Below are 144,179 nucleotides of genomic sequence, written 5' to 3'. Positions count from 1 at the left end.
CATTCCATAGACCTACTGTAAGTTTTTTATAGGGTCTTCAAAAGAATACACTCAAGGTTGTACATCTGCTGATGCAAACGAATCTCTTGGTTCACGCAGTGATGCTGCAGCAGAAAGCTGGTGGTTCAGGGGCACATGAAGGAGGAGGATTGGTGAATTGAGGGCAGCTGTACTAGGTATTATCAATGGTCAAGCAACGGCAGCTTGCCTTTCTAGAACTCTGTCTTCCTACTTCAATATTTCAGCCAGCTGTGTCAACACTGGACTCAGATAAAGGAAATCCATTTGTCCAGGCTGATGAAAGACCCTGGGAAAGAAACCTGGTGAGACCATGGGCTGACAGAGATAAAGCTTCCTGTGAACATAAATCAGAGGAGTTTCTGAGATTAGTCCTTTTACATCTCGCAGAGCTTGGTGATGGAGGCACCATTGGTTCTCTCTCTTCCCAAATGTCCTGTGCCTGTGAGGTGCTTCTGGAAAGGCACACCTGAGACCTAGGAACACCAGCTCCTCAGTTGCTGGGTGACAGGAGAGTGGTGAAGCTCTGTGCATCTTCTAGTCTTTACATCTCTAATTGATATTCAGAGAAAGGCTGCTGGCTTACAATGCTCCTATGCAGGAGTCTTCAAAGTGGGTAGCATGCACCCCTGGGGGTGAGCAAGACAATACACTGAAGCGTGGGAAGGGTGCATTAGAACTTTAGTATTATATGTATATAATTATCAACTACTAAATATACGTATACTGGAGGCGCTTGTTTAAAAATATTTTACTGATGGGGTGCACAATGAAACATGTTTGGAGACCACAGTTCTACTACTTTCAACAAATACCTACAGATACCTTAAATTTGGTTTCTTACATTCTGCTCTAACAGTGTCCAACAATGTCTATTTCTGCATAGCCTTCATGTCATCTCTAATTTCTTCACTGCCCTGCAGCAGTTCCGGTTTTTACTATTTTTTTGGGCTGTGAAGAAGGAAAGCTATGACTTCTTTCAGAGTGTCTAAGCTCACAACTAGGAAAGGGTACTAGATGACTGTGGCCAAAGGCACTGAGGGAACAACAAAGTAAGAAGAGAGTATGGTGCTGGGAAGAAGGTAGGAAAATCATAAGAACAGGGGTCTCCGCATGGAGCCAAATGTGGACATAAAGCATCCACCTTTGAGGCAGGAAACAGACTGTGTCCCAGGAATTTTCAGCAAATGGCTGGATCAGAAAGGAAGGGCCCTGAAAGGACATAGCAGATGGGAGAGATTAGATTTCAAAGTATTTCTTTAATCCATTTTACCCAGCACATGATCTGTAAGAGAACAGCATGAAGAACCTTCCCTGAATGGTCTGTGTACCCCAAGCTTGCCCACTATTGGGCAATTTTACCATCTCCAAACCTAGAAACTGCCTCTTTGCTGTAAGAATACAGGATGGAAAGTTTGGGAAACAAAAAGGAAGGCAAAGAAGAACCAGGAAAAGTGTAAAGGTGGTGAGGTGAAAAGTCAGAAGGTCTGAAAAACTTGGGAAGAAGTTTAGAAGTGGTAGCCAGCAAAGCTGACACAGTGAAATAGAATGGATGAGGAAGAGGAACTTGCACCAAGCAAGCAGACACAGCTGCTTCCATTAGAAATGGAATTAGAATGGATTGGTTGGGGATGACAGGTGGGAAAGGAGCAGCATGGGTCTGGCTGGGCAGGGGAGCTGTGATGACAAGCCTGAAGAGGAAGGATTTCTCTCAGAATTGCCTGCAAAGAGTTGGCCCTGGAGAAACTTTCTGTACTGGTAGAGGCTACTGAAAGAAACTGGCCTGAGATGCCTTAAATCCACTGCGACTAAAGAGACATCTGATGCTCATAGTCACCATTGACCCGGATACAGTCCTAGTCCTGGCCATAAGCACTAAGCCTATATGTATCTCTGAAAATGGGTTGCCAGTGCCTTCCTTGTATTGCAACAGGCATTTTTCTCTATCATTTGGAACAGAAGAGCCAACCTTTGCTTGATGGTCTGTTTCATGACATTAGTTTTCAAATCCAGCACAAATCCCTGCTAAGCCAGTACTTAACTGTTTCCAGTTTATACTAAACACCCTTCAGTAGAAATCTTTTCCTTGTTCCTTTGGTTCTCTTCCATGCAGTCAGGGTACCTCCACCCTTTCCTCATTGTCACATCTATTCTATGATCTCTTTTTCCATTAAGGAGGAGATGAGGTTTACTGGTAGGCTGGGCTGAATATGGTAGCCTAAGAGGAGGCTGCCACGGCTCCATGTCCCCTTGCCCAGCCAGTAGCAAGGCTGAGAATGTATCCCAAGTAGACACACATATATACAAAGCATATACATGTGTACAAAGCTGAACACACAGATCAACAGAGATGCACTCACCCCACCCACAAACAGAAACAGCACTAATCATCTCATCTTTCATCCCCGTCTGGCTGGGGTGTATAGTGGGAAATAAGGGTTCTGGGTAAGGATTCAGCAGCGGGAAATAGATGTATACATATGTACAATGTGCAAACTTCCCATAGGTTTCCATACTTGGACACTGAGTCCAGTAGATGCCACTGGATCCCAGTCGCCACATGTGCCAGCACCCGCACCCGTGGGCCCCCAAGTCCTGCAGCCCCACTCCAGTTGCTGGTATGCGCACATACACACAAACCTCCCACACAGTTCCCCTCCAGGAGATGCCTGGGACTCCCCTGCTCCATCTGGTTGCCACCTGCCACTGCTTTTGCCATTAAAGACATACACCCAGGTCGCCTCACTTATTTTACAGATTGTCTGGCTTTGTGTTCAGTAGTGATCACACACTCACACAGTGTCCCTCACCCCTACTGCCAGCATGATGAACAAATGGTACCTCTTACTGGTCTGTGGCCCTAATCCAGCTTCTGGTGCTTAAGTTCACTCACTCTGGTCTCTCCAGTTGCTGGTACCTGTGGTAATAGATGGTCACACCCTCAAGTAAATACTTAGAAATGGGACTTAATAAGACATGGATACGCTGAGCTAAGCAGGTACAAAGCGTAGCCAGACAAGCATATTCACCAGCATCCTGTTTACCTGTGTGACCCCTTTCATAACTGTATTTCTCTATTTTCCTGCATTTATTCTTCCTCAAATAAAGTAGTTCTGCATCTTACTTGGGAAGTCTGAACATACCTGCCTTTATCTTGGTATGTTTTGTTTTCCCTTGTTTCTTCTTTAATCTTAAAAGAAAATAGGCTGAAAGAATTAAATGTTTGGAACTAAAAAAGAAAAGGACTGTCAATCTTGCTGCTCTTCAGAAAGCAGCAACATGTTAGGCAATTCCAGAGACACACACTAGAGGTCCTGAGTTGTATCCTCCAGATACTTTCTTCTTTTGGAGAGTCTGCAATCACCTATTGTTTCCTGAGACAAAAAAGTTACTCTAAGTAAAAATCTTCATCTGCTAACTGATATACTGACTCCGAAAACAGTATAAACATTCAAAGAAAAATGTAAAAGATATGGCAGGTAATTAAAAACAAATCTATATGGTCTACAATTCCTTGAAAAATCACTGAAACTGTAATATATCCAGCACAGGGCTCAGTCTCACTGGAGCACAGGTAATTTATCCTGAGAAAACCCACAGTGGCAAGAACTGGCAGGGACTGCACAGGAGCAATGGTCGAACCCCTATTTCACAGATGCTAAGTGTCCGTGATACTGGAGATCATACAAAACTTTCATACATGATATATAATGTATTTTCTTTCCATTTCTGGGAAGAAGCTATAGCTTCTTGGGCAATTTCTGTTAACACCTTAAAAAAGCAGGATTAAAAAAGTGAGATAGGGAACATTCACTACCAAATTTTTGAGATTCACACTGCTCTGAATCCTCGTGTGATGCTAGGAACTCAACCTTCGGCCCTGAAAAAGTACAGTACTGCCAGGATCATAGACAGAATACATCTCTTCTACGATTAAGTAGAGGTAAAGGGAAGATATAAATCTCTCTAGAGCTTCAGGCAAGTATGGGAGAGGGGATATTAATAAAGTGTGAAGGATTACTAAAGATCATTGGAATTAAATCTGTAAAACACTGCTTTCTTGTGAAAACGCTAAAGCAAAACTTAAGAGTCACATGAATACTTAGCTTTGCTTTTAATAATTTAGCAAAGAAAGTATGAAAGTTGGACAGTCCTTTCTCTCTTCTCTGCCCAAACTTGACAGAAAAATCAGAGGAAGGGGAGGGGCATCAACCTCTCTTAACTCTAGGCTCACAGTGAGCAGGAACACTTTGTCCTGGGACAGCTGAAGGGCCATGCTGACTGTTTTGGTTGTTCTTTTACCTGGTAAGAGACAACAGATCCACCTGCAGCACAGCTCTCATTCAGGCCATGTGGGGCTGTTGTTAGGTAAAGGACTCTTTTAGTTACTGTCTGTACTCCTACTCCTCACTTTCTCTTTTTCTCTCTCACTAATACAGGTGTTGTGATCGGATACATCCTCATTGCACAGTGGCCAGAAGAAATCTTTCAGAGAGTTGGAGACACTGTGAACATCTCCTGCAACCAGAAAAACAGTGACCTTGCCTATATGTTCTGGTACCAGCAGCCTCAAAGAAATGGTCTGAAGTTAATAGTCAGTACTACTTCATTGAGGGAGAAATTTTATGAGGATGGTTACAGTGAGGCCAAGTTTGAGATAAGCAGAAAGTATACTTATACTGTGATGACAATCAAGAATGTGACATCCAAGGATGTAGCCACGTATTTCTGTGCTGCGAGTGATCACACGGTACAGCGAGCAGGTTAAGCGCTAAGATAAAATCCCCACCCTGACTGAGAGAGAGATGGAGTCTCTGAAAAATGTGAGGCAATTAGGAGAGGGGCAGAGGAAGAGCAGAAAAAAAAACAAGGAAGATGTTGGAGAAATAGACCCAGAACACTTTGGAGGGGAGAGAGACAAAGCAGTGCGGTAGCCTTTAGTTTCAAAGACAAAAAGCCTTCAGAAATACAAACCTATAGATCAACATTAAGAATTGAGGCACTGCTGATGTGGTTAGTGAAAGGCAGCATGTATTTCTTAAAATTAGTGCTGCAGTAGCACACTCATGTTCTGGGCCAATAGTTCCTCACAGATACCACCATAGCACAAGGGAAAGAGTACGAAGGAGATGAAGAATTCAAAGTTCTTCTACATACTGATGATGCACACAAAACTGAGGTATCCAAACAGAAATTGATTGATGTGGGAGGAGAGCCAAGCCCCTAATTATGGACATAGGAGGATATCAGCGGTGCCAGTGGGGGAAAACGTACCCAGGGGACCAGGCATGCCTCCTATTGTGGAAGGGAGAGCCCTTTGGCATCTTTAAAAGCAACAGTGTGCACTGCAGCATTTTATTCACCTGCTTCACAAACTGCTTAAGTGCAGGATCCCTCCCTTCCTTGCATACAGTTCTGAGCTGGACCAAGGCATTCCTTCATGGCAAAACCTCATTGGCAGAGAAAAGAAACCACAGAAAGCTGCCATCACGTGGTGCTCCTCTTGAGAGGAACAGCTGAAGGCAGAAATTTCCTCCCATTGTGCTTCTGTCTCCATTGCTTGCAGAGACAAACTTTTGATGAACTTGTTGCTCTTCTTTAATGGATCTGGGAAAACTGAGGGCAGGGTTTTATTAGGGTTCCCTTACCTGTCACTGCCTGTCTATGCTCCTGTTTTTATTGCATAACCTGGAACTTACCTCTTCTTCAAAGGAAGGGAAACAGCAATGAAAGAGCAAAAGATATTTTTAAGGAAGTATGGCTATACACTTGTGTGCTTTAGGTTTCTGGTTTTAGGCTGTGGCTTTGACATCTGCATACCACTGATGAAAACCCAATTGTCTCATACGCTCCTGTGGAGGGCATTGCATATCAAGCATTTAACTAACACAGGTAGCAAATGTACTATGCTGCTCATTGATGTGGCAAAGCTGGGTATGCTGAAGTGAAACACATTGTGTGATTACAGAAAAAAAAAAGAGAGAGATGATAAGAGCTGGTGAAAGGAAGGAGCTGGAACCAGATTTGAGCATGTCCTGTAAAAGAGCCTCATGCTCCATTTCACCAGCACTGCTAGGAGACTTTTGTACTGCCAGGATGGATCTCTCAATTTCATGCCAGGATCCTAGTCTCCTGATCAACCATGCTACAGAAATGTTACTTTGCTTCCAGGCTCTGCTGTGAAAGCAAGTAAACTGTTCTTGGCTAAGAAAATCCAGACCCATGACAGAAACTCGTGCTCGTTGTAGTCTCACCCTGCATGCAGAGGAGGCTCTGAAGAGGTTAAATCTAGTTGCATACCAGATTTACTCCAGTCCTCCAAAAACATTTCTGAAAGCCTCAGCGTCATATACCACCCCATGCACACCGTTGTAGCCAATATTCTTCTGACTTCAGGAGCTGCTCAGCAAATGTAACACACAGTTCCTTGCTCCCAGGGAGCACTTGTCCGCTCCTCAGAGCACCCTCAGGTCCACGATCTCCTCAGTGTTCATATCAGGCTGCAGACATGCAGCAAAGAAGCGCTGGGAACACATTGTCTGTCACATAGCAGAGATGAACTGAGCTCCTTATCCTCTTCAGCCTCTGATCTTTTTGTAGAGATAATCTTTACACAGGTATGAAACATTCTCGTGCTGTTGCTGTCTGGAGTTATTACTGGTGATTCAAATATCCTGTGAAAGTTTTTTGGAAAATAGTTCATGCTGGAATCATGAAGGAATATAAACGCTATGGTGGTGACTTTGGGGTGATTTTTCTTTTAGATCCTTTTTAAAAATACTCTTTTACTAAACTACCAGTTCCTGAAAACCATATTACAGTCTTAGCTTGGACCTTTTTCATAAGCACTGCAAACCAATTTTTTCAACTCTGGTAATGTAACAAAGGAAGGATCCCGTTCTCAACTCTTGAGCACGTTTAATTTAGCATAGCAAATGCAGTTTTAAGGCCTTGGCATAACAAATTTATCAGTGACCTTCAACATACAGCAGTTTAATGAGCTGGCTATTGACTGGTCACAGCTGTGCAACTTCCAGGCAGTAGCAGAAAACCACAGAGATCTCTGTTTTATTTGCTATCTTGAAGTTCTGCAGTCACAGTTCCCTCTTCCAGCTCTAAGGTACAATTTGCTCCTATGCAGTACTTGTCTTATCATCTTGAAGTGGCTCTGCACAAAAAGCAGCTATTCTAATAAGTTTCTTGTGAAACAGCTACTTTCCTCCTCATCCCACTCTCTGTAATCATATTTATTCAGATTATTAAACAGATCCCTTCTTTCACCATCTTATATTCTCAGCGCAGACATGCCCTGAAAAAAGGCTATTGCTCAACTTTAGGGGTTTGTGGTCAAAAGCCCTGGTGGTTTATGAAAATCTTCCTAGTGTCTCAAAGAAATCTGTAGATCTCCGGTAGTCTCTGTAGTAGGGCCTGCTTCTTTGTAGCTGCTGCTTCTGTAAACTCTAAGAATTGAGGACTGGTGTAAGTGATGCAATCACTGTGTTCTTGTGAAATTCTCCCACTAAAATGAAAAATTGTTAGAAAGTATCTCCCTAGATATCTCTTTCTTACATATTCTTGTCTTTCCTTGTCTGAAGCCTTACACAGCATGGCCCAAGAGCCTCTTATTAAAGACATGGAAATAAAAATCAAGGAACTGTCTTTCCTTTCTTTCCTCACTCTCACTCATTTGAATTCATGACCTGAAAGGCCTTTGCTTTTGGAAGGTTACAGAGGAACATTAAAGTGGGACAAGACTGGTCTCTGCTGGCATGTCTTGGAAACTGCCTAATGAACATGACCTGAGGAGCTGTTACCACCACATACTCCTTCAAAACTGATAGACAGGTGATTTCCTTCTTTTTAAATCAGGGACACATATGAGATAGAGTCTGTTAGTGACAGTGAGGACACTAATGGAGCAGTAGACTGGACATGAAGACAGAATAATCTTAAATTAATTTTAATACAATGGGTTTAGACCCTGAATAAATAGTGTTGAGATCAGAGGCAGACTAAGAGCAAGGCAGGCAAATAATATTGCACTATTAGTGTTATTATTTAGGCAGTGACAGACAAATATAATCCTAAATGTATTTTTTAAAAGAATTCAATATAAACAGAAAAATACCTTTGTCACTTCCATAATTAGTGACTTAAGCACCCATTTTCCTGTGATAGAAGAGAGAATAACCTAGGGGCATTCCAAGATGACTAGTCCAATACCTTGCCTTCCATAGTCCTATGTCTTGGTCCTAAATATTTCAGCTTAGTCTATGTTTTTTGTTCCTTTCCCTGGGACACTGACAACTGTTCCCAGCTGAACAGGTTGTATCAGAAATTATGGGTTTTTCTGTGATATCTGAAAAGATCAGAAAATAATTTGTGATTTTCCTAGTAGAATAATCTTGTTTTGAAGGATTGTGTCCTGTAAATAGACTTTACAGTCTATTTTTTATCTCAGAGAGACTCAAGTGAAGCTTTTAAAGAGCAATATGAGCAACTATGTGTTAACGTTTTGTGTGAGAAGACTGGGCCATTTATGTGTAAGGGAGGGAGATGAAAGTAGCCTGTTAACTGTCACCATCAGTTCCCACAGACAGTCTGCAAAATGAAGGCTCACTTTTACACCCAGATGAAGCCTTTTCAGAGGAAAAATCGGAGGCCCTGGGAGAAGCTTGTGCTTCTGCTTCCTGTATAAAGGCAATCAGAGGAATACAAGTTTAAGAGCTCAGCATCCTAGTTCTCTCCCTTTCGGAGCAGCTGTGACAAGTGCAGCACAGACCACAGAGGATGCTCTCAATCAAGACCAGGCTACATACAAAAACACCAGCCTGTAGTAAGGAAACCACTCTCATGGCAAACCAGTTATTGTGGGCTTGAAGTCTCTTTGTCGCCCTGGGGCAAGAACAGAGCAAGAGTGGAAAGGAAAGCACCATGAACATTGTCATGATGTTACCAAGTGAAAAATAACTGCATTTAAAACAAATCAATAAAAGAAAATAAAGTATTACCTTATTGACTATAAGAAAAAAGTTGGGATTTTAAATTCAGGGATGAAGGATACACTAAGAGGTTATTGGACTATCACACAGAAACAGCAGTGACAAAGGAAGGATGTGGTCTGTGGTTCTGTCATGTTTTAACCCCAACCAGCAACTAAGCACTACACAGCTGGTTGCTCACTCCCCTACCAGCAGGACCAGGAAGAGAGTTGGAAGAGTAGAAGTAAAAAACTCATGGATTGAGATAAAGAGAGTTTAATAAGTAAAGCAAAAGCTGTGCACACAAGGAAAGCAAAAGAAGGCATTCATTCACCACTTCCCATGGACGAGGAGGTGTTCAGTCATTCCCAGGACAGCAGGATCCCACCATGCATAACCATGACTTGGGACAACAAAGGCCAACACTCCAATCATCCCCCTCTTCCTTCTTCTTCTTCTCCCACCTCACTTTATATACTGAGCATGACACCCTATGATATGGAATATCCCTTGGATCAGCTGGAGTCAGGTGTCCCCACTGTCTCTTCTCCCAGCTTCCCATGCACTCCCAGCCTCCTTGCCAGAGTGGCAATATAAGAAGCAGAAAAGGACTTGAATTTTCTGTAAGCACTGCTCAGCAATAACAAAAACATTTCCATCTTATCAACAGTGCTTCTGGCACAAATCCAAAACACAACCCCACACTAGCCACTGTGGAAAAATTTAACTCCACCTCGGTTAAAATCAGCACAGGTTCTCATGGCAATCTTTCATGGTGACTGATTGACAAAAATGGGAGGGTGGAGTCATGGGTGGGATTGTTTTTGTACGAGGTTGTATCGTTGTGGGGACAGGGGTACACGATGATACATTCCCCGGGAGGCCTTTACAAAAACCTATATGCGCATAAACCTTGTGGAAGAGCGTGTTGAGGCAACTGCAGAGGATTCTGCAGCAGAGCAGGCGTGTTCTGCCTTGGTTTTTCTTGAGAGACCTAGTATGCTAGGATTTTCATCATCTGAGAACTGAGCCTGCCCTCTCTGAGAAGCAAGCTAAGAAATTCTGAGATATTGAAATAATTTTCAGCAAACTAAATCGACTGCAGGTGCACCTAAAGCTTTTCAGAGTATGCAAAGCAGAAATTAGTACTTTTTTCTGATGCGCCAATGTTTGCAATAGACAACAAAATGGTTCTTTATTAATGTGATGCAAGTGCTAGAAAAGGAATTCTGTCATGTAGCAGAGGCACTATATGAAGTGTATTGGAGTTTTCTCTCTTAAATAAGCCTCCAGTGTCCACTGACTGACTCATGCCTGTGAGAACAAAGCTTTTCTCTAATCCTTCTCCACACCGTCTCACGTCAGTTCTTCCTAATGGGTATCAAGGGTTTGTCTGAGACCATCAACTGATTATTCTGGACTCTCCTTCTGTGGATTATTTTAACGTATGAGAAAATTGAATGGAATCCTGAAAGACTATTCAAGATGATTGATCTGTCATGGAAGGGAAAACAAATGTATTTGCTTTAGTTCAGTGCCAAAGGCAAACCACCTACATTTGACTATGAAAACCACAAAACAAGTATTATTTGATTATTAACTCCATGAGGTACAGAAAGGAAGCCTTCACAATGCTCAGAGCACAAAATGGAGAGTGAGGGAGCTCTGGTTGTAGAGGAATTCTGTTTCTAGTCAATGACAGCCTTTGGGTACATCTGCATGTTTTTCAGATCTTCAAAATGAGAATAGCAGGTAATATCAATGGCATAACATGGAGATCTGAGAAAGGTTGCAAAAACAACTTGAGGTCAAATGTAGACAATAAGTATCAAAAAACTCTGGCAAATGCTTTTATGAATGCTACAGATTATACAGTAGATTTCAAGATGGTTTTCTGTCAAACCCCTTCAGACAGAAATTGAGTGACCTTTGAGATTTCAAATAAGGTAATGATTGCTTAAGCTTCTGCTTATAGTGAGTCAACTGCAGTGCATCCCTTTTCTTAGCTTATGATACAACACTTTGTCACTGTGAATACTAATAACTTGGTTTTCGGCGATGGCACAAAACTTACAGTAATAGGTAAGAAATTTTTGTTTTCTCTTTCAATTTCTTAATTTTCTGTCAAACCCCTTCAGCCAGAGATTGAGTGACTTTTGGAATTCCAAATACACTAATGATCGCTTAAGTTTCTGCTTATAGTAACTGAACTGCAGTGCTTCCCTTTTATTAGCTTATGATACAACAGTTTGTCACTGTGAATTCCGGTAATATGATTTTTGGCGATGGCACAAAACTTACAGTAATAGGTAAGGAATTTTTGTTTCTCTTTCAATTCACTTCTCTTTAGAGAACTTCACTTCATCATTGTTCTCCCTTTCATTATTAAACTGGTGTGCTCCTGATGTGCTGGTAAACCAGTCTACTTTGGAGAAGAGACTGAGTTTAGTACTCTAGGTAAGGACACAAGTTTCATTTTGGATAACTAAATTAACGCATGTCAGTGAATAAACAGCTGTCCATATAAAGAATTAGGATAAGGAATGGGTTAAAAAATGTGTGCATATCATTAAAAAAATTGCCGTAATAAATCGACATACGCAAAAATCCTTATTTCCCCAAAAGTATAGCTATTATCTGTAATGCTAGTTCTCCTGGGCCTACAGATGATTAAGGAAAAGTCAATGAAAAGCTATCTGTCTGTCTAGAAAGAACTGACTTACAGTTACACTTTGAACAGGTCTAGAAAACAAAATCAAGACTTTACAAGTGTAAATTACTTTGGATCTTTTCAGGGTAAACTAAAGCATGTGTTATCTCAGATAACTGTGAAAAACAAATGTTCTAGCATTTTTGGTTGATAAAACAGAAGGCACAAATAAATATTTGACTTTATAATAAGCAATACTAAGAGCTCTCTGCAGCTGTTTAATTCCTTGTTGTCACAGAAAGTAACTCTCCACAGCACAGCAAGTTTCTTTCCACTAAACAGGCTCATCAGGGTGGTGATAAAAGATCATCAAGGACAACGGTCTTTCTATTTCAGAATAGATGATAAACAGCCACTGAAAACCACAGAAACAGAGTATATGTTTCATTTCTAATAGAAGGAACTCTCAGGGAATGTTTCTTTCTGGGCCACATTTATGGATTTGGATTCTCCAATCCAGGGGAAAACAAGGTTGCTTCTAAGACTGATAGCTGATGGTGATCTCTTCTTCTCATTGTACTGCTCCTGGAGACTTTTGTACCACATTGTGCCACTACAGAATAAATTGATTACAAGTGATAAAATTCAATTTCCATAGGAAAAAAATCAGTAATCAGCTCATTTTTCAAAATCTAATGTGTATCTGATGTGTGTGAACTGATGAAAACAAATACACTGATCCCTCATTGACCATAGGCAATTATGTGGTTAACTTGAATAATCATCACTAAGAGAACAGAAAGAATAAAAGCAGAGACTTCTTTCCAGGGAAGGAGAAAGGGAGGCATGTTTAGGGACTGCTACAACTGGGAGAGTGGATCAAGATCCTGTGCTATATATTAAAAGTATTTTGCAAGTGAAGAAAAAAGGTATTTATTTTACAAATGAAGAGTATTCATGGTGTTGAAAAAAATGAGGAAATTAAGGAAATGAGGCTGTTTAGTTGAGAATAAGCAAATTATTCTTTCTGCATATGGAAAATATTTTTTAATATTACACCTAGATAAAGGGATAAATATCCTCTTAAGAAATGGTGAAAGTGTCAACAACTGATTCACCGAAGCCCAAAGGAAAAGGACTCTGGATACTGTATTTCTGATATTGACCTCAGCTGGTTAAACCCTCAGAAGTGGTGGTGTTCCCTTACAGACATTTGTTTTTTGGGACCATGGATTGCTGTACTTTGTGTTTCTTCTTTTGCTGGTACCACATGAGGGGAGGGTTAGTCCGCAGGTTTGGCTCAGAGGACTGAGAGTAGAGGAGAGGTTTTTCTGCAGCTGCAAAACAGTGTGAATAATGAAAGACTGTACTTTGGCAGTGGGACAAAACTCACAGTCATGGGTAAGTCAGAAGTCAGATCTCTGTGATATATGTGATACTGGTTTAGGGTACAAGAGCGCTCTTAATTAAAAGCAGAATAATGATCTGTAATAATTTTTCATACAGCCATGAGAACAGGATTAATGCTTTATTGGTTGCTTATTAAAATGAGATACGCTATTATGAACGTGTAGGATTTGCAGGCATCAATTTTGAGATCTTTGTGTCTGTAGCCTTTGTCTCTCATTTCTGGGAGCATCAAAGGAATAAATAATTCTGGTTCCTGCCATTCTCCAAGAAAACATTAGAGAGGTTGAGAATGAAAAATGCTTCTTCAGTCTGCAGGTTTTTGCAGTTCATCTATGTAACAATCCAAGCAATGTTTCAGAGGTAGAGTCTGGATTCTCCTGTGTGCTGAATCAGGCAGGGAAAGGGTAAAGTTGCTGGCACTTTGCTTGCCTCTCCATAGATGGTAGGCATCTGCTAACAGTCCTTTTCACAACTTCTGATTCTCTCAGGACACTTTTCTCCTCTCTTCCTTCTCCTTTTCCAGATTTGCTGTCTCTGCCTTCTCCCCTCCCAGGAAAGAACTTATCATCACCTATGTGTGGCATTTTGGAATCACAGGGCAAAGTAACCTTTCCCATCTGAGAGCAAACTGTAGAAATACACACTGGTGCCTGTTCCTTTAAACAGTTCCATTTTAAGGAACTAAGTGTCTGGCAAGAAAAGCATAATGGCACTGAGAGTTACAGCCTGATTGTGTGCGGCTGTGTAACTGGGCTACTTACCTTTGGAACTGGCACTGTGCTCAGAGTTATAGGTAAGTAGCTGTGATTAACCCAAGTACTCAATGTGGAGGACACTTGAAAATTTCTCTTGCGTTAATGATATGCAGCATATACACAGATGATTTTAAAATGAGAGTAGGAGTGAAAGAGAACAAGGAATTATGAAACTGACCTTGCCATGATGGGAATGGAGGAACCGCAGTACTTTTTCTCTTAGGTGGATGAAAACTGTGTGACTGGGAATGCATGAGTTTATGCATGGAAGTGATTAAGCTTTGTGCCAGTGCCTATCATGAACAGTGTGGGAGATGAGAACACAATGGGCTGTTGATAACACCTCTTTCTGGTTGCCTTTGTTCTTGCTTTTACGAGTCTCCTTATTCCATGTAAAACATGCTCATTTTCTGGCTTTCTTTGTCTTTCCAGTAGTTTTATCATTCTTTCTGTCTGCCTTTTTCACCTGCTTTCCTCTTTGTCTTTTATTGGTCCGTGTGATCTATCTTTTGTGTCCTCCTTTTGTTTCCATCTCTTCACTCATTAGCCATTTAGGCTGTGAGTCAATGAACTTGTCAGAGATACTTTTAAGATAGGAAAAAAATTATAAAGCCAAGTGCTAAATGGGGGCAGTAAAAGTGATCAACCTCCTATCCAACGAAAGCAAAGCAGAGCAGTGCCAAATCTTCTAGGGAATTTTCTCTATTAATATCTAGGTACAATTAAGGCTAACATTTGAAAGCAAACACTGGTGCTTAGGAGTCGAGATCTGTGAAGATATAAATTTCTGCTAATTCTGCTAACTCACTCTACAAAGGAGAGAGTGATCAGGAAAGACATCTACAATTTATGGTACCTTCACACTGAAAGAACAGCAATAGCTTTCTCTTTGGCTCCATAGTTCTCTCTGCCTTTCTGTTTCCACAAGCATTCTGCAGACCTGTTAGGTTTAATATGCTAGATAAGTAAAAAAGGCACTCTACTCGGTATATTGGGGAGAAAAAGGCTTTTAGCGTCAGTGGCTAGCTTCTGAGTAACTTCTCATTGCTGCCTTGTACATCCTTTTGGCTAAAATCTGTTCCCATTAGTCTTACATGTAGGTATTAAACACTATAGGACAGGAGACAACTTTCGGGTTGTAGTGTATAGAATCTGGCATAATTTTGTGAAGATGTGTAGTCTAGGACGAGGGCTTCTCATACCTAGGATAACCTAAACAAAAAATTGCATAAAGAGATATTTATTAGTCTTAAAATAGGATGACAAGTTAAGACCCAAAGCAAAACTGGTCCCAGGCTGATTCATATTACCTACCTCAAGTGTTCTTCACTTCAGACAGTGAGAAAGATTAGCTCTTTCCTTTCAAGTCACCTCTTAGATAGGGGGTCAAAGTAGGGTACCACGTGACGGTATAATTCTGAACACCGCAGTGACCATCATGTCTTAGCTACATCTTCAGGAATGTAGCTCAGTCCCTTGAAGATGCTTGTGCATTAGAACAGACTCCCTTATCTATTAATACAATATTACAAATACAGGCCTTACACCATAACTGGGTACTTTTCTGCCCACCTGTTTGCTCAGCTTCTTTCCAACTCTCTTATTCTTCTGACAGAGGTAATACTAGAAATTCAAATACTCATACATTTCTCTATCCAGACCTTTTATATTTCTGTGTATTAAAGGAAAACAAATGTTTTCAGTTTCCCGGTGTCCAATATCTAATAGATAGTAATTCTCTAATAGACAGTTGTTAAAAGGCCAGGTATATTAGGAGTAACAAAACACAAACACAGTACAATTTTAAGGAGTTTCTGATTGAATAGGGTAATGGAGGCTCTGGGCCATATTGCTTTCTGTTTCAGAGAAGGATAAGGAAATCATACCTCCATCTGTGGCCATCTTTTCCCCATCGAAGCAGGAAATCCAACAGAAGAACAAGGCCACACTGGTGTGCCTGGCCTCTGGTTTCTACCCTGACCACCTGACTCTGGTCTGGATGGTAAATGATGTCAAAAGGACAAAAGGAGTGGGGACAGACGAATTCTCCACACAAAATGGGAGCACCTACACACTGACCAGCCGACTGAGGATCGCAGCTTGGGAATGGTTCAACCCTTTGAATAATTTTGAGTGTGTTGCCAATTTTTTTCAGAGTGGAAAAGAGAAATCCATACACAAAGTTATCTCTGGTGATGCTGGTGAGTAAAAAATATGTAACACCATGCTGTACAGATTAGAAATCACAAATCAAAAGAGTGTGTGCTATGATATGAAACACATCTATGTAAAACTTCTATCCAGGGTGTTGTTATGCCAAAATATATATCTAAATATGTAGGCATTAGCATATGTCTCTTCATATTCCTGGACCTCTCTATCTACATTAGCATTATACATCTATAGTTTCTTCAACTTTTCACTGAGAAATCTCTGCAGTATAGTAGAACATATAGTATAATAAAATATATATTATACTAAAATGAATTTATTGAATTAATGACTTATAATGAATTAGGCAGTATTTTGTAAACTGAAACTTCTAAAATTTGTGGTCTGTTTGATTTGAAGAGAAACATGACTTTCAGTTTATTTTTGTCTTTCAGGTTGTGCAGTTACAGAAGGTATGTGTGTCTTCTCACAGGCAAATATCTGTATGTATTTGAATTCCAGTTTTACTGACACTAAGTACAAGGTGTGCAAGATTTCTACTACATGAATAGCTTCTGCTTTCTTATCTAAGTGATTTGTATGTTAGATTAAAAAAAAGAAAAAAGGAAGAAAAGACTTTGAGAGGGTTGTTTGTGCATACTGTGTGTAGCAACGGTGGTGGGTTTTAGCTTTTCCTTATGGTTCCCTTTTGAAAACAGAGAAGAAATACTGGAACCTTCCTGTAGAGTGTAATTTGCTCTTTATCATCTCCTTCTGTCCTTAACACTGCCTTCTGTTGGGAAGATTCTTGCTCAGTCATGAAAGAAATGATTCCTACTTATCCAAGTAATTATGACACAAAGATTCAGAATCCAAAATTCTGAATATTTCCTACATAAAATTTGACATACTTCTGATGGCAAGTCACATCCCACTCCAAACTGGAGTTATATAGAGAGGATATCCAGATTACAGATTACATTTCTTTCCTTTATGTATACATATTTACTCATTCCTGTTTTTTACTAACTTCTTTAAAGTTTCAGGAATCTTAAGGCCGAACCAACATTGAGGTGGTATCTCAATACTACTGCAATTCCTTAAGAGTGAAAAATCTACAAGAATAAACTTCTAGATACCATGTTATTCTGGGCTGTGTAAAACTCTCCTGATATGTCAGTAGCATTCATAAGGCCACTGACAGTAATGAGAGAAAAAAAATTCACATCTTGTGATTCAGCTTATTTTGTGTTCCTAAGAGGGAATTCAGATGAACAGCCTAGTTTTTCAGTAGGTGTGGCAACACAGTACTTTCTTAGCATAAAGCCGATCTCTGTCTTTCCTAGGTTTGCTTTCTCTTTTGGTTCTTTGGATCACTATGTTCTTTCCCATCACCTGCTATCTGGTGTCAACAGAAACATTCATTTGGCTCTAGTTCCTTTATGTCACTTAGCTAAAGATTTCAAGGGTTCATATTTTATTAAAACTACATTAGAACTAGTATCTCGTGATGATGACAATTCAATACATAAATGATGCTTGCTTTGCAGACTCGTACTTGCGGTATGGAAATTCTGTGAAGCTCACTTACTTCATTCTCTGTGGCAAAGCCTTGATCTATGCAGTTTTGGTGAGCAGTCTGTTGTGGAGAGCCAAGGTAAGCTAGTGTGCCACTCGAAGGCTGAGCTTACTCACTAGTCAAGGATCAGTGGATGCAGGCTAGATATATCCTCAGACCTGTGGTTTTTCTGCATGTGCTCTGCCAGGCTCTGGGCAGTCTAGTTCGAAAAATCACGAGAGATGAGTTTTCTATTCCTGTTTTTCCAGAACTCAAATAAAATCAACGCTATCTAGCAGAGAAATTCCTTCTCAAAATACTCTTTAAACACATGAAAAAGATGAGACTTAAGGATAAATTCTGTAGAAAGTAAAGAAGGGAAATATGAGAAATATCATACTTTTCTGTAACCATTAAAAACGGACTTATGCCTGCAGTGAAAATAACAAGCAGGTTTTTTGAAGTGATACAGGGGATAAATCTGAACAAATATTTACAAAGATTTACAAAGAATTGTGGGATAAATCTGAACAAATGGGAGAAGTTGAACTAACTGCCAGAAAATACCTTTTATTAGTAAGTTTCTCATATTATTGAAAGAGGTACCCAGTGAGAGCAGGGGAAGCCTCAGCACTTGTCCCTTTAAAAGCAGAACAGGCAGATGTATTTGAAAAGTGACATGGCAGAGTTGAGGGCAAGTATGAACACAATCTCAGTTATATTTTTGGACCTTTTCCAAGGATACCAGAAGGAGTGGATTTGTATTTTACTGGATCACAATCATAGAATCACAGGATGGTTTAGGCCAGAAAGAACCTTTAAAGATCATCCAGTTCCAAGCCCCCTGCCATGGACAGCAACATCTTTCACTAGACCAGATTTTTTTAAAGCCCTGTCCAACCTTGCCTTGAACACTTCCAGGGATGAGGCATCCAGAGCTTTTCTGGGCAACCTGTCCCACTGTCTCACCACCCTTACGATAACAAATTTCTTCCTTTAATCTAAAGCTACCCTGTATCCGTTTAAAACCAATGCCTCTTGTCCTGTCACTAGAGGCCTTGGTAAAACGTCTCTGTTTTCTTAAAAGTCCTCTTGTATATTGAAAGACCTCAAGAAGGTCTCCCCAGAGGTTTCTCTTCTCCCTTCTGAAGATGGGGTTGTTCTCTCAGTCTGTCTTCATACCAGCCCTCTGACAATTTTTTTGTGACACTCCTCTGGATCTGCTTTAACATGTCCAGAGATGGACACAGTACTCCAGGTGGGGTCAGTGATGTCACATGAGAGCAGAGCAAAGGGGCAGAATCACTTCCCTTCTGCTGGCCAGACTGGGCTTTTGATGTAGCCCAGGATATGGTTGGCTGTTTGGACTGCGAGTACACACAGCTGGGTGACATACCATTTTTCATCCACCAGTATCCCAAATTCCTTTACCACAGGGCTGCTCTCAAGCCATTCATCCTCCAGTCTGTACTGATCCTGGTGGCTGCAGGGTTCACATGGGCCCACTCTTTAAGTCTGTCCAGGTCCCTCTAGATGACAACTCTTCCCTCAAGCATATCAACTTCCACTGAGCTTGGTGTCATCTGTGAACTTGCTGAGGGTGCACTTGATCCCGGTATCAATGACACATTGATGAAGGTATTAAATGGTGTTGGTCCCAGTACAGACCCTTGAGGGAAACTATTTATTACTAGTTATCACTTGGACACTGAACCATTGATGGTAACTCTCTGGGCATGGTCATCCAGCCAACTCCTGTATTTGTTTATTTTGCTTGGTGGTTGTTGTTATTATCATTTTTTTAAAATATCTTTTATTCTGTTTTGTTTTCAATTAGGTAGGTGGCAAGTTGTATAAAGAATGAATGAAGACCCCTCTTCATCACGTCAGCAGGAACACAACAAGTTATACCCTCTACCTTTCCATAGCAAAGGATCTATGCTTCTAAGAACTTCTAAATATTTTTTGATGATTCCTTGTCCCACTCCTGTTCTCCACTTTGTTGTACTCACTGCTGGATTTTTCCTGTGCTTCCATATCATATATTATGATATCGTATTGTCTCATATGTTTAAAACTAGCACCTTCCTAATGCTCAGAGGCTGAGAACTCAGCTCCTTGATTTAGGAATAAATTTTTAGCTTCTTTTCCATTGAAAAAACATGAGTTGTTGTTTTTCAATTTGATCTTTTGTAGTAATAATGTCCTACCACACAACTTTCAGTGATGAGTGGTGTCATAAGGAACTCACATTAAAGATCATTCATGGACAATCTTTATAGGAATAATTTATCTGTTATGGGAACAGAAGACGACTCATCCAGTACTTAGACTGTGTGCCAACAACTGGAGCAAGGCTGCAGGCTTTAGAGGCTTGCACACTCCAGTGGCTAATTTCTAGCCAAAACAGATGCATAATTCAAAGGTGGTAGACAAGGAAACAGAACTCTAGCCAGATGAGAAGTGACACCCTCTCAGGAGAGGCATGGTAGCTCCTTTCTCTCTCACAGTGTTCTTACTCGAGATTAGCTTGGTGATGGCACCACACTCATTGTGTTAGTGAAGAAAAATTTTGTGAATAAAGGTTGCCTGACAATGTGTTTGTTTCAAAAGGATCTGATGACAGGTTTGAGATGAAGGTGGCATATCTTTTTTTATGTCATTAAAGGAAAAAACCTATATCTAAGTGCTAGAGGACAGATGGGTATAATCCTATAAAACTGAGTTATTTTTCCTGCTCTGTGCTTGTAACTCCTTTAATCTCCTCTAACCACTTCAAAACAAGAGAAAATACTATATTGGAAAAGGAGATTTATTGGGTGTTCTGATTACAGAAATTATTTATGTAGTCTTATGGCTGTTTCAAACAAAATGGAGAACTGTTTCCTGAAATTACTTTTTTCAAAAATGTCTTTATGGGTCTCACATTCACAAGATGTGGACAACCTGGTCTAGTGGAAGGTGTCCATGCCCATGGCAGGGGGTTTGGAACTAGATGATCTTTAAGATCCCTTCCAAACCAAACAATTCTGTGATTTTATGATTCTATGAAACACTTTTTGTTATCCTCAACCAAACAATTTAATTGTCCCTCAATAGTTCACAAGAAGTCTTAGCATTTGCTCCACTATTAAGAAGGAAATTTGAGTTGATTTATCCATTACACAAACTAAACACACAGAAATAGTCTCGGCCATTTGGACACCTATCTGTAAGCTTTTACAAATTTAGGCAATAATTTTTATCTGTGCTTACACAGAACCACTGCAATTTGGAGGAGAAACCAAGCTGACTATTACAATTAATAAAATGTTATTTACCAAGTATGTTTGAAATAAAACAAAGGAAGCCCAGAAAGAATTTTCCTTTCAATTATTTCTTTTTATAGCTATATTTTCTGTTTTAGTCAAGTCATGTTTAACTTCCTCTGTGTATCAGTGAGAGACATGATCGGTTGATGATCAGTCTTATTTTCATAAATATTCATAAATATTTCTTGCCATGTTTGCCCTGAACATTGTAAAATACTAGGTCATTTTTGCTTTTGAAAGATTCAAGAAAATAGACAACAATACAGAAGAAGGGAAAAAACCCAAAGAGAAACACAGACATGTTCTAGGGAAACCCCTAGAAGAACAAATAAAATGTTTTAATTCTTGGAGCAAAAATCATAAGCTAACTTGCAGATCAAGTTAGTCACTAACACTCTATTCAGGAATAGAAAGATAGACTAAGGGACAAATTAAACCTCTAATTATGTATTTTAGGAGGAGAAGAAGGGTTGATGACAAGGAACTGCTGTCTAAAAATCAAAACAAGGGACTAATATACTTAGGAAACAGCATTTGAAAAAAAAGGATGAAGCATATAATCTAGAGTGAAGGAAGAAAAAAAGGTTGGTGAGCAATTTCTGTGCCAAGTGGGGCATGGAATAGGGGAACATTATCTGTTGACACAAGTCAGTATTCCAGGGTCTTGTGAACAGAAAATAAACAGCTCCATACTCCTCGCATTTGGTGAATTCCCATACCCAAAATTTCCTAGATCACAGAAGATGGGAAGGTGATTAGAGAGGGAACCAAGGAGTTAATGGAGGCTTCTTCATCCATGACCCTTCAAAACCTTAACTGTTGCAACAGATATACACTATTATTTTCTTATTGTTTCTCTCTCAAATTCAGCCCACAGACCACAGTGACTACTCTGAGTAATAAGCAAAGGCTGACAGCAAAGCTGAGTGCATCTCAGCTTTTCTTGCACCTTCCTTGACAAACATTTTTGTTAGCACATGCCAGAGGTACTGAGCTTCCTGTGGGAGCCAGCCTTTTCATATCTGAAACAACATCTCACATGAAATGTGTACAGTAGAAATTCTTTCTGGTAGTTATGATAAACCTTTAAAAGTACTTGAAAAGTACATCTGGTTTTGTGTCCTTCCTCACTTGAGGCAAGCAGAACATTAATTATGGGAGAGGAGAAAACAGAGTTTGTGAGTTAGACACCCAGTTGTTACACGCATTACAGGAAAGAATGTCCATGGGTAAGGGATTTACCATTAGGTGATTCCAAATTCTGCAGAATTAAGTAAGGAGTGAGGTCAAATGTCAGGCTATGTGATTACACTTCAGTCTGCTGGACTGCAAAAAGGTAGGATATATGACAACTTGCCTAAAAAAAAGAAAAGTCATTGTCTGGGATGTTTAGCAGTCAGTGTTTTGCTAAGTCCTATGCCTAAAAGCAATATTTGTAGGGTCATGGCGAAGAGGATGCTTAACGTCAAAACAGATTAAATGAAAATTTATTTTTTTTAAGCTTGAAAGAAAGGAAAGTAATGAAAGTGAAGGACTGCAAGGGAAGGATAAACAGGATCTTCCCAGTGGTCCTGGTATTTCAACACAGTAGGTGTTACTTAGGTGAAGTAGCATACTACATCTCCAGGGGCTAGTACAGCTCTTTTCAGGGGTGGGGAGTATTTCAGGAGTGGCTATTCTGGGTATGGTAGATTAGGAAATAGAAAGATTGAACAAGCTTCTCAGGCAAATTTCATATGAAGGTCAGAAGTAATAAAGTATTTTGAAAAAGGAACGTCTCACTGTTCTAGGTAAGGAAAAAAAAGGAGAAGTCAGCAGAGCTTCATTAAGAGGGCTAAAGATGGTGCTTCAGGAAAGACAGGTTAAGAAATAAGGAGACAGTAAGGACTGTGAAGAAGAAGAAGAAGGTGACAAATTCATCAATTACTGAATTTGCCCTGTGAATAGGACATTTTAGTGTTAAAAATAACAGATTAATAAAACTGTGAAAAAAGCTAGCAAGCATGCAACCTTAATGGAATAAACTGAAGGGAATGAGAAGGTTGAGACAAGACCAAAGAGGAAGAGACCTCAAGTCAGATAAGTGCATTCTGGAAGAATATATGCCAGCTCTACAACGCAGAACTCCCAGAGACTTTATGCAGCATGTGCTCAGTCTACTGGCTGTCCTCCAGAAGAAATGAACTGTGTGACTGACCAAGTCTTTGTCACAAAATTAAATTGCTTATGGAATGAGCTAATCATTATGATGCCCCCTTATTTTTGCAGTCTATCTCCCACTGTTCTATCCAAATTGAATGTATGTCCATGAAAGGAAAAGGCAGAAGGACTAGGAAGGATGTAAAATGTATTCATGAGGAACTGCCAAAAGGTGTGGAGGCTGGAAGGAAAGAAAATAAGAGTGGGTTCAAATGAAAGAGACTGGATATTGCAGAATGTATAATGATTCCTAAAAATTGTGAGGATATTGATGTCAAACTACAGCACCAGACACTAAAGTGCTTTACTACTAACAGAAAAATGAGGGCTACTTTATGCTATCATTTGGCTATTAATCTGAAAAAAAATAATTAATGATTCAACATGGTTATCACTGAACATTAATCCAGGATAGGTGTGAGTAGTTTTGATATTACCCTATGAGGCTGTCCTGTGCCAATGTCCAGTATTTTGGAGAAGAAACAAAAGTAACGGTTCTCAGCAAGTGGGACTCATGAGAAGGCTGTGCAAGGGGCACATTTCAGGGAGTGTGACAAAGATAAACAGAGAAGTCTTTGGATTCAGATTATGAGTTCTTTTCCCAAGATGCCTTATTATTCATGTTCTATGAAGTTGGAACCGCCTATTACACAAATGATTGTGCAAACAGGGCACTTTAAAAGAGGGGCTGATAGGCATCTGGGCTTAAATAATATCTTCTTTTTTTTTTCTTCTATTTTTTTTTGGACTGCAGTATCTTCAATGGAAATTTAAACCCTTCATGTTTTCCCCTCTTAACAGGGAGTTTGTTTGTCTACATATACACCTGTGTATGCAAAGAGAGATATGACTTTTGTATATGTGCCTCAATGTGTCCTGTGTTTGTTTTCGCTGGCAGGCACTGCTATTTTCCTAAACAGATGTAGGAATAATGCACACCAAGGTAGAGGAGTGCTTGGGGAGCTTTGGAAGCAGAAGACCTGAGAATGCAATAGAAAGGCAGAAGGAGTAGGAGGCATGAAGTGGAGACCCTGAATGGAGTTTTGGTCTAGTATAGAGTCAGCAGCAGGGGAAAATGTCTCTGAAGGCCTCAACAGAAAATGGTACCTCAGAATGAGAGCAGGTTATGTGCCAAAATGTGTTTGAAAATATCTCTTTAAGGGAACAGCAGTTGAATTTTAGCAAAACAGGATGCGGTTTGACATTTACTCAAAAAAAAACCCGTTTTGATAACACATCAACCTCTCTTACCACAACACCACCCTAGCCTCTCAGGATCAGGCACAGGATGTGGCTTTCTGTTCACCATTTTACGGTTGGACAGAAACAGTGACACATAAGGGGCCTTATGAAAGTTGTTGGTTTTTTTGTCTCAAGTTATCACACAGTCTTCTTGTTACTCAAGTCTGCAGATGGGGTCCTGCATGTGCAGCTGCTTTTCTGTTGTGCAACATACAAAAAAATTAAAGATTTGTGGGTTTGGGGGAGGTGCTGATCTACTTTTACAAATTAAAAAAAATCCTCACACTTTTTCTAGGCATCTCAAATCAGCAAAGCAAGATAAGCATAAATTTGTAGAAACATTTTGATGGGAGGGGACTTCTGGAGGTCTCTTCAATCCAAATTTCTGTTCAAAACAGGACTAACTCCAGTGCTAGATCATGTTGCTCAGAGCTCTATCCAGGTGATCTCTGAATATCTTCAAGGACAGAGATTAGACAAGGTCTCCTAGAAACCTATTCCAGTGCTGAAACATCATCAAGACAAAGTGGTTTTTGTTATGTCTAATCAGAGTTTATCTTGCTGCAGCTTGTTTCCACTTGCCTCCACTGTTCCCCTCTAAGACTCCAAACTCTGTTTGGAGTCATGCAATTAGTCATCTTTTAGCCGTCTTCTCTCCACGATGAACAAAATTTATTCCATCAACCTCTTTTCTTATGTTTCTGCTCCAGTTCCCTGATCATCTTAGTGACTGACCCTCTGCTGGACTCCAAAATTTTTGATATCTCTGTTGTAATGGGGCAGGGATGTATATGGACGATAGAGGTGGTATTACAAATATAGTCTCAAAAGTGCTTCAACATGCTAATTGCATTCTTGCTAATGCAACCAAACATACAATTAGCCTTCATTGCTGAAAGGGTTTACTGCTTATTCATGTTCAATTGCTTTTCTGTGAAGTTGCCCTCTAGTCAGTCAGCTGATATTTGAAGGGCTCAAATGAAGGTTCTTCCACCTTTTCTCCAGGGATGTGCCTCTAATCCAATAATTCCCCTCCCAATGAAGAAATGCTGCACAATAATCACAAGTTGAAAACTTCTCTTGAAGGTCAGTATGGTTTTCCTTTGTATGTCGTAATCTCCTTTGCCCTACAACATTTACAATATAATTTGACATAATTCAGGTTGATAAGAATAATGTTATTGTGGATGCTGTGCCTATAAAGGGAGTGTTCCCATTCTACATCTTTTATTTAAACCTTTCCAAAACTGGAAACACATCATTATTCTTCTTTATTTCAGAACTAGCAAATGATGCAGTTATGATGTAACTTTTATACATCACAAGAACCTTGTTTAGTGCTTTTTTGGTTTAGGAAAATTTAGAACAATTTGTTATATTGTCATCATGGAAAGCTTACACCAAAGAGTACCTCAGGCTATGACTACTCCCACTGCATCAATGACACTACCTCAGAGAATGCTGGTGATGGAAAGTCTTTTTGTAAGTCTTTTTGTGTGAGACACAAGACTCTTCATGCCAAGCCTGAAGTATTCCATCAGGGTGAGGTTATGTAGTAAATAAAAAATTCATTCTAAGGTGCTTACTACTTTCACCATCTCCCTTTCCACTTTATATCCTCCATGTACACATAACTTTTCAGGAATGCATTAGTGCACTTGCAGGCCATGGTAATGGCTCCTCTTTGGTGACTTTAATCTAATCTGTTGCATATTAGTTTTGTTTAGCTTCTATTCTTGCACCATCTTTTATTCAGGCTCCTTCTCATCACTGTTGATGATGGTAATTCTACAGTTTTGTTGTGATAGGCTAACATTTCCAAGCACAGTGAAAAACATTATGGTTTTCACTACTTGATAATCTTCAGGAAGGAATGAGAGTGTCCACAGAAGTCACTATCTACAAAGTATTTCAGACTTATATATATCAAGTAATTGTTCTGTGTCAGGTACGAAAATGGCTTAGGGGATGATAATTTGTGGCTGTGTAGATTGCAGTTTCCATTTCCTTTATTTTATGTCTGCATTTGGTTAACCATTTTTATTGATTGTCCTGATGAGATTGGGGATAAATGGCTGATCAGAGGAGAGGAGTTCAGCAATTAGCCTACACTTCACATACCTATTCTACCTAGGTCTTATTTCTACCTATTCTTGTTCCAATTTCTTGGCAACATCTTGTTTGTGAATAGGTTATTAGCCTACACACCCTATTCCTGTGCTGAGAGTGGAGGGAAAGTTCTGAAAGGAGAGAGGTTTATGTAAAGAAAGCAAGTGACTTTGAAGTGTTGTGTCCAAACTGCTGGCACAGAAATAGACAGCTGAATTGTTCATCTTCACAGATAAAATATCCAAACTGAAATCTGCAAGGTTTGGCCGGTTAGCTTGGAATCCTTCGGGAATGTCACCCTCTTTTTTATCATTTGCACCATAGGAAAAATAGATCAATTGCAGCCCCTTCCCTGGTTGCTGCATATACCAGAACATATTATTGTGATTATCATTTTGACTGCATTTCAGAGTAGTTTTCTCATCTTCTCTCACCACAAGACTTGAGGTTTGGGTGATTTTAGCTCCTATAAGAAAGAGCAAAACAAAAACCAGTAAAACAAGTAAGCTACATTCTCCCAGCAGCAGAGCAGGTATTACGGTTCTACCGATTCCTTACTTGCTCCAAAGAAGTACATGGCCACACACCAAGCAGTCCACATCCTCATTTCTGCCTTGGTAGTCAGTGAACCTACCCCTGTAAGGGACTTATATGGGTCTGTTTCATATGCTTCTCTTAAACCAATAGCAGAGATCTCTGTAACAGCTACATCTATGCTGAAAACAAGCTCCTTCCTGCAAGAAATTTCAAGCAAACACTTGTTTGTGCAGGTGTTGACAACACACAGAAAGTTTCAAACTGACTCAGCTGGAAGCTTTGCTTATTCTATCAGACAGGATATTGTCATATATGACAACAGTCTTTTTATTTACCACTCTATGTTTTATTTTAGCTTTTGATATTTTGTTTCCAGAATAAACCAAAAAATGTTTAGTGCAATCAAATAAAGTACTTTTATTTTTGTATTGGTTACTGCTGGAATTTTTCTTCCTGGAAAAATAAAATACATATGCTCAGACCTTAATTATTTTTCTTCCTTTTCTGCCTGTTAGAACAACCATACATGATATTATTTTGAGAATTTATATTGGAGCCTGTTGTAACCTTAGCATACGACAAAAGTGAAGGAAACTTGGGTTATTCCTGAAGCAAATATCTAGCGACCTTTTGTCCTGTGGTTGTCCGGCAGTACCTGTACTAATTATAAATGCATTTTCCAGGATCCAGAGTGATACCACTGATTCTGACACAATCTTATAACCCGTGTTAAGAAGACTCATCACTGTCCTAGCATGATACTTTGAGTGCACAGTGGGAACCTACAGAGTTGTCATATTTTCTATCTATGGCTTTGAAATGTGGGCCCAGAGACCAATGCTAATATTAAGCAACCTAAGGTCTCTGCTACTGAAAATATTCTTTCTTATTTAAGTGAAAGGATACCATCTGGTGGAATGAGTGGGTGTTTACGGTGATCCTTAGGGGCTATATTTTCCACAGTTCTTTATTTTTGCATTGGCAGAACTTCATGGAAAAGGAACTGGAACTACTGTACCAGAGATACATATGTCTGTCATGAAACTGGAGACTGAAATGCTGAATTCAATGCATTGACTCAGAAGTACATGGATTCTTTATCTGTAGGAGAAAGATGTCAGAGCTGGTATTGAGAATGGGATTTCACAAAGCCCACATAATGCTGATGAGGAGGGGAACTAGTGTGTGAAGTACCTAACTAGATATGCTGAAAAGTTGCCCTAAGATCCAGGTAAATGGGCTGGAAGGAGAAATCCCTTTTCACACAGAACACATAGAGTTTTCCTCTGGGTTTATGTGGGATAGTGTGCAGTGAAGGAGTTTACAGCAATATAAGAGGTAAAATGTTTAAGGACAATATCTAGATTCAAATCACATATTTTTGTTGTTTCAAGAGGGGATCTGAATCCAGACAAACCAACTCTGTAGTGCACTGTGTTGTAGGGTATCACCAAGAGATTAATGACTACTGTTTTTCTACTCTATAAAAAGTATAAATTTATAGCTTAGACTTTTCACATGGAACAGATTCTGTGTCTGATCAATAAATATTTAAGTATTTAATACAAAGAGAAAGAATTTCAAGTGGAAAATCTGATTCACAACATCCTTTTACACACCAGTGGTTAAGTCAAGCTCAAAGGAAGCAAGGGGAGGAATAAAACCTAGTCCAGTTAGGTATATCAGTTCGAGGACTACTAAGTATGGGGAGTTGGAGGGAGAGACCTTATCACCTGATCCTGACAGTGAGCTTGTTTAGAGAGAGGTTGGTCTTTCTAATGAAGTTGCAAAAATAAAGGCATCAAAATGTCTTACTGTCGCTCTGAGCACAACATCATCAGTTCAATGCTGTGATAGGCTTACTTTCTTCTCAGTGGGAATGAATGTCGGGGACATGGGCTTTGTGGATTTGGTATCCACGAACATAAAAAAACTAAAGTGAGAATATATAAATCAAATGCTTTGAAAAAATGCAGCCCTGCTATCGGTAGAACCAGACCACTAAATACTGCTACATCCCAACAAGTTATTATACGAAGCTGGACCAGCAAGTTAGGATATTTTATTCCCATATGTACCAAGGATACATATGAACTCATTCATAGTCATGTCCCATAGCTGCACGATTCTCAACAAATGTCAGAATTATCCTTTTAGCTAGTCATTTTTTGATTTTTGTGTGACTCTGAAATTGCAAGGTATGGGAAAAAAGGCATTAGTAGCAATGTTAATATTTACAAGAATGAAACATGATGGTAATTGGTCCAGTAAATACAAACACATCTTTCAGGAAAAAAATACAATATTACACATACAATTACAAAAATTTACAAAAAATATAACTTTTTTTTGCAGAAAAAATTAGTTTGAATCTGCTAACTATTACCCTGTGAGGAAAAAAGCCAAGATAAAATGTAGAAAACATGCCCTTTTTTTCCTATATATGTCAAATTTGGTTAAAAATTAGTGTTACATTTGCCATCTTCCTGTCATGGGTATCAAGAACATTTTACATGAGAAAATACACACTCCTGTCTGTAAGCCAGCTATTTCAGACTTGTGCTGTCACAGTATTTTTATTTGAAAGAGATCTGACAATGGCATTTAATATCATTTGCACATTCCATAATCTCCTTTCTGGTCAATTCAGTTTCAGACAACTCTTCTAGTGAGGATAAGTTACATAATGAAGGATTTCAGTGTGGGTTTCAGCATGGATTTCATCTGTTTCATAACATCGAGAAATGTTGCAAAAGTATTTATCTCATAAATCAGGAATTTCTTAGCACACTTCATTGATAGAATTTTGAATGCTACTATTATTTAGGTTTGCTTTCAGGAGATCCCTTGATGGTGTCTCTGTTTCAGAATCTTATGTGTTTCTTGCTCAATGAGAGTACTGGAAGTTTCAGCACAGCACAAGACTGTTGCCATCACTGTTGCACTACTGGCAATGTAGATTTGGCACTATCCCACTCCTACTCAGGCCTAGAATTTCAATCCCATTTTTTCTGGATGGCTTCTTTTTTTCATTTGAACCAGTTCTAAATCTTACTGCAGATATAACAGATTTAAGGAATGGGCTGTATATCCCAAGAAACATCCACTGGTGAGGGTGGCCTACTGACTGAAACTTAATCTGTTCAGCCACTCACAATCAAGAGTAAAGGAGATTATTTTTTCTTTGTTGCAGGACCTTCATGTGCTAGATCATACTGAAGGCTCCTGGCACAGTAATGCATCCCTATGGGTTTTTTTCTGATAAAGTGGTTTTATGCTCTGTGTAAACTTCCACTTCTTTTGTTGCCTGCACTAAAACAATTTGTCTCGACTCCCTGAACTGGTTGTTGGAATCGGTATATGCAAGATTGTCTCTGTGCCCCTCCTGGTGGAGAATCAGAGAATCCACCTGTAAAAGAAAAGAGGAAAAGGAAAGGGGGGGAGAGAGGAAAGGTTTTCTCATGCATAGCAGATAATTTCTGCTCATGTATTTAGTGAATATCATGATAAAAAGAAGAAGCAATAGCTACCCAGGTATCTTTCTTTCCTTCAACATCACTGATATCAGATAATTGGCCTTCCTGCAGGTAGGTAAAAGCTACAGATCAGTTAAATCAAGCACTGTTTCAGACTTTCTATCTCTCTGTGCCATTTGTGATATCCTCATGCTTATCCCTATTGTGCTCTGTGATTCCCATATAACACTCTTATAGATTACTTCCATTTTTCCCCTCTTCTCATCTTACTTTTTCTCTTCTCACTCAATTAAAATTCATCATTTCTAAACATGTTTTCTGTGCCTATACGCAGTCCTTTTGCATTTAGGCCTGCCAAACCTCTTAGCTGTGATAAGGCTGTAGTTTTGTTGGTCTCCAGATAACAAAGCAACCATTTAAAGTTTCCATTATCAGATCTTTGGATTACTAGTTTTTGTCATCTTGTAAGTGTTTAAGAACACAAGAAACTCTCAGACTTCCCCACACACTCAACTGGTCTGATGAACTACACAACCTCATCCTACAAATCCTACCCTCTGTTCTTTCAAATGCACATACAGAATGAGAGGTATTATTCTTATAGCCTCCTTCAGTTTGGCAATCAAAACTAGAATACACCATGTTCTCTGATTCATCCAGGTTTAGTTTTTCATATCACACCACTTAGAGGCCCTGAAAATCCTGTCCTGCAGGACAGATGACTGCTCGGGCAGCTGATCTCAACTCCTATTACATTCTGCCTTCTATTTTAACTACCAGCATCAAGGATGTTGCAGGTCTATTCATCCTTTGGTTCTGCTAAAAGACCAGCTTGTGTCTGCTTTAAAAAGGAGAACCAGTGGGAGAACGGGCACCATTAGGAGTCAAATGGTAAAAGAGAAAGGTTGGCACAAAGATAAGTCCTCTTGTCTATCAGCAATGCAACTACTTTGGTGAGAGAAAAGACAAAACTGGAAATAGCAGACAGGAGACAGATGTATTGCCTCATTCAGAAGAGAGCTAGATGGAGGCTTAAATAAACAGAATAGAAAGTAAAGGAAAAAATGTTTAGTCAACTTGCAATGCTAGAGAGTGAAATCCAGCAAGTATATATGCTTTCCCTTCACCTAAGCAATGCTTAACATTCAAACTATTGATTTTGAGTAAATTTGCTGTCACTGAAGTCAATAAAAGACTTTGCAGAGGAAGCAAAAGCTATAGATCTCTAAATTCTCATGTAAGTGATGAAGCATGTTTTACAGCACAGCTGCAAAGAAAACCTAAAGGATGCCGTCTGTCACTCATTCTTGGGAAGAAGATAGTGCTCATTAAGTATTTGACAGTTTACCAAAAAACTAAGGAAAGAAGACAAGTCATCAAAACCTTAAAAATGGTCTGAAACTGTATTTTATTACATGGTGATAAAAGTGTTTAAGAGCAGAGTTTGCTTTCTGGCACCTCTGTACAAAATCTCACATGTGACCACCAAAGGAAATTAATTTCTTTGCTCCCAGTCTTACCCATATGATTAAAAAAAAAGAATTAAACCCAAAGTATTTGACTTTGCAAACAATATACAAGTAACATATAGTCAGGCAGTGAATAAAGTGAGGGTCACACACTGGCAGGACTAAGGAATACAGCTTGCATTCTATGAGGCTAGCAGGACTGTATGGGAGAAGGAAGAAATCTTTTTGTCTGATGATACTACAAGATAGATGTATAAACCAACAATATTTAAAGTAGTTTTAATTAACAGATAATGGTATGCACACTCAGATTGTGGTTGAGAAAGGATACGACTATTTCTATATCTGTCACAATTATCCATTTTTGCACTCTTCAGGTTATTCCAATAATGTTATTACATATTGGCTAAAATTGACTAGAAGCTGCAAACAGTTAAACATGGAGGGGAAAGTTGGCTGAATCTGAGTGACATTAATAACTTCTTTTGTAGCTTGATGAGCATAATCTGTTTATTAGGTCACTTTCACTATGCAACAATGTACACAAACCCTATTATATTTCATAATTCTTATCACACCCTGAGAAAAGAACTCATGCAGTTAGTCACGCTCACTTGAAAACACTTCTACTCTGGCAAAGAAGAAGGGAACCATAAATAAGAGTTAAGTCCATAAACACCCTTATTTATGGTGATGTTTGATATTGGTAATCGGAGTACTCCTGCAAGAAAAAAAATCTCACAAGCCAAAGCACAAATAAACTTTACTTCTCCATTTGAAAACTTGAGTATCTTGACTTTTTCATAGAGAAAGATAAAGGATTTTATATAAATGTTAATAAACTTCCATCATTAAGATGTATGTGGGCTTCTCCATTGCTTTAACACTATTGACTATTACAAATATACTTGAATCCACAGAACAATCCTTCTTACATTTTTACAAGCTTTTGAAACTGTTTAGTGAAGCTAAAAAAGAGTTTTGGGAGCAGTGTGGTTATAGGAATGAACTTATATTGATGTACATGCAAAACGTGACAACACAATTTTCTCTCAATCCAACTCTACGAAATAAAGCTGGCAACAAAGATATGTCAAATTGACAAATAATACAAAAGACTTAAAATCAATGAATGTCTTATTTCTGCAGTTGCATAAGATGATTTATGAACAGCTAGGCTGAATTTCTATCAACAGTAGGATTAAAAGAGGTTTTCCTATTCATATTATTCACTATAGTTAAACTTGTATCAAGATAATCTAAAAGAAAGCAGAAAACAAAGTTTTTTCTACATGAAAATCTTCAACATTCTTCTGTCCTTAAAACAAGTTCTTATGTATCATTTACCCTTTTGTTTTCCTTGACATTAGGGAAGATATCAAGAAAAGATGACAACAAGATATCTAGCAAAGAATGCACATGGAGCAGCATTAGGATACACTCCATGTTTTGAGGAGATATCAAATCATATGCCTTGTCATGGTCCATTTGGATCTCCCAAATTTACAGGATAAAATACCCTGTGATTTAAACTTTATTTCATGAGGTTATTAAGACATACAACCAATATGACAAACAGGGGCTCAATCCCCTTTTGCCTAGACTAGTCTATCACATGAATTCACTTATTCACTATTCAAATCATAAGGTTTCATAACTTAGAACTCATAATCATCAATTTGTGCACTTATAAGCAAAAAATCCCCACATGCTTAATATTGTGAAAACTAATATTACAACAAATATTAGTAACGTAGCCGATGGTGAGAGTGTTCATCCTTCCTCTTCCATCATAGTGTGGACATCCGCTGTATCAAACTGGGAAGCATGAAAGTCTCAGCAATCCAGCTGCTATTGTATCTGCTTTTTGCATAAGCTGGTGGTTTTACATCTTCCAGCTTGGAAGTTTGGTCTACACCATTTTCATAAGTCAGTAGATTCTGAAGAAACTGCCAGACAAAAAAGATGGCTGCAGGAGCCAGCAATCTGCAGGTGACAATGGCTGCATAATGGCCCTTTACCTCTTTCTGGGCACCTGTCCTCCCTGTGTGGTGTTCTCACACTGATGTAATGGCATTGCTCCCAGCATACCTGAGGCCTTAGCATGAACTGTGTTAGCCAAAACAGTGCATAAATATAAGCAGGATGAGTCTAAAGAAATTGTCCCTCCCACACATAATTAAGCTGATCATGAGCTGATCCTATTTCCCCTTCCCCTAGGGCATGAACGCACTTGAGGGCTCACCTTTTTGTGGATTTCTCACTGATCAGCATTCCTTAGACTGAGGTGGATGAACCACATTCCATACACTCTGAAAATGCAGATCTTAAAGAACGCTCTCAAGGAGGAGAAGGCAGTTTTATATTTTCCAGTGAATCCCATTTTTATATGTAAAATAAGGATGAAAAAATGAACAAAAATTATCAGAGATATTGAAAAAATCAATAAAAAGCCTTTTGATTAACTTAGAATTTCATTGGAACTTGGGAGTAATTGTACTCATGATCTGAAATACAATCTCCAAGAAGACTTTAGTAATGAGGGATTCTTTTTTAATTCAGCTTCCAGGACTAACAAAAGGTAAATAGCCTGTATTTATCAGGAAGCAATCTGAGGCCCTTACCATCAGTGAGGGTAGGAAGTGCCAGGTGAAACTAAGGTAGCTTTGTTCAGCATGAAGCTCCAGGCACCAGCAACACAACTCTTGTGTCATTACTGGTAAAACTCCTTGTGCTCACTGTGAGCTGACTGTTCTGACAACTAGCCATGACATCTTTGTGCAGGATACTTGCACTATCTGGAGCAGCACAAACTGCCAGAGCTGGGAAAGCTTCCTCATGGGCTAACTGCTAGTTCATAAAAGCATTTCCACTTTAGCTTTCCAAGAAGCTGGACTGATGATCCCTGGAGATGAAAAATGAAACATGGAAGTTAATGGAAGTTCTGAGAGTGCACATCTGAAAAAAAGAAGGAGAAAAACAAAGAGAAGACACACCTCTTGGTCCTGACAGCTCCATTCTGTTCTTACATTCAACAGCTGTAAGGAGGAACAACAACAACAATCATGTCAGCATTTTCCTGTCCTGCAACAGCACTGATGTCAGCAAGAGCTATCAGGGACTTTGAAGCCAGATATTTAATTTGTTGCCTTGATTTTATTTTTCCCTACAAAACCTTTCTTTTTCCAATCTCCATTAACTCGTTCCTTTGGATTTGCTATTTGGACGTGCTGTGGCTCTCACTTTCCCTCCTTTAATTATTTTTGGTCCTCCCTCTTCAATTATCTTTTCAGCTTCCTGGAAAATCAGAAATTAATACTTTTTCTATTAAATTTTTTTCTGCATTCAGATTCCACAGAATCGTTTAACTAGAAAATTACTGAAAAACTGGGTATCAAATTAGTCACATTTTCCTGGAGTATTCCTTTTATGAGTTATGTTCCATCTTCAAAAGAAGAGCTAAATCTACATTAAACATTAATTTTTCACATTAATTTCTGTTCTTCTTTACATGTGAACTTGAATATCGAATGCCGATACCCTGAACTAACTAGGCAGTCAGTTCTTTAACAGTCAGTCAAGAGCCTCTTTGCATGTGGCAACTACCTCTCCTCTTAAATGATTTGCTCAAAACAATTATTGATTTGGTCTTGCTCAGGCAGTAACTCAAAGTCCAGGAAAATGAAGAGTTTCATCGGTTCATTAAAAAGCACTTCATATCCAGGGAATGACAGAAAGTCACTAGATAGAAATACTAGACTATCATAGACTCCTTTTAAGGTAGGCAGTTGGACACAGTCTGTGTTTTAGGATAAATGGGAATGAGAAAAAAAATGGATTTGTAGAAAGCAAAAGAAAGATAATTTGGGAATAAGGCCTGTCCCTAGGGCACTGAGGTAGAAGACAAGATATTAGGCTAGTTTATTTATGGTAAAAAAGCAAACCCACATTACTGTGGACAAAATAGATTTATTTTCTTTACAGGCCGTGGTCTAAAAACTGACCCTCAAAAACAGTCTTGCATTTATCTGAAGTTGCAGCCTTTTCTTGAAGGTTTTTTTTCTCTGAGCCAGAGAATACTTAGTCAAGGATGCAAACTGTTGCAGTGACAGATAGAAATCTTTCAACCACATCCATGTTTATCTTGTTGAATGTGAAACCAGAAAGCACCTCCTTGAAAGCAGACTACATTAGCTGCTTTAGGAGGAGTGTCCTCTTGCTCATCTGCATTTTGTGCCCAGACAATCTGTTTGCTATGTCTTCCTCTCTGAGCAGGCACAAAATCAACTGTAAGGATGCAACAACTGTACCATATATTTTGCATGCACAAATCATATTTACTTTTTTATTTGGATGACCTGTCCAATCTTAATCTGAAGCACAGCAACAAGTTCACCATTTTTCCTTCCTTTTCTGCAGCTCTTTATTCTTCACTTGATGTACCTTGTCAAAACTCTTACTCCTTTTATGCAGGAAGTGAGCTGCAGTGCATGGTTCTTTATCAGCAGCATTACAGTTTCTATCTTTGGTTTGTTGAGGCATAACGAGAAACTTAAGCATAGTATTTTTTTTAATAAATCAATGACATTTTAAAAAGCAAAGGAAATATGAAAGCTGAAACCTGCATTAAAGGTAAGATTACAGCCATGCCAGTTTTTCCTTCTGCCTGGCACTTTGGAACCTATTGAAGATGTGCAGGTGAGATCTAACAACACATGGTACTCAGAAGCCTGACTCTCACTGATAGACCTTGTAGAAGTAGTTCCATGACATTTTCTATAAAACCTACTGTATTTTTAGGATATCTCCCCGCTCTTGTCTGTACCAGGACTGAATTATTGTCTTAGCAATGCTAATAGGATGTGAGAAAAATATCTGCATTTTGCCAAAGTAACATAGCCTTGTGTCAGTGTCAAAGACCTCAAGCTGGCCTTTCCTGAATGACACTCTGCCTTTAAGATGCTCCCAAAAACCTTTATGCATCAATACAGTGGTCACTAAGTAGGAGAGAAAGTCTTTAGATGGCCCAGTGTGAGGACAGATAATTTGTAAATATGGTCCATAGAAGATCACTAGAGGTTTTTCTGCTTTTTCTAACAACAAATGGAAAGCAGGATCTGCAGAGCAGAGGTGCACCTGAGCCATCTTACCAACAACAAAGGTAAAGACCTGCCCACAACATAGCTTAGACAGGGAATGTGTGTCTACATTTGAGCTTAAATATAGTTCCTGGGGCAATGGACAGAAACTGCACTGTTGGAGGATGCAGGTGAGATTGTCCAGGACAATTAAGGCTTGTTGGTGCATGAGGACCCTGACTGTCTTGGCTGAAAGAGTAGAGTTCAATATGCATCACAGAGGAAATCATAGACAAATAGAAAAAAAAAAGACTTAAAAACTAACTTAATTTTCCACAATGCAGCATCACACTCTGTCACTAGGATAAGGCTGGCTTTAAACAGAGAGCTTCAAGATAATTTCTGTGTCAGAGAAAAGCCCATCAGAGTAGTAGTTAATGATTAATGATTATTCACAGTAACTTAGAATTCATGAGTATCTCTGCAATGCTGAAGATAAGGTAGGTAGTTTCAAAATTCTTTCTCCACCGAGTTCAGTACCCTGAACTCTGCAGTGCTGATGAACACCCATAAACAAAAAGGGTTAGTACTTTTCCAAGCTTTGGGGCTTTTTTCTATGGAATTTTAAAAATTTTTATACACAATGCTTTTATATCTCTGATTCTAGTAAACGGCACTCGTGAGACATCAACTGGAGGTCAGTGGGGGCTTATCCCATGAGTTCAGCCTGAGTTGGGATGCTTGGACGCCAGGGAGCGTGTTCTGTTAGCCAGCAGTACCAACTCCGTCCACCGGGTGGCACTGTCGTCCACGGAAACACAAAGTGCAATCTCCCGGTCCCAAGGCGTAGTTCTTGAAAGCTACTTCTAAATTGCAAGCTTTGTGTGATTTCACACCCATAGCGACCTAGAATTCCAAGTTTTCTTGAAAGAACTAGAGAAATGCTAGAACCCTCCACATCGTATCTTTAGTCTCTGAGCCCCTGTGTGCAGACTTCGGTGCAGTACTCTCAAACACCTCCACTGCCTCTATTCTCCTGAGGTCTGGTTCGAAGTTACACTCCCTTCTCCATGTTCTTCTTCATTTCTTTTTCATACCTTTTTCACAAATCTTAGTCCTCTCTCTTGACATCCTGGATTCTAATCCATGCAAATTGGAGGATAAGAGGCTGAAGAACCCTGTGGAAAGGGATATGGGGGTTTAAGTTGATGGCAAGTTGAATATGAGTCAGCAGTGCCCTGGCAGCCAGGAGAGCTGACTGTGTCCTGGAGCGCACCAGCTGGTTGAGGGAGGTGATTGTTCAGCTCTGCTCTGCACTGGTGTGGCCTCACTTTGAGCCTTGTATGCAGTTTAGGGCATCATGATGTAAGAGGAACATCACATTATTAGAGCATGTCCAGAAGAGGGTGACTAAGACGATGAAAGCTCTCCAAAGCAAGAGGTTTGTTCAGCTTAAAGAATGAGGTGAATAGAATGGGAGGTGCTGATCTCTCTCTGGTGACCAGTGGTAGGACACAAGGAAACCATAGAATCATTAAGGCTGGAAAAGACCTTTAAGATCATCGAATCCAACCATAAAGCCAACACTGCCAAGTCTACCACTAAACCATGTCCCTAGTTGCCACAATTACAGATCTTTAAAATGCCTGCAGGGATGGTGACTTGATCTCTTCACTGGGCAGCATGTTCCAATGCTTGATAACCCTTTTGGTGAACAAATCTTTCCTAATTTCCAATCTAAACCTCCCATGGCAAAACTTGAGGCTGCTTCCTCTTGTTCTATCACTTGTTGCCTGGGAGAAAAGACTGATCTCCACCTGGCTACAACCTCCTTTCAGGTAGTTGTAGAAAGTGATGAGGTCTCCTCTGAGCCTCCTTTTCTCCAGGCTAAACAACCTCAGCTCCCTCAGCTGCTGCTCATACCACTTGTGCTCCAGACCCTTCACCAGCTTTGTTGCCCTTCTCTGGACATGCACCAGCACCTCAGTGTCTTTCTTGTACTGAGGGACCCAAAACTAGACACAGGACTCGAGGTGCAGCCTCAGCAGTGTGAAGGGGAGGGGAATGATCACTGCCCTGGTCCTACTGGCCAAACTATTTCTGATATAAGCCAGGATGCCATTGGCCTTCTTGGCCACCTGGGCACACTGCCAGCTCATGTTCCTCTGACTGCTGACTGATACTCCCACGTTCTTTTATGCTGGGCCATGTTGCTCTGTCCTAAGCCTGTAGGGGTGCATGTTGTGATCCAAGTGCAGGACTTGGTACTTGGCCTTGTTAAAGCATTGATCCAGTTTGTTCAGATCCCTCTGCAGAGCCTTTCTGCCCTCCAGCAGATCAACAGTCCTACTCAGCTTGGTGTTGGTTGCATTCTTACTGAGGGTACATTAGATCCCCTTGTCTAGATCATCAGTAAAGACATTAAACAGGACTGGCCCCAATACTAAGCTCTGTGGAACCCCACTGACTGACCACTAACTGGATTTAGCTCCATTCACCACCACTCTCTGGGCCCGGACATCCATCCACATTTTAATACACCTATCACAAGCCATAAGCAGCCAGTTTTTCCAGGACAATGCTGTGGGAAATGGTGTCAAGGCTTTACTAAAGTCCAGGTGGAAGGTAAAATCCACAGCCTTTCCCTCATCCACTAGGCAGGTCACCATGTCATGTAGAGAGAAAAGGTTGGTCAAGCAAGACCTGTCTTTCATGAACCCCTCCTGGCTGGACCTGTGTGGGAGAACACAGAGATTACGAGTCCTGGAAAGAACTCCTTTAGGAGCAGATTCATCACAGCGGCAGCTCTCCAGGATCAGGCGGAGTGGAAAGACACTGATTACTTGCATTTTTATTGTACGGTTCTCCCCCGAATTCTGTAATTCCCTTTACCCACGTGGTCTCCCTGCACAGCGCCATGTTGCCTTCCCTCCCCGAACCAGTCCCCGCCCCTGTACAAGCATTATTGATTGTCTCATCCGTCTCTCCCCAATCTCTGGTTTGTTATTGGACTTTGGTCCTCCTGTATCCCCCATTGGCTAGCAGAATCCTCAAGCCACTCCCTTTCCCCCGAACCTTTACCCAGTCACATTCCTCTTTCTAAATCCTCCCCCAGAGTTCTTAAAAGCCTGCGGTAGTTAGAATAAATTACTTTTCACCACTGGAATCCAGAGAGGACACCTCGTGGTTCTTTCCTCCTGGCAAAAGGGGGTTTGCGCCACAGAACACCATCTCTGAGAAGCAGCGAGCGAGGAGTCACAAGCAATCAACCTCTGTTAGGCCTGATCCCCTGATTGCCCTGCACTTGCCATGTGATGGCACTCAGGATGACCTGCTCCGTGACCTTCTCTGGTACGCAGGTCAGGCTGACAGGTCTGTAGTTCCCCGGATCTTCCTTCTGGCCCTTCTTGTGAATGGGTATCAGATTTGTCAACCTTCAGTCACCTGGGACCTCCCTGGTGAGCCAGTACTGCTGATAAATGACAGAAAGTATTTCAGTGATCTCTTCTACCAGATCTTTTACTACCCTCGTGTGGATCCAATCTGGCCTCAAAGCCTCGTGTGTGTCTAAGGGATGTAGCAGGTCACTGAGCATTCCTTTTGGATTATGGGAGCTGCATTCTTCTCCCTGTCCCTGTCTTCCATCTCAGGCAGCTGGGTACCTGAAGAACAACTGATCTTGCTATTCAAGACCGCAGCAAATATGGTATTATGTACCTTTTCCTCATCCTTTGTCACTACATTTGCTCCCGCATCCAGTAAAAGATGGACATTCTCCTTAGCCCTCCTGTTGTTGCTGACAGATTATTAAAAACATTTTTATTGTCTTCTCATTCAATTGAAATGATATGAAGCTGCATTAGGGGAAGTTCACACTGGACATTAGGAAAAGTTCCTTCACTGAGAACGTGGTCAGTCACTGGAACAGGCTCCCCAGGGATGTGGTTTTGGCACCAAACTTGGAGTTCAAGGAGCACTTAGTGATATGGTTTAGTTTTAGGTAGTCCTGTGAGGAGCAGGGAGTTGGACTCAATGACCCTTATGGGTCCCTTCCAACGTCAAGATACTCTGTGATTCTATAATTCTATGATTCAGGGTGATAAGCAAGAGAGCTGAGGTGATTATAATGGATCACACCTCAACATGATGAACAGAAGCAGCGGTTCGTTGCTGCTGTTACCTTCAAGGTGGTTACTCACCTCCTGCAGGAGTGCTGCCTGATGCATAGGGATTTTACTCTTTTACTGTTAGACTGTGGCTAAACCTGTGTGATTTCACACATCCACACCCTCAGTGTTTTCCAGATTTATGGAACAATGGCATGTTAACCATTTCTGGAGGCATTTTCAGGTTTAGCTTTATTTTCCTTCATAGTTTCTTATGGATTTTCTTACTTTCTTTTTTCAGCTTTATTTTTGGTAGGAAAAGAACAGTTTCATGCACAGACTTCAAGAGCAAGTGGTAATGAAAACACATCCCTATTATGGGATACTAAGTTTTAAAGGCCTATACTCTGGGGACTGGCACATGTCCACTTAAAACATGGATCAACTATGTTGCGGCTGAAAGGGGTGGCCTCAACTGTCCCTCTCCAACCTGCACACACTTTGCCTTCCCATCCATCTTCTAGCTGTAGTGTTTATTCAGCCCCATAAAGTCTCCTACATGTATTCCAAAATTTTACATATATTTTTGATGAATTAATTTTCAGACAGATCAATTCCTTGATCCAGATCACTGCACAAATCTTTGCTGGTAGTACAAGGAAGGTGATGAGGAAATACAGCTCAGGGCAGAGAAAAAAAGAGTGTAAGGTTTTCTATCTCTGTAGAGGCTCGTATTCTCTTGGGGTTGAAAAGTCTGTGGGATAACAGCCTTAGTAGTAAGTTCCCATTTTGCACTACAGTGCTTTTGAACTGTTTTCTACAAATATGTTGCTACCACGATATTCCTGAGCATGCCAGTTTGTGCATGGGAGATGGAATGAGTGATGGGAGAAATTAATTTTCCTATTGAGATGTTTCCATATCTTACAAATAATTAAGCATTCCCTGGGGAAGAAACTGGCACCCAGGCAACAGATTGGGACCCAGGAACTGCCAAGGTACAGACCGGTTCTATTCATGAAACGCTTCTGCTAGCAGTTTTATGTGCCTAGCCATTCATTTCCTTCTCTGAAGAACTCCTGAAATAATTAAGTTAAATGGAGTTTCAGGCTAAACAAAATTGTTTTAACACTTCCCACATTCTTTTTCTCTCAGAAAGAAAATAAATCATTTTATTCTGAACTAAATTTGTAGTTCTCCTTCCCTACTCATTTTTCAGCTAAGAACTAAACGGAACTGGCAGTCTTTTATATAACCCCTTCCTGTGAGTTTGAGCAGGCTCAGAGACCCTACTGGTGGACTTGGACATAGGGTGGCGCAAGCTGCCCAGTTTGAAAAAGACCGTGGGTACCTTACGTTCTCCTACAGAACCTCGGCTCCAATCCTTTCAGCTTCCTGAGGATGTTTAGCCTTCACCTCTCTGCCTTTCAACGCCAGTAACTTAATGTCCTTATTTTTCTATTGGGCTTCCAAGAAAAAGATCCATGTTATGTGACCTTTTGAGCAGGGCAATTTTGCTTAAATCCCAGGGCACTTAGGAAATGCAACTTCCCTTTCCATCTGCGTAACTGTTGGTCCATTTTTTCCCTCTAGAGCATAAGCTCTGTAAAACCAGAGCTTTTCGAAATCTTATGCAGCTTTCTGGAGTCATTCTTCAGATGAGCAACAGTCACCTGAATCTAGCACAGATCTGATTTAAGTATGGAATACTTTCAAGCACTCTTACGGAAGCAACAAAACAGTGGGATAATTGCAACTTATTTTCACCTCCCTTCCAAGTTAAACAGGCAATACCAAAAAAAAATACAGTGGCACTTTGCCCGTGCTATTCCAACAGGAGTTTGAAGTTCCTGGTTTTCACGAGCAGAAATTAGAAATTTCATGCTTGGTCAAGAACTGTGGTTGCAGCACACCAGTGAAAGTGAGTGAAGCTTGGAACATGGATCAACATGGATCAACATGGATCAGCAGATAGACAGGATGCTTGATAGAAGAGAGAATTTTGCAACACATACAAGTTCACAACTTCAATACCTTTATAAGAGATATACCTATACCTTCATACTTTTTAGGGAGTTCAGAGGACTTTAGTAAAAACATGCACAAGATAAATGCACATCTCTCTCATGGCACGTTTCTGTTCCTGAGCCATGGCTGTAGGGCTCATGAATCTTATTTTTTCCCCCTTTAGCAGCTTCAGAAACCCTGTAGTGTCTCATGTCCCAGTAAGCTACAAATTAATTTACTATGTCTGGGCATTCAGGTAAAAACCTAGTAGACAGCTGGATTGCAGGTCTGCATGGAATTGACTAAATAGTGCCCAGTCCCAGCATGGAACTAGGCTTGTTGTAAACCCAGTCATGGATTCCTAGCAGCTACTTATCTTATTAAATTTCCCCAAATCCTGGTCCACAGCAGAAATGACTGGTTTTCCTCCTGGATGTTAGCATCATGAACACTGGTTCTCAATCTGTGTGATGAGTGTGTTAAACTGCTTGGGTTACACAGGGAGAATGCTAGAAAATGGATAGATAAACAAACATTTAGGTTGTAGCTCCAGTGAACAGGCACAAGTCTAGCTGTTTCTTCACCTTTGAGATTGTTGCAAAAATTTGCAACTGGCCCATGTCAACTGAGGAGAGAGGATGCAAAGGATAAAATTACAGGGGTAAATATTAATTCATGTGCATGAGGTATCCCAGCCAAATTGGGCCAACCCAAATGTGGTTTTACACACAATTCTTATACCCTTCAAACATTCAGGTACTACATGATTTGACTAATCACCCACACTACTGATTATTAATCACAGTAAATCTCTGCAAACCATCTACATTTTTTGCAGAATTCTTAATGCTTACCTATTGATGCAGACATCTCTGGAGTCAGTCTTGTTATAGTTACCTACCTATGATACCAGGTGATGCTGGGAAGGTTTTGAAGATGTGGTCTAGGATGGTGGTGTTGTCTTAGTTGTCCACAGGTATTCTTTATCCTTCATGGACAAAGCAAGTTTCCAAGAAGCAAAGTCCTTATTTCCAGGACTAGGCCACCCTTTAGTTTCTTTTATTCAAGCAGGAACAATACTAATATCTTCAGTAAAATTTCAGAACTTTATGACAATACAGTGTATAATGTGAAATAATACATATTTACAAAATAAATACACTGTCATATTATAAAGACTGGTTGATATATAATAATCAAGGAAGGTAATTTTCATAACAACTGATACACATACTTAATAAAAATAATAATTAAAAATAAAAGTGGATGCATAGTTATCCAATGTAGATTGGGTTTTTTCCCCTTTCTGGTTTAGATTTATTTCCATTAAAGCTCAGGAAACAAAGCTCTAAGTAGGGGTGAATACTAATGGTTGCCAAGCACCAGTGTGGAGACTGTAAAGGTCTGGTTTTTCACACTCCATTTTGGGTTGCCCCTCGTTCCTTTTGCAACTCTGTGCTTCCCCAAATTATATTCAGTTATCTCTTATGAATTTTACATAAGTTTCTCCTCTTTCTCTGCTGGTCTTTCTTAGAGAGAAAATAATTTTTTACTTCACCAAACACATCACCAAACAAAACAATTCCATAAGATATGGTATCCAGAGGATATTACAAGGTTTTAATTTACTGATGTATGATTATTTTCCAGAAATCTTTAAAGGAAAATATACTATTTCAGACAGTTGCAGTGATAAATCTGCCCTTGAAAAAATCTTCTTGAAGATTTTATCCACTGAATAGTTCTGTTTCAAAACTGCTTGTCAAACATGTCCTCTCATGTATAAATAGTACCCTTCTTATTCTTTCCTCTGCCTGCTATTCTATTTGCTGTTGCCAGCTCCTCCCTTTCTTCTCCACATCCCTTTCTTTCCTTGTCTGTCTTTTATAGTCGCTCTGTGAGTATCTTGCTTTCTCCAACTCTGTCTCCCACCTCTCTCACTCTTACCCTCCTTTTACTCTCTTTTTCCTTTGAAACTCTATTCCCCCTGTCTTAACCCAACCCCTCCCTTTCATCCTCCTCAGCTATTCTCTCATGGGTGGTTTTCTTCTCTTTGGTTTGTGTGGTCTGCCCTGCACATTCCAATTCTTTTCTCTTCAAGACCTAACATGTTTCACACAGTGAAGAGAGTGTTTAAGAAACGAATTATGCTTTGGTGTCCTGACCATCTTTTTAATAACTGCATCTTCTTCTTTTCTTCAAATATTGCAAGATCTGTTTGTGTGTCTGGATATTTGAAACTCAATATTTTGTAGAATCACGTGTCTGTAAAATGAATGTATGTCTATGCAATTTGGAGTATACAATTGTCTATATCAGTGGTCTCCAAACTTTTTTGATCATGTACCCCTCTTGTTAAAAGGCTTTAGCATACACCCCCAATATACATATGTTTACTTATTTATAAATTATATACCGCTGAAGTTCTAATATTTTTCTTCTGCACCCCAATGGGTTGTCTTGCATACCCCTTGGGGTGCATGCACCCCACTTTGGAGATCACAGCTCTATATCATGCAGCCACACTGTTGCATGAGGAATGCTGGTTTTGTCACATTTAAGATTGTCCTGAGAACATGATCCACCCATGGTAGTTTTGGATTGAAAGCTTTTGCTTCTCTGTTTCTGTCATGTTGACTGTGATTCTTTTTATATTGAGAGGGGTGAGTTTTTCTGGTAGGGTGTAATAATCTGCCCAGCAGAGGGAGATTTCAGAAACTGGAAACTTTTTTTAAATATATAAATGCCGCAGCATTGCAAAATCCTGCAACATTGAAGAAAGAACATTTAAACACTGCCATAAAATTAATCCCTTGTAAAAGATTGACTGTCAGCTCGCCTTTCACCAGGTGAGGTTTTAAATGCTGTTTGGATGTTGCATGTGCACACGTGCATAGGAACTTTTCCCAGACTTCCCTATTCAGTGTAGCAGTTTGCTCATGCTTGGCTTTCATTCCCCAAGAAGGAGGAGGAGGAGGTTTTGGGGGGAATATTCCGTTACCATAAAGGGGAGGAAGTGTTTCTGCAGCTATTGAACAAAGCAGCTTGTTAACCTCATTCCCGACCCCAGTGCAATGGTACAGTCCCACTGCTCCTTTCTAGGGGCCAGATGCTCCTCATAGTACAAAAAGGAGGAAGAAAAGAAAACATGTGCAAAAATTTACTACCCTACTGAGTAAGGACCAGATTCCAAGAGAAGCTGAATACCTGCAGTTTCTCCCGAAGAAAATTTGTTTTAGAATCAGACTGGAGAAAGGGGGGGAGGGAAGTTGGAAGGAAAGAAGTCTGTTGTAATTGGTGTCTAGAAACCCCCACAGAGAGGATTAAGAAAGAAACTATGCTGTCTGGGAAGATGTAGGTATTTCTGTTATTCTGCATATATCCAGAACTGCTAGAGAAGGCTGTGCCGCGTGGAAACTAGTCCTAGCTTTTTGAATGCTGAGATGTGCCACTGTCTGCTGATGGTACTTCTTTTAAGCAGAATTTTATATATTTTAACCATGCAGTGAGGTGTCTAATGTGCTTTGTCGTTTTGTATGTGTACCAGTGTCCTATGTGGAAGGGAATCACAGTCACTTTCTATGGTATATAATGTGAAGCTCGTACCTCAAACCAAAGGAAGTCACTTTGTCAGCAGAAGCCCAAAACTCTGCTCTGTGTTATCAAGTTATTTGTGAATTGTAAGCCACTGAGTTTTGATATATTTTCCATTCAGTCCTTAATGCACATTGTCCTTACACCGTAGCTCACCGCACCCTTCCTCATTTTCTGCCACTTACCTGTGTGACTCAGTGAATGGTAGGTACATGCAGAGGCTGTTGCAGCATGCCTCATCCTCTAGCATTTCTCTGTGTTCAGCCCAGTGACATTTGCAGAATGAGAAGGGAGAGACCCAGAAAGATGCTTCCAGTCCTTTGTTTCTACATTGGAAGCTGAGGTTCTCCTTTGGGAGAATTCTCCTTTGGGAGAATTGGTTGATTCGCCCCAATGATTGAGGTTTGTTAGTAGCTAGAATCAAACAAGCACCTAGCCTCTGTGACATTTCACAGAATCACAGAATGGATAAGGTTGGTAAGGTCATCACTGCCTAAGTAGGGTCATCCTAGAGCACATTGCACAGGGTTGTGTCCAGATGGTTATGGAATATCTTCAATGAGGGAGACTCTACAAACTCTCTGGGCAACCTATTCCAGTGTGCAGTCACCCGCACAGCAAAGAAGTTCTTCCTCACATTCAGGAGGAAGTTCCTGTGCATCAGTTTCTGCTTGTTGCCTCATGTCCTATTGCTTGGCACCACTGTGAAGAGCCTGGCTCATTCCTCTTAATACCCTCCCTGCAGATACTTATAGACATTGATAAGGTCCCCTCTCAGACAACTCTTCTAGATGCTAAACAGGCCCATCTTCCTCAGCCTTTCCTCTGCTGGACTCACACCAGCAGCCCCTTGTCCCTCTCTTGTTTTGAGGAGCCCAGAACTGGATAAAGCATTCCAGATGAGCCTCACTAGGGCTGAGTAGAGGGAGAGCATTTGGAGGTAGAACACAAGTAAGCACATACGCTTTAACTTGAGGCGGGGTTGCCGCGAACAGCAGGAGACGCTACATAGTTACATGAATTTCAACAGTGTCAAGAGAGACTGACCAAGGATCAGTCCTGTACGGCCAATCTGTCCCTCCTGGCCTGAACCTGACAGGGGCAGGGGCGGGGGCCGGGGCTTGGTCAGGGGCTGGGGCCGGGGCTTGGTCAGGGGCTGGGGCAGGCGCAATTGCAGCCACGCTCGAGATCCCCAGAGGGCGCCCGGCCGCAACCTTGATGCTGCGGCGAGGGAAGACCCACTTGGAAAACCCCCCTCTGGAAGAGACTGGGTGGGGGAGCATGAGGGCTCCCGGGCAGCACAGTCCGGCATCGCGGAGGGAACCCGGTGCCGCCCAGGGGCCCGCCCAGCCAAGCGGCTGAGAGGGGCGGGCGGCGGAGGGGAGGCAGCCTGAGGCGGCGGGGGACGAGGGAGCCGACGGAGCTGTGCGGGAGAGAGGATGGCGATGGCCGCGGAAGTGACAGGAGTGGCTGGAACCGCCCTGGAGCGCGGGGTCTCGCAGCTCCCCCGCCCCCCTTTGCCGTCGCTGGGCCTCTGCGAAGGAAAACAGGTCGGGGGGGGCGGAGAGAGAATGGAGGAGGGGCACGGCGAAGAGGGGAGGGAGGCAGGGGGGAGAGAAAGAGAGAGAGAGAGGGAGAGAGAGAGGAGCCCGGAGAAAGGGACAAGGCAGATCCTGGGAAGAGAGAGGAAGAGAGACTCCTGCAGGAGGGAGATCCTGGGCGGGGAGAGGACGTTCCCGGAGAAGGGCTTGGAGAGTAGCGCAAGTATCGAGACTGCTGGCGAGCATCCGACTTGTTGAAAGGCATCGACCGAGAGCCAGAGGCTGTGCCTGGGGCCGGGGGACAAAGCGGCGGAGCTGGCGCTGGCCCGTCGGGATGGTGCAACTCGCGCGATGAAAAATGGTCTTTGTCCAACTTTTCTGATGCCGAGAGGCCGGTCGGCACGGCCCTAGCGGGAAGGGCTCCTGCGAAAACTGCTCGAGTAATGCTGGGAAGTGAAAGGGGTGTTGCTGGAGTCCTGCACAAGGTACCGTGGCGGGCGATCGGGCCGGCGGGGACGGGCTTTGTGAGCCCGACCGGAGCGGGCCGTGGTCGCGGGTACACTCTGGTCTCTGCCATCCGAGGGAGGGGCAGACACAGAACAAACGAGTACTACTTCGAGAGGGATTAAAACTCCTCAGGTTGTGTGGGTTTTTTTCTCCTCTTCTGGTGTCTGCTGTTGAAAGGCTGCGTTATTGGGACCCTCCCCCAAGTGCACCTCTGCTGTCAGGTGCCGTCTGTGGGCACGGAGAGGACAGATGTGGGGAATCGAGTCGGCTTCTCTGCTCACGGAAATTACTATCACACACAGACACGTTCCACAGATGCATGGTGCTTTTGGTGTGCTCCCATGCCCGTTGTTTCCCTCTCCCTCTAGCTCTCTGAAGAGCCACGAGGAATTGCTGCCTTTGAAGTCTCTGAAGTAGGGCTGGATGGATGTTGGTGTAGGTTCCTGATTCTCATGGAACGATATGTGGAAGGTTGTGTGGCCTTGTCTGTGGGTAGGGTTGTTCAGTGCTCTTTTGGGGGACAGATGGCTGTATGAGTGCTTGTGGCAGAGAGAAACCATGTTAACCTATTTTTCAAGGACATGATGCAAGTTACTACTACTCAAGCTAAATAAATCTGTGAATGTGGGAGGGGCTGTTGTGATGGGTAATTTTAAATTTGCCTTTTGTGGATCTACTGACATGATTTCACTTACTCGGAAGTTTCTCTTGCAATTACTCTCACTCGGTTGGGAAGAAGGGTGAATATCACCTGCCTCTCCTACAAGTTCTAAAAGTCAGAGAGTAAAGATGTGGAAGCAAATGTCCCAAGGGTCATCCTTCGCTATCAGTGTACCAAGTTATGCAGTTTTATGAGGAATGAGAGTGAGAGGGCAAATGGAAACAACAAAGTCAAGCAGAGTTGCTGCCACCAGATACATCTGATACAGAAACACATTTGCAGCTTCAGTTGGGATGGAGGGAGGCTCCCTTTTTCCTTGTTATGTAGGTTCTAATCAGAAACATGAAACTGGATGTGGGTGCACTTCTTGTTTAGTCACAGCTGATCCACCTGCCCTAAGCCATTAATACAAGATTTATTGACTATTTTTAGTTATTTTTTTATTCCCAGTTTGAAATAATTCCAGTGCCGAGGTTCCTTTGGGAGAAGGAAAGGAAAAGATAATCCACAATCTAATAATCCTTTTCCATTGATGTTACCCCATCTCGGTGCTGAAAGAAAATACTATCTGTTTCCGTCTAGAAGTTCATTCCATAAATTCAACACCTTTCCACTACTTCAGTTTATTTTGCTAGTGTTTTGTCAGGCTTCAGATAACTGCATGTTATTGCATCCTTTCCTTTCCTTTACTGCCTTTTCCATGTATGTTGTCTTAGCCTAAATACTTTTTTCCTGTCTTCTGAGTTCCCTCCTATTTGACTTTCTTGCACTCACACTGAGCTGCTCAGAATTCTTTACATGGCCATGTATTTTGATACTTGGAAAGACCATTACTGTGGGATGTTGGAGATTGTATGAACTAGGATTGTATCTCTCTCTAATTTAACCACAGAAACCCTGCAGAAGGGCATGTCTTCTTGCATTGTTCTGAGGTTCTCAGCTCTTCCAAGCTGTTATCTGTGGCAAGAACAGCTTGGGTTATAGAGACTTTTTGGAGAGGGTTGGGGGAGTGATGCCTCCTGTCTTTTTTTTTGCCCAAGGCCGTTACTCTCTTCTCCTTCCGTATTTTACTTGCAGGCTGACCAACGGCACAGTGTAAATCCTTTTTTGGGGGAAGGGAGGTGGTGGCTCCAAGGAGACAGCTGCATATTCTTCAGCACGCTCCCATAGGCTTCCAGCAGATGTGTCTGACAAGGGAGCTGATCCCTCAGTCCATTGAGAATTGTCTTCTTTATGCCTGTACAAATTCACATCCCTCTTTGTGCCCTTTGATATTGTATTTGCCATATGCATAGAATCATGTAAGAGATAAGTATAATTTCTCACCCCTTATCTTGTGTGCCTCCATTAAGATAAAATGGTTTTGTGGTCAACTCTCCTTCCCTGGATACCTGCACTGTTACAAAATTTATGCATGCTTTTCCTCTGGCTTCAGGAATGCTCCCCTTTATAGGTCCACTCTCCCTAAAACCTTCTTTCCTTGTGTTTCATGCATTATCCCTCAGCACTGCAGAGGTTATCCTAAAGTCCCTACAGATGACTACAAAGTACTTTTGAAGCACATTTAAGGTTGCAAAGTTTATTTTTAATTCTCATTTCTGTGGCCACATTGCACATGTTTACTGCACACACAAACAGTAGAATGTGGAAGAAGTACAAAGTGGTGTGTATGGTCAAGTTAGAGCTTTATAGTGTGGTTTAGCCACCTAAAGAAAAGGTCAGTATCCCCCAAAAAGGGTGCTGTCATGAAAATGTGTTTATTAAGAATGTTCTAGATTGGCTGTTCTTGGTCATAAACATGTAATTCTTTTTTTCCAGAAGCTAAAAGACTCATTTCTGTGAAAAGCTGATTAAAACTTTATGGGGAAACTGATGAGCCTACTATAAATATTGTCATTATTTTGTAATTTTTTTCTTAAACCTGCTTTAATATATATTAGTGCTATATCTTACTGTTTACAAAAATAAAAAATTATGTTTTGTTAGCGAGTTTTGTATCATCTTAAAGCAATAGAGTTAAAGTATTTCTTCCAGCTACTGACTCCACACATTCAGTGGTTTTCCAACTCTTTGCAACCTTATTAATTTAGCTTCTGTGTGTTAAGTCTTGGGCTGAGCATGACTTGGGCCAAACATCCCTCTTCTCCCCATATTTGCTCTTTTGGGCAACCATGTGGTGTCATGGACTTCTGCGGTGTGCACAAGTTTAACATTATTATTCTGTAAATAATTCTGTAGATGTTGCACAGCAACGAACTAGCTCTCTGTCTCCAGTGCTGCCAACTGTGTTGTGTAAACAGACCCCCAAAAGGATAAAAACTCCTTAATTACTCATGTGCAGCCATGGCACTCTAACATGTGACCAGCAAATCTGAGTAAGAAAATTCCATTTCATGTTGTCACTCCTTTCACCTTTGATTTATACAAGGAGCTTCAAACTTAACAAAGAAGAACTACATTAGTACTTTGTTCTGAGAGGCATGTTGTGCTTTCAAGAAATATTCCTCTGCCACCAGGAATAGAATTTTATTTGAAGTGTACTGTTAACACGTTGTATTTAAAAAAAATTAAAAAGTGTGTTCTTTATGGAGGTACTGACCCACTGAAGGCACTGTATTGCCTCTTAAAAAGTCACTATGGAGCAGGCTGATGCTTCTGTCACAGAAGTCCTACTTGAAGATTGTTCTTGAGACCACTTCTGAAAAAAGCTCTTCTAGTCACTGGTTTCAATTTTCCATGCCTCCAGAGGCCCCTGTGCATTCTGCTACTCAGGCTTGCTTGTCAAGAAAATTTTTGTTCAAACATTTCACATGCACACCCCCACTCCCATATGCACGTGTGCATGCACATGCTTGTATGTGCACGCAGCAGTGGGTAAAGAGGAGAAAAAAAGTGCTGTCCTGGGAAGAGAGAAGATGCTGGATACTATAAGAGCACAGCCTATCCAGTTTGAAAACTTTAGCCTTACATATAAAGGCTGAGTCCTTAAGGTTTTAATTCACCTTAGGATGGAAATTCTCGCCAGCCCAGACCTGCATATTAAAACATATATGACTTCATATTCAGAGAGGCTTTTTTTTCTGTCTGCTTAAGCTTGCCAAGTAAATGATTCCTCTGCTGATTCTGCAGTTTCCAAGTGCAGTTTTTTGCTCTGTGCCATGTCTCTGGAAAATATCCAATGTGTCTAAATCATGTAATTAAACCCTAGAAGCTAGAGACTAAGGACTACTGACTCTTTGTAACATTTCTGTTTTAGCATACTGATGTTTCTTCAAGTTACTGTAAAGCTTTCAAAGCTCCCTAGATGACCTGATCTCTCTCCCACTTACTGCAAAACACTCACATGATATGAATCTGTTTGGCCCAGCTGACCACTTCAGAGGCAGTGTGTAGGATACAGACGCCTGTGTGGAGGCCTTTAGCATCAGGCTTACCACAGGTTCTCTCAGATCCTGAGGATGTCTACAAATGGAAGCAAAGTTCCTTGGCAGAACTCTCTTATCTTCCTAACTATTCTTTAAAAAGAGAGTGGGATGTCACAAGAGGGACAGTGTTGTGTAGATTTCTGGGCAGGTTTTGAATAATTTCAATTTGGAAATTCAAATTGGACTGTTTATAAAACTGTTTGAATTTCCAAATGTTAAGTTTCACTCACAGCTAGGATCAATCTGATTCCAGTACACAGAATCTGGAATGCTTTCTGCACCAGGAAGATGTTCGAAATTATTCCTGCTTGGGTTTGAGCCAGGAAGAAGCTGCTGGAAGCACAGCTGGATTGGGATGTTTGCCTGCAGTTGTCTCCCAGATGGCCTCTTCCCTTCCTAATGTCAGTAGGCTTTCAACTGGTGCCAGCAGCAAGAGAATGTGAATATGTACTGACATTTTCACTTTTCAATGAGTTTGCTAATCCCGTTTGGTGCATGAGTTCTTCAAAAGGGGGGTACCATATCAGCAGTTACCACTGCCATCACTAGGGTATCAGGAGTGGAAGAGTTCTGTTAAGGAATGTTCATTTTATTACGAGTGCAGAGAGGATCTTAGTGGCCTTCTCCTCTTCCAGTATCTAGGCATGTTAGAAATACATAAAGGAGCAGTACAAGATGATTTGAGAACAAATTCTGGTGACTTGAGTATAAGTCAACGGTCTCTTAAAATCTAGGAGATAGATAGATTTTTGACAGAGGGAATTTTCTTAGTTTGCATGTGCCTTGGTGGTGTGTTCTGCTGGGACACGTATGTGGACTCAGGTGCTGAAGAGTAATTAGTTTTCATTTTGAGCCTTGCTGTAGCTGCCTTTTTGCTCAGGGCCCCAGGCTGAGTACCAGAAACACATTTAGTGAAATAACGTAAGAGGAATGATGCATGATTTGTGCTCCTTGTTTTAGTCAAAAGTCCTCTTAACTCTGACTGGAAGAATTGTGTTGACAGTTGTGTGTTTCTCATGGATAATTTTACCAGTCTGGAATTAGAAGGGACTCTAGGTGGTCTCACGAAGCTGCAGGTTTTTGCAAGCACTAAGCACTAACTTTGGGTAGAAGATGGAGGGTCATGAAGGGAGGGCCATCCCAGAGGAGGCCAAGAAGAAGGTTGGAGCACTTCTTCTATGAAGACAGCCTGATAAAGCTCAGATTGTTCAGACTGGAGAAGAGAAGGCTCTGGAGAGACATTATTGTGGCCTTCCAGTACCTAAAAGAGACACAAGGGAGCTGGAGAGGGACTTTTGACCAGGATCTGTAAGGCTTTAAACTGAAGGAGGATAGGTTTGGGTTAGATATTAGGAATAAATTCTATACTCAGAGAGTGGTGAGGAACAGCTTGCCTGGAGAAGCTGTGGATGCCCCATCTCTCGAAGTGTTTAAGACCAGGCTGGATGGGGCTTTCAGCAACCTGGTCCAGTGGAAGGTGTCCCTGCCCATGGGAGGGGGGTTAGAACTAGATGATCTTTAAGGTCTCTTTCAACTCAAACCATTCCATGATTCTATGATTCTATGAAATCAAATTAGTAAATAAATCACTGTTGACTGAAGAGAATAACTTAAAAATTGTTTCCTGAGTAGATTCTTTTGAATATGCCTAATGAATTACCCCCAAAAGAGTGTGTGTGATGACAGAGTGTAAGGAAAGCAAATCAGACTTTGGAAACAGATTAAAAATAAAAATGTTCAATTCTTTAAAAGAATTAAACTAAAACAAGTCTTATTCTGTCTGATAAATTAACACCTACTGGACAACCATAATTGAAATGGTCATAATAGGCTTGTTGGTTTGTTATACCTGTCTTGCTTCTCTTAGCTGGTGGTCTGTACCAGCCCACTGTATCTAACAGTGTTATAAAGAGTTATGTATATAGAACTCAGAGTTGGAAGGGGTAACTTGCCCTAAAAGCTCAGAAAGTTATTTTAAAATGGTGACGATTCTTTTGAAAACAGCTTTGTTCCCCACCCTCCAGATCATAGCAGGTCAGCCTGGTGTTTTCTACTGTATTTTCTTTAGTGTCTCTGAACCTGTGGTGTTGAAATTGGACAATCCCTGATGTAAATGCACATAGTCTATTTCTATTTGATTGTGTGAACTTCTCTGTCACAGCGCTGATGAGCTGGGAGCTCAGTGAAGAGCAACAGAAGTGATTAGGAGACTATATGGAATTTTTAAAATGCTATTAAAAAGAACTAACTTGATGATGACTGAAAAGGGATTGCTCTGGAGTGGTTATAGTACTTGGGAGACTATTGATGGGCTCCTGTACAACACAGCCAAAGTAAAAGGGATGGTTCAAATTGCCCAAAGTAGATCATTTTGGGTTCAGTATTAGGGTATGTTTTCTTCCAGGAAAGGTCCAAGTAGATTGTAGAAAGTCATGGAAGTCCTATTGCTACTGTCATTTAAAAAAATAACTAGGAAAGCTTTAAGAAATATACAGACAAAAATCCTACAGTTGACTGGGACTATAGGCCTGATGTTGTCTAGATAAAGATGTCTGCCCCAGTCTTTTTATTTCTATTATTACAGTCTCACCAGCAAGTGGGGGAGGGACTGTCTTCCTGACAGAAAATATATCTTGGATCTGCTGTGTTACAACCAAGACTGGTTGGTGTCCAAGGAAAGGAAGTGGTGTATTGTACTCGCTCCATTTTAAATGTAATTCTTTGGTTTTGAGTTTGGACGTGGTTGTAACAAGAGCAGTGAGCCCCAGCATCCACACTGAAGTATAAATAAGCCTTTGAGACACAGAGAAGGCAGGATGAACTCTAAGATTTATGTGTTATTGCTTTCATCTCTGTCATGAAAAATAGTACAAACATGCATTAGAAAGAGATGCTATGAGCCTGAAATATCTTTCTACTATAACCTGCTTGGCCTTCCCATTTCCTCTTAAGACTATTTCTGTTCTGCTGAAGTATTAGTGGTACATAATGTTCCCATTTCCTGAGGGTGGAAACATCGAACTGGAAATGCAGGATGGAGGAGGAGGGAAGGACCTGAGAATGAAATTGACTGCTTTTCAGGCTCTGCCAGTGACAAGTTCAAATTTTTGGTGGGGCTCTAACCTGCTTTTGCTACACATGGGCTGCTTGTGATGCTTCACTGAACTTAGGAAATTGTTCCAAACAGTCATTCCTGTTCAGGTCATCTCTTGCTTCTTTGCAACCTCAGTCTCACTTCTTTTCTTCAAGCTACCATTTCTGCTTTGTTTCTCTCTCGATTGTCTTGTAGACAAGAGCCGATTTTGGGCAACCCAATTTCGAAAACCAAAGTGAGAGCCTGGTCTAAGCATTGAACTAGCATGAATCATTAAATAAATATCTAGATGTTGTTGACAAAATTTAAAAGAAACTTAGTGTTAAAGACCAAGTGAGATGTTTCTGAAGTTCAACAGGACCCTTGTAGTGTCTGTTCTTGTTGCTCAGTTCAGTCCTTTTAACAATGAGACCATGGTAACATGAGGAGAAGCAACTGAGCATTATGGATTTGGAGACTGGAACTGAAGAGAGCAAAACTGAAGAAACTATCTATTTTCTCAAAGTTTTTCCAAAATTAGTTTTAAGTCTCACAGTCCCTTTCTCTGTGTTCTTGCTATGCCTTGAGAGATTGCTGCCAAGGTACCTCCCTAGTTGCTTGTTACTGCACAGTTCAGTAATGCCTCCTGCAAAAATGGTTGTAGACAGACCGCAGTTAGTGTTGGTGTACAGCTCTGGGGAGTTATGACCAGGGCAGTGAGGATTATTTTGTAGTGTTTTAGACCCTAATGGGAACAGGAGACTCAAACTAATAGTAGAACAGACAGAATTCCCGTCTAGGCAAACCATGGTCATATAGAGATGAAAACTGTGTGATAGAACTCTTCTCTGAGCCATTTTCTCTCTCCTTCACAGCTTCCTAGTTTTGTGCATGCATTTCCACATCAAACGCTCTAATTTATGTGTTGGAGCTAGGGCTTGTGTATTGTATAGCCTGTTGGTGCAGTTAGTAAAACGTAAGGGGATCAGCTTGACTGAAGATAGTTTTTTATTCCCACTTCCATTCAGGGGCAACCTTATGAACTCAAAACCTGGCATTTGCAATTTTGTGAGGGTGTAACTGAATGGAGGCTACCTGGTAAACAACTGCATGCAGTGGGTCTGAGGAGGAGGTTTGGACAGCAAGATAAAGGCAGTTCACAAGTCAGTAAAGTGATTATGCTTCAGCGCTTTTCTGCCTTGTTGTTTTACAAAGAAGCAGTTTTGCTTCTCTTAACAGGAATAAAAACAATGATGAGAAATAATGCTACTAATTAAATAGTTCTAAAAGTAGCCTCTATCTGCGAATGCATGAAGCCAACAATTTGTGAACCAAGCTCTATGACAGCCCAAGGCTGTGAAACTGATTAAAATGGAAAAAGGTAGTTTTAATTAACCCTTAAATTATGAAGCACATTCTCTGAAAACCCAAGTTGCCTCATTGAAGCCAGAAAGGAGGTTAATAAAAAGAGCTGCACTTAAATGAAGATGCTTTAATATTATTAGTTCTTTCTGTAATCTGTTTTGAAATGATAGTTTCTCTCATGGAATGAAAGGCAATTTCAAAATGCTGGAAATTCCCATGGAAGAGGAACATTATCTTTGAACTGGCTGTCAATGCTGCCACTATCTCCCCATACACAACATAGCCTTGGATACTGTGAATACGAATAGATTTGCTAGATATTTCTTACTGTAAAACCCTTAGGAAGGAAAAAGGGGTTTGCATTTTTTTTTTACAAAAAACAAAGATTCTTTCTGCAGCTGAAGAAAATATTAATCCTTACTAAAGAACTTTGCAAATTGGTCCACAAAGAACAGTTTAAGAAAAGTATTTTCAGTTTGGGTTTTTTTTTCCCCTTCATTGTGTCTTTTGAGTGTTTGTGCATAGATCTTGGTTCATATATTTCTAGACATGCCATGTAAGGCTGCATTCTTAATTTAAAATGGGAAAGAGCATTAGTATAAAACATTCCTTTTCTTAGGCTTATCCATATCTTAGTTTTGCAAGCCCCTCTTACTTTTCCCCTGCTCAACCCTGCAGGCCCATGATTTCTTTTCCAGCATCCTGACAGTGCCTTAAAGGCTCTTTTGCAGCTCTGTGTTTGGTTTGTCTGTGCAGATTTGCAGATGCAATTGCGGACTTGTTCAGCAAATGTCAAGGTTATTTGTCTGATTTGTGGTGTTGCTTGTCTGGCCATTGCAAACACTGTGCTTGAGTTCTTTATCACTTTCCATCCATCTGCAATCAGAACTTAGTATATAATAACTTAAATTTAACTTGAAAAAGAAGCACTGTCAGCATTGCTGCGTAGATTTGAGAATATGATTTTAGGGACATACTCTTTACGTCACTGTCATGGTTTAACCCCAGCTGGCAACTAAGTACTACACAGCTGCTTGCTTGCTTTCTCCCCACCCCCCAGGGCGATGGGGAAGAGAATTGGAAAAAGGTAAAAACCATGGATTTAGATAAAAACCTTAAGAACAGTTTAATAATTAGAATAAAATAATAACAGTAATAACGGTGATGATGACGACGATGGTGAAGAAGAGAAGGAGAGGGAGAGAGAGACATAAAATCCAAGAAAAAGAAGTGATGTACAATACGCTCACCACCCGCTGACCAATGCCCAGCCTGTCCCTGAGTAGTGATCAGTGGCTCCCAGCCAACTCCCCCCTGTTTATACACTGAACATGACGTTCCATGGTATGGAATATCCCTTTGGCCAGTTCGGGTCAGCTGTCCTGGCCATGCTCCCTCCCAGTTTCTTGTGCATCTCCCTGCTGGCAGAGCATGGGAAATTGAAAAGTTCTTGATTTAGAGTAAGCTCTACTTAGCAACAACTAAAATATCTGTGTTATTAACAGTATTCTCATACTGAATCCAAAACACAGCTCTGTGCCAGCTACTAAGAAGAAATTTAACTCTATCCCTGCTGAAACCGGGACAGTCACACATCCTTTGTTTAAAAACTGTTTGTGAAAGTTTCATTTCCTTTCCCTTTTTTAATGCCAAAATAGAATGCATCTTTTTTCTTGTTGTTTTCAAACTTGTTCTGTCATAAAATTCAGTGACATTTGAAGTGTTTGTTTAAACTTAGTTATTGCCAGTTGTACCAGAGAAGGAAATATCACTTTTCAAAGGATTTTTACTACCACAGATTATTTTCACCTAGAAGTTAATAATGTGGTGATCTTCAGAGATAAAGTCTAGTACTGTAATCATAAAATCCTGTGCTTAGAATGCAACATTTTACACAGTGCTTGGGAAAGGTTTGCTGCTGTGCCCTAGAGCTTGTGAATTGCATATTTTTTTTATCTCTGAAGCCTTATGTCTTCCTTTTTTCTTTCGTACAAAGGTAAGTCATACTTGACGTTGAAAACATCATGTTTATTTCCACGTAGATAAAAGTGCATTGCAAGAATCTGTGCACAGTTGTACTGAGAGAAGTATCCTGCGAAATTAGAGTAAAATTGATAACAGCTCAGTGAAACTATACCCAGCAGGTACAGTTGTCATCTTCTCTTTCAATCAAAGAGTAGAAATGTGATGGACAGCTGCTAGTTCTTTTCCTCCCTCTTCTTTGTGTAGTCTCCTTTATTTACTGTATGGAAATAAAAAGGGAGTGATTTCTGTATCACTCCAATTCCTGTTATTTTTTAGGAGAGTTTCTATCAGGAAAGTGATGGATAACAAACACAACAATTAATTTCTTGACGTATTTTATTCTTTAATGTTATTAATATTCTAGAGCTGGAATTTTGCTTCCAGGTGTTAATGTTAGAAACTTGAGTATAATGACCAGTGTTTCTTTGAAAAGTACACAACTCTCTATATAAATTGTCAATGAAGTGAAATCTTGTGAGTTGGGAAGAGATTTTATTCAGGAACTTAGTTGTACTTAATATACATGTAATTTAAGTACCTAATAGATGGAAGGAAGATTCTGTATCTTTAATTTGAATATTTTTTCTAATTGCTATAATTTCAAGAGATCAGTGTCCATCTTTGTTGGGCATAGCAGAAATGTAATGTGAAGTCATTGAGAGAGTCTATGGAAACACAAGGCAACTGTGAATGAATTTTGGTTAGGAAGAAAGACTAGAGTCACAAGCAGTGCTGTGAGGCTACTCCAGCCAAGTATGTGTTGTGGCAGAGAAGAAAGGTTTGAGGGAAAGCACGGTAGTTATCTAAAGAAGTGCAAATGTGGCCACCTGTGTGAGTTGGAAGGCAGCAGAGCCTCTCAGCACAGAGGCTCAGAATCTCCCCAGATACCTTTAGGCTGCACCTAGGGAGTCATCTGGAGGGAGCTGTTCAGCTGTCCATAGCTCCCTTTTTTTAATTAGTGCAGATCTTAGTTACCTACTGAATATGATTCAGCTCAGTCCACTGACTGTAGAGGTCAAGTGATTATGCTTCTAATTTGGGCTCCCTATTTGAGCCGCAAGGGTTTAATAAAAATTCATGAAAATAAGTGTCTCTTACTTCCCTAAATTTAAGAGGGAACTTTCCCTATGGAAGTTCTTAATTTGGATCCCAGTAGGAAATGTATAATCAGAGCATGGAAGATCAGCTTCAAGCCTCCTGGTGTTTCCATGGTAAACAAGGAAATAAATGCCTTTCTTTGGAGAACATTCAAAATTAACCTTTGGATTGTCATTGTAAACTTAAGAAATCCCAAAAGACACAGCTCTATTTAGATAATCTGTAGGAAGCAAATGATAAACCAGCTAGAGGAAATATTTTATGAAGTATGCTGTTGAAGAAGAATTCCTTTAAGCTTAGTTATATATTTCACCTTGAACCTTTCTCTCAAAATTACATTAATAAACTCAACAGACTATAAAAAATCCACAAGACTTTGGTACAAATTCTACTTTCCTCTCAGATCTTTTTAAAGTATTTTGCAGTAATTAAAAAGAATCTCAAATAGTAACATAAAAGGATATACAGCAACTATCAAGATGATTTATTTATTTAATTGAACATTTCTCTGTGTTGCTATATATGTCCCAGTGATAGATTTTTTGAAGAAAACACATTAACTTCATAATATTAAAGCCCAGAGCAATAAATTATGTGTTGCTCTACCCCCATTCATTTCCTGTTTGGGGTGTAGAAAGATTTCTATGAATAGCAGTTATTGTAATTATTGTCTAAGGAAGAAGGTAGGCAGTATTATGTAATGCTCAAAGTGTTGGACAGGCATTGAATGACAGCTTTTCACAACAGCATTGTGAGATTTGGCTTGCTAAGATGCGTGACCATAGCTGCAAGGGCATCTCAGTGGCAAAGAAGCAATTATAGTGGGAGAACACTGGGGGCAATAAAGGAGGGGGGAAAGCCTCTTCCTTGATGTATAACACTGTTGTGGTTCCCTGTTTATCATGAATGAGAAGTATTAATTCCACTTTCTATACACAGACTCAATGTGATGAATCTGTGTGCAGCACAAATCAATTGGAATAGTAGTTCATTGACTCTCCCAGATGTTGTGCTCATTTATCTTCTTAATGCTTCTTAGTCAGAGATAATATTAAGCTGATATGAGTCACAATGCAAAATGTGCAAGAGGAGGAAAGACTGTGCTTGCAAAGGTACAGCATTTTCTCTGCCCCGAAGTATTTTTGAGGTGCATTGTATGAAGAAGTGTGACAAATATGGGGGAAATATGTGGAATCAAATGTTGCAGAGGGAAGTTGTACCCATGTAATGATTTCTACTGTGAGATAAGCCTAGAGGAGTCAGTTAACAATGAATGAGGAAGAAGCATTGTTCAGTGGGAGGAAACAAGATGATTTGGAAAAGATCTTGGGACAGTTAAGAAGAATTGAAAGGTTAAAAAAAATTGCCATTGTTACTACTTCAACTTCTGTTAGTTATAATAATGGCCCATCTTCGCGAACGAAGATTTGGGGAAAGGTCTTTTACCTTTCCAGCCTGCGCAATGGATTTTTTTAGGTGAGACACAGCCTGCACTGAACTGAGCCCACCCTTTAATCCTAAGGTTCATCTGCCGGGGCCAAGCAAGCTTGGACAATGGCAGTGAGGTCCTCAGGACGTAGGTTTGTTTAGAGTGTCCTTCTCATAGATGGATGGCCACACAGGGCTAACGACCTCCATCAGGCCAGGAGACCGGGGAATCGAACCCGTGGTCGCAGCAGTGAAAGTCCTGCACGCTAACCACTAGGCCACCAGGGGTCTCGACTTCTGTTAGTAGAACAATTTCAAATACATAAAAATACTTTATTGCATGAGGATACATATATTTCCAAATCTGTTGCAAGTTCAAAACAGGGATTGGATAATTTCCTAAAGAGATACTAATGGGCATGTATTGAGGAATATTTTCTAGTAACCCTTGTCTTATATTTGTGGGTACTGGAGAAATAGTAGGGGGAGTGGATCATGTAGAGGCCAGGCTTGCAAGCCATCTCCATGTAGCTCTTCCTGGCACTGGTGGCACAGAGAAAACTTGGGTTAGGTGGACATTGGTCTGCTTCAGTGTTAGCTTGTGTTTTGAAATGTAGTTTGCACTAAAGCATGCAGAATTTTTATTCTCTTGACTGCACATTCAAAAACACAAGTGTTCTTCCAATAAGGAAGGCTGTCGGGAACTCTTATTAAGAACTGACAATTTTTACATTGTGTTGACATGTCCATTGTTTCCATTTGCCTCCATGCCTCCTGGGAATAAAGTATTTGAACCAATATTAGAGTTGGGATTTTTACAAAGTAGTGCAGGGTGGAGCATCCTCTCTGCAGTGGATCGATCTTCTATCAGCTTTCAAGAAACAGAATATTTGAACTGCCCATAGGTCTTCTGTAGAGATTAGGGCTACGATACTGATAGTTCTTCTTGATGCCTCTGGTTTGCTCTAATTTCACAGAACTCAAAGAAACAGCTACATTTCACTAATGGAGAAGAAGAATCTGTCAGGCCCTCATATTTTCTCAAGAGGCTTGTGCTGTGCCTGAACAATCCAAGCTTTTTTCTTAATCCTAAAGGTATGCGTGAATTCCTTCTGCAGAAGCCAGACCAGGTGCATGGTTCAGATGCATATTTAATGCTATTTGATGTCAGGTTCTGCACAGGGTATCTGTCAGAGGGGAATAGGGTCAATGTGCATTACTTTCTCATCTGTGACTACATATTGTCTTCGTACTAAGCTCGAACATGCTTCAGTGAAGGTCTCTCTAAAGATTTATGGATAGAATCAAAAGGATTAGAAAACAAGGTATTTTCTTTAAAACTTAGGTCCAGCAGAACAGAATTAACACAGTTTATATAGTTGTGACTGTCCTTGATCAGTCAGAGTGCCGTGCAAGCCCAGAAGAAAAAAAATCTGTCCATTTTAAGGAGAGCCATCTTAGGTTTGTCACGTGTATGACCACCTCCATCGAGACTCAAGACACATACCATTGGGGTACTCTAAAATAAATGACTACACAAACCTAGGAGCAAATCTGCTGCCTTTCTAATAAAAGCACATATACTGATAGAAGAGAATTTTGAATTAACTCTGACCTGTTTAAGCAACACTAGTGCCCATGGCTCTTCAGGTGCTTGAACTTTGAGGGAACCCTTTATTTGCATAAGGAAAGTGCCTCAGAGATTTATGGCTAGGCTTCACGAACGGAGATTTGGGAAGGGCTCTACCCACGTTTGTTGCAAGCGCATTGGTGGCTAAAAAGGCCAATATGAGATAGGCAAGTCCGGTTGCAAAAGGCACAGCAGAAAGACTCCTTAGATGGTATATTCTGCAAGGCACGATTCTTTCTGACTGCATTAAATACTTTGCCACAGTTTTGATATAGCATGGGCACACAGCAGCCCCCTTTGTGAGAGAAATCCCACAAGCTTGGAACTGTAATAGTGTCGGTTTATTACATATGGCAGCACTATTGCTATCTGTTCTGTAGCACTGAGCATCATTTGCCTGGAGATTGTACTAAAGTGTTCCCACTTCGATATTGAGTTCAGAGAAAGTGAGAAATTGCAGCACTGGTTCTGTCTGGCAAGAAGAAACAGACCTTAAACAATGCCAGTTAAGCCAGGCATATTATGTTTCACATTCGAGGCTTTCCAGCTGAAATTGTTTGTGTTTGCCATTTTGGGTATAAGAAGCTCTGAGATGCTGAGCAAGAGCTGTTGAAATAAACAATGGAATAGAGGAAGAGAGATTCTGACTGTATATAAGGAAGAAAAAAATCCCCCATGAAAAAATAATAACAAAAAAAAAAATAAGTTTAGCGCTGGTACAGATGTCCAAAGAGGCTGAGGAATCTCCATCCTTGGCAGTGTTCAAAACTCATCTTGACAAGCTTCCCAAAGAACTCTTCTCCTCTCTGGTTGTTCCATTAAGAAACCAATATTCTTGAAAATACTGGTAATGATTGTATTCATCTCTCTTATTGGGATCTTGAACATAAATTTTGGTAATCCAGGTACAGTGGCACAGAGATGGTGCCAAAGTAAACAGCCATGATAGCACTGGTGAATAATGTAAGCAAATAACCTGGAGACTTCCATCTTCCATCTCTTGGAGCTTGGTACTGAAGCAAAAGTGACTCGTCTTTTCTGACTGCTTGGGATCTTCACAGTTTTATAGGGCTGAATCATTAAAGGACATTGGGATCCTCAGGAGCTGTCATGCTTTTCAGATGTTTTAGGAATTTCAGGACTTCTAAGGAGATTGAGATAATTCCACTTCCTAAGGAAATATACGCCTAAAAGTGGTTTAGAATCCTTTATGGAAGAGTTAGCGTAAGAGGATTGACAGATGGTACATGACCAGCAAGTTCATGTAGTTGGAAGAGAAAGAGGATGAGAAGGGGTATTTAAGGAAGTTTTTTTAAGAATCCTGTTGTGACAAGGTGTATTACTTTGCAGTTGGATTTGGGGGAGAATGGGGAATAGTGGATTCCATAGCAAGAAGAAGTAATCTCTGTGAAAGCAATTTTGGAAGAAGTAACTACCTGAGAAGGCCACGAAAGGGTGCTTGTGTGGACAAGAGAAGAGGGTGGTTTAAAAGTTGGGATGGTTTGAGGTTTCTGTTTACGTAGTTCGGTGTAGGGAAGAAATAGTAGGAGAACTGAAGAATGAAAGATGAGCGTCTTTGGGTGTAGTCAGATTCTATACACATCAAGTGCTAGGGGGAAGGGCAGGGCAGTGGTTAGCAATTTAGGGGCTTGGTACTCTTTAATTCAGAGAGGCTAGTGCTTCCCTCCTACTCTCCCTTAAATGCTTCCATAATGTTGTCTCTCTCCTTCATTGTGGAGTAAGCATTTTTCATTGAGGTGTGGAAGAGGCAGAATAAAATAAATTAAAAAAAAGGAAAGAGACAAAAAAGACAAATTCACCTATTTTTAACTACTAAATCATAACCAGCTTTTTCATTTAGCCACAATTTATTTCAGGGAAAAATAAATTCCAGTCTAATCCGGGCAACGGCTGTATGATTCCTCATGAAGAGCCATGCAACTTTGCTGGGATACAGAGTTGACCAGAGTAAGCCGAACAGATGTTGTAAGAGAGAGAGGCAGGTCAGGAGGGAAGCAGAAAAATTGGTTTCCTTGAAGCCAGAAATTGTGTCTGTTTTTGTGTACAAGGGATTTTTTTTTAGTTATATCTGTGGTAATTTCAATACTTTTGCCTGAAATTCAGCAGCCAGAGCATATTTGGGTTCTGTCTTCTGCTCTGCCACTCATTAGTTATGTGACATGAGAAAATCTGGGTTGTGAACCGTCTTCAAACCTTCTGTAAATGAATGCAGTCCCATTGACTGAAATCAAAGTTGTGTTCAGTTTATTTGACCTCTGTTTCTGCATTTATTTACCTTCCAAATGAATGTTTAAAAGTCCCCATCTCTCAGGATTTTACTGGCCTAATAAAAAAGCTTTTAGATATTATAATGTTACAGATTGACTGGCAGTACAAATGGTGAGTATTTATGTCTCCATATAGAATAGTCAAGCAGGCTTGGTTTGGTGTACCCAGTCTTGATTTTTGTGGCTCAAGCAACAGTCTTCAGCCCTGTTCCAGGAGAACACTGCTATGTGCTTGGATAGTTCTTTCTGTAAAGAAGTGCCTTCCGATCATTCAGCCTGAAATTTTCTCCTTTTTACATTTACATCCAGTGGTGTTTTTTCTTCTGTGATACATCGTGGTGCATACATTAACTAATATGCAGTACCTGTATATTATACTATCTTCATTATTCCTCTGTTATACTTAACTGATCTTATTTTTCTCTTTTATTATAAGTCATGAACAAAAGTTCTTGCCTCTTGCTGAGGTTCCTTTAGTTTCCTTACATTTTAGTAATGCCCCGAGTGCCTTTGGTTCAACTGTGTTTGGTGTTCTAGGTTCTTATTAGGGACAGTGTAAGAGAGAACTGTTCCATCCTGTTCAGTAATTTCTCCCCTTCTCCAGTAAAGCAAATCAAATTGCACTCCACTGCCTTTTTGCATGCTCCCCAGGCTGCTTTTTTCTCTGCTATGCTCAACTTGCTCAAATCCCACATTGCAAGGTTTTCAGGTAATTGCAGAGGCTGCCCCTTTTAATTACAACTCTTCCCTCTGCTGTTTCAGCCAAGTTATTGAGCCATTTCTCTATATTGCCTGAGACATTTTTCTTTCTCCTTAGCTACGCTTCACTGTCTCACTGAAGACATTGAAATATGTTCAATGCTCTGCACAAAGAGCACCTGAAGAAACAAAACATACTGGCTTTTTGCATGCAACCTACATATTATTGTGATATTTCTCTGGTGGGCTGAGAATTGGTCAGATGGAGCCAAAATTACCTTGCTTAGCAAAATTATTGTACTGGATTGATCTCATGCAATGCTGGATTAGGCCACATGCTGCTCCTTTTCTGTGAGATAAGCCTGTGTGTCAGATTCTTAATGGTGGTGGTAGAGTTTTGTTTTGATTTTTTTCCCACTTAAGATGATAAACTTGGACTTTTTCTGCTTTTTCTGGCTGTAACAGTCTCCCTATTTGACCTTAAATATCACAACATTTGCTTCCTCACGTACAACACTGTCCAGCTTCAGTAATGTGCACTCGTATGCTTAAAGGGACAAATGCCTGCATCTGATACACAGTTACAAGTGTGTCAGCCATGCAGATTTGTGTTGGCAAAAACTCTCCTGTCGTACCTACTGCCCTGCAGAGTCCTGAAAAGGCAAAATGAGACAGAATTTGAAAAACATACAGGGGAAATGGAATGGACACCTTCTAAGATACATTGCTGGAGACGCGAAGGGCCAGAACTTAAGCAGGAGCACAGCCTATACTGTGGTACAGATTAACACTGATGTGGGAACCCACTCTCACTGATGCCATGAATGTCTCAAAATCTGTACAGGCAGTGTGCAGAACACCTGTGTCTGACTGAAGTCTTGAGGGCCGGGTACATGGTAAATGCTGAGTCTGTACTATTCTGTTTCATTTGTATCTCGGAAGTAGTAAGTGATGGAGTGAATGTATAAAAATTGTCAGTTTTGTGTTATTGTGGCCTGATTTCTGTTTCCATCTTCTCTTTTTCCTTAAACAGTATTTCTGTGTGAAGGCCTCTGTGCTTTGATTTGGGAAGATATTAAAACACTCCAAGAAATCTCTGACTGTTTCAAGGGAGTGGTGTGTGTTTGTTAAAGATGGTGGTATTCACAGAGAATCTTCATGGATTCTAATGGTGGCATCAGTGCAAGAAGAGTGGCGGGAATGGGTTGGATCTGGATGGTCTGCTGCTTTCATCTAGTTACCTCACTAGAAGGTAAGAACAGATGCTATATATTGCACCAACTTAATGAAGTTTTCCATAGAGATTAAAAAAAAAATAAATAAGAAAACTGCTCTCCAGTATACTTATCCTAGTCCAGATGAGCGTTGAGGACATGTTATTCTGTTTGATGGTTGATGACTATCTCTTGAGATGTAAAAGTTTTAGTATTGTTTCTAGTGGGAGAGGCAAACCCTCTTATGAAAGACCATTAATGAACATCACTACTAGCTGTCTCAGAAATGACTGCCTCAAAGAATAATTTTTTTTCTCAGGAAACAAGCTCCTTGTTTATGCTTTGCATGTATTTGATTCTTGTGTTCCTGTTCTTGCACCGTGTTTGTTTTGTGAAACAATCTCTGAATGTTTAGGCTGTTCTAGAAGGCAGCATACAGTGGGCTGAAATCAAGAATCTTTTTCTTGCATTTGAACAACTTGCCTCAAATAATAGATATGGAGAGAATGCTTTGCATTAACAAGAAGAGGCAGTTCACATTCAGCCAGTAGAGGAGAGGAGGGAGAGAGCAGTGAAGGCAGCGTAGGGAAAAGGTGGGCAGAAAAGGGAGGCCAAGAAAACGCTAGAAGAAAGAATAGATGGTAGGAGGGAGGGAGATGAGAGCAGGAGGTAAGATAGCTGTGGAAGAGACTTAGAGAAGGGCAGAGGTATTGTAAACAGTCCTCTTGTTTGTTCCAAGAAATATCCTTGCAGCTACATGTGCTCAATGAACTGTACTGCTTTGTGATGAATGTTCATCTCTTGCATTTCTAAAAGCCTCTGAAAAAGGAGAGGAGGAATCAAAGGAAGACAAGGAAAGACCTAGAGGATAGGAAAAGAGAATAGTGTGAGGTCTAATAAAAAGAGGAAAGCTTGTTAAAGCATCCCTTCTCTTAATAGGAGGGGAGTGGAGTGGGGGAGGAGTTTAGAGACTAAATAATTGATATAAGATTACAATACAAATTCTTAAATCTCTGAAATTCTGTTAATTACTGATTTTAAAATTATCTTACAAAGTACTATGTAATTCCTTGTGTAACTGGTAAAGGAACTGAGACGGAGAAGGGGGAGAAAACGTCAATTCTCTCTGCAAATATGAAGCAACTCAGTGATGCCTGTAGGAACTGACATTTTTTGAATTCTGTACTCACTGCTGTAAGTTTGTAGAGATAAAAGAGTTGAGAAAGCACCGTGTGATACAGCTTCACAGATCACGTAGTTGAATTGCTTGGATTAAAATAGGACAGTAAAATTTAAAATTTTGCCTATGGAGATGAAGTAATAAAGATTCCCATGAGCTCATTTTTAACTCTCAATTCAGAGTCAGGGGAATCAGCACCTTCATTGTGACTGTGCTGCATGGTCCTAGGTTTGCACTCCAAAGCTGATTTGCATCTCAGAGGTAAGTATTTTTGTTGTGGTCAAAACTCAAAGAAAAATTATGCAGTAGGGGAGGAAAGTCTGATGATAACTATGTAGAAAGCTTTGCTTTAGTACAGGATTGTCCATACTGAAGAAAAAAGGCCCATGGCTGATTTGTTGACTCATTATTATATAGAGTAGAAACTTGAACTTCAGGTTTCAGATTTTAGTTGAAAAATATAGGGAATATCCAGTGTGGTCTTTAGTTTTTGTAATGTTTTTTAGAAGTTTTAGATGGTGTCTAAAATATGTCTCACCTCTAACTGAAGAGAATTGAGTGGGAAAATCAGTCAAGGTAATTTTTCTTCCAAGTGTTTCTCAGGCATTTGAGTTAGATTTCACAGTCTGAATGTAAATCACTTTTTTTCCTCAAACTGAGCTTTGTTTGAAATTTTATAAACCTTACTATAAATAATTAAGAAAAGAAAGAGAAGCTGTAGAGAGGGGAAGTAGTCAAAGTATTCAAACCATCTTTATATGCAGTATGAAGAGAGCAAATACTTTTTATGCAGAATACTTTTGATAAATGGAAGGCAGCATGCTTTTACAGGACGTAGTCGAACTTCAGACTCCTTCATGACTCAGAAGTAAAGAAATTCTTGTAAGCAATTGAAGATGTTTTTGTTGTTATTGTTGTTGGTTTTAATGCATAAAAAGAAATCATTAGGCTGAATTTATTTGATATAGCTCTAGTATTTGGACACACTGATTTCAACAGGAATGAGCATGTCTGTCCAAAGTTTTCCAGGCATGATTTTCACAGTAGAAAAAAAACCTGCATGGGAAACATGAAGGAAAACTGCTTTGCAAACAGAAGACATTTGTAAACTTGTTATTTTAGCTTTGTAAAAGGAAACAAGATTGCATGAAAGTTTTCATTAAGATTACATTTCCCAATGTTTATGGCTCTGCAAAAGTTTTTGAGGATTTAGTTTGGAGAGCATAATTTTTGAGCTACATGCTGGGTGAAGTAATGGATTTTTCCCTTTTCTCAAAGACACTTACACAGAAATTTTATTTCTTTGAAAATCTATATATGTATGTAATTACAATTTATCACTTAACATTTAAGTTAACATTTTAGGTTAACCTTTCTGATTGTAAAAGTTAGTGAAGCATAGAATTTAAGAATGCCTGATGGACTGCAGTCAGGACAGGTGAGAGCTAGTGATAACTTGTTAATGAAATAGCTCTTACTAGGGCACTGAGATGAATTTTATGTGGAATATTGGGTTTGCTTTGACTGAGTTATAAATGTTTGCAGCTATAAACACAAGCAGAGTTCATTTTGCAGAACTCATTAAATATGTTCCGAAGGAATGATGTGTTCTGCATGTAAATGACTGCATTTACTTTACAACAAGCTCTCCAGCCTGCAGAATGGCTGGACAACCTTTCTAACTATCTTCCAGAAGTGCAAGATAGAGAGAGAAAAATTATTCTGCCTTGGTAGAACCTCTTTGCATTGAAAGTGTCTCCTTGGAAAAAAGGGAACATGGAAGAAAAAGGTAGTGAGGTCAGACATTCTTATTTCATTTTTTCCCCTATCTTTTCTATTAACTGGTTGTCATCTTGGGCTGTTGAAAATAATGTATTGATTGCTTAAATTGGCTTGCCTTTGAAGTGGAGGAAAACTATACATTCCTCAAAAGGAATTTTCAGAGAAAAAAATACATTTGTCTTTTGGTTTATTCTATACAGTTTAGTATATACAAAAAAAGGTTTAAATTAGTGTTAATTTACTTTGGCTACTTGTGATTCACATGAGTTATTAAAATCCTAGCAAACATTTTCTTCCAAGTTCTTTCCTGGCACTCACCTGCATGCCAAAATCTTTGCTGCATGCTTGGAAAGCCCAGGGCTTTCCCAGAGGAATATCCTGTTGTAGACATGCAGAAGGTGAAGGAGACTTGGTTGGATGTGCAGCTTGTTTGTAAACAGGGAACAGACAGGAGGTTATCCTTTTGGTCAGTCTCAGCAGCTCTGTTTGATTCGATTTCTTCCAGAGTAGATTCGTGTGTATTCCCTGTGCTAGGACATCCACATTCCCAGGCATGTACCATAGTCCTGTGATGAATCTTTTCCCAAACTGCAGGCTAGCCCTTGCTGCTCAGAGGCCAGTAGGACAGTAGAGACTATTCATGCTGCAACTAACACTGTTTATATTCAAAGCTAATTAAACCTTCAAGGAGAAAGAATGGCATTCTTGTAGTGTAGGATATCTGGGACTTAAAATATATGCTTAATGAAACTTTGGAAGATATAAACTCACTTTTTAATGTCTATGCAAAAAAGTAAGCAGGAAAACATAGATAAACACCAGAAGTCACACTGTCATCAAAAGTGGCCAGTTTGATGGCAGTGGCAGTTGGATCCAAGTTCTAGACTCAGTAGTGGGTGTTTGCAGAACGAACCTCTTAAGCTGCAGAAGAATACACATTATATTTTATCACTAGAAAAGTTGTAGATAGTAATTTAATTTGATTTCATATGCAAAGGTGAAACTTTTTTTTTTTTTCAATTTCCTGATGTCTGCGTTTTCTGACATCAGTAGATGAAGTAGCACAACATGCTAGTCCTGGCAGTTCCCCTAGAGCTTTAACAAAAGAAAAGGGCAGGTAAAGAGAAAAATACACAGTCATTCATAAAGCTTAAAATCTTTGTTACAAAAAGCTGTGTATTTCCATATCCTAGACCATTTGGCTGTCATTTCTCTCTTCACAGGTGGCACATAACTCCTGGTTTGGGTGTGAGAATTCCTTCTTTGAGATGACAACTTTGATGTTCTGATAGTATCAGCATTTTGCTCTGACATAGCAAGTAGTTAAATAATATATACTTTGTGGAACTTACTAAACACATATCCCGTTGGCTTCAAATAGCTTTTTTAAAATTAATTATATAGAAGTGCAGAAGTAATACAAGATCATTGATTGCAGAATTATTTCAAAATATAGATTTATCCAAGAAAAAATTCAAATTCCTTTGTCTCATATAGATTGGGTTGGTATATATTCTCTTATATTAGGAGACATATTTTATAACCTGCAACTTGTTTTTTTGTGTTGTCATAGCTTAACTTTAAAAAAGATAGTTTTTGTTAAAAAATAATATCAATCTTTGGGTAGTTCATGAACAAGTAGGATTTTTCGATTATTTTTGTTTGGTTTTTTACTTATTTCATCAATTAATTTTTGAAAAATAGAATAGTTGTTACAGTTGCATATGTCACTGACTATTGATTTTGCTTCACCACAATAGCTGTCTAGTTTTGGAAGAAGTTCTAGTGTATTTAAGACTTCCCAAAGGTTTGATTGTATTCTGTCTCCAGGTGATAGAACCCCATGCATAAAAATATTTGTTCAGTTGAGTGATAAAAGGCTCCTGATAAAAGGATCTTCTCCACATGCTTAAAGGAGCACAGAGGAACAATGAAAGGCAGGGGAACCTGAATAACCTAATAGAAAAATAAGCACTGTGACTCAGCTTCTCCCAGGGCTATCACAGGAGTGTGATCAGCCCATAGAGTGGGAATGGAAAGCATTAAATTAAGTCAATGGAAGTGCTCTCTGGAACACCGTGGAGATTGAAGGCAGTTACTGCCAGTGGGGCCATGGTATTTATTAGGGGAAGTAAGGAAGACCATTTAGGGCTTCTGCAAAACTTATTGTGGGTTGTTTAGGAGAGGAATCATAGGTGGGAAAAGGGAGGGATCAGAGTGGTTTTGGGGAGGATTGTGTGTGTGAAAGTAGAAATAAGGGGCCAGTTGTGTAAACAGTCTGCAGCTGTATGTGTGTACATGGACACTTATATACCAGCAACAGGAGTTGAACCACAGATCGTAGTGGCCCATGAGTCAGTGCTACCAGAAGCTGGAGAGCCTGGAATGGATGAAAATCAAGTGCTAGGAACTCAGGTTGGACCACAGGTGAGCTTTTGTTAGTGAGTCTGCGACCTCTATATCAAGCCAGACTAACTTGTTAGTAAAGTGAGTTGAGAAACCAGGAAAAGGCCAGAGAGTCTAGAAGATGAATGAAACACTCGTTTGTATGTGTGCATCTCTCTGAGTGAGACAGATGGAGGGGGCTGTCTACTGAGGGAATCAGGAGGTCCAGGTCACCATAAGTTCTGGGGGTTCTTTGAGAGTCCTGTCTATATATTGTGTATATCAGTGCAGCTGGAGACAAGATGATCCAAAGGCCAGCTCCTGGGTAGGCTGAGTGTCTAAGACCAATTAATGGAGAGAGGCATAGTATGTGTGCCTGTGCATGTGTTTGTACGTGTAAGTAGGGTTCTCTGGAGTGGGGCAGCACTACAGCAACTGGCTGCAGACCTTGGAGGCTCACAAGTCAGCAACCCAGGAGAACAAGAATCCAGGTGTAGCTACTGGATAGGCTGCATGCTTAAAACCAGTTTGTAGAGGATCCACAGCATGCCTCTGTGTGCGTGTGTGAAGGGATGTATCAGTGAGTGAGGCTGTCTGAATACTAGCAAAAGGAGTAGGGCTGCAAGCTTCAGGTGTCAGCATACGTAGAGACTGCAGATCCAGAGGTCAGCTACTGGAGGCTAAATGTTTAAGGACAGTTATTGCAGGGATCTGTATTTTATAGAAATGCATCTATATTTCCCACTAACAGACCTTCATCCTGACCACCCAGAAAGGGGAGCAGGATGAGGCCATTGGTGGTGCTGTTTCTATTTGCATGACTGGTGAGTGTTTCTGTCTGTGTTAATCTTCGTGGCTGACCATTCACTTGTGTGCAGTGCCTGCATGTGTTTGTGTGTGTGTCTGTTGGGAATACCCACTCAACCTTGCTATTGGTTGTACCCAGAGACATGAAGCTGCAGCAGCCTTGCTTATGTGAGGTTACTGGATTTGACAACCCCTAACAATATTTTTTCACAAGCCCAGAGAATGCTTTCTCTTTCCAGCCTTCTTAGAGAGCATTCACAGTCTTCCTACTTGTTCATGTTCAAGGCATGATCATAGAAGGCAGAATAAGCTCAGTAGTGTTTCAGTTCTTTTCAAGAAGTCTGCTAGAGCTTTGCTGCTTGGGGCATTCAGCTCCATAGCAAAGTGAACTCTCTGAATATTACCTTTTACTCTACTGCCCTCCGCCTTATCTAGCAATGTACATGTACATTTGGATATATTCAGAATTCAACCGGACAAGGTTTTTAGCAACCTATGTAATTTAACCTGGCCTTGAGCAGCGTATTGATAATGATGACCTCTGGTACCTCCCTTCCAGCTTGTTTCATTCTGTAATTCTGTGGTGGTGTCATTCTTTGCACCAGATTCTCATCCCACAGGTGAAGAGATTCTTTTGCTGTCTTCTCAGGATAGACTTTCTTGTCAGTGGCTATAGTTTGGACAGGCTTGGGTTGTATAATTCGCTCTTGCACCTCTGCACTGTTAAGATGCTGAGGACAAGTATTCTTCAGTTCAGAAAGCCTTCATGAAGGTTGTCTAAGGGTCAATCATCCTTGGGTGAATTGTCATCCTCTCACATCAGGAGAACATTTTGCCTGTAACACAAGCGCTAAATAGTCTTGCTTGAAGGTGCAGGCTATCCAAAATCTTAAAATCATTAACATGCCTATTTTGAACATCCTGATCTGTAATAGCAACTTCCACACTCTGCCTAGTTGATCTTGATATTGACATTATAGTATAATGTAGCCCAAGAGATTGGTTTGTGATGTAAGTATAGACTAGTACTAGCTCAAGTATTGGGGATTTTTATTTCACTCTTTCTGGCCTGCAAGAGCAAAGGATACTTAAATGAGAGTTTAACTAGTTTAAAATTTTGTTTTACAGAGACTCTAATGAACCCATTTCACTCTTCTATAAAAGATGATCTTTTTCTTTTTAGTTTAGGGAAGAGAAATACAGGAGAATCTCTCATAAGTTATTTTTCTCTTCTTTGAACTAAACTCATAATATGAAATTGGAATATCATTCTTCAAAACTGAAATTAAAACAGAAGTCAAAAAAAAATTGTCATCATTTCATGTGTTTAAAAGCCTCCAGTTTGCTCAGATATCTTGCTTATTCCTCATTTGTAATGTAGAATGTAATATTGTTCCTTTGATATTCTGAGATGACCTCAATCAGTGTTGCCTCTTGCAGTATCAGGGACTGGACTGAGCCTGGGTCTAACCTGATCTTGCAAGATCCTTGATTTTGAGCAAGATAGAAAGGGTGTAAGCCATTTTTTTTCAAATTGGCAAATTCAGCTGAACAGATCATTTGTATCTACACTGAAGAGTAGCAGAATACTGAACACACTGAGGATCTGGAATGCTACATCAGTCATCGGTACTAATAAAGTGGCTGATTGGAGGTTTGTACCTGTACACGTTCATAGTGTTAAATTATTAGCACATCCATGTGTTTGGCCCATGCCAATTAATCTTATCATAAACAGTGTCTACACGTAGGTCAGAAGGTGGAGTGGACCAAGGACCATTCCTCAGAGATGGTTGGATGTAACCATGCACTTCTTTGGAGTTGGAATTTTTAGCCATGTGAACATGAACCATACTGTGCCTGTTGTCCTCAGAATTAGAGAGCAGCTTAACAGCTTGTTAGATTTGTGAGTGTGCCTGCAGCTAGTCTGACTGGGGATCTGATTTAAGGTGTGGAGCCAGTAGGAGAGGGAGAAAGAGAAGAAAAATAGTGAGGGATGTTGGACTGCAGATTGTGAAATGAGATTTATGCACACAAAGTTCTTGTGTACTTTTCTTATTTTCCTAATGCTTTCTGACTGAAATATTCACTGTGAGAGGGACAGTTCTGTCTGCTTCAGGCTGCCTATTTCTGTTTGCTTGTGAAATACTTGCGTGCTTGATAAATATTACCTTGCTCACTGGTGAGAAGCTATCTGGAGAATATGCTTGACATGGCAAGCAGTTTGCTGAGCAAGTCTTCTCTATTTTCTTTCTTCTTCTTTCCTTTCTCACTTTTTATCTGGCTTTCTGTGCCCTGATTAACTTTTCTCTATTTTATTTTCTTCTAGAGTTTCCGTGGGGTAGAGGCATTATACTTTGGTAAATGGGAGACTCAGGCCTGATTAGAAAAAAAAGTTCTTTCTGTGTTGAAAAATTACCTTGTATATTATTTCAGCATATCAAGGCAATGTCTGGGAACCCAGTGGCAAAGTAATGACATGATGCAGTGCAACCCCTGTGCCAGACCATGCAATTGAGACCGTAATGGGTGTGGGGGAATGCCAAGTTCCTCTGCTGCCAGGACAGCCTACGGAAGACTGTGCCTCAGGGAGGCATAGGCCTTTTGCATAGGTTCTGCTGCTCAGAGTAACCATCTGAGCCAAGTTACCCTTGAGTACTGAGCTGCTCAGCATTTCTCGAGGTCTGTTAGACAATTTTAGTGAGGTTGTGCTTAACCAGTAAGCTCTTTCCAGCTTTTGCAAGCCTGCTCAGGTATTTTGCACTGCTTTTGAATCAAGGAATCAGCTCCTCAGGAAGGTCTAAGAAATATAGGAATATAGGGAACATAATTCAGGGACATTGATGAAGGCTGAGGTCTGGATAAACTTGCTCACTTGATCATGTCTGCTTTAGGATGAGTCTAGTCTTTCCTTTCTGATGATTAATGTGAAATGAATGCCCAGGTGCATTGGTACGGATAGTGACATCAGCAATCCATAAATTGGAAATAGGAACCATTGAGGATCTCTTTCCTGCATAAAACATGGAACAGTCATATCTATAAACTTTTAGGAGGGGAATAGGAGTAATGAATCCTATTTGTAAATAAGCTGGCTGTTGCTGTTGGGTTCTGGGTTGGCTTTTTTGATCTGTTTTGTAAGGTTTTGCTTTTTTAAAGCAACAAAATGGAAATAGGAAAGTCAAAATAAACAAATAAAGCTTTCCAGAATTAAAGAAAAAGCAACTGATTTATACAGTGTTTATCAACACATATAAGTATCTATTCAAGGGAGTCTTGTTCTTCTTCTGTGTCCTCACTATAAATGTACACAGTAAAGTGCTCATGCTTCCATACTAGTAACTTCCAGGGTGGTCTCAGACCTTGACATAGTATTTTGGAAAATGATACGTTTATAGTTTGCAATGTCACAATTTCTTCTGTATTTCTTTGTACCCAAATAGAGAATAACAAGTCCAAGAGCAGTCAAGGCTGGTATCTGCCTCCAGTAGTAGATTCAGTTACAATGGAAATGCAGACCACTTGTGGGAATAAACTTGACCTGTGAAGCTCTGCATGTGCCCTACTCCTGAGCAGGATAATGCAGCAGACTATTTAATACTAATTTTTGTGATAAAACTGGGACTCCTACACAGGCTTGCAATGTAATGCCCAGATCCAGAACAAAGTGAGTCCATTACAGGATCAACTGGGTCGTCATCCTAAACTCCAAAAGAAATTTTGTTCCAGAACTGGAAACAAACGTGTCTTGGCCTTATGTCCACATTTACACCTGCAAATGAAACAGGCAACCTTAGTCCTAAGGAGACCGGCATGCGTTCATGTAACTCATCTCTCTGATGAGTTTCCTTTCCAAAAAGAGAGTGACCTTGCGTATACTGCTCGTTATGATGACTCTGCTCCATGCTGTCAGTGTGCTTACACTTCGCCTGGGAAAGTCTGGTCAGAACATTGCCAAGCAACTTGCTAATCATGACTTAGCATGATTATGTACCCAGTGCCTCTACCCCCATCTTGGCCCATCTTAATTTACTAGTATGGACATAACTGTCATATTTAATCTCAAAACATTAATGTATATTTTTGGTGTATGGAAGCCCTCTACAAGACAATCTTGTGAGGAACAGATAAGATTTTAGTCTGACTTGTAATAGCACAAAATACTCTTTTTATTTAATTTTTTTAAATATAAACAGAAATACTTCTGGATACAACTCAAGAGACCTCAGAGATTGGCTGGACCACACACCCTTCTGATGGGGTAAGCATTTCCCTTGTCTTCTTCTTGACTGTGCCTCTGCTGGGAAGATGTGCATGCATCTGATGAAGAAAGGGAAGCTGGAAGCAATGAGACTTTGTTCATGGATTTTGTACATATGAACAATTTGAACACAATGTGTTGTGCAAAGCCAGATTGTTAAGAGAGGAGGATACTGGGTGGGATACTATTGTCATCTCCTTACTGTCTGCCTCCGTACTGATAGAATAGAATAGAAGAGAATAGAATATTTCAGTTGGAAGGTACCTACAACAATCACCTAGTCCAGCTGCCTGACCACTTCAGGGCTGATCAAAAGTCAAAGCATGTTGTTATGAGCATTGTCAAATGCTGACAGGCTTGGAGTATTGACCGCCTCTCTAGGGAGCCTGTTTCAGTGTCTGACCACCCTCTCGGTAAAGAAATGTTTCCTAATGTCAATTCTAAACCTCCCCTAAGGCAGCTTTGAACCATTCCCACGCGTCCTATCACTGGACTCCAGGGAGAAGGGATCAGCTCCTCCCTCTCCATTTCCCCTCCTCAGGAAGCTGCAGATGGCAAGGGGATTGCCACTCAGCCTCCTTTTTTACAAGCTAGACAAACCCAGAACCCTCAGCTGCTCACCACAGCATATGCCTTTCAGCCCATCCACCAGCTTCTTTTGCCCTCCTCTGGACTCATTTCAGGACCTTCACACCCCTCTGAAATGGTGGGGCTCAGAACTGCACCCAGCACTCCGTGTGAGGCCACACCAATGCTGAGCACAGTGGGATAATCCCCTCTTCTGACCAGCTGGTGATGCCGTGTTTGATGCTCCCCAGGACGTGGTTTGCCCTCGGGGCTGCCCAGGCACACACTGCTGACTCACATTGAGCTGATGCCCACCAGCGCCCCCAGGGCGCTCTGCAGGGCGCTCTCCAGCCACTCCTCTCCCACTTTATACTTGTGTGCAGAGTTACTCCATCCCAGGTGCAGCATCTGGCATTTGTTCTTGTTAAGTTTCATGCCGTGGATGACTGCCTAATGCTCTAATCTGTCCAGATCCCTCTGCAAGCTCTTTTGTCCCTCCAGAGAGTTAACAGCACTTGCCAGGTTAGTCTTGACAGTAAACTTGCTAATGGTGCGTTCAACTTCTGCATCCAGGTCATTGATAAATACCTTGCACAGAACTGGCTCTAGAATTGAGTCCAAGGAACACTGCTGGTGACCAGTCACCAACCAAATGTAGCCCCATTCATAGTGGGGTTTCGCAGGGCTCCATTTTAGGGCCGGTGTATCTTAATGTCTTAATAAATTACTTGGAGTCAGGACTCAAAGGAATTCTAAGTAAGTTTGCTACTGATACCATGTTAGGAGGAGCTGTTGAGTCCCTCAAAGGCAGAGGCCCTGCAGAGAGACCTCGACAAATTAGAGGATTGGGCAATCAGCAACCATATGAAATTTAACAAGAGCTGGATTCTGCACCTGGATGTATATACAGACTGGGGAACAAGAGGCTGGAGAGCAGACTGGAAATGCATCTGGGGGTCCTGGTGGACAGCAAGTTGAATATGAGTCAGCAGTGCCCTGGCAGCCAGGAGGGCCAACCATGTCCTGGGGGGCATCAGGCAAAGCATCACTAGCTGATCGAGGGAGGAGATTGTCCTACTCTGCTCTGCCCTGGTGCAGCCTCACCTTGAATATTGTGTGCAGTTTTGGGCACCGAAATATAAGAAAGGGATGTATTAGAGTGTATCCAAAGGAGAGCTACAAAGATGGTAAAGGGTCTAGATGGAAAGCCATACGAGGAGCAGCTGAGGTCACTTGGTTTGTTCCACTAGAGAAGAGGAGATGAGGGAAGAACTCATCACAGTCTGCAGCTTCCTCACGAGGGGAAGCAGAGGGATAGGCCCCAACCTCTTTGCTCTGGTGACCAATCATCATCATCATCATGGCTGGGCTTCGCGAACGAAGATTTGGGAAGGGCTCTACCCACGTTTCTTGCAAGCGCGTTGGTGACTAAAAAGGCCAATATGAGAAAGGCATGTCCGGTTGCAAAAGGCACAGCAGAAAGACTCCTTGGATGGTATATTCTGCAAGGCTCGATTCTTTCTGCGTTGTCTTTTCTCCTCAAGAGTGATCCTGCGTGCTTTCTCAAAAGCATCAGCAGCGTTATAGATGGTGTGTCTCCAGGCCTCCCGATTGGAGGCCAGAGTAGACCAGTTATGGTGATCAATATGCCTGAGGCTGAGTTGTTGTTTCAGGGAGTCCTTGTATCTTTTCTTTGGGGCTCCTCTTTTGCGGCAGCCGGTGGCAAGTTCACCATAGAGCAGGATCTTAGGGAGGCGGTGGTCCTTCATCCTGGAGACGTGCCCTGCCCAGCGCAGCTGCGTTCTCAGTAGCATGGCCTCAATACTTGTGATTGCTGCCTGTTCGAGAACAGATGTATTGGTCACATAATCTGACCAGTGGATGTTTAGGATTGTGCGGAGGCAGCGTTGATGGAAGCGTTCTAGGAGACGCAGGTGGTGGCGGTAGATGACCCATGATTCGGAACCATATAAGAGAGTAGACAGCACAATGGCTCTGTAAACACTGATCTTGGTACTTTTCTTCAAGTGTTTATTACGCCATACTCTTTTATGGAGTTTTCCAAAAGCACTATATGCCTTCACTAACCTGTTTATCTCCCCGTCAATCTTACCATCCGTGGAGATGAGGCTGCCTAGGTAATTGAACTGCTGGGCTGATTTGAGTTCTGATTGGCCAATGGTGATGTGGGGATGATGGGGGACTTCCTGAGGTGCAGGCTGATGGAGAACTTCTGTCTTCTTTAAGCTGACTTCCAGCCCAAAAAGCTCAGCAGCATCTGCAAAGCCGGATGTTAGACGCTGCAGGGCTGCTTCTGTGTGAGCAACAAGGGCAGTGTCATCAGCATAGAGCAGCTCCCGGACAAGATGGTTTAAGGTGACCAATCATAGGACCCGAGGAAATGGCATGAAGCTGCATCGGAGGAGATTTAGGCTGGATATTAGGAAAAAGTTCTTCAACCAGAGGGTGGTTGGGCACTAGAACAGGCTCCCCAGGGAAATGGTCACAACAACAAGCCTGCCAGAGTTCAAAGAGTGTTTGGACAACACTCTCTGGCACATGGTGTTATTCTTGGGGTGGACCTGTTTCAGGGCTAGGAGTTGGACTCTATGATCCTTGTGGGTCCCTTCCAACTCTATGATTCTATGTTCTATGATTCCATGTTCTATGATTCCATAATTCATACTGTGTGCATTGATGTACAAACATTTCAGTTGTGCTCCTGAACCCTCCATGCTCCCGGGAGCAGCATACATATTTCCACTAGCACTGCTATCCCCAGGCTATACCATGCCAACTCTTGGTTTACCTCCAGCTTTCCTGTTGATATGCCCTTCCTTCATCAATTCTAGATTAAATCTCTCTCAATCAGTCTGTCCAGTTTATGAGCAAAGATACATTTCTCCTGTTGGAGAAGATTCCTGTCTCAAAGATTCCTCAATGGTTACAAAACCAACCATTTTGGCAGAAGCACCAGTCCTGAAGCCAGGTATTGATATCTTGGGATCACTTGTTTCTTCCAAAGTGTCTCACTGTTCCTAAGAGGATTGGGAAAAACACTACCTGTGCTCCTGAATTTTTTTGCATTTTTCCCAAGGCCCTAAAATCTCTGTTGATCAACTTTGTACTTTTTGTTGGGACATTACTAGTACCCATGTGAAAAAGCAGAAGTGGATAGTAGTCTGAAGGCTGTACTAAGCTCTTCCATCATCTGGTGACATCCCTAAACTAGGCCCCAGGGAGGCAGCAAACTTGCCTAAAAAGATGTTCTGTTCTGCAAGTGGGTGCTTCTGTTTCACGCAGGACAGAGTCACTAATGACCATAACTTGCCAATTTTTCTTCTTGGTACTGGTTTAATGCAGATCTTGTTGCGAGCAGTTTGTTGGTCAGATCTTCACAAGAATGCTTGGGCAGGTCCCTTCTCTTCTATCCCACTGTGTTCTTCCTCTGTCATACTCAGGACCTTGTACCTATTCTATAAAGCTAGTTAAGAGGGTAAGGAGGGGTTTGTCTTACAGCTTTGTACAGTAACCTGCTTCCAGTACAGTAACCCCTCCCTATCCTTCCTTTGTGCCTTCCTCCTGGCACAAATCAGATCTGGGCCTGCCCCTGTAGTGGTCATGCAGAGTGTCTTGTGTGCATAGGAGATGTCAGAGGATAGCTCCAACTGTGGTAAAGCTGGGTAGAAGGGACTTCTACTTCAATGTGTTTTCCAAAGAACAGTGTCTTGTTGCTCTGTCTCATTTGTGTCATGCGTCTTGTCTCTGGAGATAACACATGGGGAAATAGGAGGGAAGAAAGTGACTCTCATTTTAAGATTCTGAATGCCATGTAACAAGTTTATATTAATTATGTTTTCTGTCACAACAGTTCTTACTTCAAAACTTTGACCACTCTTCTTTACAGGGTCATGCTTTGTCCTGTGCAGAATGCTGTGCTCCACATGGCATCAGCAGGTTCAAGTCTTGTCATAGACAAGACTGGCAAGGAGAAGGAAGGGGAAGACAAAGACCTGTCCCGTATTTTTGATGCAGTTGAACACTGAATCTTTTTTTTTTTTTACTGTTTCTTTTTTCTCTTCTTTCCCCTATTTCCATTGTAGTGGGATGAGGTAAGTGTCCTGGATGACAAGAAGCGCCTGATCCGGACCTTTCAAGTCTGTAATGTGGCTGAACCAGGTCAGAACAACTGGTTGCGTACTCACTTCATAGAGCGACGTGGAGCCCACCGAGTCCATGTCCGCCTCCGTTTCTCAGTGAGAGACTGTGCCAGCATGCGCACTGTGGCCTCTTCTTGCAAGGAGACTTTCACACTCTACTATCACCAGTCGGAGGCTGACATAGCCTCTCAGGACCTGCCAGAGTGGCATGAGGGCCCCTGGACCAAAGTGGATACTATTGCAGCTGATGAAAGCTTTTCCCAGGTGGACAGCACTGGGAAGGTGGTAAAGATGAATGTTAAAGTACGTAGCTTTGGACCACTTACCAAGCATGGCTTCTACCTGGCCTTCCAGGACTCAGGAGCCTGCATGTCCCTGGTGGCAGTCCAAGTCTTTTTCTACAAGTGCCCAGCTGTGGTGAAAGGATTTGCCTCCTTTCCTGAAACGTTTGCAGGAGGGGAGAGGACCTCACTGGTGGAGTCACCAGGGACGTGTGTGCCAAATGCTGAAGAGACAAGCACAACTGGGTCTTCAAGTGTTCGGTTGCACTGCAATGGAGAAGGGGAGTGGATGGTGGCCATTGGGCGATGTACCTGCAAGGCTGGCTACCAGCCTGTTGATGATGAGCGAGCCTGCGAAGGTGAGAGAACTTTTTTTCCACTCTTTAGGCAGCCCCTTTTTTGTTGGTTGTCTGTATCAGCAGTATTTGGTACTAGTGAAAAGTTCACAAAGCTAGCAGGTTAAACCATTTCTTACAGTGAACACCTACTAGCAGTCTCCTCTGACGCTTTTAGCACCTCAAACTGGAGCTGGAGGGGTTTAGGAATGATATTCTTCAATTTAGTGCTCTGACTAAAACCATGCTGCCGCTTGCTCCCGGTCTCCCTCAGACTGGAAGCACAAAAGGCAAAGATCACAGTTTGAGGTTAGAGCAATTTACTGGAAACAGCAATGAGATAAGAAAATGAACAGAAACAGCAACAATTTTAATAAGAAAAGGTATAAGACAAATTATTTACATGGAAAGTCCATGACAATATACAAATACCAATCAGCTCTTCTCTGCCACGTTTTCTCCAGACCAGAAGGAACACCCTTCTCCTCAGAAGAGAGAGTCCTGTCCCACTGCCCCCGGCAATGACTCTAGGTGGTGCAGAATAACATCTGGGTCCTGGTCACACCCCCTCAGCCACACCCCCTCCCAGCTACTGCAGAAATTACCTTGTCCTGACTAAAGCTGGGGCACCACTTCTTGGTGATAACAACATGGTTGGAAACTCCACTCAGACCTTAGTTCAAGCTGCCACAAGAGACAGCCTGTTAGGCTACTTACACAGAATTATCAGGAGTTGTCACTAGCCAGACCTACCAAAACTCCACTTCTTTACCAAGAAGCAACAGTGTTGGAAGAAACATACCACATGGAGCAGAGCCGAGCTCAGAGCTAATACACTCTGCTGTCCTAGCTAGTTTTGGCCCTTTTACTAGTACTGTTGGAACTAGGAATTAAAAAAAAAAAAAGGAAATGGCAGCAGCCTGGTCATGGGACAGGGAACATGTAGCAAGGCTGACCTGACAAGAAAAAATAGTCATAATGGTATTATCATTACCAGTAATGTACTCTTTGCCCAGGGGCCCATGGTATTTTCTGTGTTGGTTGGAGGAAATAGAATAAGTTATGTAGATAAGAAGTGATACTGGGCCAAAATCTGGCCAAGCCTGAACACCCAGTCTCATGTCATGACTGTGTTCCTATCTCAAGCTTAAGACTGTCCATTAGAGGAAACTGCTTATGTTGGTTATGTAATTTTTTGTAGAACGTACCTCTCATGCTTCCTTTGTTTTAATATGCATCTACTCAAAATCTCTCAGTAATATAAGTGTTGCTGCACCACCCTTACTAATCTAAAAAATAAATGTAATGTGGAAACAAGTTTTGGCTGCAGACACAATTTTAAAGTTGGATTATAATTTATTCAAATAAGAGTTCAAGTCAAACATTAGCTGTACAAATATCCTGGTTAACACCAAGTGCAAATGGAACAGATAATTAATAGTTGTCAATATGATACTTTACATTCGTGCTTCATGAAGTGATTTGGGTCATGTAAAATAGCTTTATTAAAATACAGGTCATTGTGCTGGAGACTTATAAAGCAATTAAAATTGGTAAGTGCTTTTCATTTGTTTAAACTTTGAGAATAATTAAAATGTGTGTGCCTTTTTATCCTGCTCATCCTGAAAGAAATGTAACTGCATTCCTGTAGTGCTGCTCCTGAGACACTAAGCTCAGGCGGACATAGAGCAGCTCTATATGGCACTAGTTCTGCTGTCTGCATCAGTAACATGACTAGTTCACAGTTTAGATAAACTGCCAGTCAATAATTTAGTATCAGGTAGGAGTCTCAAGCACTCAAAAAATAATGGAATTAGGCTTGGTAGGTAAAATTTTAAAAAATCTGTCTTCTATTTTTCATACCATTCAGTGAAAGCTGATACTCCCTTGCAGCCTCATTATCATAAAAGCTGAAGAAAGATGAAAATGATAAACACTATAAGGAATAACTGAAACAATGACAGTCTATCAAGCTACAAAACTCCATTCCCATCAATTACTTCCTAAGATTTCATGAGCAGCTTAGAGCAGCCAAAGACAACGAAATAATGAATCTTAATGTTAGAGGGTATTTTTTTCTGCTCATGTTTCTTGTAAACTCCTCTGGCTTGATCAGTGTTCCTGATCTCTTCTCCTGCTAACAATATGTTGCTGTCCTGTCTGAATGGAACCACATTCAGTTCATGTAATTTGTCCCCTTGCTTGGTGTTTCTTCGTGTGGAGTCCTTTCCAGCACTTCCCCTCTATATGTATGTTCTCCCTTCCTAAGCACAGAAGTATCTCATGATACAGAGCTGCTGCAGTGTTCTAGATGAAATACAGAACAAAAGCAATAGCCCAAGGCCAGATTTCTACTGACGGTACCGCAGAGAGCTCTTCTTAATAAGACTGAAGAATCAACCAAGGATAGGAAGGAGAAGCAAGTTTCCTTCTTACACTTTAGTAGAAGAGTGTGTGGGCATTGCCTTCCCCCTCACCATATGCAAGCCTCTGGAGTCCTTCCCGGACCAGCTGTTACCTCTTTACTTAGAACAAAGAATCTGCCAAGAGCCATTCTGAGGAGAAAGATAGAAAGCCCTTGTTTTTTCCCCCTGCCCCCTATCATAAGTTAAGATACTTTCTTTTATTAGTTTTATGAGACTGCCTGCTGTATTTTACTATATGGCAAATTTCTCCAACGAGATAGAAGAGTGAACCAACAACCTTTAATAAGCCCTCTGGGTGATGTGGGATGTGCTCTGTGTGGGATTCACTTTTGACCTTATCTGAGCAGACTTCTCATGCTGAACGGTCAGAAAGGAGAACGGCAGTTTGAAGAGGAAAAAAAAAGAAGATTGAGACCTAAGCTCCTTTTCTTTGGGTAGATATATACACACAGGCAACCTTGCCTGGCAAGGTTTTCTGCAACTTGTGTTTTAGCTCATAGAAGGCTGGAAGCAGAATGTTCTGTGTGATTAGGCTATCCTAGGCTGCTGGTTCCCAAAATTCTGGACTGATTGGCTGTTCTCCCAAGCCTTCTCTCTGATTCACATATTCGTTACTGAAAACAGTTGTTCCCAAATCCATCCCCACAAACAGTTAAATAATGTGTTTCTTGGGATACACTACCTGCTGCTTATCATTACCGTTAAAAGTCATATAGGATTTAAGTTACCAGATGCTTTTGAAAATAATATTTAGAATTCATGACTGAGACATTTTAAAAATACTTCAGAAATTGCAGTGTGGACAAAAAGGAGAAGAGAAATGACTGCTAGATAAAGCGCTAAGCTGACTTCTGAATGAAGAAGGACAGAGCTCAGGACAGAGCTGAGCTGATTGGCCATATCTGTGGCACCTCTGTACAAATGTATTTAACTGGAGACAGAAAACAGCAGCCAGAGACAGGAGGAGGGAACAAGTTTGGAGTGGAAAGAGTTAAGTTGAGCTTGGGACAGGGAGGAGGAAAGGTGTTGTTTCAATGTTTGTTTTTGTTTTCTCATTATCCAAATCTATGTTAATCAGCAATAAATTAAATTAAATTTCCCCGAGCCGAGTCTGTTTTGCCTGTGATAGTAATTGGTAAACAAACTCCGTGTCTTTATAAGTTCTTTACCTCTGCCCACCAGCTTTCTAATCCAATTTTCTCCCTATGTCTGGCTGAGGAGGAGGAGTGAGAGAGGTTAGCCATCCACATGCCTGCTTCTTCTCTCTTCTTTCCCTTAGAGTATTAAGCAAGCAAAAGGTCTGCCTGTCATCTGTAGTAGCTGTAAGAATTCTGTAAAATTGCCCATGTCCTATGGCTATATGTAGTCCCTTCTGGTTGCAGAAGGAATCACATCTCTATTACCGATAACTACGGGAGCTAGCAGCTGTGCACACAGCTGTTTGACTTCTCATTTGGGAAGAGTATTTCATGTTTATTTTTTTATTATTAAAAGATGCCCTTTCTGACCAGCCTAGATACACTTTTTTCAGTGTACAAGGCTAAGAAAATGTTAAGATTTATGTTAAAGCAAAAGCTTCAGTAGTCTGGTAAAAATATGCACATATTATTAGCAAAGAAAAAAGCACAACAAGTTTTTCTCAAATTTTAATCACTTAAAAGATGCTTTCTTTAAAACCACAGCATAATTTACATTGCAGGGACCTGTGGAAGTGATCTCCAACCCCTGCTCAAAGCAGGACCAAATTGGGTTATGTCACTCAAGGCCTATTCTAGTCTGGTTTTAATTATTCCCAAAGATCAAGATTACACAATGTCCCTGGGCAACTGTTCCAGTGTTTGACAACACCTGTGGTGAAATTACTTTTTCCTATGTAGAAGGAGATTTTAGTAAGATGTAATAAGAGGTTATTACAGCTTATGTGTGTTATCTCATGTTCTACCACCTTGTGCCTACACCTTCTTCATATCCTCCCATTAGGTGGCTGATGCCAGCTGTAAGTTCCCACCCCTCAGCCTACTCTTCTTCAAAATGAAAAAAACCAGTGTGTTAGCCTCTCCTGAGTAAGAGCTTTAATTTCTAGGTAAACTCACAGTTGACAATAATGTTTGGTGCCTTGAGCTAGATTATCTTTTTCTTTTTTCTTCTTTTTCCCCTTCCATATTGCCCCTTTCATCAGTTTTTCTGCTACACACACATACATTTTGGTGCTTTTCAAGTAGTTTGCTGCTTTTCTTGTATCAAGTGCTTGCTCTAGACTCATATTTCATCCTTACCCTGCCCAAATCTTTCCTCTCTTGTTTTTGCCTTTTTTTCCCCTCACGCAAACCATTCCCTGGCAGTCCTCCCATATATAATTAGCTAGTAATTGCTTCAACTCTGCTTCTTTTAACTAAAAAATCCCTTACTCAACTGATCTCCTATCAACAGTTCAGCAGGAAAGTGTTCTTAGTCACTTCATTTATTTTATCTCAGTTGATTTGATGCTTTCCTTTAAAACTCAAAATCCACACTTTTCTCTCCTTATGTGTCTTTTATTTTCCACTGTCTCTTCCCCACCCAAACAGCTGTAGCGACAATGAAACTAGATCAACCCAGGGCGCTGTTGCTTCACCATGACTTGCTTCTACCTCTGTCTGATCCCATCTCTCTCAGAATAGGACACAAGATACACAGTAACAGCCTGGCCCAGTGGGAATTTGCTTCCTATCACCATGAGCTAGTCATAGACTTATTTCTGGGTGGGGGAAAAAGCAGTGTTTTATCTAAAAACTACTTAATGTTTTCTTTTCTGGTGTGTCTTCTGCATGCTAATTGTGCTATCTGTCTTGCTTTATGACAGATGTAATGTCTAAATGTCTACATCATATTTCTACAATATTATCAGTTACTAACTCCTTTCCATTATCCTGCCCTCTAAGTGCTAAACTCCATCCCTTGCTTGGAGTCATTCTCGTTTGAGGCCCTCTGTAGCTCTGCACATCCAGTTTTCCCTAGGCCGCAAATTCAGCTATGTCCATTCATCCTTCCCACTTTGACTCCAATGCCAGCTTTGACACTGTTCATTTTCAATACTCTCACACCTAGTATTTATTCTTGCTGCCCCACAGTACACCTGGGAGCACAACTCCCATATAAGAAACAGATCACTTGTCTCAGTAAAGAAGAAAGCAATTTTATGCTTTTCTAAATGTCTTCCTGTGTCCCACCTCAGTTCCAAATCATATCTGTGTACAAAAAGTCGCTTTCATCTTTATGACATTCCCTAAAACCACTACTGGGAGTACATAAAGCTCTGTTGAAGTTCCCAACTACTCTTCTTGGTCCTTCTCCCCTTGCTGCATTTTGTTTAGTTCTCAGAATATTTCCTCTCCAGCCTTACTGTCCAAGTGAGCTTTCCAATGCATTTTTCTCTTTCTTAACCTCTTTGCTATTTGGTCTGTCCTCTCCTGATTTTCATTTTCTTTACCCCTCTTCCCCCATGCCACTCCGTGATTCCAGCACTTTTCTCTTCTGGTTTTGATATTTGTTATTATTAGAAGTCTGTCAGAAACTGCTCCTCTGGCCTCCCGGGTGGAACTTGTCTCCAGTGAGCAGTCAGGCAAACACAGGCAACACAGGGGCGAGTGTTGTAGCTGAGGAAAACTGGGTCAATGTCTGAGATGAGCTGTGCCCAGCTGAACTATTGTGGCATTCTGACACTGTGCCAAGATATGAAAAACGACTGAGACAAGCTGAAGGAAAAGCGCTTGCGCACTCTGAACTCTGCCTTCTCCGTTCATAGTAGCCTTGACTTGATGGGAAGTGGCAGCTTGCTCTGCCCCCTGAGGTGATAGCTCTGCAACCCTCTGTCCTTGCATTGGATATTGTGAATCAATGAGAGCTAGATCTGTGTTTTCTTGGAAAGTCCTGGTGCCTGGGGGGTGATAAGTCGTACTATCGCTGGTGACAAGGCCTTCAGTGGCTTGGCTGGTGTTGGTGTTTTGTGTGAAGTTGTTCTGCAAGCACACAGTGGAGGTGTTTCAGGAGAAGCTGCTCTTGTTCAGGCTTTCTCTGGGTCTTTCTCCCGAAGTGGTAATGTTCACTAAGGCAAAACATGTGAGTCCTAGTGATGGTGGACTTGCTTCAGCTTGGATATTTGCTATAACTATCTCCAGTGAGCACAACAGTCATCTGCAGATGTTGTAAGACCAGAGCAAGTGGCCCTGATGCCATGATCTGCAGTAAGAAGGGAATGTAAGGCAAGATCCTTCAGAAACAAATGAGAGATAGATTCTGTCTGTGTGTGTAAAGACGGCCCTAGGCTCACTGTGGCTGCTTGAATAAAAGGAAGTGGCTTTTGCCTATTTAAATTGCCAGGGAATTTTTTTCTCTTTCCTCCTGACTTGACCTGACTATTTATAGTGACTGGACTGAGGCAATGCCAGGAAAAACTCCATGTCATGGGAACAATTACTATTGCTATCTGTGGGCTAAGGTCCTGAGTGCTGTGAGCTAGCTTATCTTAGACAATTTTGAAAAGAGATAAAGGTGCTCATGAATGTAAGCATGTCTGTGACTGGATGCAGAGGCAGGGTTTAGATGGAAGCAGAAAGTTTGTGATAGCTGCAGTGCCTGCTCTTGGAGGCCATTCTTGAGCTTCTTTTAGCTGGAGGCCAGTTAGTGTCTACTGTATTCAGTCCAGCATTTTTGGCCAAAATTGCAGTTTTAAAGTATAAGTAACAACAAATTTTAAGTCATAGTATTTTTTTATAGCTGTATATTCATTAGGAAGGTGAGAGAGATGTGAATCATATTTAATTACTGTAAATCAGCTTTGCTTGCAATATGCTGTATGATTTCATTTTGCTGTTTTTCTTCTGGAAATAGAAATACCCAGAGGCAGAACGAGAGTTTCAAAGCATGATCATTTCTCTCTATCTGCCATCCCTCCTGGAAATATCAGCTTGAGATTATAGGTTTATGTAGTAATTATTTTTTTCACTAGACAATAAAAAAATAGTCACTGTGGAGAGGTCTTTCCTCCTAAATTGCTCAGTATTCCATTCCATAGTTCTTCAGCTGCCATTTCTGCAATGTGAGTGGAACCAGGCAGGGGAATCCTCTTTCTTATTGCTTTTCTTTTACACTTTTCTCTATCTTGTTCAAAGTCTTTTCTCAGATTCCTCCCTCAGAGGGAACCTGACAATCCTATTCTCATTTCACTTCTGAACATCTGAAATGAGATGTAGCCTAGTGTCAAGAACTTTCCATTCATTATTCCCTGTCCACCCACAATCACAAATGTGGTGAATGATCTGGCAGTGAGGCAGGCAAGGCCACAGGGTTCTATCCACACATTTTAATTTGCATATGTTTAAGGAAAATCACAGAATAGCTGAACTTGGAAAAGATCTCTGGAGGACACCTTAACCCCTCCCTGCCCAAGTAGAGTCACCTCTAGCAGGTTGCACAGGAATAGGTCCAGGCTAATTTTGAATGTCCCCAAGAAGGGAGACTGTACAACCCCTCTGGCTAACCTGCTCCAGTGCTCACTCACCCTCATGGTAAAAAGTGTTTCCATGTGTTCAAAGGGAACCTCCTGTGATTCAATTTGAGCTCTTCACCTCTGGGCCTGTCACTGAGCAACACCTGAAAGAGCCTAGCTCTGCCCTCTTTGCATCCTCCCTTCAAGTATTTGTGCATATTCTTGAGATTTCTGAAAGCCTTCTTTTCTTCAGGCTGAGCAATCCCAGTTCTCCCAGCTTCTCCTTCTGTGAAAAATGCACCATTCCCTTAACCATCTTTGTGGTCCTTTGCTGGATTCTATCCAATATGTCAGTCTCTAGTTTACTGGGGAGTCCAGAACTAGACACAGGACTCCCAGTGTGGCCTCACCAAGCTGAGTAGAAGGGAAAGATCACCTTCCTTGACCTGCTGACAACAGTTCCCCTAATGCAGCCCAGGATACCATTTTAGCTTTCTTTGTCACAAGGACACATTGCTAGCTCCTGTATGACTTGGTGTTCACCAGGACGTCCAGAAAGCTTTCTGCAAAGCTGATTTCCTGGTTGTCAGCCCCCAGCATATACTGATTCATGGGATTATACCTTCCCAGGTACAGGACTCTGCACTTCTCCTTGCTAAACTTCATGAGGATCTTGTCAGTGCATTTTTCTAGGCTCTCAAGGTCCCTCTGAATGGCAACACATCCTGCTGGTGTATCAGCCGCTGCTACCAGTCTTTTGTCATCAGCACACTTGCTGAGGCTACACTCATCATCCATTTCATTAATGAAGATATTGAACAATATTGGACCCAGTATTGAGCCCTGGGGTGCACCACTAGATGCTGGCCTCTGTCTAAACTTCATGCCACTGTTCATAACCCTCTGGGCTCAGTTGTTCAGGAAGTTTTCAATTAACCTCACTGTCTGCTCATCCAGCCCACACTTCATCAAGTTTGGGTTATCTGTAAGGACAGACACTATGGGAGACAGTGCTTAAAGCCCATACTGTGTTCTCCATGAGAATGTCATGGGAAACAGTGTGGAAGGCCTTCCTGATATCAAGAAAATCACTATCCACTGCTCTCCTCTCATCTACCAAGCCAGAAATTTCATCCTAGAAGGTTGGTCAAGCCTGAGTTTCCTTCTGAGAATCCATGCTGGCTGCTCACAATTACTTTCTTGTCCTTTGTGTGCCCAGAAAGGTATCCAGGATTAGTTGTTCCATCATCATCGTAAGGATGAAGGTGAGCCCAAGCTGCCCACTATTACTCAAGCACCTCTCACCATGACCACAGTCATTCAAAGGTTATCAAGAGTGGCCTCAAAATTACATCAGCCAGCTTCTCTGATGGATGCATCTGGCCAGGCCTCATGAAATTATATAGTTTGTGTAAATATTTAGTTACCTGATCTGGTATGAGGAAGAAGGTTTTCCTTGCTTCAGCCTTCCCCCAGGTCTACAGGACCTGGCGTTCCTAAAGGCCAGTCTTGCTGGTAAAGACTGATGTGAAGAAGATATCCTGTGTCACCAGGACCCCCGTGCCACCCAGCAGTAGGCCCACATTTTCTCTGGTCTTCCTTTAGCCACTTCTGTACTTAGAGAAACCCTTCTTGCTTTTGACCTCAGTAGCCAGATGTGATTCCAGGTAGGCTTTGGTTTTCCTAGCCGTGTGTCTACATGTTTGGACAGTGCCTCTCTGTTTTTCCCAGGCTAACCTGTCCATGCTTCCGCCTTCTGTATCCTTCCTTTTTTGTGTTTGAGTTTAGCTAGGAACTCCTTGTTCAAACATGCAGGCCTCCTGGCATTTTTTGCCTGAATTCCTGCTTGTTGGGATGATTTGCTTTTGCACCTGGAAGAGGTAACCCATGCATATGAACTAGCTTTTTTGGACCCACTCTTTCCTCATAGACCTTCTGGGACTCCTCCAGATCACCGAGGGATGATCGTCTGCTCTCCCAGAGTTCAACATGTTGAGCTCACTTTTTGCTTTGCTCACTGACCTCAGTATCTTGAACTCCACCATCTCATGGTCAGTGAAGCCCAGGCTGCCTTCAACCTTTACATCACCAATGAGCCCTTCCTTGTTTGTGAGCATAAGGTCCAGGGAGCACCTCTCTCATTGCCTCTTCTATTTCTTGGGTCAGGAAGTAGTTGCTGATGTGTTCCAGAACTTCCTGGATCACTTATGCCCTGCTGTGTTCCTCCTCCAGCAGATATTAGCATGGTGGAAGTCCCCCTTGAGGATCAATGCCTCTGAATGGGAGGCTAATTCCAGCTGTCAGCTCTCAGCTCCATTCAGTTTTTCACAAGTAAGCATCTAAAGCCCTCTGAGACATGCTGGTGTAGCCAAGACATCAATCTCCTCCGGGCTACCAGATAAGACATTACTAAAATTTGTGGAGTTTTGGTGAAACAGCTGCAGTGAAGTTTTATTTGTTCAGTTTACTGAGCTGCAGTGGAGTGCTTACTACAGAAGAGCCTATGTGTCTGCTTCACACTCTGCTGAAGTTGAATACAGGACAATGGAGTGTTTGGTGTGGAGACATTGGAAATGTTTAGATTGTCTGATACTTTGCTCTAAATGGTACCTGTATCACAAAATCACTTTAGAAACAGGCCAGGTTCCTTCTTAAATGTGGTTAGGCCTTTTTTTTTCCTTCTTTTCTGTCTGCTGCTCATACTGAAAGTTTTTCTCGGAAGCCTGCTACTGTAGTTCGTGTATTGTTCTTGTAACCTGTAATTTACTGTAAAGTCATATCTCTTCAGTATAAATAAGCAATTCTTCATTCACTGACTTTTACAGTTCCAGAACTTCATGCAAAAATAGATGCTGCCTCAATGAGTAAGAGAGATCATAGGTAGCAAGAAATCACCTAAATGTGACAGCACACTGGGCAGTTCTAGGCAGACAGCAATAACATACCTTTGCATATAGTTCAGGCATAAAATGTCAAGCACAGTGCATGGATGATGAAATTAGATTTTGTGAAGCAAATAAGAAAGAACAGATGTAGGTGTTTGATCTCTAGTATTTGTTATACATACCTATTCGAAAGTGCTGTCTCTATAGTAGTGTACTGTGTCAGTGATATGAGGATATACTCATATCATGAGGATAACATTGTTATCCATTAGCTGACACCATATTCCTGTTGTATTCTTGCTCTGTGTGTTGCTTGGTTGGTTTTTATAAGCAGCTTTTGAATGCTTATGGCCACTTGGAGTGACTGCCCATAACACTCATGAAATCTTGCATAGCCTTTTAAGCAACAGACTTGTTCTACCTTATATAAACTGGCTTTCTTTACCGAGGTAGTGGTGCTACATTTGCTCTTTTATGTAAAACCTACAACATTGCACTTTTGCTTACTGTCTTTGTCTAATTCATCAATAGTGTGCCATCCCTGCAGACCTCATCCCTGCATCCCCAGGCTCAAGAGCAAGTTGCTGGTAGACTTCAAAGAACTGTGTAAAAATAAATATTTGTTTATTTCTAACACAATGTGTTTATTTTTAAATAAATTCTATTTACTAAATATCAGACAAATTCACGGCTTTGCTGGCTTTCCATATGATTTGCAATTGTGCTAAATATGAACCTACCTGAATTCTCTTAGCACTGCCCTTGTAGAGTAAATGTGTTTTTGCACTGCAGGGGTAAGGTCCATATCCTCTACAGATTTCCTTCTAGCATCACATAGATGACAGATATTACCATTACCTATTCATTTTTACTACTGTGACTAGCAGCACGGTTGTTGTCCTGCTTGATATCAGGCTGTAGTACTGAATGAAAGAAAAGAAACCTTCTACAGTGTCTACCTTGACAAGTGGAATGAATGTGCCATTAGTTCTAAGCCTTGACAAAAGCTTGAGAAGGAGTTTGATGCAAGAAAAAACAGATGAGATAAAATTACTTGTAAGAAAAAAAATTCACATTCAGTTCAGCATTCTCAAATATGAAATAAATAAAGATCCCTGAAAGTGGTAAATTTTGGTTGAACGATGCTGCAGTGAGTTGGATGAGAACTTCCAATTCATAATACTCGTAGTTTCAGTACATGTGCATTTGCCAATTAGTGTGAAAAATTATATTTTATGTTTGTGGCTGTTAACAGAGTCTTAAACTAAGGGAAAGGGGTATAATTCATAAAGTGGACAAAATCTTACTTATTTTTTTGTTCATCGCAACATATGGACATATCTCTCCATATAAGAATGATTTGATTTTCTGCTGGATACAGGCCTGAAGGCAAATGCAATTGCTCTTTTCTTGCCATCATGCATCATATGAAAAAATTCTAGTATCTTCTTCCCTTTTCATTTCCATATAGCAATGCATCACACACTGAATTTTGTCAATTTTTGAGTGCTGGGAAGAACCAGTGTTCTCCTATTGAATAGCTATCATTCAGAGTTATTGAAGTCCCTTTTACGGTCTGACCTGTTCCAGGACTTACCACTCTTATCACTGTACATATGGAGGTTGCTCTGTAGCCAAGAAGAATTTTGAGAGAGAAGATGAAGTAATATGCTGAAGAAGAGGTATAAAGCTGATGGGACTCCACAGATGTTATGGGCTGTTATGTCTGGACTGCACCTCTAACTGCAAAGGGAATTCAACACACATGATCCTAATTTCATATAACACCTGTATACAATATTCTTCTCTTACATGTTTTTTTTTTTCAGATAATTTTTTGCTATCCGCAATCCTTGGGAATATTCTGCTTCTAGTAACCACTAGAACAGTTTGTTCTCTTGAGGGTGTCCTTTGTGTGTTTTGACATCAAATGCTCAGCTGAGGTCTATCTGAAAGTGTCCCATTCCTTGTAAATGCTCTTTATTGCGAAGTTAACTAACCAAATGTCAGTCTGCAAATAAACTTTCACCTAGCTTATTAGTGCATAAAATCTAAAACAGCTGGATCTATTTATAGATCTATGTATAGATCTATTTATAGAAAATCAACTTTAGAAAACTTGCGTAAAATCTAGATAAAAATGGTAAAAACTGTATCCTAACACTTCAGTGTAAGCTCCCAATACCTCCTATTAGGTAATTCAGCATAGCATCTTTGCCAAACCTAGAGTTTACCATACTCCCATATTGTTATGTTATTATTTTTATATTTTCTTTCTCTGTAGGATGAATTTCCATCCTTGTTTCAGCTTGTTGCATATACATGTTTCTGTGCATTTGCAGATAAAATTTGACTAATTAGGATGCTTTTATCCATTACTGGGAAGTTTTCAGACCTACAGGAAAACAGTAGGACTGCCAATCTTAGTGTCTGCCCTTCATTTTGATGTAAAACCCGCCATGGTAGTGTATATTAGTTTAAGCAATTATTATAGGTGTGTTGGGTGGGGGGAAGTGGATGTGGGTAATACTTGTAACTGTATGATATTTCCAGACAATCACATGGCTGTACTCTTTGGCTTCTCCAATTTTAAAGGTCTTTGAATGAGTAATGAGAAGACAATTATTTCAGATGGCCAAAGCTGTCTCTGGACTGGATCTCTTTCATCTGCCAGTGAATCAATTTAAGCACTTATATAGAATAAACTGTTTTGAAATTGCATCTTGAATAATGCGTGCTCCATAAAGCATCAAAACCAGTAGTAGCTACTCTATGTAATAACTTCTACCTGCAGAAGCAGCACAAGTTAAAGGTAGTAAGATTGCGATGTTTCTGAAATCTGAATTAATGATTCTCCTGCTTTTGTCTCTCTCATTTTTCTCCTCTTAGCCTGTCCACTTGGTTTCTTTAAAGTGTCTGTGGGAGATGACCCCTGCCATCTATGCCCTGCTCACAGCCACGCTCCACTGCCAGGTTCCCGTGAATGTGTGTGTCAGAACCGCTATTATCGATCTGCTTCAGACAATTCTGATGCTCCCTGCACTGGTAAGTATTTGGACAAAGTGTTTGAAAGCAAGAAGGGCAGTTAGTGAGAGAGGATGTGCCCAAATGATTCAGGGGAGTTGCAATTCACCTCTCCTCAAGACTTCTGGAATAATCCAAAACTTCTCATTGCTCCTGCAGTTTACTACAGGGTATATCCACTCGCTGCGTGTAGATGACAAAGCAGAAGTGTTCCTACATGCTTTTTACAATGCTGATACATTGGTGAAACTGTGTTTTGAAAATACTGGAGTGTTGCAACACTAGATTTCAGAAATTAAAAAATGTCAAATTGTAGATGACTCATGCAGTCTTAAATAAGTCCATTGCAAGTATGCATAAGGTACAGCTTTTCATGAGAAAATGGCATACTAATTTCTCATGAAATGCTAAACTCATTTCATACACGAGGTATCCATTGAAGGAGTTAACCAATATTTTCTTCTCTGTATCATTCAAAGTGTGAAGACCATATTTACTGCACAAAATTCAAATTCTGTGAATTTTATTTATGGAAAAATAGATTGTTTTTCCATTAGCTTCTCAGTGGTTCTCATCAGTTATGACATTTTTCAGTCATTTATTAATAGGTCAAGAAAGAATAAGTAGATGCAGAAAATTAAATAAAGGTACGTATCAGCACTCAAAAATATAGCTTAAATAATGTGTCAAGCATCACCCTTGAACTTTGTAGAAGTGACGGGGAAACACTGTATGACTCTAAAGTTAAATACTCAGAAATTAGGAAATGAGATTGCGGTTTTTTTCTGTAATCCCTTGCTTCCTGTACTGCACAGAATCCACCTTCAGCAGCCAGCATCAAGCAGTCTGTAATTCGCGGGATTATTTTTTCCTGAGCAGTTGTCTATCCTTTGGATTGACTGTGGTAAGAATGCTCAGGGAAAACTAGTGCATGATCATGCAATTAAATGCTATACCACAGTGCAAATGTTGAGTGGGCCCAGTTAAGATCAAAAAAGAAAACATAATTCTGACATTTCATGATGTACAAATACTTCATCTTTCAGTAATACATTATGTAACAGTCTTCTGTGTGCAATCTTCCAACATAATTTATATTTTTAACAACATGGGAAATATAGCTATTGGAAATACTCAAATGCTCGAGCAACAAACTAAATTGCAGCCAGAGAGATCCCCCCCAAAGACCTCATCCACTTGCACTAATAGAGGATGACATCCTTTACATTGCTCAGTGTTAGACAGGGCAAATGTTTTGCTTTTTCATCAATATTTCTTGACTACAGAGTAGTGATGAGAAGGAGGATTCTTGGATTTCGTTACAACCTTCAGAGGGAAATGTTCTGTAAATAATGTTTTCCTTGCCCCTCCCTGTTACTGAGCCTCTCTGTCCCTGCCCTTCCCCTCTTGCTTTGTGTCTGCACCCAGGTTTAGCAGTGCAATAGTGCTGCCTATTTTACCTCTCTGAACTTTTCACATTTTAGCTGCAGTGTTCTGTCCCATTGTCATCCCCATACCTTCTTCTGACTCTCTGCATTTTCCTTCTTCTCTTCACTGTGACTGCAGGAGAAGTGTTGGATGCACAGAATGGGCAGTTTTTCAACTGTCAGAGTTTACCCCCATTGCCATTGAGGAATCTGGCTGGCATCAAGAATAATCCCAGGGAAACTGTTGTCCAGTTCCTGTAATAGATGGAACAGGCTAACTGAAGTCTGAGAGAGTTCGGAGATATTAGGTGCCAAAGGAGAGAATTCAAGATCTCAGTAGAGATATATATTTACTAAACTTGTGTAAAATTTCAAAGGATTTACATTTCCCTAAACAATGTTCTTTTAGGGAAATGAAAAAGTCACACCCTTGAAACAAAGACCCTTGTTTATAATTTTATTTCTCTAAAATGTGATCATAAAGTTGTTCCTTTTTTTTATGTGTGTGCTTGCTGTAGCAAAGAATATGTTTTTCTTAGCCTTGTTCGCAGAAACAACTAGAGAAGAGTAAGAATGAGAATAAAAAGCAACTTGTTCTTCTGTTCTTTTCCCCTTGCTTTCCCCCCTCCCCCACCTCTTTCCCATTCCTTCACGGGGTTTTGATCTTTCATTCTTTCTTCTAGGCATCCCCTCTGCTCCTCGTGACCTTAGCTATGAAATTGTTGGCTCCAACGTGCTCCTGACCTGGCGCCTCCCAAGGGACCTGGGTGGCCGCAAGGATGTTTTCTTCAATGTCATCTGCAAAGTGTGCCCAGCAGGGTCCTCAGGGCCGTGCGTGCGCTGTGGGGACAGTGTTCAGTTTGAACCGCGCCAAGTGGGCCTCACAGAAAGCCGCGTGCAAGTCTCCAACCTCCTGGCCCGTGTGCAGTACACCTTTGAGATCCAGGCTGTCAACTTGGTGACTGAATTGAGTTCAGAAGCACCCCACTATGCCACCATCAATGTTAGCACCAGCCAGTCAGGTGAGGAGACCCCTGTGTCTAAGTCCCAAAATTTCTACTTCTGTCTCTCACTTGCTTTGCTTTGTCTTTTTACTTGTGTGTTTTGCCCTTTTTTATTGTGCTCTGCTAGCTTCACAGTTTCACTTCTGCCCTTCTCATTCCTTCCTTCTCTGAATGGGCTTTCCATTCTTCCTTCTTGGCAGAAAAATGAGTGTAGCAGCTGATGTGATTATTGAGGAAAAAGCTGCCCTAGAGAAGATGCCAATGGGAGATGTAGCTCTGTACATCAGACAAAGAATGTTGTTTGATTGTGCAGGAGAAGGGATACTGCCAGGGTTTGACAAGGATTTTGTGAGCATCAGCTTGCCAGAGCAGGTGTTAACGAGCATTTCTTCATTTCTCTTCATCTTCTCTGTCTCCTACACTTCTCCATTTCATCTTCTTATTCTTCAGTCAGACTTTCTAGCATTTTTCACCTGTTCACATTTCTTTTTTGTCTTTCTGTGTTTTGAGGTACTCTAGTTTTCCATCCTCTCTTGTTTCTGTATACCACCTTCCATTCTCCTCATTTCAGTCATACTCTACTGCACTTTAACAAGAGGTATTGAGTGTTCCATCAAATCCATCCACTTTTGCCTTTCTGCATATCAAAATAAGGAGGTGGAAAATAGATAAGCACTGTCTAAAGATGAAGGTACAGTTAAAATTTACAGAGAGGTGCTGTGTGACAAGAATGTATACAATGATATTTTCTCATCACCTAAATGTACATGTTCCTGGGAAGGCATGTGTTAATACTGTGTGGTCTGGTGGGTCATAAAAGGATGTGAAAACTACAGTTTTACAATACCTAGAGAGCCATTAAATGGAGTTTTGACAAAAAATCCAGAAGCAGAATCACCATTCCTGTTTTATTGAAATTGCTCTGTGCTCTTCTGCATTGCATGTATTTTTTTCTCCCTTGTTCTTGCCTTTTCAACTTTCCTGTTCTGATACGTGGTCTTGGAATACTATTCTCCTGTTAATAAGAAACTTTTTTTTGTTTTACTTTTTGCATGGTAAAAATAATAAAATGTGTTGTACAGTTATATTCAACGATGTTGCGATCCTTGTAACTAGGAACTAAACCATGGGGATGACTAAACCAAGATACTAATGACTTGTGTGGGCAGTCAGAGTCTGTAAATACCATCTACAGGGACTGGAGCTGGAGAGAGCTACGTATGTACAGGCATAGAGTTCTGCTAAATGTCAACATTAAGAGGCTGGGCATATGTTGTTTTTTACAGGCATGTATAAGCTAATATGGAGAGGAATTGTACACAGCTTGTTTAAGAGGATATAATGAGGAGTAATGTGATGAGGAGGAGAAAGAGGGGGAACATTTTTGAACTGAGTGACAGAAAATGTCTGCAAACATTTAGAGTTGTGTAAATGTTAAACTGAAACAAATCCCAAATGAGATTCCAGAGTGTCATTTGGAAACCTCTGCAAAACAAGGGTTTTGATAAATCTCAAGAAAAGTACTGTGATACCAGATATGGCATCATGATCTTGGTTAAATCACATCTTATCATTTCTATATATACACCCCAAATAATTTCCTACTCTTTGGGGATGCCAGGGGATTGACAACATCTGTTTCTTCCCTTTGAAATGTTACCTGACACTGAGTAGCAGAGCATCTATAGGATGCCTGGTCCCCTTAAGAGGCTGGCTGCAAGTGGGTGATCAGTTTTTGTTTACATTAAAATGTGGCTGGGTAATTTGTATCGTAATTCCAGGCAGTTCCTTTGGCTTTTCCTGGAGACAGGTGGGTGTTCTATTAACATCCTACAGAATTATCTTTCTTCATACTTCTCATCTCAACCTTCTTCATCTATATCAGAGATAATTTAATTGAGCATTTACTTCCTTCTCCTTCTTGGAATCACCAAATCTATGCTCTTCTTTTTCTTCTGTTTGATTTTTCTGACCACTCCTATTCCTCCAGGTATCTTTTGGTGTCTCTGGGTGTCTTGGGTATGTGGGTGTTTCTCTCTAAGTTGCCTCTCTTTTGCACTGAAGCAGTTTCAAGGGAGACCAACTTTCTTAAACAGCCATGTGTACTGAGTGGCTCCTTTTTTGTGTTTGGTTGCAGGTTTTTTTCCTTCCTCTTTCTCAGGATCGTTAGGAGTGAGCTTGAGATGAGCTGCCCTTGATTTGTGGTGACAGCTCATACTAACAAGGCTCTGCTTCCTCCATCACGTGGGCTGTCTCAACCATACCCCTTCCTTTTGATCCCTTCAGCAGCTTTTCACTTTAGCAATGCTTGTGGATGTTGTGTTATTATAGCAATTATTATTATTCCTATTATTGTTATACAAGCAGAGATGGAAATTTCAGGACCTTACATGCAGAAAGAAACCAAAAAGGTACAGCAAAGCATGAAGGGTACCAAAAAAGCAAACTGGAGAAAGATACACTTTCAGAATAAAGGGCCGTAGCAAAAATTTTCTCTCCGTTGAATTAAAGATGATGAAAAAAAGACCCTTCAATCCTGGCAGTTTCTGAATATTCTACTTACTCACACATCAGTCAGAGTTCTCTTGCTTCTTCCATTGCTGATCCAAAAAATATACCTGCCCCCCTAGATGTATCTTAGGCAATATTCTGTGCTGGAATATTTATACTTTTTCTTTTCCCATGGTACCCATTCATGCTTCATCTTTGTCTCCAAAACTGTTCGTCTAAGAGTTTTTTACCCCTCAGAGTCTTCAGGCCTTTTTTCAAAGTGCGATGGGATCTTTTGGTTACAGAATCACATTTTCTGTGGCAGACTGATTAGGGTGTTCCTATTCTTCAGTGACTGTGTGTCTGAAATCAGAATAAGAAGGGCTGGCGCTGAAAAATGTCCTTTAGGATAATAAGACAACCTTAACCCGAAACCTGTTTGGATAGTAATAAGAAAACCTGTTTGGACATGCAAATATGATCTACTAATTACCAGAAAGACTGTAAGGAGATGAGACAAGAGACGGTAATTGCTTTCACCTCAGGTGTGAAGTGCTGAGGGTGAATACCTGAAGAAGTGTCAGGATATATAGAAAAATGTTGGAAGGATGTTCTAAATAGCAGGAACTACATGAGGAAAGGCTATTATGTAATTCTAATGAAGTTACACTTCTTCATAGGGGGGAACCTGACACAAAGAATGCAAAGAACTTTAACTCCAACCATTTTATTAAAAAAAAACTGACTACAATTTTATTCACTATTCTAACAGCTTCAAGTGTACTTATCAGGGTAAACAAATATCTGTTCTAATGTTTCAGGACAGAAGTCAGGTTTTCATTTAAAGGACTGTAAAGAAACTTTCTCTGTGCACAGCTTTAACTATCTGTCCATTTTTTTTCTTACTCCTTGCACTGAAGCGTGTAGTAATGTCTGTTGCCAGAGACATGCTACTGAACTTATTCGTTCAGGCAGTTGTTACATTCCTAGAAAGAAGAGGAAAAGAGAAAGACGGCAGAGACTCAAATGTTGGAGCAAATCAATACAGACTTTTAAAAGCAAGTGGACTGCTTTTTAACTGAATTGAGACATTATGAGAGCTAATGGAGGTATGTGAGGGTAAAGGTGGTTTGACCAGGTTGCCTTGTACCTGTGAAAAGATATGTAGCAGCCTTTTGCATCAGTTGGAATCAGAGCAGTGGGACCTGGCAATACCAAAAATCTTAGCACTGCAGAAATGAGTGCTAGACAGTCTGAAGGTTTGTGTAAGAGGCTGAATGGGGACAAGGACAGTTATGCGTAGTGCCAGGAAATTTAAGAGGACCTGACAGAAGATTTTCAGGTGACATGGTATGAGAAGAGGAAAAGAATTATATGCCAAGTGTGATTATGAGATTATGAAGGGAAGTGGATGGATGAATTACTGGAAGATGTTTGCTTTTCCAAAGAGAACCAAAGGAATATAGTAGACTTAGTTGGCAAGAGCAGGGAAACAGGCAAGGTATTTTCTTGTTCAAAACAAGAAAGGAATAAGAAGAGAGCTGTCAAAACCTACATACTGTGTTTTGCCAGGCTAAAACCAGCAGGTAAAGCAAGTGGAATGTAAGTGCTCATTGTCCTCTGAACGAACTACATTGTTCTTTAAAGTAATAAGCTATTTGCTTATTTATGATATAATTGCCAACCCTCAGCATTCACCAAAGGTCCCTAAGAATTTAACTTTTTCATTTTCTGTTCACATAGAACAACAAAAATACTCTTTTAAGGTTTAATTTTCCCCTTAGTGACATTAATGACATTTGTCAACTTAGCCATCTTCAGCAGATTGGCCCATCTATGACTGGGAATTAATAACAGTTTCTGTGGTCACTCCACAAAAAGAAGCTATTCCAGTTCCTCTCTTTACTATGCCTGATCTCTGCAGCATGAGCAGAGAAAAAATGTGCTTGTTTTCACAATTCAGGTATTAGCTGCTGTTTGAATGAAGACAGAAACCTTTTGAGCAAGAATAAATAGAAGGTACAAAGTAAAACATGGCACCTTTTGTCCTAAAGGATTTTTTTCCTCTTTATTAAATATGAGTGGAATGCATACACAAAAAGTATTAACAATAGAGATAAGAGAAGTGAAAATAATTAGCCCTTCTAAAGCACTTTTCTTCCATAGGAAGTAAAGTACAAGGTTACGACAGAAGACAATCCAAGATACTTTTAAAGTATTTTCAGTTTTTTAGAGAAAGGGTCAGAGCTAAATTGAAATGTGTACAAAAGACATAGGACATTTTCAAAATAAAGATAAGATAATAAACACATAAAGAAGGGAGTTTCCATGTTTTATTCAGACTGATCTTCCTTGAAGATGATATGTTGGAAGCTGTGTGGAACAAAGATAGGATCTTCATGTCATTTGCTTAGAATATGAGGAAAATAGGATACCTGAAGAGGTAACAAAGGAGAAACAAAAATGTGAAAGTGGTAGATTTGGGGCTACTGTTAGAGAATATAGAGGCATATTAGAGAACATTAGAGGCATAGCTGAGGTTGATCAAACTGTGTACTGCTCTCCTGAAGTATCTGCATGGAATATGGACTGAATGTCACATGCAAGAGGTGTTCGTTGTCTACTGAGAATGGCACTTGGCTGTGCTCTGCATAAGTAGGGATCTCCATGTACTAAGAGTTTGCACTTCACCTTCCTTCCTTACCTACTCTGTTGAGTGAGTAAAGATGTTTAGTCTTGCAGGCGTGTGTTGCTGGTCTAAGCAGGTACCACAGCCAAGGACATCACTTTTATCAGAAAACAGCTGAAACTTGTCAAACATTAGTAACTCAGGGAATGTAGCATTTTCAAGGTACTCAAACTATCTTAAATCCACTGTATCCACTGATACCCAGAAAAAATTTGTTCCACAATGTAGAAGAGTTGCAACTGACAACTCACAGAATATAGAACCTGAGAGTTGAATTTAACTGGTGTTTGGACTGCTTTACAGCTTTAACTAGGTCTATATGTGCAAGAAATTTCCATACATTTGCTATTTTATAAATAGTATACAAAAAGCATTGCTTTTTCAGACTTAATTAGAGGTCTGATCTCACAGCATGTTTTTTCGTCTCAGTAAATAGGATAGAGTAGAGTAGAATAGAATAGAATAGAATAGAATAGTTGGAAGTCACCTACAATGATCATTTAATACAACTGCCCACACTGGATTGAATCAGGCCGTGTGATTTCAGCTGTCATTAGACAGGGACCTAACATGTCAATGTTTATAAACTCCATGTGAAAAGAACAAAATGAATAAAAGTGACAAATCAACATAGAGCTGGACACATTTGTGTACACAAAACAAAGTTTTGAAAGCAAGGTTATGTTATAAACATTTTTATAGTTGGCATGCATACCAAGGAAAATACTCATCTAGCACTTCTGTGGCAGCACAGGTATGGTAGTTTGAATGTCTATAGACATAAAGCCTTGAAATTTGTATTTCTTATTGTATTAATACTGGGAGAGTAACTTTATAATACACTTCTGACAGGAAATAGGTACTTAGTCCACCAACGATTACGTTCACATTTCACATCTCCTTAGTATTAATATTCACATCACGTTAGTATAAAATTTTTCAATGGAGAAATCTTGATATCTCTTTTACTTGAAGTGATGGGAGAGCTCCCTGGCCAGTGTTTTGTAATTTTTGTCCTTAAAAGAGAGGCACACATATCAAAATCTGAACTCAGTCTCAGAGACGCAGATTAAAGACAACCTGCCTTGTGTTGATTCATATCTGATTTTATTTCTGAGAATTTTTACTAGCTTTTTCCTTAAGTGGTGTCTGCTTATTAGGTACATATCACTGAAATTAGTATTTTTTAATACAGCAGACTGCATTATCCTGGTCATCCCCACCACCAACATCTGATTACCCTGAGTGATGGACATACCTATATAGCAGGAAGATTCTAGAAGGCTGTGGCACATGGTCAAAAGACACACTTGTGTGATTTTTTGTTATGTTTCCCAATATGTCTAATTCAACTCATTATAACCTGCTTATGCATGCTGCCTGTCTGAGGAGAGTACCATTTAACATCATTGTTCTGTTGCAGATATAACTGTGCCTAAATGTACTATGCACAGTGCCAGCTTGAGTCACTTTACTGCTGGCAAAAGATAGCCTGTTGATGGGTAGCTGAAAATTCATAGCACGTATTCATGTCAGAATGGATATATTTTTTGCTAAAATGCAGGTCAAATGTTGCTAGTTGACTTTGATTATTTCTTCCAGGTAGGGGAAAAATTGAGGATCAGGAAGGAATGAGAAGGACGGGAAGAATTAACTGTTGGAGGGCGTAAGGAGAGGAATTGAAGGGAGATTTAACTCTGCTCAATCTGCAAAATCTTCATCCAAAACTAGAAGGAAGTGGGCTCTTCCCTGACAGTGTAGCTGTGTATTTACATTTGCTCCTCTGCTGGTCTGTGCTTTATGTCCCATCACAAGGGAGTTAAACTTTTTGTAACGTTAGAATGTAGCAGAATCTGTCTTGATCGAGTGTTAACTGACCGGTTACCTCACGTGAACTAGTTGTGCAGTCTTGTTTGAAAGACAAGCAATGGTAAAAAAATTAAAGAATTAAGGAGAAGAGAAAGCATTTATACTCTTACGTTTTTGTTTCATTTACATTTTTAAATTAGTTCCCACTTGCCTGAGCTGTTTGAAGCCTACATGAATAATGTTTTTCTGAATAATTTTATCTTGTTATTAAAAACATTTCTTTTATCTTTCTCACAATTAATGAGGGAAGAAAATGCTTTTCTGCAGGTTTTACTCATTTACCAAATGTCTCTGCTTCATTCCTCACATCAAGGAAGTTTATGGTTTTTGTCTGTTTTGTAAAACCAGTGGAGTTAGGTGGCAGCTTTTCACTGGTTTTCTTTTTCTGGAAAATTTAAATTGCTGAAAATGTTGCATCCATTAGGAAAATGAGGATTCCCTAGCTGCTCTGCTTGAGGTTTCTTGGCAACATGACTTTTTTGCTTTCAGAGAGAAAGCAAAACTTGAGAAGAGCTTTGTGGACAGACAGCTGACAGGCTGAAAGATCCTCTTACAATTATCCTGGAATTTTTGCTTTCCTAAGATGTAACTGACATTCTTTTAGGTTTTGCATGAAACTGGGGAGTGTTGCATGTGTGTGTACATGGATTCATGGATGGTTTTGGTAGAAGTGAAATTCCATTCTCCAGAAAGCTTCACATGCAAGTGGCTTTAACAGCCATTCATCTCCCTTCCTACTGTGAGGACATTTTTTTGAAGAGCTAACTACTTGGGAGAGGGCCTGCTATTAAATAGGTGTTCTGAACCTCTGGTGTCTTCAGAACATGTGAGTGGTGCCTCTAAGAAGATAAAAAAATGAAAAGTAAAACTACTCCAGGTAGTACCTTGTATTGTTTCTCATTGTAATCTAATCTTGGTTCCGTGAACAGTATTTAAAATTGTTACTCATATTATCTTCAAGATAGTATTGTGTTTCCTGCCTACTGATTTAATTTAACCTGAGTTCTAGGTTAGAGAGAATTAATGGCAATTACGCAACTCTCAAAGTCTTGAACTGAACTTGAGACTTTGAGAATAACGAATCAAAAGTTTTCTAAAATTGGTAGACGAAAGTTCTTGTTTGCTTTCTGATTCAGATTCATGCTTTTAAATCCCTCATTTATGTTTGTTATGTCCAGACCCTTGCTTTCTACATGAAGGGAAGTTGACATTTTCCCCCAGTAATTGATATCCTTGGCTGTAAGTGTTTAATATCGTAATGTAATCAAGGGAGCTAACAACTTCATCTGGGTAGTATTCCAGGCTGGCATGTTTACCAAAAGAAAGAATGCTGACAAACTATTTAAGAACAGACAGAAAAAACTGTATGTGATGTTTCTACACATGCACACTTAACAGTGACCTTTAGATGGTGGTCCTAGGCAGCAGTGATAGTTAGAAGCCCATTCAGACTGGACTTCTGTATTCCAATGCCCCACAGAAGGACTGAGAGTCTCAAATACAGTAAAAGTTTTGACATCTAGGCAACAGTCCTGACAGAGATTGGTCTGAGATGCAGGAGCTGGTCTGAACACAAGGCTGCATACCAGGCTATGAAAATAAAGTGCTTTCATTCTCTGGGGTCTGCAACTGAACTGAGGCATGCTCCAAAGTCTGTTCCTTAATGTGGCAGCGGTCTCATCTGCCTCTGTCTTCTGGTTTGCAGCAATGATCTGATAGTGAAAGGCCTCCATTGCTCCAGTAGAACATACTTGATTTTTTCCCCCAGGCAAAGAATCTGGGGGAGAAGCAGAAGGGAGGTAGTGTGCTCTGCTTCTGTTCTGACCACTGTCGCATTCTTTGTCCAAGTGTCATCTTAAAACAAGGCAGTGGCACTGAACATCTTCTCAGCTTGATGTAAAAATTGTGAGTTTGAAGATTATGTTCCAGCTACAATACAGATAATTTAGCTCCTGTGCACGATCAGTTGGATGTGGATTTCTTTGTTTTCTTTCTGTCCACGTTGTCGATGACTGTATCTCCCAGCAGAGTAGTATTGTGCCAGATTTTTTCTGGTTATTCTACAAAGCACTTCATAATGCAGATTATGGGAAATTAAAGGAAAAGCTGACCTAACTTATTAACTCATCATAATGAATATTCAATCACAGTTCATTGTTAAGCTTATCCCTTTGCAATCTCTCCTTTCTTTCTTTTATTTCAGTCCCTTCTGCAGTCCCTATGATGCATCAGGTGAGTCGTACTACCAATAGCATCACACTGTCTTGGCCTCAGCCAGACCAGCCCAATGGAGTAATCCTGGATTACCAGCTACGCTACTTTGATAAGGTAAGTAGAAAGTGATACCGTGCTGATTGTTCTACAGAGAACAGAGAAATCTTCTGTCTGGGAGATGCACCCCTGGATCAGAATGAACAAGGTGGAGGAAGGAACAGAGGAGGAAAGAACAAACTGTAGCAGAATTATTACCAGAAGTAATACATGCTTCATCTGACATCAGTCCATGTGCATTTCCCAGCTTGGAAACATCTATGGACATTGCAAATTAAAACAAATAGAAGACACTTGCTTAAGCTTAAAAGCTGTGGCTAACAATAAGTTTAGCACCAGCTGACACAGGTAACAGCAGAAGGAACTCAATTTTCTAAATGTGTTTATTGGAATTGGACTGACTGCAAAAGTCTGTCATGTTTGTGAGGGAAGTCTTGTGTCCCCGTTTATGCCTGGGCAGATGTCTCTAAGAAAATTTTTGAGGAGGAATGCACTCTTTCATTCACTAAGTGGTAAATACCAGTTACCTCTTTGTGTGCTGGAATTGCAGGCTGGCAAATACAGAGTTGTCCTCCATTCACATGTTTTGTGACTCCTAATCTGTTTGATTTGAGGGGAAGAGGTATGTGGGGCTATTCAGACAAGCTCCCTTTCCATATTCTTGATCTTTCACATAAATATTTTTTCAGGATTGTGCAGGGCTACTGTTTTTCTAGTGGTAAAAGGGACTGCTATTTGTGATGTCTAGCAGCTTCCTGGATACAGAATTACACGTGTTCTTACTCTGGATTCTCCTAAGAGAATACATGAGCTTGGAATTTGTAGAAAGCAAATCACAGGACCAGGTAGTTTTATCTCTCACTCTCGTTTAGATTGAAAGTCTTTAGCAGAGCCTAGTGAGTCTTTAGCAGAAGCCCAGGCCTAAGGGAATGAAAAGCAGCAGTGAGGAACAAGTAGTGTGTGGGAAAGTAAAGTCTGGAATAGCAGCTGTGGTTGGGAGGCTCTGTAACAGGTTCAGAGAATATTGGGCTGATGTGGAAACTATCATGCCTTGATGAGGAGAGCGAGCAGCAAGGGCAGAAGTTTCACATTCTTTTTTGGTCACTGACATTCACAGGCAGAAGATGAGGATAATTCATTCACCTTAACTAGCGAAACCAACATGGCCACCATATCAAGTCTGAGCCCGGGCAAGATCTATGCCTTCCAAGTACGAGCTAGAACAGCAGTGGGGTATGGCCCATATAGTGGGAAGATGTATTTCCAGACTTTAACGGGAGGTAAGTGCTACCATTTTGTAGTCAGATCTGTATATGATCATCTGTCACTTGTGTGTGTCCCTGAGTGTATTAGCTTATCCTCTAGAGGACTGCTACCAGACACTCCTGCTCAACTTGTATTTCTGTATATCTTAATTTGCATATGCAGATTTTTTCACTCAAAGAAGCTTCATGCTATCAGAGTGTATTGTTTACACTGCTGCCATACTCCCCAGTCCTGTTCCTTGTTGCCTCTGTACCTCTGACCAGCAGGAGCAGAGTATGTCAGTAGAACTCTCTTTAGGGAGATGCTGCAGTACGTAGCACTATACACTGCTGTAGTTTGACTTGCAGCTGGACATCTTACGTGGGACACGGGATGTCTCATGAGACATCTTACAGCTGAAAGCTCTGTGAAAGTCTTAAAGACAGGTGGGACATAGGACACAGAGATAGATGGGGCACAGGCATATATGGGGAAGCTTGCTTTCCAGGAGTATGGAATCAGTTTGTATGGATCAAAGGTACTCCTATATGTCATCTGCAAGCTAAATTAGTAGGGGACAATGGGATCAAAGCCCAGGTGTAGAGCTAGCCTATACTTAAGTGGCTAGTTAGGTGTCAGTGGACCAGGGAATGGAAAAGTGGATTCAGGAGCACTGGCTTTTCAGAAGTAGGAAGGAAGGCACTGGAGAAGCACAGTGACTGGGAACCAAAGGGCTGGTAGGGATGGAATTATTGATGAGACCCAGCTGAGTAGAAGGGAAACTCTGACAATTCCTGTCCTCTGCATCTGTGTGTGTGTATGCATGTGTCTTCCATTCTAGGGGAACGTTCGGAGATGGTGCAGGACCGACTGCCGCTTATCGTGGGCTCAGCACTCGGTGGTCTAGCCTTCTTGGTAATTGCTGCCATTGCCATCCTTGCCATCATCTTCAAGAGGTGAATTCCTTGACCTGCTCATGTGCACTTCAGACAGTGGAACTTTCTTACCCCCGCAACATAACCCCGTCCTAAGGGAAACAGCCTGATCTACATTTATCCAGATGTCCTTGAGATGCCATTTTGTAATTAAGGAAAGATCTACCCCATTATTCCTATCTGAGGAGCCTCTCCTTTGGTAAACCACTCACATACTTAGCTGATATTTGGCTAGTTAGCAGTATGAACACAAGGAAAGTATTTTAAAACTGGTGCTCAAAAGGTATTTAAATGTATCACTGTAAAGAAGGGACTGTAAATTGCATTTTAGGCAAGCAAGTGGAGAATGAAACAATGTAGTGGAGAAGGAGTGGTGGAATAAGTATTCAGATCTCATAAAATATAGGTTAAAGAAAACAGACACTACTTTCCATTTTGGAAAGAATAAAGGGCATATAAGTAATTGTAGAGATAATCGGTTATAGCAAAAATAGAAGGACAAATTTTAAAGAGAAAAAAGTAAGGGTTGCTGCTTTCATAGTGATACAAAAGTAAACAATGGGGGTTTTGTTATTTGAAGAAAAGAAACACTCATTACCCGCTCCTTGAATTTACTGAGGTTTGAACTTAATCCCTTAGATTGTCAGTAATGGATTCTGTATCTTTGCTCTGCTGTGCCTCTGCACAAGAGGGACTTTTTAGCTTTTTCTGCTGACCTAAAAAATGTATAAACTACCTAACTTTAGAAATTGACGTCTAGTTTTAATGATTTCTTTTTTGTTGTCTTCCCTTTTCTGCATTTGTTTTCTCCTTCTGTGTATATTCTCTTTTAATATTTTTCTTTCCAGAAAGAAAAAATTTATAAAATATTGTTATAATTGAATTGTTGCCTCCTTTTGTAGCTTTGAACTGTTAAAAATATCAATTCTTGTTACAGCTGGAAATGTGATATTTTGTGCACAACTCAATAAAGCATATATTTTTCTAAAAAAAATAAACCAAACCCAGAATAACTTAATACTACCAAAACTGTGTTGGGGCAAGACATTAATGGGTATCTGTAAATATACATATAAGGAAATATCATAACAAATTGATCCATTTATACTTAAAGGATTATGTACAGTTAATAGACAATTGTTCAGAAGAAGTAGAGATACCAAATTTCTATTTTAAATTTGTCCTCTATAAGAAAAGTAAGTTTAAAGATGCAGGAAATGGGGAACACCACTTGAAATGAGTAGTTCTTTAAAAAGTTGAACATATGTAGAGTCAAATGCTATAACTTTAACTTGTTTTTATAAAGTGTTGATACACATTTTTCAGGCAATATGCAATGTGAAACACCTATTTTAGCTAATTGTTTTGGAGTTTTTTTAAGATGTTAGATAATCAATAAAAAACCATTAAAATAGACCCGACTTTCAGGTGCAACAGCAGAGTTAGAGCTCCTATGTGTGTGCCCCAAATAAAGCCAGTTTCTTTGCACGACAGAACAGAATTTAAAGGTAGAATTGTCTGTGGTTTTGAAATTTTAGCAGAATTTTAAGAGATAAGCCTGACAAGTAAGAATAATACAGCTATCTGTTAGAATGACAGCATTTAGCTATGTTCATAAGGAAAAATAATGTTTCATGATACTCTGCCTTCAGATGCTAGTTGAATCAGCAGCTAAAAGGTCTTGTGCTGAAACAGCAAAACATATGGGTTGACACAAATCCATGCATACAGCAGGGATACTGCAGGATAACACAGAGTTTGATTTACAATCTCATCTAATTAATATGATGATTATAAACTAGCATGAATTGTAGATTTTTGAGGAAAAAATGAACGCTGTTGGGAACAAAGAAAGTGGTTTGAAATTGGAAAATATATTTAGAGCAAACAAAGAATAAGATGAAACTTAGAAAATAATTAGATCGTGTGGGAAAAAATGCTTGAATTGCACACATTTAAAAGGAGAATGAAATCTGAGAAATCCCTGTGTTGAGAAGGACTTACTGGAAATTAGTTGCATATATGCAATAAAGATTACAGTAATAAAGACAATACCTGTTTTGATCTGCGCATGCAAAAATCACATCATGGAACAGATTTCTGTCCCTCTGGCTCTTTGTTGTTGTGTTTGGGTGCCATACTTATAAAAAGAATAGCCAACGTAAATGCTGTTAAGAGTCCAGGAGGAAAAACAATTGGGGGAAATCTATACAAATTAAGTATTCGAGTAAATGGCTCTTAGAATGTTTTCAAAGAAATTAAAAGGCATCACAGGAGATGGCTTAGATTACTATCAAAAAAATCATTTGTTGTAATTTGAGGAAATTAAAATGCAAATTTAGCCTGAATAGCAAGAAAATTTCCAAGACAGTGATGTTAAACTGTAATATTTTTTTTCAGGATAGTGATGGAGGCTCTCTCATTTGTCATATCTAAAGTGGGGATGCAAACAGTGGTGTAAAAACTACCACGTAGAAAACAAGCATGTACTGGTTACCTGGAGATGGACAGGATCTTAACACCCATCTTGTACCCCTAAATTCAAGGGTTCTCTGAGCCTTGCATTGAGAAGCCTACCCCGACATCCTGTGAGAGACTCTTGTGTGTGTTTTGACTTTACTTTCCTTTATGTCCTGCAGTAAAAGGCGAGAGACTCCATACACAGACCGCCTGCAGCAGTATATCGGTGCACGAGGTAAGTGGTTTTGAGCAACAGAAGGCAAGGGCCTGTCTCTTTTCAGGAATCATTAACACCTATGTGTCTCAGGGTTTTATTCTGGTGATGTTTTGGGCTGTCTCCTCCACTGCAGGACTCGGAGTGAAGTATTATATTGATCCTTCAACCTATGAAGATCCCAATGAAGCTATTCGAGAATTTGCCAAGGAGATTGATGTGTCCCTCATCAAGATTGAGGAGGTCATTGGATCAGGTAGTGTGAGAATCTCCAGACTTTAAAGTGCCTTGTTGTTCACCTTGAGACCTGGCACACTACGGCGCTGAAATGGACCTATGGATCCATGGTACATCAAGTGTGTCAGGATTGCTAACCTTCATTTTTACCAAAATTCATCTTAACCTACTTACCCTTAGATGCTGGCTCCAAACCAAGTTTAAAACACCCTAAAACTCAGAATTCCTCATTTGAAATCTGAATATATAGTCTCCAGTCTTCATCAAGAACTTTACCTTAATTTGAACAGTCCTAATAACCCTGTTTCCAAACAGTGCCTGAAGTCGTCCACGGTAGAATGCTTTAGTACACCTGGCCAAAATTCATTGCTATTTCCTTACTTGAGGTGTGTTTCTTCCCTCCCTGACAGGAGAGTTTGGAGAGGTGTGCTTTGGGCGCCTAAAACACCCAGGGAAGCGTGAATACACAGTAGCTATTAAGACCTTGAAGTCAGGTTACACAGAGGAACAGCGACGGGAGTTCCTGAGTGAGGCCAGCATCATGGGGCAATTTGAGCATCCCAATGTCATCCACCTGGAGGGTGTGGTCACCAAGAGCCGACCAGTCATGATTGTCACAGAGTTCATGGAGAATGGATCACTGGATTCCTTCCTCAGGGTACCACAACCAGACTCTCCCACAATCATTACCTCTTCATCTTGCTGTGTGCCAGTCTCAGATCTGATAATTTTGCCTGTTCTTCCTTTTCACTCCTATCTCTTTAAGTCCTCAATTACCCTCTTCAGGTGCAATAGAAATAATAGCAAGTTACCAGAGTAGGTGGTTTTGGGCCATCATGGTGAAAATATTTCAAAAGCTCAACCATCATGTGACATTTTTTCAGTATTTTAGACCTCTCAAACTACAATAATTAATGTAAACAGTACCAAATTGTTTATCTTTGTACACAGCCTTTCAGTTGCTTATGTGCATGTTCCAGTTTGCCTTTCTAGTAATGTATATAAGACTTTATTCCACAGAATATTTTCAAGTTTCAACATTGTAATGAAGTAATGAATCTTGCAGTTATTTTTGGACTCATAGTTTTCAATGCTTTTTCTAGTAATGAAACAAAAATGCAGGCATTTTTTTGGTATAGATGCTTCACTTCTCTTTTTTACTGGTTCATACACTAATTCAACCACAAATGCTTTGGCAGGTACATTTTGAAGAGTATGTGAACCCATTGTATAGGACTGCATAGAGCCCATTGTAAAGATCTTAGTAAGAGCAGATTTGTCTGCTGCCATTCATTTAGTCATCTTAGTAGTTAGTGCGACTGGGCATAGGATGCTAAAGGAGAATGTGACCACAAGAGGAGAATTGCCTTCAGAAAAAGATAACTACTAGTGTCTGATTTCATTTGAGATTCATTACTTTAAGCACTTTCTTATTCACTGTCCCTGAACCTTCAGATTTTGGCTGAAGTTAAGATTTATGTTCTCTAACTTCATAAATCCACCTTGTTACCTTGCTTTTTATTAATCTTCCCCGTTGGCTTTGTGTTTTGTGATCATAAAAGCTTCTGTTTGCCTCCTCACTTGCAGCAGAAGGAGGGGCAGTTCAGTGTGTTACAGCTGGTAGGAATGCTACGGGGGATTGCAGCTGGCATGCGCTACCTTTCCGACATGAACTATGTGCATCGTGACCTGGCAGCACGTAACATCTTAGTCAACAGTAACCTGGTGTGCAAGGTATCAGACTTTGGTTTGTCCCGCTTTCTGGAGGATGATGCTTCAAATCCCACCTATACTGGAGGTCTGGTGAGTTACTGCAATGGTGTGAATTAGTCAGCAGTGCTGACAGCTATAGTTATTTTCTGTGTTCCTCTTTGATTTGGTGTACCCTTTTTAGTCCATCTTGAGACCATAGAGAACAGTGGAGTAGAGCCTTCTATCTCTGGGGCAATTTGTTCCAAACCAGCAAAAAACAAAGATAGCAATATCTGATTCACTCTGCCAGGTGAAGTCTTGGTGCTGTTCTTTTTGGCATGATGGTGAATAGGTCAAACCTCATAGCCTGATGTAGCTGTTATCTTCCCCCATTCATTAGCTTTTTACAGGAAGGATAAAGGACTGAAAGAGAGATTGAAATCCTGTACCACCACCCTTTGAGGAAAGAATTCTTTTTTTCCTACAGAAAAGATAAATGGCCTAAGTATATTTATGGGCTTATAACTAACCATCAAATGAACTTATTGTCTATGAAGTTCTGACACTTTCTACACATACTACAAAAAGGGTGGGAGTATAACAAGTGGGTTGAAGATGAAGGGGATGCAGAAGAATCCAGTCACTGAAAAGTGAAACAATTTTTAGATATATCCATTTTGAAGAACCAGCACCTGAATGATACTTCATCTTGCCAGTCATACTTGCAGTCAGAGAGGTCAAGATGGAAAGAGAAAGAACCAAATGCTAGCCACTGAGCATAGTGTTGCAGATTGGGATTATTTAAATGGCTTTAGATTTCCAAATGATTGCGACTTTCAGGAGGATTTTACTATATGCTGCTTTCAAATGCTGTAAAGTAGAGGTATGAAAGTTAATATCATGGTATTTGTAGCAGAAAGGAGGCATGATTCTCTCTTTTCATCTAGATTTGTCAATAAAACAAGATTGAAACCTTGAACATGATTTGAATTTAAACCAACAATGTCTACAAGACAGAATCAACTGGACTGTCACCCCATGCTCAGAGTTGTGTTGTGCTGTTTCACTGATGTCATTTTCACAAATAGTCCTTATCTCACTAATGTTATGGTTGCTTTCTGTCTGCTTTCTAGGGCTGCAAAATCCCTATCCGTTGGACTGCCCCTGAAGCTATCCAATATCGCAAGTTCACCTCCTCCAGTGATGTCTGGAGCTATGGCATTGTAATGTGGGAGGTGATGTCCTATGGTGAAAGGCCTTACTGGGACATGTCCAATCAGGATGTAAGTTTTAGAAGTGGTGAGAATGTACATCCGCCTCTCTATTCTGTATCAGTTCAAGCAGAGAAAAATCATACACACCAAGTCACTGAAGGTCTTTTGTCTTTTATTTTCCCAGACATGATAAAGCCTTGTTCTTCTTTTGCTGCAGGTAATTAATGCCATTGACCAGGACTATCGCCTGCCACCACCCCCAGACTGCCCAACTGTTTTGCACCTGCTGATGCTTGACTGCTGGCAGAAGGAACGGGTTCAGAGACCCAAGTTTGAGCAGATAGTCAGTGCCCTAGATAAAATGATTCGCAAGCCATCTGCCCTGAAAGCTATTGGCACTGGGACCAGCAGGTGAGATGAGGATTAAATGCAAAATAATAGGACTTGTCTCTTGATAGGCATCATGAGGAACAGAAAACGATAAATCATTTTTTTGGGGTTTTTTTCCAACCCTCCCATCTGAGACTGGGAACAAAAAGGAAGAAAAAAAAAAGAGAAAGCAGGTTGGAAGAAATATGTATCCTGATTCATTTAATGGGTGATGAGGAGTCGTGAGTGCTGGATGTGACAGGAGATAAATCTCAATGAGTTGCACTGAGGATGAATGAGTGAGAGATCTTAGGGAATGAAGGTAGGGGACACATCTGGGTGCAGTTGCATAAAATATTCTGTGGTCACACAATACTGTGTGACCACAAGAGATGATGAAGGAAAAGAAGACCTTAGCTTATGGAGAGAAGAAATTCTCCAGAAAATAATAATTAGAACTGCAGCTTGCATCCCATATTTTCCCAACTGCATTTTGCAACATGATGGAACAGGGGACAGGAGGTTAGCAAAGGAGAAGTCTCGGCGGAATAAATGGTGCCAAGGTTAGATGACTGCGGGGCTGATGACAAAATTACATCCTGCTGGCCTGGAGGGTTTTCCCCTGTGGTTATAAATCTTGTCTCAGTGGAATGCACTCCACATCTGGGGGAGGGGGAAAGTATCTAGTAATTTCTGGTTTACTAAAAGCAGCAAGTGTTATAACTTCAGGACAGATTCAGATGATGGGGAAAAGAGCAAATACCATGTGTGACCAGTCATTTCTTTGGCCTTTTACTACTATGCTTTTATCTGATGGGTGTTGGAGCTGAAACAACACACTCATTGTCTCATAGGTTACTATCTGATCCAAAGAAAGCATTTAGGAGAGGGACAATTAGTCACAAAGGTGAAAAGGTATATAAGGTCTCATCTCTCCTTCAGAAACCTCATCACTGAAGCTCCTCGCCCAGCTACTAGGCCTAGACCCAGAAAGTGTGGAAAGATTATGGGCAACGAGAAGAGAATGTGCCTGAGCGAGTATGGGCAATGGGAAGGATCAATTTCTTGGGTTGGTTGACTGTTTTTAGACAGAAAAAGGGACACAGGTAGCCAAGAAACAGCATATCATGGTGGGACTTTAGGAATCAGGGCATGAAGAGCAAATGCCATTGTTCTTCATTCTGTACTCTTCAGAGGTTGTGTTCTCTTCCTCTCATATCTTTTACTTTACTAGCGTGGTCAGCTGAAGTTGATAACTTGGGTTTTAGAACCTGCCTCTTTTGCAGACCATCTCAGCCTCTCCTGAGCAACTGTCCTCCAGATTTCCCTTCACTCAGCAATGCCCATGAGTGGTTGGATGCTATCAAGATGGGCCGTTACAAGGAGAATTTTGACCAGGCTGGTCTGATGACGTTTGATGTCATATCACGCATGACTCTAGAGTAAGTAGTGGGACAGAGAGCAAAAGATACCAGACACTGAGTTTTCCATGCAGAAAGTGAAAGCAGTCTGAGAAATGTTCAGTAAGGGCTATGTGGAGAATACATACACGTGAAAAAGGAGAGGGAAGCCAGAGCAAAGTAGCTGCTGTTTCTTACATATTGCTAGGGCCTCTGGGCATCATCCATACCATGATACATTTGTAGTGTGTTTCTATAAGCACTAGTACTGATCCAGTGTGCCTTAGAAAACATATTGTCAGTGTTGCAGAGAAACTGTTACATCAGAATGTTCATGACAGCTACCACAGGTAATAACCGCTTTTAAGTAGATATGTAGAATCAGCCACACCATATACTGGACTGAAGTGTTACGTAGAAGGCAGGAGCCAGGAAAAGGAACATTCTTGGAATCATAAAATGGTTTGGGTTGGAAGGGACCTTTAAAGATTATCTAGTCCAAGACCCTTGCCATGAGCAGGGACACCTTGCATTAGACGATGCTTCTCAGAGCCCTGTCCAACCTGACATTGAATAGTTACAGGGATGGGGCATCCACAACTTCTGGCAACCTGTTTCAGTGTCTCACCACCCATCCTTGTCTCTCTAAAACTACCCTTTTTCAGTTTAAAACTGTTGTGCCTTGTCCTGTCACTGCAGGGCCTGGTAAAAAGTCTTTCTCTATCTTTCTTGTAAGCCCCCTTTATATATTGAAAGGGTGCAAGAAGGTCTTTCTGGAGCCTTCTCTCCTCCTGACTGAACAACTCTAACTCTCCTTTTTTTTCATAGGAAAGGAGTTCCAATCCTCTGATCCTTTTTGTGGCCCACTTCCACTGCTTCTTTTTGTACTTACCAAGTTCTGCCAACACCCCCCTCCACCCACACACATTTGTCAAGCAAAAGCAGAACCCTTGTCAGCTGTTTCTCAGAATATACAGATATACGCACATATATATCCATACGCATTGATTTGGATGTACGGCAAAACAGAACAAGCAGCCCATTTTAACAATTTCCATGTCCTTTGTCCTTTTGCAGAGATATCCAGCGTATTGGCATCACCCTCGTCGGTCACCAAAAGAAGATTCTAAACAGCATCCAGCTCATGCGAGTCCATTTGAATCAACTTGAACCAGTTGAAGTGTGATGTTTACACCATCCTTATTCCACTAGTCTCAAACTCTGGAAAGGTTCTGGGGGAATTCAGAGGGATTTTCACTGTAAGAAAAAATCATCTGTATGCTGCTTGAAGACTTAATGCACCCAGAGTGCACGCTACATGTCCTGTTCCATGAACAAAAACAAAGCCTTGCTCTGATTTGAAAGCAGAGCTAAATGACTGGTGACAATTAAATGTGGCTGACATCATACACTGGGAATGGGTTTGGGGTGGGAAGGTTATAATAACATGGGGCGGAGATGGGATAATAACTTGGACAGATCACAAGCACCTGTTGCCTCTTCTCTGCCAACAAAAGGTATCTGACAACTTTACAAAGTCATCAGCAGGCTTTATCTATGGCCAAGAGCCCAGCAAAGCTACAAAGACATAATAAAAAAAAAAATTAGCAGTTTTTTCAGAAGAATGGTCTGAGAGATTATTATTCAGATGGAGCATGAGGCTATCACTTGGTATGCCAGCTCAGTCCAGAACTGAAGTTCCAGCTGGTGCACAATATGTGGTAAGCAATAACACATTACCTGGTAAAGAAGTTGAGAGTAAAGGGTTCAAAATTCAATGCTATTTCACATGCTGTTCTTGGATCTGCTCCATGGTAGAAATTACTGATCTTTTCTGGTTATGTGAGGAACAGTCCATCCTTGGTGCTACACAACTCTGTTTATGAGACTGCAACAAAATGGATAAATAAGAATTTGTAGAACCCATCCTGCTGGATCTGCAAGTGGAGAGGGAAACAAATAGGTTCTGGTTCTCACAAGCCCATTCTTATGAGGAAAGCTGTGATACTCTGAAATCCTGAGTACCCACAATTTGGATTTTGTTCTCTTCTGACCCCCTTACAGACACTGAAGAGTGTGACAAAATCCAAAGCCCTTTGCTCTTGAAAAATACTTCTTTTTCTCACCCTGGCCCTTGGGCACAGCTGTTTGAATATTGGTTTTGAAGAAAATGCAGACCTGCAGTAGTGAACTTTAAATAGACAATTGGAACAAGGAAGGTGAAACTCTTTCACAAGTTTTTGTCAAGAGTGATCAGGGAATGGTACCAGTCCCACAAGTCACTTCAGTCCTTAAAAATCATTAACAATGTTCTTGAGATGAACTATGTTGTTTGGTAGAGGTACATGAGAGTGATCAGAATGGCAGGGCTTATATACCCTTTCAGACAGACTTAAGGAAAGATCTGCTTTGAGAAGGGGCAGAGTTCCAGGACTGTATCTCTCTGTCTATCCCTATGCAGGAGTAAGAAAACATGAAGCTGAGCTTGAGAGGAAAGCTCATACACTTGGGGAAAACTATACACTTGCTACCTCATTAATACATAGGAAGGGAAACAGAAATGTCCCTGTTAAACAAGACCCCAATGATGGTACCTTTTTTGTGTCTAGAGAGGAAATAACCCTGACTGTTCCAGTCTGTGCTCATCTGCTGGCTCACTGTGAACTAGTCATGAACTTACTGTATTTCTCCAGCTGTCAAGGTTAGAATATCACAACTACTTCAGATACTACTCCTGTACAGATTTAAGGATTCCCCCAGTCAACACAGCAATTGAGGACTTTCGGTCTAAAGGCATGTTTAATAGTGATTGAAGAGTCCAATATGATAGGAGGTACTCCAGAATAGTTGCTCTAGAATAGCCAACACAGTTCAGGCTCTTTGTTAAGCCATTAGAGCAACATTATCATTAATTTTTTTTAGCCAACGAGGGAAAACAGCAGGGCATTCTTTCAAGATATAAAAAAGTCAATACAAAAACAATACAAGGAAACATGAATAAAACATTCATGACAGTACAAAGAGAGTGTGAAGGTTTAAAAAAACCCCACACATCAGACTAGAGTCCAACCCTAGAAAATTTCAGTCTGTGCTTTTTAAGGGGTTTCTGTAAACTTGTAATACTCACACATCCAGTCCCATGTATGCTGACTGACTGTCAGCTCCACCCACGGCATCTGAGACAGAACAAGTGTTGTCCTTTTCAGAAAGCATATTGAGCACAAGATGTTGAGGGGAATCTGTGGTCTCTAGCACCTTCCATATATATTCACCAGAGGACAACAGTGCATTTATGCATCTTTATATATGAGTGTATTCTAGAAGTTCTATGTGTCATTTGGAGAAATGCGGCAGCCTTTCTTTTCCATGCCTTGGGTGGCCAGGATCAGTGGAGAAATTAGCAATCTAGTTCAAGTCCTATGGCCTCTTTTCAGCCTGGCGGAAATTTATATGCAGAAAATACATTGTCTCTTTCTCTTCATGAAATGGGAGACAAAATGGGAGCCTTGTCTGAATCTTAATCTATTGAGGTTTAGTAGCCCCTTATGGGGAGCTGCAGTGAATTAACCTGCTCGCTGGTAGTTCAGGCAGTACAACATTTACTTTAGCATATGAAGTGTATTGCAAAGTTGTTTTCACAGTCAGAGGAAAGGGATTTACTTGCTATACCAAGGAAGGCATGTAGTGATTGACCGTCATAGATCTCCTCTTCCTCCTCTTCTAAGGCATTTTGAAATCTCCCCATGATAGTTCCAAGTCAAGTGTCAAGATGTCGTGGCTGTTGCTAGAACTGCACGGGGACAGACTTGGCATCACAAACTGAGTGCAAATGGATAACTCTTTTCTCTAAGTCTCTCCATTCTCTTTATTCCCAGTCTGTTCCTTATTTTCAAGTGCTTATTTTTGTCCATAGCTTGGAATGCAAAGGTTCTAATGTTGCAATGCAGCTTGTGTTATTTGTCATCATGTCACTCCTCAAGCATGGAGGAAAGGCAGTCATGGCAAAAGCGTTAGAAATATCCTGACCTTACTTTTCTCAATTGTCTGAAAATAGAAGTGCAACATTCTGTTTCCACAGTCATCTGGGATGTCCTGCAGTATATGAGCACCCTCAACAGGTAGGGATAAGGATCAGGAGGGAAAGGAGTGAGGCTCACTTAGGCACCTGATGTCTGTCCTTCACCAGAACAGTGAGAAACAATGCCAAAAAGTCTTACAGAGCCATGTTGTTTGCCAGAGGAGTAATGGGAGATTAACAAGTTATTGCCTGCCTTTACTCTGTATGATTTCTATAGTATGCAGTGTATAAGAATAATGAGTAAATTAAATGCGCAAGGATCAATGCATAGACCTTCTTGAGGGCATTAGGTGTTTTTAATGAAAGCTCAGAAGAGTCATACCTATAGTTAAAAAGAATATATTGCTAAGACTAATAGCTTGAACATCAACTTCTCACTGTCTGGAAACAGGAAGAAACTTCACCTTAAGGCAAGTTGTTTTGTAATTATTCCTGATGAGGTTCCTTGAACCTGCCTTTTTAGTGTCAGTTGCTGGAGAGCCTCCCAGACAGATAATTGGATCTGCACCGGTATGTCAGTTAATGTATTGTGCTGCCAAAGAGCACGTCGGGCAAGCAAGTTTCCACCTATGCCGCTTTGGCAGCCAAGTGAAATTCCCAGCCAGGAGCTACATGCCTATGCACTCCCTGCCTCACTAAGCCATGGCGTGTTTATGTCAGAAACAGGCCCTGCTCACCAGAGTGTTCAAAGACAAGCATGTAAACTAAGATTTTTGCATCCATACCTGAAGTGATGTTGGGGAAAGGCTCCATGATGGTCTGACTTACAGAGTGATTTCTATGTTTTGAACCTGAGTATCCTCAGTGCACGTGCAGGTGAAATGGCTTGCAGATCCTGTTTGGGTTTTGTTTGTTTGTTTGTTTGTTTGGGTTTGTTTTTTTTTTTAATTGAAGGATGTAAACAGTACAACACTATATTAAGGCTAATGTAGGGAGCATAAGCTGCTTCATGGAAAGAAATGCTGAAAGAGGCTGTCTGTTTAGTACAAATATATTCAGCACTTAGGGCTATCTAGAAAGAAAGAAGCTGCTGTAGCTTCCTTAGTCCCAGAAAATTCATATGAAGTTGAATGAAACCTCTGGGTGTCGTGGGAAATGATGAGCAACACCAAGGAACTCACCTTTAATAAGCAAATAAGGATAGAAATGTCCCTACCACTGGATCTTCCTTGGTCGGGAATTCCAGCCAAGTCTACCTGAGGGATACTCTAAGTGAAGGCAGCCAGGTTGAATCCATTCTGCCTTTGGCTTGCTTTCTCACCAGTCAGCTACACAACTTTTACACATACAAATGCAGCTAGGCAATAGATCTGGGTTCAACCCAGAGATCTGGGTTCTTTCCTTTGCCTGAAACCAGGTGATGCTAGAAGAGCAATGAAATCAGCTGATCACGTTTTCCATGCTAGCAACTCTTAATGGGTACCAAGCATCCTGAGGATTGCAGACCACATGTAAATTTGAATCTCTGGATATCATTAAAAGACAGTATGGAAGAGCAAACCTCATGCCCAACTAAAAAGCTAGTCTAATCCTTCACTTTTCAAATCTGTGGAAGAAATTACACCTCTCTCAGAATTTACATTTTGTTGTGGCATTCAAGGTCATCGTGCTGTGTATATGAAGCTGTTCCACTTCAGTGTTACCGAAAGGGCTGCACTGAGTCAATGAGAAATCGCCGTTCTTCTAGACCTTGCCAGTCTGTAACTGGGGCCTGTTCAAAGAGGAATCACTCCCCCTGGTGTGCTGAAATACAGAACTGCTCTCAAAAAGCCTTGAAGCTTAGCTATTTCATTTCCCTTTTTCAGGTGATAAGAAAACTCTGTTCTTGAAATACTCTCAGTTGAAACATGCAGATTCATGAAAACATATCGAGATTTCTTTCTGGTTTCTTCCATGATCTCTCTTCCTTGAATGAACAGAGGAATGTAATATAATGTCTTCTAGTCAACTGGTGTAAAAGCAAGTCACAAGTATGAGTGCAATGGGTTGGCATCTATGCCTCAACTGGTTAATACAGTGTGGTCTGTTATTTATATCTCTTATACAAGACCAAGTGTACTTAGCTAACAGTGATAAAGCTGTTTGCTTCTGAAAACTAATCCCTTAAATTCAGGCCATGCTAAGTAAGGTTGGGTTTTTTTCTAGTTTACAGTGACTCTAGAAATCATACATGCTGCTGGCTAATACTAGAATTTTAGTTACATCTGTACAACTCTCTCTCTCTGCATTTTGGTAACTTTTAGCCAAACCTATACTGCCCAGTCTGTAACAGATTGATCATTTATAAACAATTCTGTTGCTGAGAACAGACTCTAGTCCTCTTTGAAGTATACTAACTCTGCAAGTGAACAGGAGATTAAAAATAAGAAAATCAGGTTTACTCAGACAAATCAGCTAGTTTGACAGATATGAATGAGAAGGCACTATCTGAAATAAGCTATTTAAAAATAGATCTATTCATGTTGCTCTGTTGAAAAGGACAGTAATTATAATATACCCTTACTGTCTCTATTATGTGTTGTAAAACTGTTGCTATTTAAACCTGTCATCTTTGTGGACTCATAACAAGAACAAACTAATAACAATAACAATAATAACAATTATCATGATAAACAAGTGTGGGTTTCCCCAGTTAATAGGACTACAGTAAGAATAGTCAACAGCTGAGTTGCCTGCAGTTTGTACTGAGAAGCAATGGTTGGGCTTTTTTGGACAGGTAAAATATTATTGCAAAATAAAAGATCAGTCTATCAGACCTACCAAGTAGGAGACTAAATGCCTTCTCTTCTTTTGAACTCATATCCTGAATTTGGATCCTTGAATAAGTTCTCCTTTTGTGGACCCAAGTCTGAACATGGGGCCTCCGAGTATCATCTGCAGGTTATACATAGTACTAGAAATAAGACCAAGTCTTTTCACAAAAAGCCATGAGCATATTGCCATGGAAATTAAGGCAGAAGAGGGAACATTGATCTTTACCCTCAAGGACATTACATTTCACCTCTTGACCCATAGTGAGTTTACCTTACGCTTGACTGAAGAATCATTGCTAGAAAGGCATCTCATCTTGATTAATTCAGGAATAATGAATCTACAAGATACGTTGGACTGTTTTTTCCCATGGGTATGATAATTTTTATTTGATGTTTGCCTGATGCTTCTTTTACGCTACCCAATTGGGATAAAGAGCTGTTTGTGATCTGATAGTTCTGCATTTTCCACCATCATTGGGTCACATACTCACTTCTTTATACTCTAAAAAATTGAAATATTTAAATGTCTCCCTGTCACACTTCTTTTTTAGTTCTCCCTTCATTGCTATGGTTCTCTTCTTCATCACAATTTTGGGCTTCTTTTTTCAGAGAACAGCAAGAACAGACAAAACCAGTCTCACTATTACTATACATGGGCAGGAAAGCAGCCTCTTACACTGACATATTCACCCACAGATCATAGTAAGCCTTTCACAATTAAGTTCTTTGACTACTAGGACATTCTGATCCTTCTGACATAAATTTTTTTTTAGGAAACACATTCCATGTAGGTAGAAAGTGCACTCTTTTTTCCCCAGCTGTCAAGGACTAACCCTGGGTGAGAGTTTTCAAAAAAAGGATCTTTATGTAATCATGGAATCACATATATTGACATTCTACAATGCTAAGCAGTCTTTAGTTAGTATTGTCAATCTAATAGACCATAAAATGGTCCATAAGTCAAGTTTAGACCACATGAGATCAATTTTATGAGAGCTTTGCTATCCAAATCTCAAACTAAATACTCACAAGAGCCACCTTAATTAGGGAAAATACATCACTGTCTGCCACTTCCTCCCTAAACACAGTTTTCCTTTGCTTGTTCGGGACCTTGTCAGAAGAATCAGGCATCTAGCTATTCCTGGGTTGTAAGCCCTTCTTAAATACAATACAGAATGAACCTGTGACTTCAATTTTCTGAAACTCCAAGGGCAGAAGTCACAAATCCTGGGCCTTATTGCTTAGTGTTATTTTAATGGCAAGTAAGAATGTACAAATATAAAATACCTAAAAATTAAAGTGATCCAGAACTTTAGTCTCCTTAATGGCCTTATCAAAGATAGGCTTAACCACATGCCATATATTGGTTCACAACTTCTGGTTTGTATCAATTTTTTCCATGCCTGCTATGGGTTTTTAGGTATATTCAGAGAGTACCTGTCAGATCAGGTCCCTTACAAGGTACAGTTAGAACAAAGCTAGATGAGATTAAGTCACATATGTGTGATCTGATGGGTAAGCATAGCAGCGGTATCCTAGGATCTAGAATAAATCAGTCAACAAAATCTTAAACAACTGCATCTTCTCATTGAAATAGATTAGGTGGAGCAACTGCGGATCACAGGCTTGGGCATTTAGGTGTTCTAGTCTTTTAGTGGATCTGGATGGTCATGCTGTAAAATTATCCTGTCATTTGTTATATAACTCTAACTGTGCTGTTGGGATTGCACAAGACTATGGTGTATGTGTTCCATCATAGCAACTCAATGGTATTTCCACACATCAGCTGGGATCTTTGATCCCATTCACATGGGCATGTAACCATGTGAATTACTGAGTCTTTTAATCTGATGATAGAATTAAAAAATAACATCCACTCTTTCCAGTACTCTCTTCAAATTGGTCCATTATAATCAAGATCCCACAATAATGAACTACTCTTCAGTTCTTAAGTAATGTCCCAGTCATCAATCTCCCCTGCTTTTTCATTTTTTGACATACCAAGCTAGATCAAGGATCCATTCTTGGATCTCCTCTGTCTTGTTGAATCATCTGGTTAGCTGGCAGCATTAGGCAAAAAGAAGTATAGATTTATCCCTAATCCAATGAATGTAAACTGGAGAACTAATTTCATTTTCTTTAAGTTTGTAGTGTACCAGTGGCTTAGATTGAATAGTTTTCACCCTGAGGTTGAAAACCACCATTCAAATGATCCAGGGGGAGGACTCTGTGCCAAAAAATGTCTCCATTTACACACCACAACTTCGTTTGAAATTCCCACAACAACATTCAAAAATTATTTGCTGAAGGCAAAAGTAGTAGAGGAATCTAGGGATTTTGCTTGAGAAAGAGAGAAAATTATTTTGAAAAGAATCAAGGCACAGCAGAGAGTAAAGACAGAGCACATGAAAGATTTATGTTCATCAGAGGAGAAGGTAGAGGGAGTAAGAAGAACTTCCAGACTGGGCAGAAAGAACATAAAACACAAACAACAAGCAAACCCATGAAGAATTTTAAAAGTAAGAAACTGTTTTGAACCTACAACCTCAAAATAACAGAAAATGCAGCAAATCCCAACTTCTCTAGGCAGCCTGCTCCAGTGCTTTATTACCCTCACAGTAAAATACATTTCCTAATGTTCAGATGGAACCTCATATATTTCAGTTTGTGCTGATTGCTTCTTTTTCTGCTACTGGACACCGCTGAAAGAGGCTGTCTCTGCCTTCTTTAAACACTCTCTTGAGATTTCTGTACATGTAGAACAGTCCCAGTTCTCTCAGCCTCACCTCATAGGAAAGAATCTCCAGTCCCTAAATTGTCTTAGTGGCCTTTTGTTGGACTCTGTGCAGGAGCTCCATGTCCCTCTTGTATTGGGAAGCCCAAAACTGGGCACAGGCCTCCAGGTGTTGCCTCATCAAAGCTGAGCAGAGGGGAAGAATCACCTCCCTTGACCTGCTGGTAGCATTCTGCCTAATGTAGCTCAGGATTAGCCTTCTTTGTGGCAAGGGCACACTGCTGGCTCATGTTCAACTCGTGATCCATCAGGACCCCCAGACTCTTTTCTGCAAAGCCATACAGCCAAAGGCATAATTTATAACGGGGGGGGGGTTTAGTGTTTCATTTTGGTGCAGGTGTTAAAGCAGAAATTTCCTCTTGATTTTGGGGGATGACAAAAAAGAACTATTCATATAATGAAATGCAAGTGGAAGCATAACAAAGATAATAATTGTTTGCAAACATTAGAAAGGACAAACAAAGGGAGAAATAAATATTAATCTTGATCCCTGTTTATAATCTTACCTCCTATTTACAGTCTCTATTAACGAGGTAAAACGGAACCTGAGTGGATGTACCTACTTAGCATTCATCATGTAAGAGCAGTTCATCATGCGCGGAGAAGCAGTGCAAGGCTTATGTCCCACTTCAATCTTATTTTATAGTGTGAGTAGGATGTAAAGGAGTTCATCAGCCTTGTAATGGTTCTATTTAAACAGATTTTTTTTTCCTCATAAAAGTAGTTCATTTAAAATGCCTTCAATGAAATGTCACTATATTTACAGTGAAGTAATCAAGAGTAAGATTAGACCACCATCTGTAGCAGATTTCATCTGAAAAATGTCTAACTGTCTGAAAAGTTGCTTTAATTAAGCATGTAGATGGAGAGATAAGTGACCCTTTTTTGGAAGCTTTCATGCTTTCTTAATCTGAAATTAGACAATGGACCAGTAACAGTTTTAAAGGAGAATGTTGAAAACTCAATGGGATGGAAAGATCTGTGATGTTAATTTCAGTAGGAGTAGATTTTGATATTACCAGGAAAGAAATTTTAATAAATTCTAATATATACATAGTACAGTCATATATAAACATAATGTATACATATATATATACACACCACAGGTATATACATATATACACCACAGAGATGTTTGACTGAGAAGGAAATGATGGGTCAGTATGAAAAGTAGTAGGAAATTTCTCTTCTAAACTTATTTCCTTACACTCATAGGTTGTGGTATTGACAATTACCAAATACGGTGGCCAGATCGTCTAACATAAATTAACTATTGGCATTTATTGCACTATTCCGGTTTTTATCAAATGACAATTCAGCCCAGTAGCATCTTGAGGGAAAAACCCAACTTTATAGAAAGAAGAAATACAATGTGCAAGGTATAGAATTTGGAGGAATGAAAACAGAAATGAAATATGGAAATGAAAACAATTGTTTTGGATTTACATTCTTTTCCATCTGTCCTGCAGAGATTTTCTGCTCTTCAGGGATAATTCAGATTAACAGTACAATGAAAAGATGATTCTCTCATGCAACAAGGCATTGTGCTGATCTTCTCTTGACATCATCTCCTTTTTCCATTATCTCCTTCACCAAACTCCTGGTTTCTTTCATCACAGCACTGTGAGGAGCAACCTTTCCTCCAACACGATTTCGTTATTGTCTATCACACCATATCAAATGTGCCAGGAGCATTTCAACAACTAGAAATCCACAGCACAGCCACAGATATACCAAGAGATACTTGGGAAAATACAGGATTTTCAAAGATTTCCATGAGAATATATAGTGAGTATGCATGGAACAAGGGAGATGGAGTGTAGGATTTCTTTAAAGTCTCAGGAAATTCTCAAGATTCTCATCTCATTTTCTTGTTAGGAGTGACTTTGTAGAAGACAGTCTGGATTTTATCCTGTGAGAAGGACCATAAGATCTGGTCTAGTTTCTCATCTGTGCAGTGTTCATTTTACTTTGACCCAAAAGCAAATACTACAACTGTGAAGTGAATTGGCACTCAGAATGAACAATATTCACCATCAGTATTTCTCATTAAAGTGTTTTAGCACCTTGTTTATTCCACTTCTGTTCCCACTCATATTTTAACACTTCTCTGATAGCTTCTATGTGAGTATCTCAAGTACTTGGAAATGTTACTTCACCAAATTTTACATCAGCCTTTGTTCATGGTTCTGAAATAATTGGTATTTTACAGATGGAGAAACTGAGGCACAGAAAAATGAAGTATCTTGTTCATAAATAGGAAATTGACCATAGCTAGATTTTGCACATAAATCACTATATTCCCTACTTTTTCCAGACTTTTTCTGAAACAGGAGGATGCAATTCTCATGCAATGCACAGAGTTGCTGTGAAATCATTCTAAAAAGTGATATCCTTTTTGAAAAATTCACTGAGTGAAATGTAATATTCACCCTTAAATTTAGGTGAACCCACAAAAAAAAATACTACTGCTCTTGAGGGCTATATGAGTGTACAAGAACTTCAGATGCATTCTCCTCTCAGGGATTGTGTTTGTTCGTACAGGAGGCTCCTCCTAAAACTGCTTACATTGCTTCCTTTGGCATGTCTCTGTAGCAACATCTGTGAGAATGAGCTTCAGATAGGAAAAGCAGCAGCATCTGAATCCATATTCTTCTCACAGCACTGAAACATGTCTGCAGAGGTTATCACAATGTGATCTTTCTCAATTATCGATCCAGACAAATCAAATCAGAATGAGAAATTGTGAAAAAGATTTGAGAATGGGCTACATTTCAAGGATGAAATTAACTTATGGTCTTTTTAAGTTATCATAAGTACATAGTTTAGGTACATAAGTTTCTTAGACAGTGTAGGTACACAGTTTACCTCTTGGAGTGAAAGCAGAGTATCCAGAGGTATCAAGAAACTGAGTCATGGGATAATAAAATAAAACATCCATTAGTAGGTAATTTTTGGTAGCTCTTTGAGATCCTCAGTGAATCTCTAACATGGTTCAGGACCATTATTGGATCATTTTCTATCATTTGGTTATCCTGATACTGTCCTTTCAGCTCAGCATTTATACCTGCTTACAGTTCAGATGTTGTTTCATTAACAAGCTCTGGGGCTGCCTCCATCAAAGTTGGGCAGCATCCACTTTGTCCTACAAGGCAGCCACATGAAGGGCTGTCTCCCCTACTGCACCTAGAGACATATGAATAAATTAACCATCTCAGTGCTGAATCCCCACCATTCAGCCATTTGCAGTCCAGCTTGGCAAGTTTATTCTCTGCTACAGTTACAGTCTTGTGCCCATTATCCAAATATACAGGCCCCAGAAGCTTTCCTCTAAAAAATTATTTCAGCCTAGACTAGTACAAGAAGGCGCATTAGCCCTCTGATAAATACCACAGGTTTTACAAGTAAGAGGTTTCTGAATAGCTCATTACCCTTCGAGGCTTGGAGCAGGGGAGGCTGCCAGAGCCTGGAACAATAAAAATTGCCCATTCATAGTCTTAAAATAAATACATTTGTTACAGGAAATGAGTTTTGCTGCATCAACAAACCAGACTTGGTTAGCGGTTTTTGTTCTCAAGACAGCAGACACTTAAGAACTCTCAAGATACATATATAAATTATCTGCCTTTTATAGATCAGACATTTTGCATAACTGGAAGATAATTCAGCTTTTAAATTACTAGAGAGCTGAATTACTGATGAAAGTGTCACAAAGGAAGTATAATTCTGACTCAGGTGGTAATTCAGCATTCCAGGGTTATTGCACATTTACTACACTTGACCAGACTTTGTACAAGGCGTCAAATTACCTTCAAATCTTACACCACCAGGCCTCAGCATTTTCTAGCACATGACATCTGAGATCCATGCAGAAATTGCACATATTCCTGGCATTATTTCTGGATTTCTGTTCCCATTTCAAGCTCATCAACCAGTCTCAAGTAAACTGGATCAGTGATTCTTGTCGTAGTACAAAATTCAGTAACCAAATGCTTTCTTTCTGACAGATGGAAATACACTGGGAGAACACAAAGCTGTCTCTTTGATTCCCATCATTCTGCTCTAACCAGGAAATCTGGGTAAAAAAAGAATCCTAATTAAATATTCAAACCTTTCATCTTGCTCCATCACAGCATGGGAGCTTCAGCTGAATACAATACATAATGATCCCTCTGGAAAGTTTGAAGATAAAGATGTCATTGTTAAGAGAAATAAATAATTTTTAGGAAAAATAAAGCTTGGCTGCATGCCTGTTGTAATTATCTCTGATATTGAGAGCCACAGGGGTTCTCCCTGTATGGATCCAGCCAGGTTTATTTGCCAAAATGAAAAAAAAAAAAAAAAGGAAAAAACTTCTTCATCAGTTTGTTAACTTAAGTAAATTAAAGCGATACCCTAAGAAAATGTAATAACAACATGCAGCATCATGCTTTTCATAGGGAGCAAATGAAAACCCTTCTGCCTGCTTTTAATTGGGTGGGCTGTGCTTAAGAAATTGAGAAGTCAAGCCTGCAGTTACTGACAAACATGCTGAAAGGGCAAGATTGGGGTAACAGAGAATCTTGCCAACAGGTATTGCACCACAGATACACAAGGCTGAAGAACCAAATTAGTAAAAGGACAGTCTCTCTGACCTGCATCTGCAAAGTACCATACAGAAACCAAAGAAGAAAGAGCTGAAAGGATACAGAAAAGGACTGGAGTATACCTGAATTGATAGTTAGCACTTGTTCAGCATTCACTGGTTCTGCACAACACCAGGTAGTGCTGTCAGCAACTCATCTTTACCAGCAGTGAGACACTTGATTTATTAAAAAGATAATTAAGTGGTTGTAATAGTCCTTAATAGTCCAGTGAGTGATATAAACATCTGCAGTTACAATCCAGGACCTCTGTTTTGCTGTCTTTCAGCACAAGGAAACAAAGGTATCATGTATGTGTATTTGGATGTTAGTCTCAATGAAACATTGAAAGATTTAGGGCTCCTCATTTACCCTAAATCCATTATAGAAAGTAGGTCCTGATCCTCCATAAGTGTACCAGAAAAAGATGGGAGAAACCCTTCTACCAAGACTTCTAAGTTCCCTTCATATGTTTCTCTATGGTTTCTGAGTACTTCATAGAAAAAAGGGCTGTTCTGAAGTCGTTACAGCTTCTCTCTAGCCATGCAGACTATGATGTCTTCAGTGTTAGAAATAGGCAGCAATGTAGATGTTCTTCAGTTTAGCAGGTTCCTCAAGAAAATTGGTGGTCTTCCTGTCAGTTGTTACTCCTAGAGAGAGTCAAGAATGAACTCAGATTAAATCTGAACTATAAATAGAAAAAAAAAAAAAAGCCCTGTCAGCTGATTACAAATATGGTTTAAAGTCAAGTTTAAAGTAATATTTTTTCTCAGAAGAAAATATACATGAAATCCTGGAATGTCATTTCATTGGGATCTAACTTGGGTAGTCCAAAATCACACTTTTAGCCATTTCTGAAGTCTAAATCATTTAGATTACAAATGCTTGGGCTTCTATGCTTAAGGGGACTGTTTGTAGCCTTACAGAGCTCTGTTTGTGCAGAAGGATCTCTTACCATTGTACCTGAATCTTCTGGGCTTCTGTTCTGTTCTTTTGGGCCACTCTAACTAATTTTATTGCTTTATTTTTAAGGATAAGGTCACTGTCTGTATATTTTTACCTTTGCCTTAAAATTGTTTGCATCTCTGCCTCACATGCTCTTGTTTTTATTCTCAGCAGGTTGTTCATGATACTAAAATGCCTAAAATGAATTTTTAAAGTCTACCATTAAAATTCTATGAAGATGCGGTAAATGCAATGTCCCTTACTTAAAACATTATTCAAACTTCTGTAAAATATATTATATATTATTTGAAATTATTTTTAAAGTAGGTGCTCATCACGTGATTGGATATGTACATATAAGGCTAGATACTTGTACAGATCTGATGAACTTTGGTAAAAAGGCTGTGGAAGTGTCCCAGAATTATGAAATTAGGTTCTTTTATTACAGATTTGCTTTCCTTCAGGTAACAGAAGCCCAAATTTGAAAATGGTGAAAACCTGATCATTTTAGTAAAGAAGTGTTAAATATATTTTGATTACAATTATAATGAAGAGTAGCAAAATATCACTTGCCTGGTACTTCCATGCTCTGAAATGTTATTGCTAATCTGTAGGGAAGTCCTAGTCAACAAAGGAAGAGAACAGGGAGAAGTTCCCTCCTTTTGCGTCCTTCCTACCTTTCAATACTGGAATTAATCTCAGCTCATTCCTCACTAGGCTTACTCTTCCCAGACATGTTTGATTGTGTTACTCACCAATTATTCATATTAAGATGACTCAAGCAATGAGGTTTTGTCATTTCTCTTGGAAGTACATACCAGTATGAAAGCTTTTTTTGTTTCATTATTAACCCTCAAAGCAATCCTTAAAGCCTGAAGGTTGGTCACTAATTATGATTTCAGTTTGACTTTCAGATAGCCCTTCCAGATTTTGAGGGTGTCATTCCATGTATGTCTATTTAAATACTGTAACAGTGTCACAGTACTAAAACAAGGACAGAACTCCACTTGCTTTTATTTGAACAGAGCATCTGCTCCCTGTGGTAGGAAAGCTGTAGCTTTCTACACAGTACTTTAGTGATGGTCTCAGAAGTGGTGCTGTTTCATTCACCCATCTCTTACTCAAAGAGCTGCCTCAATCCAGCAAGGACTGTCTTGGCTGATAGTTTAGGTAACAACAGTTCTGACAAGTGTGTTAGTGACCTGCAGAAGATAAGTATATAATTTTGTCCAGGACACACAGCTGAGCAGCATGGATTTGGCAAGAAGAGTAGCAGGATACGTATATTGACCAGTTTATTTTTGCAGTTCTTTTATTTGTTTGGGGGGGGGAGGTGTAGGTGTGTATTCCCTTCCCTTCCACTCCTCTTTTCCCCCAAAGACTTAGCAATACTGTCCTTGAGAAAACAGGCCCAACATTGAAATGGCAGTAAATCTGATGGCCTATGGAAAAGGTGTCAGATATAGACAGATGTATATGAACTTCTCAGGTCTACAAAAACTGAACTTGAGAATTTCACAGAAGTACACTTACTTTGCACAGAACTTGTATTTCTTTCTTCCCACTGGGTCAGGAAGATTCTATGGGCTCCTCCATGCTAAAGAGGGGGAAAAAACATCCAAAGCAACACATGTGGGCAGGACCAATGGCTTTTTAGCCTAAATGGGAAACCCTTTTACATAAATTTCTACAAATGCAAAGACACGTGAAAAATGAGATGATTGAAAATTACCCGAATACTAATAAATCTACCTAAATTTCCTAACTATCCAGAAAGCAATCCTTCATATCCGTTCCCATGTAAAGGTTCCAGATTTAGGGTTAGTGTTGGTTTATTTTTTTGAAAGTAAATGTAATGAATTTGGTCTGAGACAGGAACAACAGTCTATTTTATTTTTCTAACACTGAAAAAAATGTGCTGAACTGAGAGATGCCTAGAACAACTCAGCACAAAAAGGCCTACCTCAAACAACTACCTCAAATGTTTATTTAAACTTTAAACTCTCAGTCTTGATGGTTCCTCTAGGACCACAGGCAGCTCGGCGGTGAGGATGCCTTAGCCATTCTGCTGCAATGAGAATAAATGAACACAAGGCAGCAGCAGAGATCTGAGTGGAGAACAGGAAGGGCTTGAGGGAATTCATCTCTGCCTGAACTTGAGATACTTGCTCAGCGTATCTCTGTTTGGAGAAGACATATATTTGGCAACCCCAAGGAAATACAAGCCATTTGAACTAGGTTTTGGTTCAAGTGGCTACAAACATCAACTTAATCCCCACCTAAACTCTCATCTTTAGCTAAGCCATTGACACCTGGGTGTTTATCAGAGCCCACGTATAAAAAGTGCACAGGCTTTATGAGGCCAGATTTACAACCTTGGAATGCAGCTGCTACCCCTAAATGTCAGGGAGTTGGTCCATAAAATTATATACCTTGTTCTCATTCCCAGGCTTGACTGCACCCTGGCTCAGACAATGAGTCTTATTTAGTTATTTTGAAAATGCTACTTTATCAGCTAACAGAGTTCTTGTAATAGAAATAAATAATTTTTTTTAAATGCATCCTTCTTTGTCTGCCTGTTTTATTCACATTCTCTTGAACTGTGCCATACTTTTGGCTCCTGAGCCCAGAGTACAAACTCCTACATGCTGCTCAGAGTTAAGCCATTTGCATGAAACGAGGACTAGTAGCTAGAGCAACTTTCGTCCAAAATATCTGGAACATAGTGATTCAGCTTGGAAGAAAGTAATGGCTTGCTCTACATAATGGTTTGCAATCTGAGACAGGGAGGGACTCCTTGAAAAAGTTTTCAGTGAGGTTCCTCTTTCCCCACAAAAATCCTGCCACCTTTGGACAAAACATGTTACATTCTGTAACTAAAAAAAATCACATACATAGATGAGCAGATGATTTGGACTTGTTCTCAAGTGACAGTAGAACTTCACAAGTAGCAGCAGAGAGGAATGAGGCAGGTGATTCAAGCTAATCATGATAAACATCAGTTGCTGCATGATTTCTCTCCATTGACTCACAATATGGTAAGTGATGGTTAACAGATGTGTCCTCCGTCTAACTAGCAAAAAGTCTTCTATGTGGGTGATATCTATTGCTCTGTGGCTAAGCTCTCCATCAGAATTCATAGGAGTTCAGCTTTTCTGAAAGTTAGATCAGCTGAATATGAAGATAATAATTGTTGAAAATGCTCAGTCAAACAGAAAATTATTTAACCTGTATTTGGACATAGAAAAGTTCTGATATCTATGTCCTACATCCCTGCTGAAATGATACTTGCCTTTGAAACAGAATTCTGGTTCAGAAGCAATAACAGCACAGCATAAACTGGTTTTTATTTTCTCACCCTAAGATGGTTCTGTGTTAATGAATATAAAGCTTTGCTGTTTTATGTGACAATTTATTCTGAATATATTTATGACAATTAAAAAAATTCAGACAATTCTGAAATTAAAACTTTTCTGCTCAAAGCAGAGGTCTGAGACACCCTTAAGAGAGTTTACATTTACTTAGTCTGTTTCTGGTACAAAGTGAAGAAGTTTGATTCTATACAAAAAGGAAACTTTTTGTATCTGGGCCAATCCCTCAGAGATCAGTTACACCAATTTGTGCCAGAATCCTACTTCCCTGATTATAGATGCTGAATATATATTTGTTTGCAATCAGCTGTGATCCAGGTGAGATCCTTGGGCTTTTGTGTTCCCTAGTGAAAGAGAGTTCAAGATGCCAAAGGCCAGGAATGAATGTGTTGAGCTGTTTTCTGAAGGGAGTTGATGCATGAGCCCTCTTTCTTACACGTCACAGAAGTATTCAAATCAATGCCAGGAACTGGATACCCACTACATTCTGCCTCTCGGTGATACAAACCAAACAATTTTCAAAATGCATCTTGTCTCTGAATACAGACTGTGTAGTCCTATGACTTCCATATCTCTTCTCTGTGTGTGCTGCACTTCCAAACACCTGAACTATTAAACTGACAGTAAATACAGCTATTTTTCTCTCTGAGTAGTTGAAAATGTTATCCTACCGGGGAATTTTAAACTGATGTCACTACTGTGTCTTCCATCTTATTTACCTGAGCAAGCTTTAAATGCAATGAAGGCATCACAGACATCACTACAGGTGAGAAAACCTGCTCAAAAAACTGAGTAAATCCCAGTCAGCTAACCCACCACAACCATTCCTACATAAAACCTTTCTCATGGGGAGTTTCTTCACACATTCTTGTTCTATTGTCTTTCTAATTTTTGGTCTACTACACATCAAGGCTGGTGCAGCGTTTAGTCCCTTCCTTAAAAAAAACCTGAAACAGATAACCACTCAGAAAGCCACACCTTGGCCTTGAAATACAGGAAGGAAAAGCTGGAATTTTACCTTTGCAAATGAGAAAATGGTTAGAAGAATTTTAAAATACTGAGAAAAAGAAGTTGAACGAGAAATTCTAAAGCAACATGAAAAAAACTGAGCTATCTTTAGTCCATCTTTTTCCCTTATACCAGTGCTGTTATTCACATATTTGCATGGAGGGTTTCTCTCAGGAAAGAGTGACTAGTGACCAGCTCAAAACACAGGTCTATGGGCTCAGGGACAGCACAGGGCTCTGGCACAGCAGCAGCCTTTTGGTTTGTGCGCTCTAAGGATATGGAACCCCATCCCCAGTCACAGTACAGATCACATCAAAGTAACACTGCTAGAAAAGAGAAGATGAATCAAATAATATGTATCAGAAATTACGAATCTTATCTCACTTTAGCTTTCACTTTATCCTGAGTAACAGTTATTTCATAAGTGGGTCTTGCTGTAGTCGGGTCTTGCTGTGGTCAGTCCACTCTCCAACAAAGCGGGGCGGCCTCTCTCTGCCACACAGAGTTGTGCCCAGAATCCTAAATTGTATAAGTTTCGAGGCAAATACCTTTAATATGTGCAGTAAAGAAGCATGTAAGAGTTATGAGACAGCAGATACTAACTCTCTTAGCTCCAGTCACTAAAACTCAAGATGGTATTACAGTACTAGCCAATACCCAGAAACAGTCAGGACAGAAGCCTGTGATGATGTGTATTTCAACTGGTTGTGTACTTTGCAACCACTTCTTGCACAATATACTATCTAAACAAGGACACGAAATGCTTCACTAGATTTATTATCTTTTAAATATGTAGGTTCATCACTATTTGGTGCAATCTCAGAGGAAGTAACTTCATATGTAATTATTATTAAGCCAGCAAGGTGCACATAAGTAATTCAAAGAGTCGAAGTATAAGCAAAACACCTCATATGACTACAATCTTTGGTCATACCAGAGTTAACATACCAGATAAAAAACTAAATCTTGGTTTCATCTGAATTAATGTTAGATTTCATCTATAGAGTTGTAGAATAGATGTAGAGCTCGATTTCTACATGATCATTAATGTTTTTCACTTGAGCAAATGGAGGCCAAGGTACGAGTCTTCTATCACAGAAGGCTCATAGACATCTAGTTTAGAGTTACATGAACTCTACTATGAAGACAAACTGACAAAGTTGGGGCTGTTCAGCCTGGAGAAGACAAGGTTTAGTGGAGACCTCATAGCAACCTTCCAGTATCTGAAGGGGGCTACAGGGAAGCTGGAGAGGGACTCTTTGATAGGAACTGTAGTGAAAGGACAACGGTACAAATCGAAAGAGGGGAAATTTAGGTTAGATATTAGGAAGAAATTTTTTACTGTGAGGTTGCTGAGGCATTGGAACAGGTTGCCCAGGGAGGTTGTGGATGCCCCAACCCTGGCAGTGGTCAAATCCAGGTTGAATAAGGCCTGGTCTACTGAAAGGTGTCCCTGCCCATGGAAGGGGGGTGTTGGGACTAGGTGATCTTTAAGGTGCGTTCCAACCACTTAACATTTTATGATTCTATGATTCTAGGAATTGTGCTCCATTTTGTAAAACAAGGGAGGATACACTGCAATGTGTAGCACACATTGCAGAGCAAAGCAGTTTCAGCTTCAACATACAAGGAACAGCTAATGAGGCACAGGCACTTTTCCTACTGACTTAATAAGTTCTCCAGCTGATTAGTACAGCATTAACAAACTCCTCGAAATATAGGTTGTTCTACACCTCTGGCTTTAGCCAGGGCAGGAGGACAAAGACAAGAAAAAAGTCAAACACAAAATGTACTTTATTTCCTTTTTGGCAGAAGGTGACGCTTGTACATGGTAAGTTCTGATCTTGGCTATGTGTAGCTGTTTCTACCTTCCTTTTTTTCTCACTATCCTTCCTCTCCACCCCTGTTCTCACATATACAGAGCTTGAGCTCTCTACTTCTTTGAAATAAAGGAGATTATTACAATTTAAGGCCAGAAGCAACCCTAAAATCACATAGCCTGGCCTTCCAAATATCTTAGATCCTTATAACTCTCCACATATCAGGGATTTGGGTAAAGACATCTAGATAGAGTCTGTGTTCCAGAAAGTATTGAGGATTAAAAATTTACCATTTGTTGAGGAATTTTGTCCCCCAGTTAATCAATGCTACTGTTACAGATAATATCAGTCCTTTCGTTTAAAATTAACATTGGCTTAAGTTCTAAGCCACTGTTTCTTGTTACGTCATTCTCAGGTACTTTACAGAGCTGTTGCCAAGGTGGCATTTTCTCCTTATGAAGACACTTAACAGTTGTAAAGTGGCACTTCTTATTTTTATTTTTTTCAATACTTGTATGGACTGTACTTTCTAAGCTTTTCAGTGCCAGTCATGTTTTTCCAATCTTTGATTCATTCTTAGGATTCCCTTCAACAAGTTTTTTAACTTTTCAGATGCATTTACAATTTACGTATTAATTAACAATTTACATTCCTTCTCTTGCATAATACTTTCAATATGCATGCCAAGAGTTTTACATTGACTGTCATGTTGATTTCTTTGTACTACTCTACTACCCCAAAATGGTTTTCAGTGTCAATGCCCCCCCCTCACACCCACTCCATTGTTATAGATAGCTTTCTTCCTTAATAATTTTGTTTTATTTAGCCTTATTATTAAAAACAAAAACCCAAATCCCAAACAAACAACGCAAAACCCCCATATAAACCTACCAAAAAGGAAAAACCCTAAACCATACAAACAAAATCCTACCCAAAATTGACATGTCTATATATGGAATTCAGATTGTCAAAAAAACCCAGTGTCTAGTAAATCCCCTCTGTTTTAATCTTTGTTTATTATTGCATCACTGATGACATAGTGAACAGCAGTGATATTCCTTGTTTCTTTTCATTAATCTTTATGTTATCCAGTTTTGCACTAAGCTTGCAGTGAAACCTGAAAGAGAACCTTGGAGCAAAAGAATAAGGTCTCATTTTCCATTCTGCTATCTTCCCAATAGACTGACTAAACAATTACAGGAGCAGTGCCCTGGTCTTAAAGAGTTCAACCACAGATATTATCTGATGCCTTCTTACCTTATGTGCTGCTGCAAGCAAGCACAGACTTAGGATTTTGTTTTCCCACATCACATATTCACCACTCTGCACTGTTTGAAAACAGAATAGAAATGGTTCTCTGTCCCTCTGGAATAAAATAATTAATTCTGATAAACAGCAGTTAGTCTGCTCTCGATTTGTAGCCCTGTAATCTGTGTCCATATTTAGTCAATTATTGTATTAATCCAAAGGATTAGTTTCTTTCACTTTAGTTAGGTCACTATTTAGACTAAGCTGTATTTTAGGCCTTTTTCTTTGCACTTTATAGAGGTTTTGAAACAGAGTCTGGAAAAGTTTAAACACACACAGACCCAGTGGCATTTATTGAGCTTGAGTCATTTCAGTTATTTAATTATACCCAAGGTAAAGGCAATCAATGGAATTGATGTGTTTGAAGTTCTGTTTGTTGATGCTCTTTTGTGTAGCTAATAGAAAAATATTTCCATGGGCCTGTGGCAAAACTTCTTTAGAAAAAGAAAGACAGAAAGAAGGATGGAAGACAGGAAGGTGATCACTAGAACAGACACTACTTTGGTGGTATGTTTATTAAATAATTGTGACAAAGTAGAATGTATATCCCTTCTACACAACATCACAGTATCTTCACATGGGGAAAGTCATACATAAAAAGGCATATGATGTGACTAAAGCTATAGAGTAACCATTGCATCTATTAGAACTTCAGCATTTCTAAATATCAACTGCTTCCAGTCACACATGGTGCCCAGATTATTCCTCTCCAACCCCAAGGGCACACAGTTTTCAGAATCAGAATTTGCATGATAAAAATGTGATTGATTCTATTTTGATATTCATTCAAAATTACTTTGGGAATGTTTTATTTTAGACTTGATTCTTAGGAATCAAATCAGAAAAGAAGTTTGAAGAGCTGTGGATAGAAGAGGAGCTCAGCATAGAAACTTTTTCTGGAGCAATTCACTATTTTCACTTCTTTGCCTATGACTCAGACCAGGGATACAGCAATTCCAGACTGATACAAAAGCAGACTAATGGGAGTTATCTTAATTTGTTCCCATTCTCTATCATTATCCCTAGCTACAGACCATCTCTCAGCACAGAACTGAAGCCAGCACTATCATATTTTATGTCTATGATATGTTATTGCTACAGTGCTGTTCAGCAAACACTGTGTGCACATGGGTCATAAACAACAGCATTTTGTTCCTTCACAAAGATGTATATCTCATTCATGCTCTGGATATTGGGAGGTGTCTGAACTCAGTGGATTGCCTGATGGCAATCCAAAATTTTCTGCTTCTACAGAATTTTTGCCTTAGATTTTCTTCTCTGGTATAGCACAGTCCTGCTATTATTCCATGCAAAAGGAGGATCACCAGTGAAGGATAGTGAAGTCTACAAGGACCAGGTTATCCTAGAATGGGACTAAGTTGCATTATGTACCGAATCACCAATCCTCTAACACTAAACTCAGCAAGGCCCTTGAGAAAAGATTTGGGACTTTCCACAGCACAGTGGATTTGAACAAGGCCTGAACCAATTATATGACTCTGTAGCTCCGGACAGAACACATCTTTTTATGTCTCAGGTACTTGCGTAACCCTTGAAAAGTACCCTGGGTATTTGACATGGAAAACACTGTGAAAATAATGTGTTCTCTTTTCAAATAAGCTTGTCTTTCTGACAGTAATCTTGTATCATGAACAGAATGATGCAACAAATAACCACAGCCTCCAGTTTGCATCTAGCCTTATACACAGAAAGGAACTTGATTTCTACTATGCTGCAGGCACACCTCCTGTACTCTTCATGATCACCAGGCAAGTCACAGAGTTCAAGAGCAATTTAACTGGATCATGTGGCTCTTATCTCAGAGAACTTACTAGAGATCTTAAACATACCAGTAGCACCACACTATCAGATATTTTTGCTGCTAGGGAATGTTCTGTGCTTCACTGAGATCATTGGTGACGCCATGACTTCTTGATAACCTGATTCCCTAGAACATTGGGGGGTTAGCAGAGAATTCTTGCATCCATCCCAGACGCAATTCAAATGGGATTCCTGTGAATACTTTTAAGAATTCACAGAATAGTTACAAGTGTCCTGGAAGTTAAAGGCTTCTGTATGGATAACCAAAACAAAACAAAAACAAAAGTAGGGAGGCAGAAGTCTACATTACAGACTATTTTATATTTATGCTTCCTTTCAGAGAACACAACTTTATAAAACTTGCGGAGTTCATGATATACACTACAACAATACATAAACAAAACATTTTTAAATAGTTTAAATACATATCTGAAGTTTCCTTTGAATGAAGACCTCCATTAAAAATAGTTCAGCTGTTCTAGATGAATAACAAATCTTACCTATAGTTTTTACAATTGCAATGACTTTCACCATTTTCATAACAAAAAAGAGTAGAAGTGGTTCTCTAACACTGCCATTATTTGCAGTAGCAGGTGTTCTCTAAAAAGTAATCCTGCAAAGTCCATACAGTTTCTAATCAGGAACAATTCAAACTATTCAATTCAAAATATGCTGACTGATGATGACGTATCTTATACAACTTGTTGATGCTAACAACCCTTTCGAGTAATTTCTGCACATCTGCTTCTGATCAAAACCTATAATTTCTTGATATATTAATATTTCCTGCTAGCCTTTCTATTCATCGTTCTGAATATGCTATGATGACTCAGTTGGCATGAAATTAAGCAAACCTAACTATAGTCTTTCCCCTCTGGCTCCTTTCCTTGTCTTGCTTCTCCAGACATACCTACATGTAATTTAGGAAGCATCTGTACCCCGATTAGAATTACTGTCTTAGTAATCTCTTATGTAACA

The 144,179-nt window shown here is 40.2% G+C and overlaps 2 protein-coding genes across 3 annotated transcripts; both read left to right on the top strand.

The window, feature by feature from the left end:
- Positions 1 to 4,276: 4,276 nt before the first annotated feature.
- Positions 4,277 to 19,684, top strand: LOC113966644 (immunoglobulin lambda-1 light chain-like). Its single transcript, XM_027681568.1, has 8 exons — positions 4,277 to 4,323; positions 4,458 to 4,768; positions 5,102 to 5,197; positions 11,233 to 11,308; positions 15,680 to 16,015; positions 16,421 to 16,438; positions 17,516 to 17,622; positions 19,361 to 19,684. Exons 1-8 carry the CDS (start codon positions 4,293 to 4,295, stop codon positions 19,385 to 19,387), a joined length of 1,002 nt encoding a protein of 333 aa, XP_027537369.1. The 5' UTR covers positions 4,277 to 4,292; the 3' UTR covers positions 19,388 to 19,684.
- A 28,369-nt stretch (positions 19,685 to 48,053) lies between these two features.
- EPHB6 (EPH receptor B6) lies at positions 48,054 to 120,464 on the top strand. 2 transcript variants are annotated; one of them, XM_027681457.1, is made up of 17 exons: positions 48,054 to 48,201; positions 67,425 to 67,643; positions 77,956 to 78,020; positions 82,691 to 83,387; positions 97,031 to 97,186; positions 99,276 to 99,614; positions 108,848 to 108,972; positions 110,033 to 110,195; positions 111,002 to 111,116; positions 113,735 to 113,790; positions 113,906 to 114,025; positions 114,417 to 114,664; positions 115,594 to 115,809; positions 116,832 to 116,981; positions 117,130 to 117,323; positions 118,568 to 118,723; positions 119,759 to 120,464. In XM_027681457.1, the coding sequence occupies exons 2-17, from the start codon at positions 67,550 to 67,552 to the stop codon at positions 119,865 to 119,867; spliced, it is 3,003 nt and encodes a 1,000-aa protein (XP_027537258.1). In that variant the 5' UTR covers positions 48,054 to 48,201; positions 67,425 to 67,549; the 3' UTR covers positions 119,868 to 120,464. The 2 variants fall into 2 exon arrangements, with proteins under 2 accessions (XP_027537258.1, XP_027537255.1); XM_027681454.1 differs by lacking the exon at positions 48,054 to 48,201 and adding an exon at positions 48,288 to 48,677.
- The last annotated feature ends 23,715 nt before the right edge of the window (positions 120,465 to 144,179 follow it).

This window comes from Neopelma chrysocephalum, unplaced genomic scaffold (assembly GCF_003984885.1).
Source record: "Neopelma chrysocephalum unplaced genomic scaffold, ASM398488v2 Primary Assembly neopelma1_60, whole genome shotgun sequence".
NCBI classification, from domain to species: Eukaryota; Metazoa; Chordata; class Aves; order Passeriformes; family Pipridae; genus Neopelma; species Neopelma chrysocephalum.
This window is presented reverse-complemented; position numbering and strand designations above follow the sequence as displayed.

Coding starts and splice junctions, on each gene's coding strand:
- LOC113966644 (XM_027681568.1), top strand. CDS start 4,293: ATGCTGACTGTTTTGGTTGTTCTTTTACCTG. Junction 4,769..5,101: donor GTGCTGCGAGTGATCACACG/GTACAGCGAGCA, acceptor CTGGGCCAATAG/TTCCTCACAGATACCACCAT. Junction 5,198..11,232: donor ATGATGCACACAAAACTGAG/GTATCCAAACAG, acceptor CCCTTTTATTAG/CTTATGATACAACAGTTTGT.
- EPHB6 (XM_027681457.1), top strand. CDS start 67,550: ATGGATTCTAATGGTGGCATCAGTGCAAGAAGAGTGGCGGGAATGGGT. Junction 97,187..99,275: donor TTCTGATGCTCCCTGCACTG/GTAAGTATTTGG, acceptor TCTTTCTTCTAG/GCATCCCCTCTGCTCCTCGT. Junction 114,026..114,416: donor TGAGGAGGTCATTGGATCAG/GTAGTGTGAGAA, acceptor CCTCCCTGACAG/GAGAGTTTGGAGAGGTGTGC.